The 121,124-nt window shown below is 41.8% G+C and overlaps 3 protein-coding genes across 9 annotated transcripts; 1 reads left to right on the top strand and 2 right to left on the bottom strand.

The window, feature by feature from the left end:
* Positions 1-11,630: 11,630 nt before the first annotated feature.
* On the bottom strand, positions 11,631-19,253 carry Ldlrad1 (low density lipoprotein receptor class A domain containing 1). 4 transcript variants are annotated; one of them, XM_020160528.2, is made up of 6 exons: positions 19,170-19,253; positions 18,741-18,795; positions 16,110-16,235; positions 14,228-14,365; positions 13,890-14,018; positions 11,631-12,864 (listed from the first exon to the last, which is right to left on the bottom strand). In XM_020160528.2, the coding sequence occupies exons 1-6, from the start codon at positions 19,203-19,205 to the stop codon at positions 12,716-12,718; spliced, it is 633 nt and encodes a 210-aa protein (XP_020016117.2). In that variant the 5' UTR covers positions 19,206-19,253; the 3' UTR covers positions 11,631-12,715. The 4 variants fall into 4 exon arrangements, with proteins under 4 accessions (XP_020016117.2, XP_073934044.1, XP_073934043.1 ...); XM_074077943.1 differs by lacking the exon at positions 11,631-12,864 and having other exon boundaries at positions 13,184-14,018; XM_074077942.1 differs by lacking the exons at positions 11,631-12,864; positions 19,170-19,253 and having other exon boundaries at positions 13,184-14,018; positions 18,741-18,975.
* Positions 19,254-30,571: 11,318 nt separating this feature from the next.
* Tmem59 (transmembrane protein 59) lies at positions 30,572-52,006 on the bottom strand. 3 transcript variants are annotated; one of them, XM_020160537.2, is made up of 8 exons: positions 51,745-52,005; positions 46,722-46,827; positions 44,713-44,807; positions 41,479-41,631; positions 38,547-38,628; positions 37,617-37,701; positions 36,190-36,298; positions 30,572-31,214 (listed from the first exon to the last, which is right to left on the bottom strand). In XM_020160537.2, exons 1-8 carry the CDS (start codon positions 51,931-51,933, stop codon positions 31,059-31,061), a joined length of 975 nt encoding a protein of 324 aa, XP_020016126.1. In that variant the 5' UTR covers positions 51,934-52,005; the 3' UTR covers positions 30,572-31,058. The 3 variants fall into 3 exon arrangements, with proteins under 3 accessions (XP_020016126.1, XP_020016127.1, XP_073936148.1); XM_020160538.2 differs by having other exon boundaries at positions 37,617-37,698; XM_074080047.1 differs by lacking the exon at positions 30,572-31,214 and adding an exon at positions 31,273-31,632 and having other exon boundaries at positions 51,745-52,006.
* Tceanc2 (transcription elongation factor A N-terminal and central domain containing 2) lies at positions 51,344-101,885 on the top strand. 2 transcript variants are annotated; one of them, XM_074080048.1, is made up of 6 exons: positions 51,344-51,593; positions 51,984-52,339; positions 52,918-53,060; positions 75,019-75,160; positions 92,294-92,487; positions 100,771-101,873. In XM_074080048.1, exons 3-6 carry the CDS (start codon positions 52,959-52,961, stop codon positions 100,957-100,959), a joined length of 627 nt encoding a protein of 208 aa, XP_073936149.1. In that variant the 5' UTR covers positions 51,344-51,593; positions 51,984-52,339; positions 52,918-52,958; the 3' UTR covers positions 100,960-101,873. The 2 variants fall into 2 exon arrangements, with proteins under 2 accessions (XP_073936149.1, XP_073936150.1); XM_074080049.1 differs by lacking the exons at positions 51,344-51,593; positions 51,984-52,339 and adding an exon at positions 67,801-68,007 and having other exon boundaries at positions 52,923-53,060; positions 100,771-101,885.
* The last annotated feature ends 19,239 nt before the right edge of the window (positions 101,886-121,124 follow it).

Raw genomic sequence — 121,124 nt, 5'->3', positions numbered from 1 at the left:
AGGCTGAAGCAAGAGGATTACAAATTCAAGGCCAGCCTTAGCAATTTAGCAAGATTGTATCTCAAAAATAAAGTTAAAAAATGCAGATTCTTGGCCTGAGGACATAGCTCTAGTGATAAGAATGCCTGCTTAGCAACCTCAAGGCCCTGAGTTCAAAAACACAGTACCACAAAAAAAAAAAAAAACTTGGGAGTAGTGGCACATGCCTGTTACTGCACTTTGGAGGCTGAGCAGGACAATCTTGAGTTTGAGGCCAGCTCGGACTACATAGTGAGGCTCTTCAAAAACAAAGCAAAAACCTTTCACATGTTTTTACTTTTTTTTTTTTTTCCAGTACTATGGTTTGAATTCAGGACCTACACCTTGATCCACTCCCCTAACCTTTTATGCCCCAGACCGGCTTCGGCTTCGAACCATGATCTTCCTGAATAGCTAGGATTAATAGGTGTAAGCCACTAGTGCCTGGCTGTTTTTACTTTCTAATGTTGCTATTATAGAGTTTTAAATTATATACATGGCTTGCCATTTGTGTTCTTGCTAACAGCAAGACAAAGGCAATTAACAGGAGGGGAGAAAATACCTCAAGAAATTGGAGATGCTCCAGAGTTTAACCAAAATTTTAAGAAAGATGGGTCTTGGACTTACCTGCTATTCTGAGCTACACCAGGTGCTACCTCTGTAAAGACAGCCTGTTACCCAGGATCATATAAAATCTCTGATTTCTCATATAAAATGAAGAAGGCAAATACAGTGCATGTTGTGGTTTGGATCTTTTGGGGTTGCTTTATTTTTGTATTTTTTTTGAGACTTGACTGTAGTCCAGGCTGACCTCAAACTTGCCATTCTCTTGCCTCAGTCTCCCAGTACTAGAATTACAGGTTTCCGTAATCACCATGCCTAGCTCGGTTTGGATCTTAAATGTTGGGGTGTGCTCCCCATTGTAGCAGTGTTCAGAGGTGACTGGATGATGAGAGCTCTGGCCTCATTAATGAATTAATCCATTTTTGGATATATAGCTAAGTGGGGGAGGGAGGCTTCATTGTAAAAGCAAGCTCTTTTTGTGTCCTGGCTACTATGAGTTGAACAGCTTTCCTCCACCACACGCTTCTGTCTTGATGTTCTGTCTCACCACAGGCCTAAGAGGAGCCCAACCAAGCAACTCCAGACTGAAACCTTGGAACCATGAGCCAAAATAAATCTTTCCTCTTATAAGTTGGTTTGCCTTGGGTATTTTGTCACAGCAATGGAAAGCTAACAGACAATTGGCACTGAGAAGTGGACATTTTTATAAAAGCAAGATCTTTTGCTTATTGACCTGTTCTTACTCACCATAGGCCCAAAAGCAGTGGAACCGAGTGGCCATGAACTGAAACCTCTGAAAACATGTGCCAAAATAAGTCTTTTCCTTCTACACATACACAGGTATGTGTCACAGTGGCACAAAGCTAACGGTACAAGTTGCTTGTAGATGTAGTTTTAAAATGTCATTTAGATGGGGAGTAGCACGCCTTGCCAAACTCCTAGTACAAATGAACAGCCAGCTTCACCTATTAAACTTGGCAAGAATTGTTAGTCAAAGTTGATCCTAATTAGATCACACCTCTCCCAATCCCACCCCACCCCATTGTTTCTCATGGTCAGTGCCACATCAGAAAGTGCCATAGAGAATTGCTCCCCGAACAGCCCACCTGCACGATCACTCTGGAGGGTTAATCTCCCTTCCATGTTTATCCTTCACAGTGACTTCTGGTTACTTCTCTTGTAAACACAGTGTACTTTTAAAGCTAAGATTTCATTTTCTTTAATCCTTTCTTTCAAGGATCTCATTTTTCTCTATTGGTGATTCCTTTAAACAAATACTTGTTTTTGATCCACAAAAATTTATTTTTGGTCTTCAAATGGAATTATGAAAGTTTAAGCTTTTAGCAATTGAAATGAAGGCAAAGAAATTAGGACAAGCATAAGACAGATGGAATAATTTTTATATGTATTTAACGTACGTGTGAGGAGAAGCTTTTTTTTTTCTTCTTTCTTTTTTTCTTTCAGTGCTGGGTATCAAAAATTAGGGCCTTGTACATGCTGGGCAAGCACTCTGTACTGAGCTACAAACCCAGCCCTTAAGGATAAGCAATTTTTAAAAAATTACAATTTCTCGCTTGTCTTCTTAAAAGAAATTGGTTGATTTATTATGAACTTTGGACAAGTGACTCAATTCTGCTAGTCCTCATCCTTTTCTTTCTTTCTTTAAAAACAAAACAAAACAGGGTCTTCGGGCTGGCCTTGAACTTGCAATCCTCCTGCTGTTACCTCCCATATGCTGGAACTACAGTTATTTACAACCATGCCTGCCTACCTACATATTGTTTGCAAGAATGAGTAGATCAGTGTTTCTCAAAAGGATGATCTGGAGTATTTGTTAAAATGAACATTTTTTGGATCCCACCCATATTTACTGAATTAGGATTTTTTGGTTTGTTAGGATTACATAAGACTTTTTCCTTTTCAGGCACTCATTTTTTTTTTTAAGAAAAAAATGCTGAGCCATTCATTTATGTAAGAAGTGTCTATTGGGGCTGGGGATCTAGTTCAGTGGTAGAGTTCTTACTTTGCATGTCTGAGGCCCTTGGTTCAATCCCTAGCACTGAAAAAAAAAAAAGAAAGGAAAATATCTATCGAACATATAACATGTGCCAGGGCTGGGGATTCAGCACTGACAAAGTGCTGTCAAGTAGCTTGCATTCTTGCAGGGTGAGATAGGAAAAACAATAAGTAGACAATAATAAACCAAACAAGGTTGAGGTTCACATAGTGGTAAGTTCTTTAAGAAAATGGAATGGGGTGAAGGGAAGTTGGGGGATTAGAATGGGAAGAATTAATTTAGGAGTTTACAAAAGGCATTTGAGCTGAGAAGTATAGGAAGGAAAAAGCTTGGCACATTCAGTGCACTGAAGGGAAAGAAGGCCTGAGACTGGGCCTAGAGCCTTAAGATCAGGCAGAAGAGTGGGTGTTAAGGTTGTAGAATAAACCAGGAAAGTACTTAGAAGTGAAAATATTTCAACAAGAAGGAGGTAGTTGTGTTGGGTGCTTCTGGGAAGCCAAGCCAGATGAGGACAGATATTTGGAAGGGTGGAGTTGGTGGTCTTGACTGAGTGGGGGCAGAGGTGAATATTAAAAGCCTGATTGGAATAGCTTAGAGAGAATGGGAGGTAAGAAATCAGAAACAAAACTATAGAAAAAAATTGAAGTTTTACTATGTAAGGGAGAATAAAGTCCAAAGTCCATTAGGAACTGGAGTCTTGGGCTCAAAAGGGTTTTCTTTCATAATTTTTATTCAGACATACTCAAAAGTAGAACAGAGCAAACCTCCATGTCCATACTATTTAGTGTGAACTGAATAATGGCTTCCCAAAGATGTCCATGCCAGAAGCTGTGAGCATATATATGGGATTAAATTTTGTGGATATGATTCAATTAAGGAAATTGAGAGGGAAATTTTCTTTTTTAAATTTAAAAAATTTTAATTTTACTGTGCTGGGAATGGAACTCAGGTCCTCTTGCATGCTGGTCAAGTGCTCTACCATTGAGCTTCACCCCAGACCTTGAGGAGATTATCCTGGGTTATCCAGATAGGCCCAATATGATCCCAAAGACACTGATAGAGGCAGGAGGGCCAGAGGCCATAGTAGGACATATAGTGATGGAACCAAGAGGTCAGAGTGATACATGGGCCAAGAGCCAGGTAATGCAATGGTCTCTAGATCCAGAAAGAGCAAGGAAGTAGATTCTTCCCCAGAGCCCCGAGGCACAGAACATACAGAATGGGAAACCCTGGGTGTGCCTAAACCTGGGGATGAGTGACTTGACAAGTCTTGCAGAGCTGGTTGCAGATTTTTTTCTGATCTTGAGAATCTCCTCACTGCCCTTTTAGTGTTAAATGTAGCTCTGCTCTTCTGGGTGTTGTAAGTAAACAGAGGTCATGTCAAGCCAAAATAAATATAGCACCTTACTAAAAGGCCTTGCTCTGTTTCTAGTCCTTCCCCTGAAAGTCCTTTGGCAACTTTGTTCTGGAAATAATATGAAACCTAGCTTTGGAATAGATTTGCAAGAGAATATTCTGGCAATATTTAGTGATACATGACTCTTGGCAAGTAAAGAGCAACGACTTAGCCTTTAACGTGCCATTCTGCCACCTTTACTTTTTGAACATCATCCTAAACTCCAGGTTAGTAGTTCTTAATACACCAGGTGTTGATTCCTGACAATGCTTGTACTCCTCAACTAGAAAAGAGAAATATATTCAGGAGTTCTTAGGCTGACTTGGCCAGGCCCTTTCTGACATCCTGCTGTTGTGCTCTTCCTTTGAGTTTCTGTAGCGCAAGTCCCCTCTGCTCCTGCCCTACTCCTGGCAACTTCTCTCTCTCAGCTCTCAAAGATGGTTCTTCAGGCCCAGAGCATCAGCTCCAGGCTGGGAATCAGTAAACCCAGGCTCTAGCCCATTTTCTGTCACTTACCAACAAATCTCTTCACCTCCTTGTGCCTTGATTTCCTCATCTGTTAAAAAGGTAGACCATTACAAACTTTCTGGATACAATTGTAGGAATTGAATGATACAATGTGAGTCAAAATGCATTAAACTGTGAAGTCTAGTCCAGATGTTATCAAATTATTTCTTTGTTGAATACTAGAACATTATTGTAAAAAAAATGATCTTTTCTAGCAAAGCATTTGTTACCCTCTTAGATTACTTAAAAATTCCTCAGGTCGCCATCTTAGGTGATTTGCACATTTAAAGGGTCCTTGCTTCCTGTACAACTCCATTGCCCGCCAAACTGCATGCCCTAACCCATCCCCCAAGCCTTTTAGCCAATCGAGGGAGATTGTGAACCTTTGACTTGAACAAATCCCAGGTGAGGGGCGGGTACAACTGCGTCAGGGATATAAGGAGGAGCCACTGTTAGCCATTTTGTGCTTGCATGTTTGCTTAGCTGGAGTGAGCACATGCTTGCACCCTCTTGATCAAGAGAAATTGCCTTGCCAAGATTTTCTGTCTCTTGTGTGTCTGTTTTCGGCACTGGAGGGATAGTAATCCCAACATTATCACAGCTCCCTATTTTATAGACAGGGAAAGTAATGTTCAGAGAGAAGGATTTTATTCACTGTGATGGAATTTTATGTGTTAAGCTGACTCTAGGGCACAGCGCCCAGATGTTTGGTTAAACACCAGCCTAGATGTTGTCATGAAAGTTTTGTGTGTTTGTTTTGGGTAAGGGGTGGAATGAAGTACATGTTAAACAGGTACTCTATCACTGAGCTACCTGTGAAAGTATTTTTTATATTAACTTAAGAGGCAATGATGATTGAGTGAGCACTTTGGGTTTTTTTGGTGGTACTGGGGACCTGAACTCAGGACCTACACCTTGAGCCACTTCACCAGCCCCTTTTTGTGGTTGGTGTTTTTGCGATAGGGTCTCAAGAACTATTTGCCTGGGCTGACCTCCTGATCTCTGCCTCCTGACTAGGATTATAGGTATGAGCCACCAGTGCCTGTCTTGACTGGAAGGATGAAGATAGCTAGCAAATCACAGAAGAGAGGGACCAGGCTTTCCAGGTCAATGGAGTGTGGAAAATAGTGACAGCATCTTCACATGTGAGAATCTCAAGTGTACTGGGTGACTGGAGCCAATGAGTGTTGGAAAGAGTTAAGTGCTGAAGCTAGAGCAGTTAGCAGGAACCACTTCCAGTGAAGGCCTTTATCCTGAAAATCACAGGGAGTAATGAAGGAATTCAAGCAGGAGGACAGGGTTCTGTGTTTTAGACAGATGCCTCTGAAGCTGGGAGGGGGGCACTGAGGACCCAGGAGATGTATAAGGTAAGACAGAGGGATGCAGAAGAGGGGATGGCAGTGAGTTGTAGTCATTCACTCAATACTCATTTGTGGAGCACCTTTTTGCAGTCCTGCTTTCTGCTCTGTGATGGACAGCCATGAAAAGATATTGCTGCTAGGGAGCCAAGTGGTGGAACTGAAAGGATTTACTGTTGGCTATTGATTTATTAGTCAGGAGAGCTATGAGACTTGGAGAGAGATTGGAAATAAGCCAGGGATGGGAATAAAATCAGGGAGGAAAAACAAGCTTCTGGCTAAGAACCTGGAGCTATATGCAAAATGCTGTGTGTTTGAATGTGAGTTTCTTTCCCCATCCTGTGGAGAGGATCTGTAATCATCATCACATTCTCAAAGGGGAGAAAAGAACCCCCTCAAAACTGCATAGATGGGAATGAGCAGGTGGATAAGGATGGAGCCTTAGGGAATAGCAATGGTTAAAAGGGAAGCAGAGGAAGAGACAATGGAGAAGAAATGATCAAAGAAAGAAGAAGCCAGGACAGAACACCATTGTGGAAACAAGAGAGGGGAATGTTCCAGGACAGCAGGGGGTGCTCGGCTATGCCTCCTGTCTCCTGTGCAGAGAGGACAAAGGAGACAGACACAGGCAATTTGACTTGGAGTTGACAAGGTGGAGAACCTATTAGAGAAGGGGTTTGTTTTAATATCAGAAAGACTGACACAGCACATGTTTATATGCTACGAGGAATAAAGCCCTAGAAGGAGAAAGTCTTTGCAACCAGGGCTCCAGGCTGCATCTGTCTTTACCCTTCAGGACGGCAGTGGTCATGCCCACTCAACAGTGGCTCATATGGAACAAGAAGAAGCCTAGTGACAAGTGGATGAAGACAGCCAGTTGCAGCTCTGCATGTAGACTTGCTCAGGATACTAAAAACTGTGATCCCAGCAGGAACAGCAGAAGGCTTTGGGCCTCCACAGCTTGAGAGGAAGGATTTTCCTGGAACAGAGGGGCTAGATTTTTTTTTTTTTTTACTCCAGGACCAATTAATGAGAGACAGAGTAGATTTAGTAGCACAAGGACTATTCTAACATTATCAGGAGTAGCAAGTTCCTTGTTTTTGGAAGTGTGCAAAAGCTGGTTGACTGCTTGACAGGACTGATTCCTAGGCAATGCAGACCTCAGGTGGGACTGGGTTTAATGAACTTAAGGTCCCTTGCAGGCTTGGGAATCTTAAATATTAATTGGGTTTCCCTGGTCATCTTGAGGAGTTATGTGAAATGATCAAAAGATCATTTTACTGGGTTTGATGCCCTGCACCACTGTATATAGATATAAAATCTATAAACATATGTAATATATATAAACATATCTATATATATAATTTTTTTCAAAAGAATCATGCCACATGAGGCTCATAAGGATGATTAGAAAGGGGTAGTGCAGCTTAACAGAAAAACACATATAGCAAGCATTGTAGCTTTTAAGAAGGAAATCATGGTACTGATGTGGTGGCTCAAGTGGTGGAGTACCTGCCTAGCAAGTGTGAGGCCCTGAGTTCAAAACCCAGTACCACCCAAAAAAAAAAAAAAAAGAAGAAAATCATGGACTAAGGGTTTGGATCTGTGGTTCTCAGAAGTTCCTAAAGGTTACATTGGGAGCCTGTTTTTTAAAAAGGGGGATGTCAGCTGGTACTGGTGGCTCACACCTGTAATCCTAGCTACTCAGGAGGCAGAGATCAGGAAGATCACAGTTCAAAGCCAGCCCCGGGGAAATAGTTCTTGAGACCCTATCTCAAAAATATCCAACACAAAACAGGGCTGGTACTGCCAAAAAAAATAGAAACACAAGACTATTTCCTCAGTTATCAAGGAATCTGCTTTGCTTGATAGTGCATAGGTCCTCAAAAATACAATTAAAATATGTCTGCTCTTTGAAAGACATTGTTAAAAAAATGAAAAGACAAGCCACAGACTGGGAGAAATATTTGCAAATCAAGTGTCTGATAAAGGATATGTATTCAGGATATATAAGAACTCTCAGAATGTGATAATGAAAAATCAAGCAATTCTAATAAAATAAAATGAAAGTGTTTGTCCATATAAGGACATGTATATAAATGTTCATAGCAGTTTTATTTGTAACAGTCCAAACTGGGAACAACCCAAAGTTTATTAATAAGTGAAGTATGTGTCTCTTTAGCCTGGGATGCAGAAATTGTGGTATGAGCATACAATGGAATATTACACAACAATGAAAAGAATGAATAATGGATAAGTCTCACGATAAGTTATTTTGAGAAAGAAGCCAGACCAAAGGCTATACACTATCTGCACCCATTTATATGCCATTCTAGAGCAGTGTGAATTATTCTAACAGAAAATAAGTCTTGGCTGCATGCTGGTGGCTCATGCTTGTAACCCTAGCTACTTGGGAGACAGATGGGGAGGATCAAGGCTCAAAGCCAGCCCAGGAAAATAGTTCTCGAGACCCCATCTCCAAAATAACTAAATCAAAATGGACTAAAGATGTGACTCAAGCATCAGAGTGCCTGCTTTGCAAGCATAAAAACCTGAACTCAAACTCCAGTCCCACCAATCCAGTCTTTGGTTGCCTGAGTGACATTTTGTCACAGCTGATCTTTGGAATCGCAAAGGCTTAGGGAGGATGAGAGGGGAGGATTACAAAGGAGCATGGGAAACTTCAAGGGTGATGGGTATGTTCACTGTCTTGATGGTGTCAGTTATAGGTGTTTGTACATGTAAAACTGATAAAATGTACACTGTAAATATGTAAAACATGGCACATCAGCTACATACATCAGCCCTATACAACTTTAAAAATCCCATGGAACTACACGCTTAAATCTGTGCACTTCGTTGTGTATAGATTATACATATATAGGTGTGTGTATATAAATATAGGCATATGTATATGCACACATAAATATATAGTTGCAGTAGTCCCCCCCTTAGCTGAGGTTTTGCTTTCCAACATCTAAAAATATTAAATGCAAAACTCCAAAAGTGAACAATTTATAAGTTTTAAATCGTGCACCATTTTAAGTAATGTGGTATCTCCCAGGATGTAAATCACAGTTTTGTCCAGAGTATCCCATAATCTCCCATCAGCCACTGAGTAGCCATTTCAGTTATCAGATTCACCATGGAGGTATTGTAGGTGCTTGTGTTCAAGTAACCATTACCTTCCTTAGTAACGGCCTGATCTGGCATGGTGGTGCATGCCTGTAATTCTGGCATCAGGAGACTGAGTCAGGAGCATTGTGAGTTTGAGGCCAGCCTGGTCTACATAGTAAGGCCCTGTCAAAAAAAAAAAAGAAAGAAAGGAAGGAAGGAGGGAAGGAAGGAAGGAAGGAAGGAAGCCTCAAAGTGCAAGAGTACTGACACTGGCAGGCAGTTTTTACTATGATACATTGTTAAAATTGTTCTGTCTTATTAATAGTTATTGTTAATCTCTTTTTTTTTTTGTGGCATTGGGATTTGAACTCAGGGCCTCACACTTGCTAGACTGGCACTCTTACCACTTGAGCCACTCTGCCAGCCCTGTTAATCTCTCTTTACTGAATTTATAAATTAAACTTTATTATAGGGGTGTGTGTGTGTGTGTGTGTGTGTTTAAGGACTCACAGAAATTGCTTGTGCTTGAACCTGGAGTTGCTGGGTGGCTCTCAGAATCCCAGTGATAGCCACCAGGCAGTGTGGCTTTTGGGTCCCTTTCCTCTCTGGGAGTCAGTGTCGTCTTTTGTTAAAAGCCTAGCTGGGCTCTGAGATCTCTACAGCTCTAATGTCTGTGGTTCTGTGAGTCCAAGGATGAAAGGAGAGCCCCTGGCAAACAGTGACACAGACATTTAAACCAGAGCAGCTTTCAGTCCAAACCCTGGGACGAAGCCTGAGCCACTTTAAATGCCATTAATCCATCCCTGCTTGCACAGCAAAGAACCTGTTATGCAGAGCTGAGGCCAGGGAGGCTGGGAGAGGGCAAATATTGACACTCACTGCTTGCTTCTCTCTGCAGGCAGCACTGCTGCCAGGCGCCAGGGGGAGGGCCTGCCCCACTACACTGGGCCCTGTGTCTTCCTGGGCTGCCTTATGGAGGCTGGGAGGAAGCTATGGCACCTGCTCATTTTTGAAAGGAAGAACCAGTAAACAAGAAATGAACAAACACTGATTCTTCTGCCAAAGCCAGCCACCTCCTGTGTCCAGGATGCAGCCCCTGTCTGGACTCCAGCCTCCTCAATCTAGGGAGACCTGGGGGGAGAGAGGGACACCAGGAGGGCTGGAGTGGGCTCTGGACTTGGGCCTGTCAAAGTTCAGCTCCTGTCTACAGCTTAAAAGTTGTGTGGCCCTCAGCAAGCATCTCTCTCTTTGCCTCTGGAGAGGGCAGATAACCAAGCCAGGTTCCTGGAGTGGGGTGAGGATCCAAGAAAATGATTTACAGAGATGTGCCAGAGGAAGGCTGGCATGGTGTCCGGCATGGGCTGCTGATACTCGTGAGAGCCGCTAGCACTGTGCAGGGCACCCCCTTTCTTCTGCATGAAGCTTCTGTTCCCACCTGGCATTTGCATTCTGGATCCCAGCTTTTCCTGAAAGAGAGCCTGGCACTGGCTCTTTATTCCTGGGTCTTTTTTTGCAGCCCTGCCTCATAAGGAGGAACTGAGTGTATTCCTCTCGCTGAAAAGCTCTGCCAGTTCTCTGTAGCCTTCAGTCAAGGTTCTTCTCTGTAGCCAGCATCCCAGGCTCTTTTGCATATGCCACACACGCGGGACTCCATGAGCCCTCAGCTGCAGGTATCCACCATGCCTCCTTCCACCTGGTGCCCAATCCTGCCCTGCGTACACCCTGGTGCCCTTATCTGGTTCCAATGGGGCTCATCTTCTCCAAGGCCCTGCTCAGGCATCACCTCTGTCAGTAACCCTTCCCAGACCTCCAGAGACAGCCCAGGACAGTGAACTGTCCCTATAATAGCCTGGGCTTCCCAATCCACACACCTGGCTCTGCCCCTAAGCAGGCAGTCACCCCTCAATAAGCTGCCTCCCGTCTCCAAACAACAGGTTTTAGACACTCTAAAATCAGGCCAATTTCTCTGCTTACCCACCCCACAACACCACACTGTCCTTGGGAGGAAGCATGACATGCTGTGGCCTCCACGATCCAGCTCCTGTCCCCTTTCTCAACTCCTCTCCTCCTTTCTCCTTCCCCTGCCCTATGCTTCAGCCACTCTGGCTTGTTGGATATTCCTTGGCTGAGCTGTACCCTATCACACTTCAATGCCTCAGTTCACATGGACCAAACCTAGAGTGCTCTCTCCCCACTCCTCCCTCTGGAAGGTCTGCTGGGCTTCCAGAGTCAGCCCCACACCTCCTCTGGGAAAGAAGGCGCCCTGGGTCAGTGGTCAGAACCAGCCACCGCTCCTGTTCAGGCTGCAGTTGTAGAGAGACTTGGCCAAAGGGATGAAAGCCAAGGCTGGTGGTCCCTCAGGCAGGACCCCAGAGGCACCTGTTCCAGGAGCCCTTCCTCCCATGCTTAGGCTCCTGGAGGCCCTTGCTTGGGGCCCAGCATTTCCTACTCTTCCACTCACCCCTTGATGATGTGAGGTGTGGCTTGTAAAACACTCTTCATGTGCCATGACCCAGACCTTTTCTCTGAGGGCCTGGCACCCGGCTCACAGCTTGGCATAGAGACTGATGAATGAATGAATGAATGAATGAGCCAGAGCTCGGCAGTCTCTCTGATGCCCATTTGCAGGCCAAACCTCACAAGAGACTGACACTGATGTATAAAACCTACTTTATTAGTTTCCATGGGGATATATTTATCTCCTTCAACAGAACCCGTCCCCCCACCGCTGGCCACATCCCATGTCTCTCTTTCAGAATAAGGGTGGGACACTTTCTGTCCTTCAAGCTTCCTCTTTAATGCCCCACAGAGATGCTGCATCACCCAAAGTCTGGTCACACTGGTAGCTAGAAAGGCCTTGGGGCTGGCGTGTGATTGGCCATGTTTGAGTCCCAGCTCTAGCACTGACTTTGCTGACGATCTTTGGCAAGTCATTTCATCCCCTGGGCCTCAGTTTCCTCATCTGTCTGATGGGGACATCCACCCTTGCCTGCCTGAGTGCGGGAAGCTGAGAAGGTATGCTCATTCCAGCTCCAGAACCAAAATAGAATTCTTTCTGTAAGAGTCCTGCTGGTCATGGGGTGAAAAGGGCATGGAGGGGTCCGGGGCAGATGCACAGAGGGTGGCAGGGCGCCCCTCTAGCTGCCCTTTTTCCAGATTTTCTGTTCTGCAGCTGTGAGCCTCCTGACACACTTCCCTCTGAGGAGATGACAAACAGCCTGACTCATGTGCAAGCTCACATGATCAATCTGTCTGGCCTGCAGGGGTGACTGGGTTGAGAAACAAGCAAAGGCTTCCAAGCCCCACAGTGTCTGCCTTAAGTACCAAAGGGGCAGGATGTACATGTGTGTAACTTATGCAACACACATGGGGGCTGAACCTTTCAGCTGAACACTTAGGCCCCAAACTTATCTTCTCTCCAAGGGGTGAAAGATAGCATCCAAGAGCCTGTCTTGGAGCAGAAGAGCTCATTTCCTCTGTGCGGCCCCAAAGACAGGTCTAAAATCTCCTCATCGTTAGAAGCTGCCTAAACATGGTAGCGAGCTTCCTGTCGCTGGCGACATTAAAGCAGAGGTTGAGCAACTTGAAAGGAGGGGAGGCAATTCCTAGTTAGAGATAAAGTGTAGATCGCGAGGGATGGTTTCATAGGTTCCTTCCGGCCCTCACGGTCTAGAACTTGATGTGAAGGGTTATCAGTGCCACGCCAACCAGCCTGTCACAATGGCCTGGGTGGCCCACTCAGGGTCCAGGACAGGAGTATTCATCAGACCAGTCAGAGCAGTGCTGCACATGGTCCCCACACAGAGTCCTCGGGATACAGTCGCAGTACTTGAAGACAGTTGAAGGGCAGTGCCACCACCCAGGGCCACAGGGCGGGCACACAGTCACTAGGGAGACAAGAGCCAACAGAAAAGCAGCTGCTGGTCCTTGACTGCCCCATGCACCAGGGCACTCCCTAGTTCTGAAACCTGCCATAGCTCCCCATAGCTCCACCCCATCTGGTGTGGGTTGACTGTATTCCTGATTTTTCTGCAGCAGAGAGAATTGAGACTCCACAACTCATAGGCTGTGTGATCTCAGTCACTCTGTGCCTCAGTTCCTCATCTGCTCAAGGTCACTAAGTAAAAGAAGAAAGGCAGTGCTCAGATATTAATGGTGCATATTGTCTCCCCCATCACCCCCCTCTTCCTCCCTGACCCCACCAACACCTAGGAGTCTCAGAGAGTGCCTCACAATGTCTGTCCCCTTGCTCCGTGCCTGGCTTCCAGCATTCCTCCTTGCTCACCAACCCTGCTTGTCAACACCGTTCTGTTCTCAAAGGCCTGCTCGAATGCTGCCTCTTTTGAGAAGTCTCTCTGATTCCTCACATCAGAATGATGTGACTGCTGGAGGTGGGTGTGCCTGGCTCCTAACTGTCCCCCACCAGAATCTGACACAGGACCTGCTTCAACAGAGCTTGTTGATTGAACACTCAGGAAAGGATTTAAAGGAAACTGTGGAGTAGGACTCCAGACTTGGCATCAGGAGGCCTGAATTTCTATCCAAGCTCTCTTCCTGTCATCGTCTTTTCTCCTTCTGGAGTTTCTCACAGAGGGGTCTTACTTTACAGAGATGAGAGAAACCTCAGTTTTGATAGCAGTTGGGCAGTATGTATACTCCGTACATGCCCTCTGGGCTCCAGTGTCCCCTTCTGTGCCCTGAAGATCAGTTACCCCCATGCTCCCATGAGCCTTCAGGAGGTGCCATCAGAGGGATGCTGAGTACCCACCCTGGCGGTGTTCAAGCCAGAGTAGAAAACTTCCCAGGAGGCAAGGAGGGCACACGGGAAGCCTCAGAGATTCCCTGGTCAGCCTCCACCCTCCAGCACCTACCTGGTCACCTGCTCTGGCCCAGCCTGCACTGGGCCCCTCACCTGGGCTCAGTTCATCCGAGCAGTCCCCACAGTTGTTGATCCCATCACACTTTTGGTCTGAGTAGATCCAGGAGGCTGGGTCTCCACAGTGGGCCACAAGGAAGCTGAGGAGGCTCTGGGGCACATCTCCTGCAGGGGGACAGATGTGTGTGGTTGGCCAGGACAGGGTGCAGACAGGCATTCCTGGCTGAAGGTACCATATCATCAAAGGCATGGGGACATGGGGACCCTGCAATACCCAGAATGGCAGGTCTTCAATAGAGCTGCAGGGAGAGCAGAAGTGGGGTGACTCCTGGGAGGCCTGTCCAGAGCAGGGATATGGACGAGTGGGTACTCACGGCACAAGCTCTCATCCTCGTCCTCGCCATGGGGACAGGTGTGAATGCCATCGCACACTCTGTGGGCAGGGATGCAACTCCTCTGGTCGTGGCACAAGAAGCCTGTCCTGTTGGTTGGCGTCACACAGGCTTGGGCCCCTGCATGGGCAGGGGAGGTCCCTGAGGGTCAAGGTGGTGCTCACAAGGGCAGCACCTGAGTGCTCAGGGGTCAAACCTGCCCAGGTTCCCCAGCCCGCTCTGAGCTGAGATGTCCTGGACCCAATGACAGGCTCTGCTGCCTGCTGCTGCATGACCTTGGGCAGGTGACCTGATCTCTCTAGCCTTAGGTTCTTTGTCTAAAAGGGGGACACCCCCCCCCCAGGGCTGAAAAAGAACTTCTCCAGATAGGCGCAGAACACAGTCTCTGCAGGTCAGGACTGTGCTGGTATGTACTGAAACTCATCTCCAGTCTCCCAGCAAGCTCTGAGGGTGACACTCCGGGCCAACGATGTGGTGGGAATGGTGGCTCTTGGCACCATGTGAACTCATCAGAAGCAAGTATGTTTGAGCTATCTGGGGAAGCAGATGTCACAATTCCTTCCATCTGAGCACATCTTGATGGTCTGCAAAGTACTTGCGTGTCTTTAGTCTATGGTTTCCTCAAACACCCCTTTGAGGTGGAACAGTCATTATTAGCCTCCTACTAGGGGAAGGGGTGGGACACCCACCCCTAGGGCTGCCTTCAAAGAATTAGAAGGTAACTGGCAGGTGAGGCGGGAGGTCACCCTGGCTCCACAGACTGCATGTGTACCAGGGTGCTAACTGGGACGGCAACAAGTTTGTTGTGTGTGCATCTGTGCACATGTGTGAGCCATGGCTCAGTTCCTGAAGTGCCTCAGCTAGTGTGAAAGGGGCACACACCATCACACACAGGTGTACACACAGACACGCTCACATTGACATACGTTCACACACACATCCACACCTATGTGTATAGGCACACACAGGCATACAGACGTGCATTCACACAGACACCTGCACACGCATGGGTGTAAGACACGTGCACACACAGGCACACGACTGCACCTCCCACTCTTGCACAGGCAGAAGGAGGGCTATGCATTTTTACCCCTTACCACCTTGTTCCCTCCACCAGCCCTTCCTGGCTACAGATCCATTTCTCAGAAAGGTGAGGGAAGGGATGGGACAATCCCCTTCCTGTGGCTCCTGGATTGTGACCAACCTCCCTAGTGCAGCCTCTGAGGCCTTGGGCACCTGGCTCCACCCACTGTATGTCTACTGGTCTTCTTGCAGTCCCTCCTCGTCATACTTCCTCCCACCCCAGGGACTCCACAGAAGCTGTTCCCCATGCTTGGGATGCTTTTCCTGACACTCTTCACTAACTCCATTTTCCCTTCTCACCTCAAGTCCCTTTCACTTCCCTGAGGTGTTCATCCTGAGTCTCAGATTGGGTCAGAGCGCCTGTTCCAGACCCCACCCCACCGCCATTGCCCTGCCCACTGTGCTTATTGGATCAAGCCCCCATTGCTTTCCAAATAGCTCCTCAAGGGCTGGGTTGAGCTGTTTGCCAGGATGCATCCTGAGCGGCCAGAGGTGCCTGGGGGCTGTGGGAGCTGAGACAAGGCTCTTAACCCAATCTGGGGGTCAGGGAAGGACTCCTGGAATTGGTGACTAAGACTTCTCAGTAACTCGTGTCACAGATGTGCAAACGGAGGCTCAGAACTTGTGTATCAGGGTGTGTGTAAGTACCTGCATTGTGTTTGCAGCTTAAGGAATCATTCAAAAGTCACCTTGTGGAGAGGCCACACAAGGTCAGAGCTCCCCATCTATCTGTGCCTGCTCCCTTCCCAGGTCTGACCCACCCTCTCTTGCTCATCCTGACCTGGTGTGCAGGATGGGAATCCAAGGATGGCCACCAGGACAAGGAGTGCAGTAAGCATTGCCAGGAGCAGCAGTACAAAGGCTGAGAGGCAGGCCCCACGACGGGAACAGCAGAAGGGACCACAGCCTGTTGAGAGGGGACACATAAGCACAGTGAAGGGGGGGCCAGGGATCCCCTCACCCCTTGCTGGCTGTAAGCAGCCTCTCCCAGGGCAGGGAGGGCTTCCCTGGAAGGGGCTCCTAAGCCTTCCATGCTTGCTGCTCTGACTTCTGTCTGTGCCCCCACCACACATACACAAGTGTCATCCCTGGCCTGTCTGCCCAACAGCCTTTGCCCTCCTACCAGCCCAGGTGGCCTCTTCAGGATGCAGGGAGAGACAGATACCTGTGTATCTAGCCCCTACCATGAGACAGAGATGGCAACAAGCCTTTCATAGCTATTATTTTTCTTTTCAAAATAGCTCTTTATTTCCATTAGTGATGAAACTGAGGCTCCAAGGGGCAAGGGTCCAGGTCCTCCCAAAAGAGCTGGGAAGTAAGCTTGCACCTGTTTGATGACAGAACCCATGCACTTTCCATGATTGCAGCCAGCTGTCTATTCTGGAGCCAGGAGGCTGCTTGAACCCCAGCTCCACTGCCTCCCAGCTGGGCTACACTGAGTGAGGACCTCACTTTCCCATGCCTCAGTTTCATCAAGTGGAAAGTAGAGACATAATAGCTACCCTAGAGTAGCTGAGAGGGCTAGATTTTTGAGTTAGTGTACTAAGACAGCACATGGACATAGTAGGTGCTAAGTGTGAGCTGCTCTTACTGTTTTCTGAGCACCTATCATGTGCCAAGCTCTCTTGTAGGCACTGTGGAAATAGTGACAGGTGATGTCCCTGCGCTCTTAAAATTATATTTTGCTTCTTTAATTCTCTCTTGCAAAGCAATGAAAGAAAGCTTTACTGGGGACCTTTTGTGCACCCTGCTCTGTTGAGCGTACAAAAGGAGCTGTGGCTCTGGTTCTTGCTCTCTGAAAGTTTGCAATTGCACTTAGAGTGCAAGATGTGGACACACGGGAAGGAGGATGTGGACTCTGTCCTGTCCAGCCACAGAGAAAGGGGCAGGAGCAGATCTGATTCATCCCTGAGACCCCAGGTCCAGCTCAGAGGCAGGCGCCCTTCTGGGATTTGTGAGTACTTAGAGAATATGCTGGCCCAGAGATGTAGGAAATGTGGGGAAGGCCCTCAATTTGGGTCAGTTCTGATCATTTCAATCCACTCACCTTTCCAGAGGCACTTGCCAGGGAGACCTGCAGGTGTCTGATGTCAGGTGTTAAGAGTGGATGGGAAGGCATGGGCAAGGGGCTGTGATGGACCTGCCCGGGTCGGGGCGGGGCGGGGGTCTCAGGAGCTTGGGTGATTTCCACAGGCAAGGGAGGGAGCGAGGGTGCAAAGGGCAGACACCCCAGGCAGAGGGTGGCAAGGATGGCATGTGATGTGATGTATTGGGACAGGAGACAATAGTAGCATGACCAGAGGCACAGTGCACACCTGAAACCAATAATTCCCAGAGCCCCAGTCTGCTCCCTTGCCAGCAATCACAAAGTAAACTCAGGTAACTTTGGAGACAGCGTGAAGCTGGGCGTGAAGCTTGGTCAGCCAAGCAAGGCTCATCAAATATTTGTGCAGCCCAGGCGTGCACACAGTGAGGTCCTGGGGAGACTTACAGGATGAGCGAGGCTCTCATACAGGTGAAGGTGCCACACCCCAAAGCCAGAAACCCCTTAGGTGCCATCACCTCACCCTGGACAGATGGAGAAAAGGAAGCTATTGGTTTCACTAGCACCTCCAGCATCATCCAGGACTTGAAAATAAACAACTAGCAACGTGAGGCAAAGAAGACTTAGGGGCTTTGCAATCAGAGAGAACTCAGTTTGAATTTGAACCCTCCCACCTCCCCAGCCGTGTGACCTTGACCTGGTTACCCAACCTCTCTTACCTCAGCTGCCTCATCTGCTATTGCCAGTAACAACCCTGCACCTGCACCCCTCCCTCAAAGCTTCCCTGAGGGTTGAAAGAGAGCTGCAGTGCCAGGTGCGTGGTTGGGGCAGATCCTTTTTCACCCTTATTCTCATCTACCTCTCCAGTTTGCTTCCCCACGGAGCAAATTCGGGCCAAGACAGGGCTCTCAGGAGATGCTCAGTGCAGGAGTCCCACCCTCCCTCTCTCCCCCTATTTCATGAAGGTGAAGACAACAGTCCTGGTCACATAGGAGTCAGTGGCACATCATAGGTGCTCGGTGTGTGCCCCTGGCACTTCATCCCTCAGAGGTAGAGAATTGCCCAGGTCATTCACTGAGTCAGGGATCTGGCTCCGAGGCCCTTTTCTCCATGTCACGGGTGGTGGATACAGTGCTGGAAGGTTCCCAGCATGCAGTAAGTATACATGCTGGTACATGGAGAGACTGACCAATCCTATTAAGAAATGGCTGTCAGCACAGCTGGCCAGGAAGCAGAGAGCAGACACTATCAACATGGGGTGGGGGTCAGAGGGACAGAGGTTGCTGTGGGCCCTCTCTGTGGCTTTGTGCTGGCTTCAATGCAGCCCTCTGGGGGCCCATAGTGCCTGGCCCAGCCCTCCGTCCTTACCTTCCTCTCCAGGATGGGCTTTCCTTCCGGCAGCAGTGTTGCCCTCCATGTCCCCCTGCCCAAGAGAGAAGAGCCAGGGTGGGCTTAGGAGAGGTGAGGCCAAGCCTGAGGTGGGGTTTTCATAATGGGTCACCGAGAGCCTTAGGTGGGACCACTGGTCCCTCATGCCCAGCAAGGGTGTGCCCCAAAACTCATTCTGCCTGCTTCAAGTTTCCACACTTCCACCTGGTGGTGGGTGCCCCTGCTGGGTGCCTTTTCCTCTACTGTATGCTTGGCAAATGGGTGTGCCACCTCCTCTTAACGTTGATCATTGCTCCACTGGTCTCCAGCCCCCAGGGCAGGTGGGGCTTATACATCCTGCCCCCACTGCCCCCTCCTCATCCCAGGGTTTGCCTCCCCAGGTCAGAGCCAGCTCCGGGCAGCAGTTACCTGGGGGAAGATCTTGTTCATGGCTCCGGCACCCATCTTTAAGAGCTGAGGCAGAGTGCAGAGAACTTGTTGCAGGTTTCCCGCTTTGTCACCAGGGGCAGCGTGGAGGAGGGTGGCAGGAGGCCTCGCCCCAGGCCGCACCCTCCTTGCAGTCCCCACCTCTGCTCCCTGGCAGAGGAAAAGGCAGAGGTGCCCTGCTCGTGCCAGGCCTTTTCCCATGCTGCCTTCAGACAGTAGCACCCCAGGAACACTCATCCCTATTTTACAGATGAAGAGAGGAGAAAGTGCACCTGTACCTCAAGTCATACAGCAGGTGGGAGGCATGAGACTTGAACCCAGGGATTTGGCACATGCTCTCTCCTCCTTGACAATAAGGCTGCAGGACACTGCAGGCAGAAGTACCCAGAATTGAATTTCTGTGGTGAGAAAGCACAGCTCTTTTCCTCACTAATGTTCTTCTGTTCAATTAAACAGATAATCCAGGTTGAAAGCATTTTCCACTAAAGCTGTAAAGCAAATATAATTTTGAATTATTGTCTTTAAAAACATGGTGATGTGCATTTTTTTTTTCTTTTTGGGGTATTGGGGCTTGAACTCAGGGCCTTCGCCTTGAGCCACTCCACCAGCCCTATTTTTTTTTTAAGGGTTTTTTGAGATAGGGTCTCAAGGAACTATTTGCCCAGGTTGGCTTTGAACTGCAATCCTCCTGGATCTCTGCCTCCTGAGTAGCTAGGATTATAGGCCTGAGCCAACAGGGCTTGGCGTGTCGTGTATTTTTGTTTGTCCTTAGATGGTGCTGGGAGCTGGGAGTCAGCTGGTTACCTGAACAACACTTCCACTCACCCAGAGGGCCCTGCCAGGGAAACCAAGTCTTGGAAGCTGAAGGGGCTGGTCCCATGACCCACACTGAGCGAGCAGCAGTGTTCCCCTCCAGAAATGAGTTAGAGCTCCAGCTGGAGTCCCACTGTAAGCTGCTCTCGTGCCCATAGGTTTTCTTCCTTGTGATCAGCCATTTCTTTCACACTGGGAAATAAAATTCTGCATCCATGGGGTCCAGGAGGATGGGCAGACCAGGGGCAGCCTGCAGGAGGCAGCAAGTGATGCTGGGAAGAGCTAAAGCCTAGGAAGAGAGAACAGGGTTCTAATTAGGACCTTGTCAATGGCTTCAGGTGGGGAAGGTCATTTCTCTTCACGTCTATAAAATAAAGGGATAGACTAGATCAAGGGCTGTTTTAGTTTAGGGCTCCCCAGCATCAGACCCTAAGGCAAGAATAGAAGCCAAGTAAAGTTGGGCATGGAGATTCCATGTGCCTGTAATCTCAGCTGTTCCAGAGGGGGAGATAGAAGGATCTTTGTCTGAAGCTGGCCTGTGCCAAAGCACAAGCTCCTATCTGAAAAATAACTGAAGCAGAAAGGGCTGGCGCATAGCTCAAGTGGTAGAGCACTGCCCAGCAAGTGGGAGGCCCTGAGTTCAAGCCTCCCCCCACAATAAAGGAGGACAAGTAGAATGTAACCAGGAACAATCCCAGGCAACCTGGTCAGGAGTGAGTCAAGTTAAGACAGGAAGGGAAGGCTCTGATAACAGGTGTTATCAAGCCAGTTCCCACTAGGTGAGTGGAATTGGATCCTGCTGGGGTGCTCAGGGATGCTGGGGGGAAGACACGCCTCCAAGGTGCCCACTGGTAGCTGAGGGGACTGGGGTCCTTATCCCCATTCCTGCCAGCCATTAGCTGACAGCTGTTGGCAGGTGTTCCTTCCTGGCACCACTGGCCTGCAGTGGTGAGAAAGGCCAGGGCTGGCAGTTGCAAGACAGGCTCCTGTGCTCTAGGATGGAAAAGACTGAGGGGGTTGGGCATGCCAAACTCCCAGCTGCATGCCAACTGTGATTGACTAGGAGAGGCTGTGTAGCACATGGGCTCAGAAGGGTTCCCTGGCCAGGCCTATGAGTAGCTAGTGAAACATGCACAGTGATTATTTGTCACTCCTGGACCAACTCATGCCCTTCAGCCTCTGGCCTCCCTTGGCTCTGATTCCTTAGTGTTCCTTGATAAGAATTCTTGTGAGGGTGGGAAACGCCCCTTCCCTTGGCCCTGTATGCCTGTGCCTCTCTCCAGGGCTCAGCTGTCACCAAGAACCCTTGTGGTAAGGGCAGTTGGGGGTCCTAGCCAGATGGTGCTTCAATTCCTGAACTTCCTGAGGGAGGGAGGAGGGCAGGAGGGGAGGGTGGGAGGAGGAGAGGATGGGAGGATGGGAGGGAGGAAGGGAGGGATGATGGGAGGATGGAAGGATGGGGGGAAGGGAGGACAGTGATTGTTTATTGAGCAGTTACTATGCTCTAGGCACTACTCCAGCAACCGTGTGCCCAGCCTCACACTTGACCCTCACAACAACTCACATGAGGAAACTGTGCTCAGAGAGGTTAAGCAACTAGCCCAAAGCCACACAATAAGTAATCTCCCCAATATTCCTCCCCCCATATCCAGAGTCGATTCCTGAATATGCTATGTCTGACTCCAGTGACTGATTTTTAATATCATTACTCTGTGTGCATAGGCATGGAAACAGTGTATCCCCTTTCTCTGCTTCCTGGATGCCATGATGTGACCTGCTCTATTCCACCACGCCCTTGCTGCCATGGTGGATTGACAACTCTGAAACCCTGAGCCAAAATAAATAATCCCTCCCTTTAAAACAATACCCTTATGATAGTTTTATTATTATTTTTCATAGTGCCAGAGATAAAACCAAGGGCCTCATGCATGCTAGGCAAGTAGTATACAACTGAACTGCATCCCAATCCTTTGGCAATTAAAAAAAATTTCCATAGATAATATTTTAGTGTCCTTCTGTCTCCTACTTTTACACACACACACACACACACACACATACACACTCCACAAACAGCCACTGTGTGGGGCATCTCAACTTTCCCAGGCACTGTCAAACAGCTCAAGGTGGCTGTAAAAACCTGCACTCCCATTAGCAGCATGTGAGAGTTCCTGTCTCCACCGCCCTTGAAATCGTCCAGTTTCCTGACACCTGCCAGTCTGGGACGTGTGAAACAGGACGTGGTTTAATTTTCACTTCTCTAGTTATTCCTGCTGCTACCACTATTACTAACACTTTTTGAGTACTTAGTTTTGCTATGTGCCGTACTGCATGCTTTGTGTATACTAACCCGTTTGGTGTCCACAATCACAGGAGATGGGGACTGTTACCATCATTTTACAGCTGAGGTAAAATGAGGAAACTGAGGCACAGAGACATTAAATTAGTTGCCCAAGGCTCACAGCTGGAAAGTGGCAGAGTCAAAATTCAGACCTGGCTGGCTAAAAAACCCACAGTCATCCCTTGCCCACGACCTCGCTACTCAGAAGTGTGGACTGTTGAGCTGGCGGAGTGGCTCAAGTGGTAGAGTGCCTGCCTAGCAAGTGTGAGGCCCCGAGTTCAAACTCCAGTACTGCCAAAAAAAAAAAAAAACCCAAAAAACCATGGACTGGGGACCAGCAGGATCCACAGTCAACAGTGCTAGGGAGCCAGCTAGAGATTCAGAAGCTCAGGTCTGCAAATCCACAACCTGCATTTTTCCAAGATCCTCAAGAGATCCGAATGCACAGGAAGTTTGAAAAACCCTGGCCCACTTTACTCTCCAATCAGCCCTTTGAAAATGCATGGTCAAACCAGGAGAAATGGCTCACACCTGTAATCAATCCTAACTACTTGGGAGGCTGAGATTGGGAGGACTATGATTCCAGGCCAGCCCCGGCTCTCCCCCTGCCACAAAAAGAAAAAAGTTTGCAAGACTCCACCTCATCAGAAAAAAAAAATTCTGGGTATAGTGGAATACACTTGCCATCCCAGCAATGATGGGAAGCATAAAGTAGGACTGTGATCCAGGTCAGCTTGGGCAAAAAGAGAGACCCTATCTCCATAATAAGCTGAGTAAAAAGAGTTGGGGGTGTGGCTCAACTGGTAGAGTGCCTGCCTTGTAAACATAAACCCCTGAGTTCAAACCCAGCACCAGCAAGGAGAGAGAAAAACTACATTGGTCATACAGGTTTCCTCCCTGGAGATTGCTTGTTCATACACATTACTCCTCTTTTTTTCTTTTGTTTTTCTGAGATAGAGTCTCACTATGAAACTCAGGCTGGCCTTGAACTCTCCATCCTTCTGCCTCTGCCTCGTCAGTGCTAGAATTGCAGGTGTGTGCCACCATGAAGAGCTCCCACGTTGCCCATTTTTCAATGAGTGGTTTTTTTTTTCTTATTAAGGATTTCTGGTTTTGTTCTGCAGGACCACACTTTTATTGGGACTGCACTGCACGCACTCATCATCACACAACAATGGTACGTTACATGGGACATGCAAGGTGGCTTCTACCCATAGCTGGGGCCCAGAGGTGCACCCTGGTGGCCCAGCCCCAGCTGGGTCCCCTCCTCCAGGTAGCTGGCTTGGAAAGGGGAAGTCAGCAGGTGAGCTGAGAGGGGCAGGCCTGCCTCACCCCAGGGACTGCAGTTGTTTCTGGGACTGCCTTCCATGGGCCATCTCTCAGAACAGCTCAAACATGGTGATGTGAAGCTTATAGAGGTGAACTCCAGGTAGAGTTTACTGACACTGTGCAAAGACTCACTTAAGACCACAAAGCTGTCAGACAGGCCACAGGGGTTGTTGCTACTGTCCATGCTGATGTGGGAGCAGGGGCTGGGGTGGCGTCAGTAGATGACCTCGAAGTTCTGGAATATAACATCCCCATCAGGACCTCTGTGCCCAGAGCAAGTGGCTGTCTATGGATTTCTTTATGCTGGATTTGAATAATGTCTTATAAATCTCCCAGTCTGTGGCTTGTCACTTGCTGAGGGTGATTTCCCTTTCTAAATCTATCATTCTTCCTTGTTCAGACCAGGTAAAAAAATCACACTCCATGAAGCCTTCTGTGATGCTCCCTCCTACCCCTTCTTTTACCTTTCCCTGTCTTCCCGAAGCTCCATCTCCTTCTTTTTCCACAGTGGGAGACAGTCCTGGGGTTTGAATTCAGGCCTTGCCTTGTGTTCACTAGGCAGGCCCTCTATCGCTTGAGCCACATCTCCAGCCCTTTTTGTTTTAGTTATTTTTCAGGTAGGATCTCTCAATTCTCCTACCTATGCCTCCCTCATAGCTGGTACAGATGCCTCCTACCATGCCCAGCTTGTTTATTGAGATGGGGTCTAATGAACTTTTTACCCAGGCTAGCTTCAAACCACTATCCTCCCAGTGTCTGCCTTCTCAGTGGCTGGGATTATAGGTGTAAACCACCATGCCTGGTTTAATACTTTTTTCTTTCCTTCTTTTTGTAGTACTTAAGAGTCACTGGACATGGCATCAGACATCCCAGCTTGAGTTAGACAGACCTGGGCTTTCATCCTGACTGCCAAATTAATATCTACCTAAGGTGGCAAGTCACAGTCTCTCTAAGCCTCAGTTTCTTCATCTGAAGACTGTTGGGAGAGTGGAATAAGTGCACCCTCTGAGGGCGGAATTGTTTCTGGATGTTTGGTCATTTCCAGTTCCAGAGACATGGTCTTGAGGGCTGGGACTGCTTCTCAGGCTCGGGCCCAGCTGGGCAATACTAAGTGGTCACCACGGTTAGATGGGACTTGAGGCTGAGAGCCATGTCTGCCCTGCCTGTGGGAGAGGCTCAGTCCCTGCTGCAGCACTGATCCGGCCTCCCAAGACCTTCTACAACCCTGCGATTCCACCTCTCCAAGGCAGGTTCCTCAACTGTAAAGAGGAAACATAAGCCCCATTCTAGAGAGATGTTAGAAGGATCCATTAAGGAGGTCCGGAAGGCCACTGTGAAGGGTTTTGCACAAATGATCCCCATTGTGACTGATGTGAGGAGACACTTTCGTAAGACAGCATTATCATGTTGCATAATGAGGACGATCCACATTTTATTAAAGTTCACACACTTCAGCATTCTGAAATCAACAGATTCGGAGCTCCATTGACAACGACACTTAAAGTAGCATTATCAAGAGTGTTTGTTGAAGCCTTTCATTTCCAATCAATTGCTGGTTTCTTTCCTCCCAAGCCATCATTATTGCTGTTCTAACATTGCAAAAACGATTCAAGTTTAAAAAGCACACAGAAGCAGTAAAATAAGCCCAAATAATTTAGAATTGAACAAGAAAACAAAAATAATTTACTAGTAGAACAGCAAGACAAAATCAGCCAATCCCTAAACCAGGGGTTTGGTGAACTTGGATGGGAAAAAAAATTAACTACTTTCCCCTAGCTTCTTCAAAAAAATTTTTAAAATTCTTTTCACCAGTTCCTCACTAAAATATAGCATTTCCTTCAATTATGAATGCCAGCAACACTCCACAGTATCATCAGCAGGTACCTGTGACTTCATCACCCATAGAAACCACACACACTTAGGTGGATTAGATACTAGTTATTTCAAAATATTACTTTGGAATTCTTTTGAAATTATAGAATTCTATAACTATCACTTGATCATATTTTGTGGGAATAAAGCTCATACATTACTAGAACACACATTTTTGAAAATATTGTATATATAATATGCAGTAAATATATAAAAATATAAATAAAAATAAATATAATTACTTTCCTTTGAATCCTTCCTATTTAGTTTTATGCATTTGTAAACACTATTCTGAGAAAGGTCCATAGACTTCACAGGATTGCCAGAAAGGTCTGTGACACCAAAAAGGTTAAGAATTCCTGATTTATACAAGGAGGTCATTAACATTCTTCATTAACAAGAAGAGAGTCCTTAATAGTGACATACAGGATGCTGACTTCAACAATTACAAACTTCACAAAAGGAATATAAGCTGTGCTTCAGAATTTCATTGTTGCAAGGAGTCAAAAAAAATCCACTGTCCAATCTAGTTTCTCACAGAAGACCACAGCTTCTACCAACTCTCTCTCTCTCTCTCTCTTGACATTAGAAACCTTTTATTAAGAACAAGTCAGATAATGGGCTGAAACTTCAGACTGAAAGGAGACTGACAAACCAATTTGAAGAGCAGGCAGCTCAGGGCTGGGGGCATTTGCCTAGCACATCTCAGTCTTTAGCACTGTCTGTACCCCAACTCCAGACTCCAGAATACGTTGTCAAGGAAAGAGATTAAGAAGGCAATTCCACTTGACGATACTCCAATGTGAAAACGCAACAAGTTTAGCAACTGGAAACCTGGGGGAGGGGTGGGATCAAGAGCACACCGAGTGCACAGAGGCAGGCTGGCCAACATAGGATTAGAGGACAGCTATAAGTGGACAAGCACTGTAGTGTAAAAACAGCTCAACAGGAAGCAGTATGGTGTCAGCATCTGTGGAGCAGCCTTCTCAGTTTGTTTGGCAGGACTCAGTCTATTATCTGGGACCCAGAGACCAGCCCTAGGCTTGCCATCCAAACAATAATGAGAGGAACAAAGTCAGCCTTATGGATGAGAGTTTAACAGTATTGTTACTGGTGAGTGGTCTCAGAAGTCCCTGGTCCAGAAGATCTCAGACCCTTGGTGTCTGCAATAAAGAATTAAATGAAGACACACAGATTGCACAAAGCAGCAGCAAAGTTTTACTGAGGGTGAAAGCAGGAGCGTATACTTTCCAAGGAAGTGAGGGGGTGGGCTCTGGTGAGGTGGCTTAAGAGCAAGCACACGTAGCTCAAGAGTGCCAGTGCCTTGGTTTGGATGTGTATTTATACACTACAATGGGTGAGCAAGGGGAGATTTGGGTGGTACTCAGGAGTGGGTTTTGGTGACTGCAGATTGACAGCACATGTGAATTCGCTCTGTAATGAGATGCGTCTTATTATATTCTACATTCATTGGGCTATAATTAGAGGCCCTTATGCACACACCTGTTTGGGTCAAGTTAAAATTCTATTTCAAAGGGGTGTTTTGAGGCAGTTCTGGGTGGAGTTAGATCACCTATTCCCCATGAGATGATCTGCAAGACCACATGTTCCCCCTGACCCGGTTTGGGTACTTTCCCTTATTTTCCTGCCTTTGTATCAGTAAAAATAAAGGGAAATAGGACTGTTGGGCATATAAAAAAAGCATTATGGGGCTAGTATATTGTTGGCCTCAGGATTCATTCCTCCCTCTCCCCCCACATCTACTTTCTACACTGGTGTGTGAGCAAGGCCTCCAAAACACTGCACTTTTTTTTTGGCTGTACTGGGTTTGAACTCAGGGCCTCATGCTTGCTAGGCAGGCACTTTACCACTTGAGCCACTCCACCAGTTCCCCTGTACCTTCTTGCACTGCACCGTCTTGGCAGTGGCTCTCTACTGTGCTCGGGATCAAGGCCAGGTTCAATGATCTTTACTATCTGGTCTGTCTTGACCCATCTATTGCTATGCTTTCTACCCCATATCTCAGTCTACAATTTGCAGTTTGCAAATTCCAAACCCTCTTGTCTCTGGGCCCTTGAGTATACTGTCACAGCCTAGAACACTGCTCCCTGGATTTTGCCTGGCTTTCTCTTTTCCTTCATGTTGAGGCTTGGCTCTCATCTCCCAGAAATGCTCTTGTAGTACTCTGTTTATCTGGTGTTATGGCTTAGATAGGAAGTGTTCCCTCCAAAGGCTCTTGTGTTGAAGGCTTGTCCCCAGCTGGTGGTACTGTTGCAAGGTAGTTGGATCATGAGAGTGGGGCCTAGTGGAGGAAGTAGATCACAGGGTCCTTGGAAGGGCATATCTTATCCCTGCTGTCTTCCTCTCTTGCTCCTGGTCACGAAGTTGCTTCTTCCACATTGTTCTGCCTCCTATCAGGCCAAAGCAATGGAGCCAACCATGAACTGAAGTCTATTAATTATGAGTTAAAATAAATCTTTAAGTTGATTTTCTCAGGTATTGTATCACAGCAACAGTGACTACCACATCTGGTCATAGCACTTATATTAATAGTAGTATCTGCCTCCTTAGGCTCTATTTGGAGTCAGGCACTGCAACCCTTTCACCTAGCATGGGGCCTGGCACTCATACTCTCAACTGGTTGTTTTATGGTTTCTTGTGTATGTTTGTTTGAACTCAGGGCCTCATGTTTGTAGGCAAGTGCTCTACCACTTGAGACACTCCACCGACCCCTTTTGTGTGTGTGTGTGTGTGTGTGTGTGTGTTGGGTATTTTTTGAGACATTTTTTTTTTGTTCAGGCTGGCGTTGAACTGTGACATTCCAGATCTCTGCTTTCTGAGTAACTAGGTAGCTAGGACTATAGGTGTGAGCTACTGGCACTTGGCCAGTGTTTTTGGTTTGTTTTTTTTTTTTTTTAAGACATGGTCTCACTATGTAGCTCAAGCTGGCCTGGAACTCGAAATCCTCCTGTCTCAGCCTCCCAAGTGCTGAGATTATAGGTGTGCACCACATCCAGCTCAACTGGTTGTTGAATGGTTAAACTGTGGATCTATAATAGAACATGTAAGTAAAATTACTGCCTTGGTGTAGTGGTGACAGTAACCAGAACTCTCTAGATAAATGTGGCCCTCAGATACTTAAGAGTCTACAAAAGCTAAAATGGAACCATTAATATATTTAAAAAATCATAAAAGTTGCTCACTTCTCTAAGAAAAAGCCAGATTACTAACAAAGGTAAGTCCTTTGGTAGAGTATCAGCTCAGAGTAACAACATAAGGTTTTACCAGCTGATGAGCAACTCAAATTGCCTGATGAGTTTACAGGAATTTCTGAGACAAGACTGACAGACCAGATAATCTGGTAATTCCTGATCTACCAAAAAACATATGATAAAAGGTACCCATGAAGTTCTGTGAAAAGATTTGGAATCTGGGCCTTGATCATTCTTTATCATTGCCTAAAACAGTGTGTCTCCTTATCTGAGCCACAAAGGCCCACAGGCACGTGAGAGGTTTGAGCCACACATCCAAGGGCCTTGAAACCTTACTTAGGCCAAGACAAGATTCTCAAGAAGATGCTTTTCATGTGGCAGGGTGAAAATGCTTTTTGTAATTGGCAGGGTTTGAACTAAGGGCCTCACACTTACTAGGCGGATGTTCTACCACTTGCGCCTTGCCCCAACTCTGAGAATACCTTTCTTCTAGGAACCAGAAGCTAAGTAAAGTTGCACCCATCCAAGAAGAGGACACTGTTTCTTCAGGACAGCGAGCCTAGAGGCTCTGGTTTACTGCTTTGATTGGGATTCTCAAGACCAGAAACATTTTATACTGTATACATTTTGGGGGATACTTGTACTTTTCAAGTGAAACTTGTTTTGAAAATGTCAGTCTGCTGTAATCATTCTATACTAAAAGGGAGACAAATATCTGAGAGTCTGCTAATAGTTAAGAATGACTGGCTATTTCCACAAGGAAATTCCAGACAATTTTTATAAGCAAGAAGAGAAATAATTTGACTAAACTTGTATTGACATTTTCAAGAAGCATGAAGATATCTATTTCACAGGCACATCTCATTTGGGAAGCAGAGAAATAAACCCAAGGGAAGGTGGAAGAGTATAGGGTGGCTGTATAGTTGGTCCTTATCTAGGTATTTCTTAAGCTCTCTGACTCCTATCAGCTCGCATTTTTGTGCACTTTCCTCTTACTCTGCTTCACAGCTAAACATGTGTCCGATAAGGAATGTAAGTATACACTATGGATGGGAGATTTTCTTTAAGTTAATGCCAACTCATTCCCTGCTTTATAACTGTTTTCTCACAAAAATAAGAAACAATGATTGCTTGGCAATGACTTCTTAGTGATTACTCCTCTCCAACTGGATGTGTGTACAACTTTCTAACCCTCTACCTTCTAAATCTAGACAAATTATTTTAAAAACCAAAACTTGTATTTTGTATCCAAAATATTATCTGCTTAGCTGTTAACTATGTTTTCTTTGTAATCAGGGAAACCTGCTGATTAGGCCATAGGCTGAATGTGTACTCACCAGTAAAATCGTACTACTGCAATTGCCTGCCACACCATGACTCAGGAAAGTATTGGTTTGCCAAAATATTTAACATTTCATGGTATGACACTGTATCAGTTTAAGATTTTGGTGTACTGTTATCTATTTTCACTCTTAGTTTAAAATCTGTATTCATGCTGAAATGGTTATATTAGTTTTTGCCAAGTGATATCTAAATTTTGTTTCACAACAATATAATTCTTGCTGTTAAAATGCAGTTTTTCTTGAAAATATCTTTACATTACAATAGATGCTATGTGACAAAGGACAAACAGTTCTTTGGAAAGACTCCTTCAACTAAAACAGCCTATGCAAAGTAACGTCAAGTGCACCACTGAGAGGTCAGTTTTGCTTCACTTCTGTTAGTGAGCAGTAGACACAGAACACTTCGTAATTCTTTTCTGGGTTGGGAAGGGGTGGGAAAGAACACTAAGAAAATCAAGATACTCAAGCTTCAGTACATAATTATTCAAATAAAATTTTTAATGATTTCAGCTCAATACAACTGAAAATGTAGTGTCATTAAATGGCATTTTCTGCTAATTTTCAAATTACAGGTTTGTGGGCCCTTTCTGACCAGAAGCATCACATCCTACTAAATATTCAGCTATATTAACTAAGAGAATTAACAGTATCATGGCAGCAGGGGAGGAAGAACAATGATCAGCTAAAAAAAGGAAAAAAACCAAAACCAATGAAACTTAGGAAGTAGCTATAGATATTAGTAAAATAAAAATATAACCCAAAATGCCCATGTCTTAAATTACTAGAAAAAAAAATACAGGTAAAGTTACAGCAAATACAGTCTTCACAGATTTGGGCAACTTTATTTGCAAGTCATAATGATTTCTTAAGGCCTATCCAATGAAACCATTTTTAACAGCTCTACGAGAATGGAATGGAAATTTACATGTCGATGACACTTTTTTTTTTTTTTTTTAACAAAAGCTTAAATTTCAGAATGAGCAAGGTTTACTTTTGTAGGTAGAGGCCCTGCTTCTTCATGATCTTCAGTTTTAGATCTAACAACCACCAGAGAAGAAGCTGGATATCTGCTTAGCTTTTGTTCATTGACAAATTCCAAGTCACCATAGATACTCAGTTTCTGCCAAAAAAAAAAAAAAAAAAAAAAAAACAGTTAATGCACATCATTAATTTGTATAATTAGGAACCTCTCCAAGTAAGTTTCCAAATAACAATTTAATTTATGGATATTTGGTAAAAGAAATTCTATAAACATCTTTGAGAATGAAGAATGTTTTTATAGGATAATATGATTCGGGTCCTAACGCTTTTCCAAATGTCCAAATTTAAAATCTGTAGAGGTATAACAAATGAGTACCAAATATGATCATACCAAGGGTTCTGATTCTGCATGTTTGATGGATGCCTTAAGTGATGAAATCCTTGAAGATCTTACCTCTTCTACTGAGCAGCAAAAGGATTTGGTGCAAATTTTTCAGTTAAACCACTAAGTGGTTTAACTTAACACATTTGGAAAATGGTATGTACTTACTGAAGGTCTGTGAGAACAAAAAATATAAATGAAACACCAACACTGATAGAAAGGTCTTCATAAACATATAAAAATTCCTCATCAATGATACTAAGAAGGTACTAAAAGAAAAGAATGAAAGCATAAAACAGAATCACTGCAAATCTTATAAAACTCACTGGAGTGAAATGACAATATCTTAATAGCTTTTGAGAGTACATTTACTTAGATGTATGTCCAGTTCTTAAAGACAGAAGAACAAAAGCCTTTACCAAAAAATAGGAGAGATTTTTTTGTTGATCAACTCATAACTGCAACAAATCTCTGAATCCATGTTAGAAATTAAAGTGCTGGCACTGGCAGAGCAAATGACTAGATTACACAGCAAGAACCACACAGAAGTACATGGTGTTAGAAACATGTTTTTAAAAGATGCAAAATAAACAGCACCTTATCAATACTGATATATGTTATCACATGGCTGAACCTCAAAACAAAAACAGCATTTTAAGTCAAGAGGTCATTCCCAAGATACCAGTTCTCAGCTAGGAAGTGATGATGCTGCTGCTTGGAAGGACTACTAATGACTAGTCTTCTCTTCTCTTCATTCCTTCCTCCCTTCCTCTCTCTTTTTTTTTTTTTGGCGCTTCTAGAGTTTGAACTCAGGGCCTTGCTCTGCCACTTGAGTCATGCCTTCAATTCTTTTCCCTTTTAGATTATTTTTTAGGTAGGGTCTTATTTTTGCCCTGGCAGGCCTGGGACTATGACCCTTCTACCCATGCTTCTCAAGAGCTGGGACCACAGGCATATGCCTCCATACCTAGCTTGCTGGTTGAGATGGAGGGTCTCCCTAACTTTCTTTGTCTGGGCTGGCCTTGAACCATGCTCCTCCCAATGTCTGCCTCCTGAACAGTGGGGTTAACCACTGTGCCTAGCCCTATAAGGTTTTAAAAATGACATCATAAGCTGGGTATGGAGGTGCATGCTTATAATCCCAGCAACTGAGAGGCTGAAGCAGGAGGATCTTGAGTTTGAGGCCAACCTAGGCTACATAGCAAGACTCTGTCAAATAAATAAATAAATAAGACATCATAATTATGAGAAAAGGATCGTAAGAATGAAAAAATAATATCTAAATCTTGTATCACTCAGATGCCACTGATTTAACAAAGGAACGTGAGCCACCAGAGCCTGGCGAAAAGGAAGCTTTTTGTATTTCACCCTTGGTGTAGGCACTAAGGGTACTAAATCTGTAAGGAACAGAGCTATTCTCTCAGCTGTGTTAAATGCCTTTAAGCAATAGGATCATATGTGCAGAGAATCCAACAAAGTCAGTCAGGAGCTGGTAGTTCATGCCTGTAATCCTACCTACTTGGGAGGCAGAAATCAGGAGGATCATGTTTTGAAATCAGCCCAGGCAAACAGTTTGTGAGACCCTATTTTGAGAATACTCTACACAAAACAGAGCTGGCACAGTGGTTCAAACTGTACAGCACCTGTCTAGCAAGCATGAGGCCCTGAGTTCAAACCCCTGTACTGCTCCCTGCCAGAAAAAAAAAGAATACAACAAAATATAAATAATATATATCTCAAGGATGAGATAGACTCATAGAACTTAAAATAGAGTCTTATGTTACTAGGGGAGAGGGCAGAAATAACTATGTTCCAATACTAAGCCCATAAAAAAGTTTTATGAAGCTGGAGATGTTATTTCAATGGGTTCCATCCCTAGTACCAAAAATACAAAAGAAAGAAAGAAAAAGAAGCTGATGGGAAGAAAAAAGTGACTGTTGGTCAAGAAAATCTAATTTTTCTAACACTAAGTTCTAAATTATTTCTATGGTGAACGAAGGAGAAACTATGAAAAGAGTATAGTACTTACACTATATTCTAGAACAATAAAAATAGTGTCTATTAAAAAATAGCACATACTGACAGTTAAATGGCAGCATATTCTAGACAGGATGATTGATTTTCCTGCTTTATGTGTACTTGATAAATTTTTACACTAAGTGTATAATACTTTTATAATAAAAATATACTTAAAATGAAATTATTACCTAGCCAAGGTATGGTTTCACATGTACAGAAAAGTTTAAAAGTAATGCATCCAAATGGCTTTCTTATACACATTTTTTAACAGAATGTATCTCCTTAAAAAGTATAGGCTTTCTCAAAATGCAGCCATAATTTTAGCTGTCAAGGATGGGAAGAAAGAGTTGTAGGGAAGGACAAGAAAGTAATGACCTTCTGGCCCCTCTATCTAGAGGGGCTGCAAGAGAAACCAACAGTGTGGCTCTCATGCCTTATGGTCACAGGGGCCTTGGTGGGAGCATATTTGGGAACCGAAGGTTGTTTTCCCTAAGAATGCAAAGACATCATCTAAAAGAGAAAGAGTCGTCTGGAAGGGAGGGAAAGACCCTGTGTCTACAAGATACAACCACAACCACACTGGTCCATATGTGAAAACATCTCCAGAACAGGTCACCTTCTAGATCAAGCAAGGAGATAAGAGAGGGCAAGTCATGACTGCCTAGCCAAGAGCTGTTGAGGTAAGAGAGTATGCGCATCATGGCTCAAAACCTGAACCAGTGGTGTCAAAGAGGGCGCACGGCACAGCAGCTCCTGATATGAATCACATAATGATCTCCCCTACTTAGATTCCAGGTTGACCAACGAGACTTAAGACCAATAGCTTTGGAGTCAGACTATCCGAGTTCACAGCCTGGTTCTACCACTTACTGATATGTGACAGTGGGGCAATTACAAACATCATCTCACAGGGTTACTGAGCATTAAATGAGCGAATTCACAGGAAACACTCATAACAATGCCCACTAGAAAGTGTTCAACAAAGTTGAACCAGAATCCAGGCTGTGGGGAATTCATCAAGGTAAATTCCAACCAAAGCCATTAACCAATGACTATGTGCATTTCATTTTACAGAAGGCCTCCTAGGAGTAATCGGAAGAAACAGGAATATAAGATAGAAGGGAACAAGGTATCACAGGGTATGAGGTCAACAAAGTTCTATTACCAGAGGTTTGTAGCCTTGCTGTCATGAAGATTTGGAGTGTATGAAATGGCTCAAAGGAAAGTAATAGGCAAAGGCAATTCTATGCTAGATGCATAATTTCAGCTTTACCAGGGACAATACATTGATTAAAATACAGGAGTCAGGGGTGTAGCTCAGTGGTAGAGCACTTGCCTAGCATGAGCAAAGCCCTAGGTTCAATCCTCCACATGGCAAATAAACAATAAATAAATGATAAATTATTAAAACGTATCAGAGAACACAAGTACATAATATGGTAAGAGGATGTTATTAGCACATTCATATCATAAAGAGATGAGTTCTGTAGAAATTTACCAGTTCTCCTTAACTTCTCTAATTCCTAGCAATTGGCTTATTCTTACCTGTTCCTGGGAAAATTGTCTACCCTCCATTTTGCTACTCCACACCTTACTACTTATTCTTCAAAGTTCAGGTCAAGTCCTTCCTTCTCTAAAAGCCTTACCTGACAATTACAGTTGACAATTTTTAATGATTTATTCATCATTTGTCTCATGTAAACATTTTATCAGCCACAGATAAGATGACATACAGAAAAAAACACAGGAATTGTCAATCTAAAGAAACAGACTTCATTCTAGCCTGAACACTTTCATAGTTATGCACTCCTAGGAAAGTTACCTACATTGTGAAGTCTGTGTATTCATCTATAAAATGAAATAATACAACCTACTGTATAATATTGTTGGATGTTGGACATATATGAGACAAGAAGATACTTTGCAATTTTAAAGAAGTACATAAATATTAGTTATCAACATTATCTTGTTCCAGTTTCCAGGTATCTGTATTCATTACGTCATGCCAATGACTTATTTCTAGATTCTGTTTTAATTTCCCTCATTTCTTCTTTTCTCTTTTTTAATGGTACTCATAAGCACAAGATAAACCTAGTCTATTTAACTTGGATTTGATATCAACAGACATTGTATAAATAACTTTCTTTTCTTGAAAGCTAAGTTGAATCATCAAATACATTTTCAAAAAACAAAATTCTTTAACAGTTATGTTTCTTTAGGACAGTTAAATTTTAATTACCAAAGAAATCACAATAGTGATTTAGTTACCAGATTTAGTAACTCTTGGATTTAGTTACCAGAACACAGTAAGAATCAAATACTCCAGTCTTATAATTTCTAAAGCAACAATTATTCCTTAATATTAATGGCAATTAACTCAAAAATTTAAGTAGTTCTACATATAGTCTCTCCTATATACCACATTATCTTAGAAAATGGTGCCCATTGATCTTTTCAGTCTCAGAGAACCAGGGAGAGACACTCTGCTGAAAGCAGTCAACCTCTGTCATCAGATAAAACTGGGAACAATGATTCCAGTGCTTGCAAACTTGGAATTTTAATGTATACCAACTTGAACCAGATTAAAACCTCTGATTTTCTCTCATTCTATAGTAGAGAGGCTTTATTTTTCTAGTTAACCAAATGAGGCACTTAAAATGATTTTTCATACAGCTCATTCTTCAAATGGCCCAAGGGTAATAATGAAATTTACCTCAGGAGGAACATACTGCTCCACAGCTGTAGCAACAGCTGCACAACAAATCCAGAGTAAAACCATCACCGAGAGGACTAGAGTTGTGGTTAAAATCCACCCAGAGTTACTGGAAAAAAAAAAATCAATATTCAGTCGTATTAAAATTCCATAATATAAAAAAGGGAAGTCTTAATAATTAAAGGCAACTTTATATACTTATCTGAATAATATAGTCAAAACTTTGTGCAGTATTTTAAAAGTTATTTAAATAGCATGCTTATGGAGGGAAATACAGTTAACAGCTAGAATATTAGGGTGATATGATGTCCTTTTCTCCATTTATAAAGTTTCTGTAGCCTGGCTATATAACTTTTTCAGTAACAATCATAATGATAAAACCAGTCATACCGACTTTCTACTAAATATGTAAAATGAAACCAAATTACTGTCAAAAGTACTTTCTAATTACTAAATAAAATAAAGCAAATAAGTATCCTATAAATTGAACAGTCATATAAATGTCACATATTACTTTGTAAGGTATTATAATGATACTCACTTTAAGGAAATAATATCCCAAAAAATTAAGGGATAGAATCAGTAAATTATGAAGTGATCATTTGTTTTATAGATGGATTCACAACAGGGTTCGAGAAGTCAGCTTTCTTATAACATTTCAAATATTTAATTTGCTATAATTTACCTACACTTCAGTTTAAAAGAGCACGTATATTATGAGGCATCTTGGGACCATTAAAGTATATTTTAATGAACAGACAGTTATATTTTTCTTATGATTGAGAAAATCTTAAAGCAGAAGTTCAGTTAAGAGAATCAGTGACTGGAGGTTTTTTTGTAATTAACCTATTAATATTCAAAGAACAGGAAAAAGACAAGCTTTTATACATAAATATATATATATATATATATATGTAAAATTAGGGACTTACACTCTTAAAGTATAAGAGTGTAAGTCCCTAATACTGCCTAAAAAGATCTATGTTTACTACCATAAGCCATTCACTTATTCACTTGACTTTTTTTTGGTTTTTATTATTTATTTATTTATTTATTTTTTGGTGGTACTGGGGTTTGAACTCAGGGCCTCCAAGTGCTCTCCCACTTTTGAGCCATACCCCTAGCCCTTGACGGTTTAACATTTGAACAAGCTAAAGAAATGGTTTGTGCAGTCATTATTTCCCAGAAAAAGAAGTGGACTTTGGAGAACGCATTGCATCTCTCTATATGGCCCAACCGTCATGTAGGAACTAAGGAATTTATTTCCATGAATGAGGACATATCTGACATCTGGGTTGCAGTAGCAACTAGTTAGGACAGAAAACTAGTGTTCATCTTAGCATCCCTTTTATTCCTCAATCTCTACCACTTGAGTAACTCTGACAGCCCAAATTTTACCTTCTTTATACAGAATAAGGAATACATACAGAGAGAGGCATCTTAAAAAGCCATCGCCTTCTCCATCTTCCAGGTAGTTCCTATGTGCTTGTGAACTTCTCATTTGTAGATCTGCTGAAATAACAAGGTTCAAGATTATATCTTATCTTCTAAATGCTAGTGTCATATGACTACTAGATATATACTCTACAGGCACGTAACTGTTTTTAGAAGTGTAATATGACACATTTTATAATGTGTGCAAGCTCCTCTGGCATATCAAAACCAAATAATATCAAAACCCATTAATATGGGTTTTCTGTTTTATTTTCAAATTCTGATTGACATAGATGGTGTTTAATAACATGTGGGCTTGAATAACAGAATTTGCTTTATTCTAATCTAATTAAAATGACCTAATGTATCCTATGTGCTATCATCCACCCATTCCCACCTGCCAATATAAGCAGAGGTTAGTTAAATCAGAATATAAAATAAGGTAGCTAGTAAAATTTAAAAGATAAGGTCTTCTTTAGCTTAACATTTTATGGTCCTATGAGTTAAAATTCACTTCTAGAGTAGAAATAAAATAGAATGGAGGACTCATTAATTCATAGTAGTTTCACTGTTTAATTACTGGGAAATGCTATTTAATTAGTTCATACTCAAAATATCCTTTGAAACAAGCTAAATGTTTTTAGAATAGTGGTTCTCAAGTGTGGTCTCCACATCGGCAGCATCAGCAAAATGTAGAATTGTTAGAAACGTAAATCCTCAGATCCTCTCCAGACTTAGTAAATGAGAAATATGGAGGTGGCTAACCAACTCTACTACAACCAGATCTGACTACTAATGTTTTTTTTTCCCAACCTTTTAATTTTTTTCTGGTGGAACTGGGGTTTGAACCTAGGGCTTTGTACTTGCAATGCAGGCACGCTGCTACTAATGCTTTTATACAAGCTATTGAAAATAAAACTTACAGGACATTTTGCTTAGAGATGATTCTCTCATATTTGTAGGCTCCTGCTCCAACTGTGGTGCATACTGAATTTCTGGCTTAGACTAAAATAGTAATGAAAGCAATTAAGTCATTTGTACTTCTTAAGCTTTTTTTGGTAACAAGTTCTATAACACATCATCTCTATAAACATTTAAATTGAGAAAAAGTAACAGAAGTATGGTGTAAAACATAAAACACATTAACCACAATACATTTTAATTGCACTTCCTGAACATTAGATCCAGTGCCTTGCAAAGATTTCTAGCATCATCAACTATTTAGTCAGTTTAGCTTCCTGTCAACATTCAAAAAAAAAAAAAGAGAGGGACAAATTAAAACAAAATATTGCAGTGAACATTATACCTTGCAAAAATGAGTCCTAATTCTAGTTCATTGGGAATAATTCAACAGACTGCTAAAACTTTTGCCTAAACATACATTATCTCTATTTTTTTCTCATCTAAAACATCTCATTCTTCTCTAAATATGAACAATTCATAATGTACAGTTGAACACTCCATACTTTATATCTTTTACATAGCTCTGATGCTCTGGAAAATAGAAGCTCCTTCATTCCAGTTACACTCAACTTGATACAGATTTTCTAAAACAAACAGCTAATCTCACATCCTAGGAGGAATGAGTGAGGGTTCCACTCTGAGTATCAGCTTGACACATAACTTGCTCATAACTTTAATGAGAAAAGTCCTGTGTTTTACTTATCACCAAATTAAGTATAAGGGACCCAAGCTCAGGATAGTGCTAGGAATCAAATATTAGGCATATAAATAAACCATTCAATTAGCAATAATAACTAAATAGTGTACCATATTACCTGAAAGGAAGATAGTGTCATAATAAAACATGTCGACTGGTAAATCTGAAGAGTTTAACTACTGAATTAAAAGAAATTCAGCATCGTAGGGTGGTATATGGGCCTTGGAACTAAAGTACCCTGAGTTTGAGCCTAATTCTGTTACTTATTGTAGCATGACCTTCAACAAGTTAAGACTCTCAGCTTCCTCATCAATAAACAGGGGTAATATAACCTCCTAAAGCTACTTAAAGATTTCAGATAACATGCTCAATTTTTTATACCCATGGGTTTCATGTCTTTGGGTTCCATATCCATGGAGTCAATCAATTATGCATTGAAAATATTTGTGAAAACTAATCTGTCTGTACAGACTTTTTTCTTGTCACTAAACAGTACAGTGTAACAACTACTTGCATAGCTTTGCATCATGTTTGGTATCATAAGCAATCTAGAGATGATTTAAAGTACAACCATGTACTGCTTAATGATATTTCAGTCAACAACAGACTATATTCGACATGGTCCCATAAGATTATATTGCCTTGTAATGTTGTAGCCATCTTACTCTATGATGTTCAGATAACAATGAACTTGACTACTGATGCATTTTTCAGATCACATCCCCATTGTTAAGTTATGCATGACTGAATATGAGAGAGTGTCCATAGGTTATATGCAAATACAATGTCATTTTATGTAAGGGACTTGGGCATCCTCAAATTTTGATAACCATAGATGGTCCTAGAACCAATCCTCCATAGACACTCAGGGGAAACTGTACATGTAAAATACCTAGTATAATAGAACCTTCTAGGAAGAGCAACTATTATCATCGTATCACCTAGTAAATGATGGCACAAGAGAAAAGTTATGTTTCTAGGAAGCAAAATACTTCAACAAGTTCTCTTTTAAGAGTTATAAGGAAAAGCATCATAAACAACTAAATATTATGTCATAACAATTTTTTTCTAGGCCATACATTATATGTCACTATTTATGCTCAAAGTATATTAATTATTCTTATCTCCCATATCTAATTTTTCATTTTATCAGTTTAGCTACTATAAAATTTAGGAGACTCAGATAAAAATCAGAACTTGGGCTTCAAAAGAATGGGACACAGGTTACTCCAGAGGCACCTGCACACCCATGTTTATTGCAGCACTATTCACAATAGCCAAGTTATGGAAATAGCCAAGATGCCCCACCATTGACAAATGGATCAAGAAAATGTGGTATCTATACACAATGGAATTTTATGCAGCCATGAAGAAAAACGAAATGTTATCATTTGCAGGTAAATGGATGGAATTGGAGAACATCATTCTGAGTGAGGGTGGCCTGGCCCAAAAGACCAAAAATCGTATGTTCTCCCTCATATGCAGACATTAGATCAAGGGCAAACACAACAAGGGGGTTGGACTTTGATCACATGATAAAGTGAGAACACACAAGGAAGGTATGAGGATAGGTAAGACACCCACAAAACTAGATAGCATTTGTTGCCCTCAACACAGAGAAACTAAAGCAGATACTTTAAAGCAACGGAGGCCAACAGAAGAGGACCAGGAACTAGAGAAAAGGTTAGTTCAAGAAGAATTAACTTACAAGGTAACACACATGAACACCAAAGCAATGCAAGTCAACTCCCTGTATAGATATCCTTATCTCAACTAGCAAAAACCCTTGGTCCTTCCTATTACTGCTTATACTCTCTCTTCAACAAAACTAGAGATAGGGGCAAAATAGTTTCTGCCTGGTAGCGAGGGGTTACGGTGGAGGAGGGGATGGCGGGGGGAGTGTAAGGGAGGGGGCGGGGGGACGGGCAGAGAAATGACCCAAACATTGTATGCACATATGAATAAAAAAAAAAATCAGTGGACTTTAGATAAGGCTTCTAAGGAAGGGAGCAAAGGGAATGGTAATTACACTGGGTCCTGATGCCCAATGTTTTCACAAAAGTCAAATAATTATTATTTGACAATAAATATTTATATGTGACTGAGTACCGTGATTCTATGCCAAGACATTCATTTAAGACATATGTATTTACTATTGTTGGTATTTAGATCAATCTATGAGGCACAGTTGTCACCTGGAATATAACTATTTTTCCATCATCAGCTTGAAGATAAAAAGTCCATGAAGAGGTAATGAAGCTCTGTGCAGAGTCCATCATGTCACTCCAGAATGACCTCACCAGAGTTAGAGGGAACAGGAGATGCATTTTTGGCATCAGGGACATGAGCTAAACAAACACACAAAATAATGAAAAATGTATTACTTATTATATATGTATATTCAAGAGAATACCATAATCAAGATTACTCAAATCTTATTGTATAGGGTATAAACAGTTAAATGGATCTATCATAATTATTAGCATTAAACTCTGTTATCTATGCAAATTAGCTATGATAAAGTTTAAAATCCCAGACTAATTTGCCACCAAACACATAAGCTATTTGTTGCCTTTGACAGAATAACAGGCTTTTGAGTCAGGCTCAAAAATAAGGAGACTCTTAAGATTAAGATCTGGCAAGTTCATAAGGTATAGAATAGGAAGGGACAAGTCACACCACTCTCCTCTTTAATGCTCTTATATAGAATAAATGAGCTATAATAAACATCATTGAAAATGAAGAAGGAAAAAAAATCAATCAAAAGAAATATGCAAAGCCAGGCACGTGGTGCACATGTACCCAGGACTTGGGAGTTGAGGCAGGAGGATTGGGAGTTCGAGGCCAGTCTGAACTACATAGTAAGTTCCAGGCCAGCCTAGGCAACATAGCAAGACCCTGTTTCAAAAAAAAAATCAATAAAGCAAGCAAACAAACAAAATATATATAAAAATATGTATATACACATGCATACATATACATATGTAGAAAATGTGACACATCTGCTAACAGGGCAGAACAACGGGACTATTTTATAAGATGAAAATATTAGATACTATTTATAAGATTTTAATATTAATTAGTATCATCCATCCAATTCAGACTTCTTGACTTACTTAGCAGCATTGGGTCCCTCTAGAGCATAGGTGTGGGACACCACTTGCTAAACTCTAGGGATAGCTTCGGTTTGGCTATATGTCAAAAGAGAAGCATCATGAGGTATCAGAGAGTGAACCAACAATTTTTATAATCAGAAGTTATATATTTGGGATCCAATTTTCCAACTTAATAGCTCTGAAACCTTTCATGAATTACTGAGCAAGCATTTATTGAGATTGTAAGTTTAAAGAGATTGGGACCATGTGTTTGTTTTTGTGACAGGTCTTGCTATGCATAGTTAGCCTCCCAAATGCTAGGATTTATAGGCATGTGCCACCATGTCTGGCCCACATGTGTTTAATCTGAATTATCTATATAGGTCAGAGGTTAACACAGGCTGGCATATTTACATGGGTAGAGGCATCTAATCCAAACTAGAGTGAGGGGTAGTTAAGAAGGTTTTACAAAGAAAGTAATACTTGCCTTGAGTCAAGGATTGACTAGGCACATGGGGAATGGAAAGAAAAGAGACATGAAATAGCATGTCATATTATAAAAATTAAGAACTGTTCAGAGAAAATGAATTTAAATAATTAAAATGTTTAAAGGCTCTTCAATATTTGAAAATGTGTTTAATGTTAATTAAGATGTGGGAAAATACAAATTAAAACAACAGATAGCCAACTGTTAGGGAAGATGACTATTAATGGGTATGAGACTTCTTTTTTGGGGTGATGAAAACATTTTGGAATTAAGTAGTTATACAACTTTGTGAATATACTAAAATTTACTGAATTTTATACTTTAGAAGAGTAAGTTGTTAATAGCATGTGAATTATACCTCAATTTAAAAAAATGTTACAAATTCCACGGGTGGCAATTTTACTCTGAAAAATGCACATATGCACTTACTTCTTAATTTAGCAATTCTATTCCTATAATTTTATTCTATACATATACTCACAAATGTGTACTATATGCAACTTTTTGGGGGGGGTACTGAGGGTTGAACTCAGGGCTTCATGCTTGCTAGGCAGGCACTCTACCAAGTGAGCCATGCCCTCCAGCCCTTTTTGGTTATTTCTGAGGTAGGATCTGGTATACCCAGACCACCTGGACCTTGATCCTCTTATTTGTGCTTCTCTACATAGCTGGGACGACGGGTGTGTACCACCACACTCAGCTTTTATTGTTGAGATGGTATCTTGCAAACTTTTTTGTTCAGGCTGGCCTCAAACTACAATCCTCCCAATCTTAGCCTCTTAAGTACCTAGGATTAGAGGCATGAGCTGCTTGTATAACATCATTTGTACAAGAAAATGCTTAGAAACACACTTTATGTTCACAAATGAGGGACTACATAAATTATGATAAATCCACATGGAATAATATATAATGAAAAATGAGTAGGAGATCTTTGTATATACTTGTTTACAAAAAATACATCTGCATATCCTGTGCATGCATAAAATACCTTTATATTGGTAATCTTGGGTGTATAATGGAGAAAATCTGAGTGCCTAACAGACTTCAGATGGAGAGTAGAAGGAACAGAGATATACTCTTTGTATGAATGTATATACTCTTTGTATCTTTTAAGTTTTGTACCATATGACTATATTTCCTAGATAAAAATTAGTGAAATTAAGAACCTTTTGTTCCCTTCAGTATGTTTGGAATAAAGAGCGTGAGTGGTAGGGAAGTTTAAGAGATGACATTGGATAGGTAATCAGAAGCTAGATTGTGACATGCAGTTTGAACTTAAACCTATATGTAATTGAGAACTACTGAATTACATAGGCATGGTAAGATTTCCACCTAGGGAAAAAATATCTAGACCCTCATAAAGGATGAACTAGAAAGGGTTAAAATGGAAAAACAGCTTGGAAGTTAATTGAGCAATGCAGGTAAGAAATGATGATAATTTAACTCAATGGCAGCTAAGATGTAGAAAAAGGACTCAAAAATCAATTTCTCTTAGTCTCAGTTTTTTAATATGGTTCAAGGCCAACCCAGGCAAACAGTTCTTGAGGCTCATCTCCATAATAACCAGACCAAAATGGACTAGAGGTGTGGCTCAAGCGAGCATCTGCTTTGCAAGCCTGAAGCCCTGAATGCAAACACCAGCTCCACCAAAAAAAAAACAAACAAAAAACCCCAGTAACACCCCCCCAAAAAAAAAAAACCCCTAAATCCTCCCCCAAAACCCAACCCTGCAACAACAACAGTACATTTTAATTTCCAGGAGCAACAAGTTATTAACCATATAACAGAAATTATTCTGGCTAACGTGAAAAGGCAGGCAATTTTGAAAGACTATTGTTTCTTACTTGTTCCTGTCTCAGTTCAGCAAATGGCAGCTGATCCTGGCAACCAAGATGGCAAGCATATTGCTCATCAGATTGGGAATATGCCTCTGTACATGCTGAAAGAGAAAAATAGTCAAATTTTAAAAAGACAGAGGGAACAAAAAAGAAAAGGGGAAAGGCTAGAAAACAAAGGGAGTCGGCATGTTATAAAGAAATTTCTTATACTTAAAAAGATATTTCATCAATATGAATTTCCAAATTTGGTATTAGTAGGAGATGTATTATTTTAATTAAACTCCATCTTTTCTCCCTCCTACAAGTCAAGTGTTTCAAATATAAATCTATTAATTATGCAGGTTCTGGCTATATGATGACCTTTATATAAGGGGATCCTAACAGCAAAGGTCTATGTAGTGGACAAAGGACTGGACTGGCAGCTTTTAGATGTCATCGACAGTTTTAGCTTAATCATTTGTTGGCTGTATATATAACCTGGGCTGAGGCACTTAACCTCCGATTGTTGATTTCTACAGGTCTAAAATGGAAATACCACTGCCTACTGCATGGGGATGAATGAAATAATGTATTTTAGTCATTTACACATATATCTGAGATTACTCTTAAGAAACTGATCACTTAGCTGGGAAATAAGGCTATCAACATGGAAAATGAAAAATAAGATGAAGCAATCAGTCTAATACCCTAAATTCTAAAAAAACTGAAGTAGAAAATGTTCTATTGTTGGTGAGTCTACTGTGAAACAGGACTAGGGTTGTAGCTCAGTGGTAAAATGCTTGCCTATTATGCACTAAGCACTGGGTTTCATCCCCAGCAATGGAAAAAGAGTTTGAAATGGGTCTCTACCAGATATAATCTCTTTATTTAGTTCATTAAAGCCATTTTCTTTTATATGATATTACACTTCCACACTGTAGCGAATTTATTTTTAGTGGTACTGGGGTTTGAACTTAGGGTTTGCTAGGCAGGTGCTCTACTGCTTGAACTACATCTCCAGCCCTTTTTGCTCTGGTTATTTTGAAGATAAGGACTCGCTTTTTGCCCAGACGGGCCTGGACTATGATCCTCCTGTTTTATGTTTCTCACCACTGCTGGGATACAGGCACCAGCCACCACTTCCAGCTTTTTTCCATTGAGATGAAAGCTTTTTGCCCTGGATGGCCTCAAACTTCAGTTCTCCTGGTCTCAGTCTTCCAAGTAGCTAGGATTAACAGGTGTGAGCCACCGGCGCTGGGCTTCAGTTTTATTTTTCTTCTCAACTCAGTTATGCATCTGTAATACATTACTGAGAGGAGCTTGATAATAAGTTGAACAACACTGTGCACATATAAAGATGGCCAGTTAGGAGACAGCCATAAAAATAAGGCCATGATATCACAAAAGACTGGGTATAAGCTATGGCACGGTGACAGGGGAAATGGTGCCTCCTGCTACACTGAATAAACTGCAATGAATGGAGAAGATTCCATTACAGTTCTCTAAAAAGTTAAATGTTCATTGTATCTTGATTATAGGCTTCTTTTATTAAATACATCTCTTTCAGGAAAAGATGAGAACAGTGGTTTAACAGATGACAAAGTATCTGGTTACTTTACTTGCACAACCAATATTAAAGACTGAGTCAAAGACCTGATTGAGTAAAAACCTTGGAGCTAAGTCAACTAATCTATGATTGAAAGGCTTAGGAAAATTATACTATTTATGAAAAGGTAGCGATGAATTATGAGTAAGGTAATTACTACTGCACTTGTCTAAAAAGAACGTTCAGTTAAACAAAGGTGTCGTATCCATAGCACAAAATAAACACGGTCTCAACAAATGAATTTAAAGCCCATGAAATTTTTAGCAGCATCTATTAAAGCTCTAAATTCAAAATAATTGCAATATATATTTCATGACTAGTTTAAACAGTATGTTTGTCATTTACTGAGGAAAATAAATAAAAAGCATAACACGATTCAAAGAAAACATCAATGTCATACACAGCTGATGTCATTAGCATAGCATCTTACCAGATTCACATTCCAGTTTGGTCCGATTTAAATCAATTCCATCATCCACAAATTGACAAATTGAAAACAGCCTGCAACCTCTCTGGCATGCGTATAACTCCTCTTCCTAGAGTTCAAGACAGAGTATTACCAAAAAAATTTTTTCTCTTAGTTGGAAAAAAGTCACGAAGAAAGTCATGTTAGAATTTATTTTAAACCACTCAGTAAGTTTGATAACCAAAGGGGAAAAACAAAAAATGAGAGGAGCCAGATCCTACACAAGATCTTTGCCATATCAGTTCCTTATTTTAAAAGTGACACCAGGAAAAAAAGCCTACTGGCCTAAAATCACCCTTTCCCTATATTCTGTGGCCACAATTTGTGGGGAGAAAAATTAAAAATAAAAACAGCAGTGACAGTCAGAACCCTAACAGAGTAGAGAGGATAAGCAAGTACCCTAGGACTAATAGTATGTTTTTGCCCTGTATATGCTTATATAAATCATCAGGCTTATTAGGAAAAGTATGACTAGCTTCAGATGGCAAATGATGAGATGAAGGTCCTGATAAGTGAGGTATACATTTGTAAAAGTTTTATATGAAAGCACTTTTGAAAACTTGGCTTACTTTAACTGAAAACGGCAAACAACAAAGTGACGTATGGGAAAGGCTACTACAATCAGCCAGACCTAAATCGAAACCTTTCAGGTAACTGCACAAGTTATTTTACCTGTGGAAATCTCAGTTTTCTGAACTGAGAGTTCATGAAAGGAAACAATACCTATCATCTCCAAATTCCTCAATAATTCTAGAAGACAGCTACTGTTTGCACAGTGCCTGAGATACAGAAGGTGCTTAATAAATGGTAGTAGTGTTGATCATAACAGATTTAAAAATATATAACAACTATAAGCATCATTGCATATGTGTGTGGCTCAAAATAGGATGGACATGGTTTTTCAATACTAGAAAATACTGTTTATAAGACTAATAACAATGTCTTCAACAGCTTTTTTTGTTTGATAAAACACAGTATTTGAAATAAACTGGTGCATATGGGGGAGCCCCTTCAACTTACTGTGTGATCTTACAAACTGACTAGCATCTAATAAGGAAACAGCATGTGCATATACCAGTTAGCAACCAACGGAATTCCTTTCCAGCAGAATTAGTAAAATTAATGCAGCAGCAACAATCCCTAAGAAGACATGATTGCAAATCTAATATGAAGTAAGCTTTATGATACAGTTTTGAAGGTGGCACATTTTTGGGCCTCAGTTCTAGCTATGGTTCTTCTTGTAAAGGTGAAATTAAAGGAACTTTTGACTATTAAGATCCATTTCATTTCACACCTGAGTAGCACTTGCAGACTTTATAAAACAGTGAAAGAATTCTCTTGTTTTTAGAGTACCACCTATTTCATGAATTCATTAGCATGAGCTATACTACATGCCATTTCTTTTTGTTTGTTTGTTTGTTTTTTTCTAAGACAAGGTCTCACTATGTAGTCCAGCCTAGAATGGGACTTGTTATATAGCCCAGACTGGCTTTGAACTCATTGTCCTCTTGCCTCAGTCTCCCAAATGCTGGGATTATAGGCATGCCCCGGTATACTTTCTCTTGTTAAACCAATCCAAAAAAGTATCCAGAACCAATTTCAGAAAACCACATGACATGCTGAAAAAAGCCTAGGTTCAGGAATCAGCCCTGGTTGGAAGCTCAGCCTCGCCTCTTATGCTACACAACCTTGGGCAAATTACTTAATATCTCTGAACCTCAGTTGTAAAATGAGGACAATACATCAATCTTGCATATTAAAATTACACATTCATATCCACAAAAGCACCACTATCATGTTTATCTAATAATAAAACATAACATTAACAATATATAGCCAACAAATGTCCACAATGTACCAGGCACTGTGTTAACACTTAACGTTAATACAGTGTTATTGTGACATCCACAAGGAATAGGCAACTGGTAGCTACTAAGAATCACACACTTATTCCAAGTATTTCATGTTCTACATAACATCATTCTAAGTATAGTAAATACTTCATGCTCTATGTATCCCAAATGACTGACAAGCTTAAATAAAACATTAACTACCCTAATACATGACAGGAAGAAATAGTGCTTCCCACCATACTGAAAATAGCTAAGTAATTAGAAGGTCCCTCAATGATACTATCTGTAGCTTTCTTATGCATTGTCTTATTCTGAACTAAAGTCAAGCTAACTATTCTCTCTTCATTCAGTACTACTAATAGTATATGCATCAAACTGATTTTATAACATGTAACAAAAGAAGTAACTATCTGTGTGTAGGCACTGTGCTAAGAATGTCACATATATTATCTTTAATCCTCACACTAACTCTACAAGATGTGAGTGACAAAATGAAGTTATGAGAAATCAAGTGATCAGCAAGGCCATTCAGATAGTAATGGTGGAGCTGGGAATGGAACCCAGACTTGTATGGTTCCAAAGCCCACACTTGTTTAAAAAATGACAACACAGGCACTAATTAGCTTTGTTTTTTTTTAACATAACTTGTATCTCTTATAGTTGAACCCAGACAAATGATGCAAGTGCATTTCTGAAGACAGAGGATAAAATTCAGTAACTTTAAAATAACTACTTATAGTGGCTAACGGAATGGCTCAAGTGGCAGAGTGCCTGCCTAGCAAGCGTGAGGCCTTGAGTTCAAACCCCAGTACTGCCAAAAAAATAAAAATAATAATAAAAAAAACTATTCACAAATAGGTAGAGTCTCTTGCAACAAATAACTCTGAAAAAGAATCATTAAAATGAGATTTCATGAGACCAAGAGTGGCTATGTGAACTTGTGAATTCATCTCATTTTCCTGAACTGCAAAGCACAATAATTCAGCAGAGGGCCAAAAGGAATAGTGAAATAAGTAAATATTTGTAACGTAACTTCATTAATAGCTGGCAGCACAGTGTAGTCAGTTTGAAGACTGAATGCCTATGAGTTATAGGACCTTGATCAAGTCACTTAACTTTTCCAAGCCTTGAGGGAGGGGACAGGGGCAGGGAGGAGAAATGGCTCCAACAAGTATGCACTTATGAGTAAATGAATGAAGAAAAAACAAAACAAAACAAAACCAAAAAACTTCCAAGCCTCAATTTCCTTAACTGTAATAGCATATTTTGCAGGATTGTTGTGAGAATTAGAGATAACAGCATGACGAATTCCCCCATCATACTTGCAATCAGATGATAGAGTGAATAAATTTTGAGCCTGCACAGTGGCACACAGGTGTAATTCCAGCACTCAGGAAGTTGAAGCAGGAGGACAGTGAGTTCAAGGCTAGCCTGGGCTACATAGTGAGACTCTGTCTCAAACTCTTAAAAAATTTTAAAAATAAGTCCAGGACATACAGAGAGCCATATGATTTAAAGTTCCTGGTAAGAACAGCTTTAATGAATAAGTAACAATGACTTAGCAGTATCACATCAACTGTTGGAAAATAGTGAATTTAATAAAAATACCTAAAGGAAACCGGGTGTGGTGGCACATACCTGCATCCCCTGCACTTTCCAGGCCAAGGCAGATAGATTCTAGAGTTTGAGGTCAGCCTGGGCTACACTGTGAGACCCTGTCTCAAAACAAAACAAACAAAAGTACCTAAAGGCTCCCAGTTATGCAGATCTTTTCAAATCACTTTAACTATCTCCCCTGCATTCTGGCTTATACTACACATTTTTCTAGGAAAATCTCAAAAAGGAAAGACACAGTAGCACAATAAAAAATAAGTGCCCAATTCTAGACCAAATCAGTATTAATGAGTTTCCTCATTGAAGCCTCTTAATGATGTGACCTTTATAAGAGAGTAAGATAATGTGGTGAGGGGCAATATTTATTTATGTCTCAAAATTAGAATTTCTCATTCATCTCTTGATTGATACATTAATCCCCGACTTTCAAAAATTTAGGCTAATTCCATCTTCTAAACTTTTTTTTGAAAATTGATAGTCCTCATGCAATGTAAGTAAATTAAAAGCAGAAATTTTCATAAAAAAAAAAAAACAAACCTGAAAGCACTTGCTAATATGGAAGATCCTAAATGTCGTCGGCACTGTCTTCCTACCCATTCTGAAGTTGAAGAAGGCAAAGAGAGCTAGCCACAACGGTTCAGCAAAGAGCATACAGAAGACGAAATTAAAAAAAAACAAAACAAGACAAAAACAAGTAGAAAAAAGACCAGCAGCACCAGCAAAAGTGCTTATAAAGCAAGGTGGAGGAAAGGGGATACACCCAAATTATATATGGGAAAGGCGTGGAGAGAATCACCAAGCAATTTAGAACGTTGAATAAACAGAATTCTAAAGACTCTGCAAAACAACATGGGAAGGGAGACAGAAATAAAGACAAGGCAGCAGCTGCGGAGCGGGCGGCGGGGGAAATCGCTTCTCTTTACCCCTCCACGATTCCCTTCCTCTCTTCTGCACTAGTAGCAAGGCTTTTGAAGGCAGGAACTGCTCCTTCCCTAAGGCATCCCAACCCCTAGTGGCAGCGTCTTGCACACCAAAACTCAACCTGGGCAGGAAGCCCTTCCCTTGCTGCGGGGCTGACTCCACTTCAGATCGCAGTGGACTCGTCCGACTCCGCAAGCAAACCACGCTCCACCCCCCGCCGCGAGGCGCGGAGTAAACACCGCTAGCGATCAATCTTCCGTGGACTCGTGCATCTGCGTCTCCTCCCCGCGCCGCCACCGCTCCGTGTGGGTCGGGACCCCGGCATTCCTCCTCCGTGTACTCCCCCCACTCGGGGCGCACGACTCCCCTGCTAGCCTGGCTCGCGAGCTCGCGAGGAAAGGGGTGGCAGCTCTCCCATCTTTGTGCCCCCCACTATCACAAGCTTCCGGTAACTGCAGCAGGAGCGGGATGCACCAGGCTCAGGGAGACCGTGGCCGAAGAGGCAATGTGGGGTGTGTGTGTGGGGGGGGTGGTCGTGCGTGTGTGTGTGCCGGGACGTGTGAGCAAAGGGCGGGGAAGCCCGTTCGGACGGGCCCTACCTTGGGGTAGGTGTGCAAGGGGTAGGTCAACTGACAGGCCCGGTGGCAGGACGCAGTATCACCCAAGACCGAGTCAAACGCTTCGGCAGAAGCGGTCCCCGAGCCTCCGGCCAGGGCCATGGTCAGCAGCAGCAGCGGTGAGAGCCCCAGTTGGGCCCGGACCCAGAGGTTCCCTTTCGGCGCCGCCATCTTGTTCCCTTCTGTCACAGCGGCTCAGCTTGTTGCTGTTTTCTTTTCAGGGTTTCTCCTCCTTCCGGGCCAGCCCCTTGGCCCGCCCAGCCGGCCGCCGCTTCCGCCTCCGCCGTCGCTTCGGTTCCGCCCCGCCCCGCCCACACTGCCGTCTCCCGCCCCGCCTCCGGGACTAGGCGTCTCTGCTGGGCGGGCGTGAGGATGTGGGCCCAACCATCGTGAGTGTCGGCGTCGAGCGGAGCCTTCCTCCTTTCCCTCGCGGGGCAGCTTGGGGCTTGTGGTTCTCCGCGGCGGCTGGGTCGCGGGCCGGAAGTCGCACGCCGCTCGCGGTGCATTCTGGGAACTGTGGTTCGCTGGTCCATTGGCGCTCTGACCCGCGGAGTAGGCACCCGAGCTGCTTTTCCTGGTGGGTCCCACGTCAGGCTGTGGCTGATGGTCCCTTCCCGGGCCTCTGAGTCCGGGTCGGGGGATCGGGGGCGGGGGGTGGGTGATGAGGGGCAGAAGAGGATGATAGGGTTCAGAGCCTGAAGGTCATAGTTAGGGTTGTTTGATCACTCAGCAGTTGTTCCTGGAAGTGGCTACTGCACGGTGAGGTCCCTACCTAAGTCTGCGGGTCCTAGGGCAACCTTGGGTTTGCGCTATGGGCAGAGTTCCTGCAAAGAGCTTCCTTGAGCCCGGTGGAGCTCTAGTCCTGCCACAGCCCAACCTAAGGTGGGAATAGGGTTTCGAAGTCACCAGGTCCCCTCCACAGCGTGCACTTCTGGAAGCTAGGAAACTCCTAACCCAGAGAGTAGAATGATCGTTCACAGTTTTAGTTTTAGGAAGAGCTCCCCGCCTTCCAGGAAGAAATCTTACGTCCGGTAAGTAATACCCAAGAATCCCCATAATTCAGGAATGTTTCCCAAAAACCCAGCCATATCTCTTTAGGGCACATTGAACGGCTGTCTTGTGAAGTCTTAGAATCTGCCCTCTTTTCTTGAGCAGGATACCCTGCAAGCACGTGAAGGACTTGGAGCCCTCCAACAATGGATAAATTTGTCATTCGAACGCCTAGACTCCAGAATAGCCCACAGAAGAAAAGTCCCGGGGGAAAGATTTACAAGCAGGCCACAATTGAATCTCTGAAGGTGAGAGGGGCTCTGGGGCTAGAGAAAATGTGCCGAGGATTGTGATACCAAGACAGTGCCAATGATTCTAGTTATGGGAGAATGTGAATTATTTCCTGCTCTGCTTCTCCCTGCAAAGTGTTACCTGACCATTCATTTACTCATTCATTCTGTTTTCTTTTTACAGTCCTGTCATTCCTTATTTATTTATTTATTTATTTAGGCAGTATTGGAGTTTGAACTCAGGGCCTGTGCTTGCTAGGCAGGTGCTCTATCACTGGAGCCACGCCGTGCCCTTTTTGCTTTTAGGTCTTGCTGTTTTTGCCCAGGTGAGCCCGGACTGCAATCCTCCTATTTAAGTTTCCCTCATAGCTGGGATGACAGTCACATGCCACCACACCCATTTTATTGGGGTCTCTTGAACGTTTTGCCCAGGCTGGCCTACAATCAAGATCCTCCAAATCTCTACCTCCCAAGTAGCTAGGATTGCAGGTGTGAACTATTGCATCCAGCTTGTTTAAAGTCTGGACTCTGCATATGAGAGAAAACATGCAATGTTTGTCTTTCTTAGTCTGGCTTATTTCACTCAACATGATCTTCAGTTCCATCCATTTTTCCTGAAAATGACATGATTTCATTCTTCTTTATGGATGAATAATACTCAGTTCTCTACATATACACTGCATTTTCTTTATTCATTCATCAGTTAATGGACACCTAGGCTAATTCTACGATTTGGTTATTGTGACTAGCACTGTTCTAATCATGAATGTTCAGGGGGTGGGGGCAGGGGGGAGAAATGACCCAAGCGTTGCATGCACATATGAATAATAAAACAATAAAAAAAAAATAGAACTGAGAGGGTATACCATAAACTGGAAGCCATCTACAACCTAAGGGGCAGAGCTCTCATCACCAGACACCATTCCTGCTGAAACTTTGATCTTGGACTTCCCAGCCTCCAGTACTGTGGGAAAGTAAATGTCATTTAAGTCACATTAAAAAAAAAAATGTACAAATATCTCTATTGCATACTGACTTAGATTCCTTCAGATAATGTCCAGGAGTGTTGTAGCAGGATCATGTGGTAGTTCTCTTTTTAGTTTTTTGAGAAACCTCCATATTAATTTCCATAATGACTGTACTAATTTACATTCCCAGTATGTAAAGTGCCCCCCTCCACACACACACCAGCATTTGTTGTTACTTGTTTTCTTGGTGATTGCCATTCTTACTGTGGTTAGGTGGAATCACAGTGTCATTTTGATTTGCATTTCCTGTATGGTTAAGAATGTCAAACATTTCTTCACATATTTATTGGCCATTTGTACTTCTTTTAAGAACTGTCTGCTCAATTCATTTGCCCATATATCAATTGAATTGTTTTTTCTTTTGGTGTTTAATTTTTGGAGCTCTTTATACATTCTGGATAGTAATCCTTTATCCAATGAGTAGATGGCAAAGACTTTCTTCCATGCTTTAAGTTGTTTCTTGATTCTGGGGATTGTTTCCTTTGCTATGCAGAAGCTTTTTAGTTTAATGCAATACCATTTGTCAATTCTTGCTCCTATTTCCTGAGCAATGGAGTCCAATACAGAAAGATGTTGCCTATGCCTGTATCTCCAAGGGTTTCCTGTGTGTTTTTCTCTAGTGGTTTCAAAGTTTGAGGTCTTACATTTAGATCTTTGATCCACTTTGTATTAATTTTTATACAGGGGGGAGGCAGAGGTCTAGTTTCGGTCTTCTACCTGTGAATATCCAGTTTTTCCCATCTGTTGATGAGGCTCTCTTTTCTCCAACATATGTTTTTGGCACCTTTGTGGAAAATCAGATGGCTGTAGCTGTGGAAGGGTTTATTTCTGGATCTTTTGTTCTGTTCCATTGATCTTCATGTCTGTAATGCACTAGTACCATGCTGTTTTTGTTACTATGGCTCTAGAGTATAATTTGAAGTCAAGTATTGTGATACTTCCAGCATTAATATTTTTGTTCAGGATTGCTTTGGCCATTTGGGTCTTTTGTGCTTCCATATGAATTTTAGGAATGACTTTTCTATTTCTGTGAAAAATGACATTGATATTTTGATGGAGATTGCATTAAATCTGTAGATTGCTTTCAGTATTATGGTCATTTTCACAATACTAATTCTGCTGATCCGTGAACATGGAGGTCTTTCCATCTTCTAGTGTGTCTTGTAGTTTTCATAGTAGAGGTCTTTCACCTCCTTAGTTAAGTTTGTTCCTAGGTACTTTTTTTTTTAAGGCTATTGTGAATGGGTTGTTTTCCAGATTTCGTTGTCATCTTGTTCATTGTTGGCATATAGAACAGCTATTGGTTATTCTGTGATGATTCTGTATCCTGCTACTTTGCTGAAAGTATTTATCGGATCTAGGAGTTTTTTGGGTTTTTTAAGTGTAGGATTTGCACATAGGAATAATTTGACTTCTTTTCATATTTGTATTCCTTTTATTTCTTCTCTTACCTTATTGCTCTGGCAATAAATTTAAGCACTACAATAGTAAGAGTGGGGAGAGTGGACGGCCTTGCCTCATTCCTGACATTAGAGGAAATGGTTTCAGTTTTTCCCTATTTAATATGATGTTAGCTGTAGGTTTGTCATATATAACCTTTATTATGTTGAAGTACATTTCTTTTATACCTAGTTTCTTCAGAGCTTTTATCATGGAAGGATATTTCATTTTGTCAAAGGCTTTTTCTGTATCTATTGAGGTGATCTTGTATTTTTTGTTCTTGATTCTGTTTATGTGCTGTATTATGTTTACTGATTTGCATATGTTGAACCATCCTTGCATCTCTGGAATGAAATAAACTTGATTATAGTGTTCTATCTTTTTAATGTGTTGCTGAATTTGGCTGGTAAAAGTATTTTATTGAGATTTGCATCTATGTTCATTAAGGAAATTGGTCACAATTTTCTTTGTTTCTTTCTTTTTTGCGGTGCTGGTGTTTGAATTCAGGTCCTACACCTTGAGTCACTCCACCAGCCCTTTTTTGTGATGAGATTTTTTGAGATAGGGTCTCATAAACTATTTGCCTGAGCTGGCTTCGAACTACGATCCTCCTGATTTTGCCTCCTGAGTAGCTAGGATTACAGCTGTGAACCACTGGTGCCTGGCAATTTTCTTTTTTTGCTGTGTCCTTATCTAGTTTTGGTATCAGAATAATACTGATTTCATAGAATGAATTTGGTAGCATTCCTTCTCTTTCTATTTTATGGAATAACTTAAGGAGCATCGGTTTTAGGTTTTCTTTGAAGAGCTGGCAGAATTCAGTAGTGAATCCATCTAGCCCTAGGCTTTTCTTTGTTGGGAGATTCTATACTGCTTCAGTTTCATTGCTTGTTATAGATCTGTTTAAGTGGTTTATATTCTCTTGGTTCAGTTTTGGTAGCATATGCACCTGGAAATTTATTCATTTCTTCTAGATTTTCCAGTTTATTGGAATATAAGTTTTCAAAGTATTCCCTAATGATCCTCTGCATTTCATTGGTATTTGTTTTGATGTCCCCTTTCTAACCTCTTAATTTTATTAATTTGAGTCTTCCTGTATCTTTTGGTTAGTTTAGCTAAGGTTTTATCAATCTTGTTTATCTGTTTATCTTTTAAAGAACGATTTTTTTTTTTTTTGCAGTGTTGGAGATCAATTCCAGGGCCCTGCATATGCTAGGCAAGCACTTTACCAATGAGTGACATCCCTCAAAGAACCAATTTTTTGTCTCAGTGATTCTTTGTATCATTCTTTTTTGTTTCTATTTCATTAATTTCTGTCTGATGTTTATTATTTCTTCCTTCTTCAGGGTTTGGTATTGGCTTGTTCTTAAGTTTTCTAAGAGCTTGAGGTGCACCTTTAGGTTGTTTATTTGAGCTCTCGCTTTTATTTTTTGATGTAAGCACTTGTAACTATAAACTTTCCTCTTAGTACTGCCTTTGCTGTGTCCCAAAGGTTCTGGTAAATTGTGTTTCATTTTCAGTTGATTCTAGTCATTTTTTAATTTACTGCCTTATTTCTTCAATGACTCTCTGATTGTTCAAAAGTAAATTATTCAGTCTCTATCGACTTAAATATTTTCTGTAGTTTGTCTTGTTATTGATTTTAGTTTTATTTCCTTGTGGTCTGATAAAATGTAAGGAGGCTTTCTTTTATTATTTTGTTAAGACTTGCTTTATGTCCTAAAATATGATCTATTTGGAGAAAGTTTGGGGGCTTCTAGAAGAATGTGTATTCTGCAGCTGTTGGGTGCCATATTCTGTAGATGTCTGTTAAGTCCATTTGATCTATAGTGTTGGCAAATTCCTAAGTTTCCTTTATTGACCTTCTTTCTTTATTGATTTTTTTTTGTCTAGATTACCTATCTACTAGTGAAAGTGAAATATTAAAGTCACCCACTTTTACCATGTTGCGGTGTCTCCGTGTTTTTTTACGTCTAGTAGTATTTGCTTTATGAAATTGGGTGCTCAACATTTGGTTCATACATGTTTACAGCTGTTCTATCCTCCTGATGGATTGTTCCCTTTTTCAGTATGAAGTGACTCTTTTTATCTCTTTTGACTAATTTTGATTTCAAGTCTGTCTTGTCAGATATGACTATGGCTGTTCCTACTTGCTTTTGGGTTCTATTTGCTTACAAAACTGTTTCTATCCTTTCACTTTAAGCCTACGTTTGTTTTTGCCAGTGTTTCTTGTAGATTCAAATGGTTGGGTCTTGTTTTTTTAATCCAATCTGCCAGTCTGTGGTTTTTTTTTTTTATTGGAGAATTCAATCCATTAAGATTTAGAGTTATTATTATTATCAAAAGTTATATAGTAATTTCTGCCATTTTGTTGTTTTTATAGTATTTGATGATTCTCCCTTATTCCTCATTTGTTTATGTACTCATCTACTGAGATTTATTCTTTCCCATATTCTCATGGTTGTGGTTATCTTCATTTTTGGTTTGTAGGAATCCTTTAAGTATTTTCTGCAGAGCTGGTTTAGTGGTTACGAATTGTTTCAATTTTTGTTTATCATGGAAGGTTTTTATTTACCCTTCAGTTATGAAGGGTAGCTTTGATGGATATAGTGATTTAGATTGGCAGTTGTTTTCTTTCAGGACTTGAAATAAATCATCCCATGCCCTCCTTGCTTTTAAAGTTTCTGTTGAGAAATCTATTATTCTGTTGACTTTGCAACCCTATAGGTGACATGACACTTCTCTTTTGAAGCTTTCAATATTCTTTCTTTGTTCAATATGCCTAATGTTTTAACTGAAATATGACATGGGAAGGTTCTTTTCTGGCCTTATCTGTTTGGAGTCCTAAAATCCTCCTATACCTCAATGACCATCTCTTTCTAAAGATTTGGGGAGTTTTCTGCTATTTATTGAATATGTTTTCTATGCCTTTAGCTTGTATCTCTTTTTCTTCTTTTATGACAATAATTTGTAGGCTTGGTCTTTTTTTTTTTTCTTTTATTATTCATATGTGCATACAAGGCTTGGGTCATTTCTCCCCCCTGCCCCCACCCCCTCCCTTACCACCCACTCCGCCCCCTCCCTCTCCCCCCCCTCAATACCCAGCAGAAACTATTTTGCCCTTATTTCTAATTTTGCTGTAGAGAGAGTATAAGCAATAATAGGAAGGAACAAGGGTTTTTGCTGGTTGAGATAAGGATAGCTATACAGGGCATTGACTCACATTGATTTCCTGTGCGTGGGTGTTACCTTCTAGTTTAATTCTTTTTGATCTAACCTTTTCTCTAGTTCCTGGTCCCCTTTTCCTATTGGCCTCAGTTGCTTTTAAGGTATCTGCTTTAGTTTCTCTGAGTTAAGGGCAACAAATGCTAGCTAATTTTTTAGGTGTCTTACCTATCCTCACCTCTCCCTTGTGTGCTCTCGCTTTTATCCTGTGCTCAAAGTCCAATCCCCTTGTTGTGTTTGCCCTTGATCTAATGTCCACATATGAGGGAGAACATACAATTTTTGGTCTTTTGGGCCAGGCTAACCTCACTCAGAATGATGTTCTCCAATTCCATCCATTTACCAGCGAATGATAACATTTCGTTCTTCTTCATGGCTGCATAGAATTCCATTGTGTATAGATACCACATTTTCTTAATCCATTCGTCAGTGGTGGGGCATCTTGGCTGTTTCCATAACTTGGCTATTGTGAATCGTGCCGCAATAAACATGGGTGGGCAGGTGCCTCTGGAGTAACCTGTGTCACAGTCTTTTGGGTATATCCCCAAGAATGGTATTGCTAGAGCAAATGGTAGATCGATGTCTAGCTTTTTAAGTAGCCTCCAAATTTTTTTCAGAGTGGTTGAACTAGTTTACATTCCCACCAACAGTGTAAGAGGGTTCCTTTTTCCCTGCATCCTCGCCAACACCTGTTGTTGGTGGTGTTGCTGATGATGGCTATTCTAACAGAGGTGAGGTGGAATCTTAGCGTGGTTTTAATTTGCATTTCCTTTATTGCTAGAGATGGTGAGCATTTTTTCATGTGTTTTTTGGCCATTTGAATTTCTTCTTTTGAGAAAGTTCTGTTTAGTTCACTTGCCCATTTCTTTATTGGTTCATTAGTTTTGGGAGAATTTAGTTTTTTAAGTTCCCTATATATTCTGGTTATCAGTCCTTTGTCTGATGTATAGCTGGCAAATATTTTCTCCCACTCTGTGGGTGTTCTCTTCAGTTTAGAGACCATTTCTTTTGATGAACGGAAGCTTTTTAGTTTTATGGGGTCCCATTTATCTATGCTATCTCTTAGTTGCTGTGCTGCTGGGGTTTTGTTGAGAAAGTTTTTACCTATACCTACTAATTCCAGAGTATTTCCTACAATTTCCTGTATCAACTTTAGAGTTTGTGGTCTGATATTAAGATCCTTGATCCATTTTGAGTTAATCTTGGTATAGGGTGATATACATGGATCTAGTTTCAGTTTTTTGCAGACTGCTGACCAGTTTTCCCAGCAGTTTTTGTTGAAGAGGCTGCTATTTCTCCATCGTATATTTTTAGCTCCTTTGTCAAAGACAAGTTGGTTATAGTTTTGTGGCTTCATATCTGGGTCCTCTATTCTGTTCCACTGGTCTTTATGTCTGTTTTTGTGCCAGTACCATGCTGTTTTTATTGCTACTGCTTTGTAATATAGTTTGAAGTCAGGTATTGTGATACCTCCTGCATTGTTCTTTTGACTGAGTATTGCCTTGGCTATTCGTGGCTTCCTGTGTTTCCATATAAATTTCACAGTAGATTTTTCAATCTCTTTAATGAATGTCATTGGAATTTTGATGGGAATTGCATTAAACATGTAGATTACTTTAGGGAGTATGGACATTTTTACTATGTTGATTCTACCAATCCATGAGCATGGGAGATCTCTCCACTTTCTATAGTCTTCCTCAATCTCTTTCTTCAGAAGTGTATAGTTTTCCTTGTAGAGGTCTTTCACATCTTTTGTTAGATTTACACCTAGGTATTTGATTTTTTTGAGGCTATTGTAAATGGAATTATTTTCATGTATTCTTTTTCAGTTTGCTCATTATTAGTGCATAGAAATGCTAATGATTTTTCTATGTTGATTTTATATCCTGCTACCTTGCTATAGCTATTGATGATGTCTAGAAGCTTCTGAGTAGAGTTTTTTGGGTCTTTAAGGTATAGGATCATGTCGTCTGCAAATAGGGATATTTTGACAGTTTCTTTACCTATTTGTATTCCTTTTATTCCTTCTTCTTGCCTAATTGCTCTGGCTAGGAATTCCAGTACTATGTTGAATAGGAGTGGAGATAGTGGGCATCGTTGTCTGGTTCCTGATTTTAGAGGGAATGGTTTCAGTTTTTCTCCATTAAGTATAATGCTGGCTGTAGGTTTGTCATATATAGCTTTTATAATGTTGAGGTACTTTCCTTCTATTCCTAGTTTTCTTAGAGCTTTTATCATGAAATGGTGTTGGATCTTATCAAAGGCTTTTTCTGCATCTATTGAGATGATCAAGTGGTTTTTGTCTTTGCTTCTGTTAATGTGGTTTATTACATTTATTGATTTTCGTATGTTGAACCACCCCTGCATCCCTGGGATGAAGCCTACTTGGTCGTGGTGAATAATCTTTTTGATGTATTGTTGAATTTGGTTTGCCATTATTTTGTTGAGGATTTTTATGTCAGTGTTCATTAAGGAGATTGACCTATAGTTCTCCTTTTTGGAGGTGTCTTTGCCTGGTTTTGGGATAAGTGTAATACTGGCTTCATAAAATGTGTTCGGCGGTTTTCTTTCCCTTTCTATTTCGTGGAACAGTTTAAGGAGGGTTGGTATCAGTTCTTCTTTAAAGGTCTGATAGAATTCAGCAGAGAATCCATCAGGTCCTGGACTTTTCTTTTTGGGGAGACTCTTGATTGCTGCTTCAATTTCATTTTGTGTTATAGATCTATTCAGGTGATTAATTTCCTCTTGGTTCAGTTTTGGATGGTCATATGTATCTAGAAATCTGTCCATTTCTTTAAGATTTTCAAATTTATTTGAATATAGGTTCTCAAAGTAGTCTCTGATGATTTCCTGGACTTCCATGGTGTTTGTTGTTATCTCCCCTTTTGCATTCCTGATTCTACTAATTTGGGTTTTTTCTCTCCTCATTTTAGTCAGGTTTGCCAGTGGTCTATCGATCTTGTTTATTTTTTCAAAGAACCAACTTTTTGTTTCATTAATTCTTTGTACGGTTTTTTTGGTTTCTATTTCGTTGATTTCAGCTCTTATTTTTATTATTTCTCTCCTTCTATTTGTTTTGGGATTTGCTTGTTCTTGTTTTTCTAGGAGTTTGAGATGTATCATTAGGTCATTGATTTGGGATCTTTCAGTCTTTTTAATGTATGCACTCATGGCTATAAACTTTCCTCTCAGGACTGCCTTAGCTGTGTCCCATAGGTTCCGGTAGGTTGTGTTTTCATTTTCATTGACTTCCAGGAACTTTTTAATTTCCTCTTTTATTTCATCGATGATCCATTCTTCATTAAGTAATGTGTTATTTAGTTTCCAGCTGTTTGCATATTTTTTGTCTTTACTTTTGTTGTTGAGTTCTACTTTTACTGCATTGTCATCAGATAGTATGCATGGTATAATTTCTATTTTCTTATATTTGCTGAGACTTGCTTTGTGCCCTAGGATATGATCTATTTTGGAGAAGGTTCCATGGGCTGCTGAGAAGAATGTATATTGTGTAGAAGTTGAATGAAATGTTCTGTAGACGTCAACTAGGTCCATTTGATTTGTTGCATATTTTAGATCTTGGATTTCTGTATTGATTTTTTGTTTGAATGACCTATCTATTGATGATAATGGGGTGTTAAAGTCTCCCACAACCACTGTGTTGGCGTTTATATTTACTTTTAGGTCTTTCAGGGTATGTTTGATGAAATTGGGTGCGTTGACATTGGGTGCATACAGGTTGATAATTATTATTTCCTTTTGGTCTATTTCCCCTTTTATTAGTATGGAATGTCCTTCTTTATCTCGTTTGATCAATGTAGGTTTGAAGTCTACTTTGTCAGAGATGAGTATAGGCTTGGTCTTTTTAATGGTATCCCAGAGGTCTTGCATGTTCTGCTTTTTAGGTTTTTTTTTTTCTTCTTTATCTTCATCTGTGTGTTCTAACACCTCTACCTTGTCTTCAGGCCCTGATATTCTGTCTTAAATTTGTTCCAGTCTGCTGGAGAAGCTTTCAACTGAGTATTTTATTTCACTTACTGAAGTTTTCATTTCCAGAATTTCAATTTGGTTTCTTTTCAGAATGTCTATATCTTTATCGAATTCCCCTTTCTTGTCTTGCATTGTCTTCTTTATTTCATTTGGCTTTCTTTGTGTTTTCTTGAAATTCATTCAGGTGTTTATTTGTATCCTCTTTAATTTCATTGACCATTCTTACAATTATTTTTTTTTAATTCATCCACTTCACTGTCATTAGGGTTTGTTACTGTGGAGTTGAGTTTTGGAGGAGTCATGGTGCCCTGTTTTAATTGTATTTCTTGTGTTTCTGTGTTGGGTCAGTTTGATTTCTATTAGCAAGAGAAGCAAGGAGTATATACAAAGAATCAATGGGGACTGGCAGATTGGCTCAAGTGGCAGAGCACCTGCCTAGCAAATGGGATGTCTGGAATCAGTCCCCAATACTGTCCTACATACATACATACATACATACATAAAACAGACAAACCAACCAACCATAGATATGTTAAAAAAGAAATCAATGAATGTATGTAGCTATTAAATGCTTAAGTAGTGGTTATTTCACTAAAAACAAAACAACTTGCAGTTAGTCTGTTTGTCATCTTGAACCTTTCCTGTCTGATATTTTCTTTTCAGCTTCCTTTATTGGTTTTACCTCCTCCCCTAGATTCCTGATATTTGTGCATCCCAGAGCTCTGTCACGTTTTATGTATTTGGCTGGGGTAACTTTTTCCCTTTCAAGGCTTTCTATACGCATGAGAGCCACACCTTCACCTCTAGTCTAGATCTCTGAAGGTGAGAGGGGATCTGGGGCTAGAAACAATGTGTGAAGGACTGTGACAACAACACAATGTTCTTAACTTAGATACTCATTTGGACTCCTTTTATGTGTGCCCCCACAGGCTCACCACACCCTTATTAGAACGCAGTGAAGGAGCTATAAACAGAAGCTCTGGGTTCACAGTCCTTTATGCAACTGGGTGATCTTAAGCAAATCATTCCTTCCTCTGGATCACTAAATTCCTCATCTACAAAATGTAGAAGTTGAACTATATCAGTGCTTCTTCAAGGGGCATTTGTTTCTTGAAGTTGTCATTTGGGGGCAAGGTAATATCTTTATTTGAAGTTATGTGCACATTACAGGATGTTTAGCATCCCTGACTCCAGGCACTAAATGCAGATAGCACCTCCTTCATGTGTTTCCAAACACCTTTGGTTGAGATCTGGTGAACTCTGAAGGATCTTTAAAGTCTCTCCTATCTTTTCAGTTCTGTGGTTTTCATGGAACAGTTTCAGTTGACACTGATTTCTTAGAATATTCCTGGATAATCACTGTATACAACAGTGATTCTCAATGAGGGAGTCCTGATTTCATACTCTCTGGAGGAAAATGGGTAGTAGTAGTAATTGAACTACACATACACTCGCCTACAAAAACCTACATTGTAAATGCCCCTTCTCTCCTTTGTTCATGCTTGTGCCCCAGTTGAGAGTCCCTATGTGTAATGATGAAAATAAATGGGTGAAGATAAATGGAATCAGAATAAACAGTAGGCATATGGAATAAAATTCCTCTTAAATGCATTAGCTTTTCTTCCCAATCTGTTACTTACTCTCCTATATTTATTTTTATATCCATCTACAAAATAAGTGGGGCTAAGAAACCTTGGAGCCATCTTTAACTCTTTCTCTCTTATGTTCAGTTTTCAGTTCTGCTTCTTGTCCATACTCATGTCTCTCACTTTAAATTCAAAATCTTGTTATTTCCTCATCTAGAACAGTGCTATGGTCTGCTGACTTGTCTCCCTGCCCTTGTTATCCCTTATCTACCTCCCTTCCATGCTTATATCAGAGAAATAAGTCTAAATCAGAAAAGAAAATCTATTCCAATCACCTCCCTACCTACCCTTTCAGTAATTTTTATTACCTATTGATAAAGACCACATTTTATTACATGTACCCAAAGTTTTTCACTACCTTGTACCTGTCTGCCTCATCCCCTACTAATATTATTATTATTTATCTCCCCCCAAATGTCAGCTACTCACAAGTCATCAAAAATTATGTGTTTGGTTTTCTTTGTTTTTTGTTTTTTTTTCTGGCTGGGTTATGTGTGGGGGCAGAGCTGGATATCGACCCCAAGGCCTCTTGCATGCTAGGTAAGTGCTCTACCACTGTGCAACATCCCCAACCTCCATGATATGCTCTCTCATGCCTCTGTGCCTTTGCATATAGGATTGTCAGGAATGCCTTTACTCTATTGTCTTGGAATTAGTTTAGTATAGTGATTAAGAACACAGACCCTGACCAGGTATTGGTGGCTCACGAATCCTAGTTACTCAGGAGGCAGAGATTAGAAGGATTGTGTTTCAAAGTTAGCTTAGGCAAATAGTTCATGAAATCCTGTCTTGAAAATACCCAACACAAAACAGGGCTGGCAGAGTGGCTCAAGTGGTAGAGTACCTACCTAGCAAGTGTGAGGCCCCAGTTCCGCAAAAAAGAAAGAAAGAGAAAAAAAAAAAAAAAAAGAACACAGACTCTGGAGCTAAACTGCTTGTGCTAAAATCCGGTTCTGCCTTTATGACTTTGGGCAAGTTATTTAACCTCTTTGTGTCTTCATCTATAAAATGGAAATTAATGATGCCTATTTTATGAGGTATAAGATTTCAGTAAGTCAGTATTTGCAAAGTGCTTTGCCACATGCTGAGTGCTATGCAAGTGTTTCTATTATTGTTATTATCATTACTTTCTAAAATCCTATTTGAACCCAGGACCTAGTTCGAGAGTCTTCTCTACCCTTTCCTAACTACTCTTCTCTACCCCCAGACACAGAGTCAGTCTAATCAGAAAAGGATGACTCTTCTCTGAGCCATCTCTATGAATTAAACATGTCCCTATCATTGTTCCTATTTATGCTGTATTAAAATTGTTTCTTTACATGACTGCACACTGGTATACTGAGCAAGTCTGTCTTACCAGGCATGGTGGCTCATGTCTGTAATCCTAGCTACTTGGGAGGCAGAGATCAAGATAGAGGATCATAGTTCAGAGCCAACCTGGGTAAAAAGATCGTGAGATCCCATTTTAACCAATTGAACTGGGTGTGGTAGCATGTGCCTGTTATCTCAGCTATTTGGAACGCATAAATAGGAGGATCACACCAGGTTGGCCAGGGCATAAATGTGATATCCTAGTCCAAAAATACCTAAAGCGAAAGGTTTTGGAGACGTGTCTCAAGTGATAGAGTGCCTGCCTAGCAAGTGCAAGGCCCTGAGTTCAAAACTCAGTACCACTTAAAAATAAATAAATGAGTAAATAAAAAGCAAGATGGTGTCTTAGTGATTTTTTTTTTTTTTTTTGTCACCAGCACCTGGCCCAGGACTTGGCTTACAGTAGGCTACAATATACTTTTCTAAATAACCAAATGAACTAAATCTCTAAAAAATTTTGTCATAGACCTTTTCTGTTCTGTCTCTGCACACTTTATCTTATCCTTTGTGGCTTTCTGTTTATGTGAAAGCATTCTAGCCACACCCCATTTTTGATACTTTATATAGCTGGTCTCTTTTATGTCTTGTATGGTTCTTTTTTGTGTGTGTGTGGTATTGGGGCTTGAACTCAGGGCCTATACCTCAAGCCACTCCACCAACCTTTTTTTGTGAAGGTTTTTTCCGAGATAGGGTCTCGAGAACTGTTTGCCAAGGCTGTCTTTGAACCACGATCCTCCTGATCTCTGCCTCCTGTGTAGCTAGGATTATAGGCGTGAGCCAACATTGCCCAGCTTGTAGGGCTTTCTTTTGACCCGATGCTGGTCCCTTTTCCCGGAAAGTCTCTCTCTCTCTCTCTCTCTCTCTCTCTCTCTCTCTCTCTCTCTTTTTACGGGATGCATTCCTACTACTCACTTGTCAACCCATTCATGAACCACTTTACCTGTGAACATAAGTTCCATGATGATATAGACCCTTGAATATTTCATTTAACTCTGTGTTCTTGCACAGTGCCTGGCACATAGTAAGGGATCATTTAATATTTGTTAAATAAATGAATGTTGAAGTATTTTCTGGGTCCTTTGTGAGAGCTAATTCTTCCCTCTTCAGTACCCTTTTAACATGTAGTTCATATTTGTCCCAGCATTTACCTTGCTATAGTATAATTATCTGATTATCTGTAGTTATCCTAGACCCACCATAAACTCCTGAGGCCTCGGATGCAATTTCTTATGGTCTAATTCTGCTGTAAGACCTAATGCAGTGCCTGCTACATTGTAGCTAAAATCTATTGAATAAATAATAATCATCTTTATTTTGCTTATAAAGATTTTGATATTAAACTGTTCTACAAATATTATTGTGAAGCACCTTTATGCTCAGCACTACAGTACTACTATGGGGAATAAGAGAAATTTAAGATGAAAATATTGGCCCCCTTATAAGGAGATCAAAATATAAGAAATTAATAATGATATAAAATCATGTAATTCATTGTAAAAGGTCATGTAGACAATAAGGGTTCTGAAAGAAGAGTGCTCAATGTGTGTTTTCGTGGTCAGAGAAGAGCGTGTGGCAGGCACCTCAGGGTGTGGTAGAGGGCAGCAGTAGCACGTAAGCACGCAGGGAGTGGTCCTTGCCGTTCTGTTACCTTTATATACTTACGTGCTTACTTTCAAGTGTATACAATAGCAAATTGAAAACAAGTTGTGTTAAACACACACATTTTAAGTAGTTTTCTAGGTCCATTCTCTCCCAAGTCACATATTTCCATGTACCAGCATCATGTTTGGGGTTTTTTTGGGATGAGGGGTGATAGTTGTTTGTTTTGAGACAAGGTCTCACTGTGTTTCCCAGGCTGGCTCTGAACTCATGGTCCTCCTATCTCAGGCCTGCACCACCATACCTGCTTAGCATAATGGTTTAATGCTAAGAATCTGCTGAAGATTGAAGCTTTATTTTCCTCATTAATATCAGGAATAACACCTTACAATACCTAACCTGCAGAGTTGTTATGAATGCCAAGTAAATAAAAGCTGAATCTTGTGCCCTTCTTTTCTTTAGTTATTTTTCTGGGAGGATCTTCAGTTTTTGCCTAGGACTTGCCTCAGACCTGTCTCCTACTTACGGCCATCTGTGTGGCTGGGACACAGTCACACAATCACCATGCCTGGCTTATTGATTGGAATGATGATGTCACTAATGTTTTGTGTGGGCTGACCTCTAACCATGATCTTCCCGATCTCTGCCTCACAAGTAGCTGGGCTTAAGGTATGAGCTGCCACACCTGGCTTAGTTTCTTTTTCTTATGTACAAAATGAAGAGGCTTGTGTAGTAAAGCTGGAGGTAAAAATGATGATGATGATGATGAAGATGATGATAATGATTGCTACTAACATTTATTGAGCCCATTCCATGGGCCTGACATTATGCCCATATGCATATATTAATTCTTTTTTTGTTTGTTTGGTGTTTTTTGTTTGTATATATGTATTTATTTATTTGCCGGTCCTGGAGTTTGAACTCGGGGCCTCACACTTGTTAGGCAAGTGCTCTACCACTTAAACACTACAGCAGCCCTGTTTTTTAATTTTTGAATCAGGGACTTGCTATGTAGCTCAGGCTGGCCTTGAACTTGCAGTCTTCCTGCCTCAGGTTCCCAAGTGCTGGGATTGTAGTTGTGCACCACCAACTATATTAACTCTTTTGGCAGTACTGGGGTTTGAACTCAGGATCTTGTGCTTCGTAGGTAGGTACTCTGCCACTTGGGCCACTTCTTACATTTGTTATTTTTGGGATAGGGTCTCATTTTGTGCCCCTGTTAGTATGGACTGTGATCATCCTATTTGTGCTTCTCCCATGTAGCTTAGATGACATGAGCACACCAGCACACCAACTATTGTTTGAGTTGGGGTCTTGAAAACTTTTTGCCCAGGCTGGCCTCCAGCTGAGATTCACCCTTGTCTCTACATTCTGGGTAGCTAGGATTATAGGCATGAATCACCACACCTAGCTGCAGGATGTATTAAGTCTTTAAGCCTTAATAATAGCTCTATGGAATGTATGCTTTGTGATTTACACTTTCTACATGAACAATGTAAGGCACAGATCAAGTAACTTGCCCGAGGTCATGAAGCTATAAGTAGCAAAGCTGGGACTTGAATTTGACAGTCTGGATCCATAATCTCATAATCTGCCCCCATAGGGTGAATAAAAACCCAGAGATTTCTGAATGCCAAGCTGAGAAGATACAAAAAATCTTGGGATATTAGGAACATTTTACTTGTGTTATCAGATATTACAAGCAATTTTGCTATAGCCTTATCACATTCAATAAAAATGATACTCAGTAGAGCTCATGTAGTGTACATTTAAATGGTAAAGGTTAATTTGGTTAATCTCTTCGGATTTCTTTAAGGAGAGGTAATTTCTCTTTTTCAGAGGATTCTCTCTATTTCTCTCTCTCTCTCTCTCTCTCTCTCTCTCTCTGTATTTTACAGACAAAGTCTCACTTTGTAGCTCCATCTGACCTCAAACTCTTGATCATCCTGGCGTACTGGGATTACAGGCAGAATGATTTCTTTCGTTGGTTACAATAGTAGATTTTTTTTTAAATAAAAGATCCTAGAATATATTAATTCTAAAAGGTTCAGCATCTCCGAATGCTCTATGAACCTCTTTTTTCCTTTGTAGGATTAACTACCCAATATGTTGTCTCTTGTCCTTACTTGTGAGTGAATCACATTCCCTGATGGTTCTCATCAAACCTGATGTTGCAGCCATCCCTAACCATAAGACCAGATGAAAAGCACATCTTTCTGGTGATAACTGTTCCACTACTCGTTTTAGCTTCCTCATTGACGATCTGTGTCCATTTATATCCTAAAGAACTCAGATAAAAATTCAAAATACTTGTTTTCAGGCCCATATTTAGGCAGCTATAAGGAAACATTTCTTTGAGGTATGTATAATTCTTTTCCTCCAAAACAGACTTTTCCCCCTGTTTCTGCCCTAAAATTTCAGATCTGAAAACTGAATTGTATAATAGTTTAGTTTCATTACACCTACTGAGCACTAAGCACAGAGAGATAAATAATAAATAAATAATAATAAATAAATAAATAATAAATAGTCTCTGCTCTTAAGTTCTTCATAGTATGGTGGGAAAGATTAGTCTTGTTGATTAGTATATGCAGAAAGCATCAATATAGTAATAGGAGCCTATACAGGTTGCACTGGGACCCAAAGGGGAATATTGTCAAATATGGTAGGAGAGAAGTAAGAAAGACTTCATATAGAAGAGGTGATAACTTGAAGAGGGTCTTTTTTTTTGTGTGTGTGGTTCTGGGGTTTGAACTCAGGGCTTTACACTTGCAGAGCAGGTACTCACAAAGCAGGTGATGTACCGCTTCAGACACACTGCCACACCTTCAGTCCATTTTTCTCTGATTATTTTGGAGGTGGGGGGTCTCTCAAACTATTTCCCCGGGGTGGCCTTGAACCTCAATCCTCCTGATCTTAGCGTCCCAAATAACTAGGATTATAGGCATGAGCCACGGGCACCTGACATTTAAAGAGTCTTAAAAATAAATAGCTGTGTATTAGTCAAAGAAAAAGCATCCTCGGCAAAGGGCATGGAATACTGTGGTTGATTTAGGCAGCTACTAGTCATACGTGGAGCAAGTGATGAGACTGAAAAGGATTACCAGAGCCATGTCATGGAAGGCCTTTTATACCATGCTAAAGAGTTTGGACTTCTGTAGTTCCATATGGACTCCTTAACCCAATTCCAATCGTGTAGAAATGCTATATAAAAAGTCTCCAATATAGAACTGAGCTTGAAAGCAAAAAAGGGAAATCCTAACATGCCAAGAAGAAAGAAGAAATTGAAACCCAGAGCTGTAAGTGAGAGTTGAAGCTGAATTGTTCCAGGGAATATTGAAACAAGATGTAATGCAGACAGGAGATAAGGTCTCGGGCACATGATGAGAGCTGGAACTGATCCCCCACAAGAAACTGGGAGCCAAAACAGGGATACCATATTTGTGAAAAATGAGCTAGAAAAATTCCATCCACCAGTCAAAGAAAACAATGTGAAGATGGCAATCTTCTTAGGGTCTTACATGGAAAAAGTGTTGACTCTTACATTAGAGCCACACAGTTATTACCATGAATGGAAATAAATGTATTTAAATGTATGTAATTTATATATTTATTAAATATGTTCATCTATGATGTATGCATACATATATATAGTTTAAATTTACACTATCCAAAAATCTGAAAAAATTCACATAAAATCCAAAGTCCAAAGACAGAGATTTCCCTGTCTTTTTTTTTTTTTTTTTTGGTGGGACTGGGGTTTGAACTGAGGGCTTCCTACTTGCAAAGTAAGTGCTCACAGAGTAGTAGATACTCTACTGCTTGAGCCATGCCTTCAGTTCATTTTGCTCTGGTTATTTTGGAGATGGGGTCTCAAAAACCATTTGCCTGGCCTGGACTTGCAATGTGATCCTCCTAATCTCAATCTCACCAGTAGCTAGGAGGTGCCTGGGTGAGATTTCCCTGACTTAAGACACTCCACATTTTAGGGCACTCAGAACTCTCATGGAAAATAATCCCCTTTAAAGATGAACTCATAGTGAAATGTTAGAAATGCTATAAGACAGTAAGTTATAGCTGTCTGGAGAGACAATGAGTAGATAAATGTAAGTAATAGCGTCACTATCCCAAAAAGTAGAGGTAGCAAAACAATTTGAAAGAGACCTTAAATATGCTTGGAATGGTCACAGAGATTAAAAAAAGAAATAGAAAGCATAAGAATGGGATAGTATAAAAAGAATAGGCAGGTTTGGGGGAAAGAAACAACTTGTCCAGTGAAATAAATATATCTGTTGGAGCAGAAACACTCTTTTAAAGTAGACAAGCTATGGCTAAAGAGAGAAATAGTGAATTGGAAGCTAGATCTGAGAAAATTAAAATATATCATAAAGAAATAGAGATGTAATTATGAAAGAAAAGGTGTTTTTGAAGTAGAGGGTTCATGAGACAAGTGGTACAGATTTAGTCGAGCATGCATCTTAAAAATTGTAAGGGTCGTGGCTGGACACAGCAGGTCACTACTGTAATCCCAACTACTTGGGAAGTGGATATCAGGAGGATCTCAGTTTGAGGCCAGCCTGCGTAAAAAGTTAATAAGACCCCATTTTGACCAGTAAGCTGGGCATTGTGTCACTCCAATTGAGCAGGAGGCATAACTAGGAGGATCTCAGTTCAGGCTGGCCCAGGCAAAAACTTAAGATTCTATTAAAAAAAAAAAAAAACCCGAAAGTGCAAAAAGGACTAACGGAGTGGCTCAAGTGGTGGAGTACCCGTCTAGCAAGTGTGAGGTCCTAAGCTCAAACCCCAGTACTGCCAAAAAAAATTGTTAAGTGTAAACACTTATGAAAGAAATCTAATGTCTGATTTCTAAATTATAAAGCATAATAATTGGAAAAAGGTGGAAGTAGACTGATGGGAGGCAATACACAAAAAACTGTTATAGGTGGAACTTCGTTGAAGCAATGTTTCTGGAGAGAAAAGTATAGGGGAAAGAAACCCTCATCTGTTAGGGAATTAGATTTCAAGGTCATAAGCTACTTGATATGTAAAACTACTATCTAATACTATTAAAATAGATTAAATGGGATATGGCATGTATCAGTATGGCTAAATCAAGAAAATACATTGAGAAAAAGTTATGCTTTCTTCCAATAAAAAATATTTCTTTATTTGGCTTTATTGTCCATATTATTTAACACTGATAATATTATTTTGTAATGTCATAGACCATAGGAAAGGACTTTGTCTCAATTTTGATTGAGATCCCTTAAGGCTGAGAGCAAAGCACTAGATAGGAAATTATATTCTCAAATGAGAGTCTAAGCCAGTGACTCATGCCTGTAATCCTAGCTACTTTGGAGGCAGAGATCAGGAGGATCATAGTTCAAAGCCAGCTGGAGCAAATAGTTCCTGAGACCCTATCATGAAAATACCCAACACAAAACAGGGCTGGTGGAGTAAATCAAGTGATAGAGTGCTGCCTAGCCAGCGGGAAGTCCTGAGTTCAAACTCCATACTACAAAAAAAAAAAAAAATAGGGGAGAGAGAGAGAAAGGGAAAGAAAGAGAGATTCAAAATTTAAAGGCAATACATGAAAACTAGTTTTGGAGTATTGAACCCACCACCCACCATTACAGAGGGTTGAAGTTGAAGGAAGTGAGGAAAGAATTCCTTCAGGTGAAGTGAGTGCTGTGGTGGTAGTTTCACGTGGAGAACTTGACTTCAGTTCCTGGAGTTGGTGAACACAGACCAGACCTGTGCTTGAGAAAGTCCAAAGACAGAAAGTGGCTGGCTGATGCTATCAGGAGAAGTGGCTACATTGGGAAGGCTGTTACCCTTTGATTTTTTTTTTTTTAAGAACAAAGATAGAAACTATGAGAGAAAATGCTAGCTGGCCTGGGGTTGAATTAAAGTAGCTGGGTTCATAGAATACTTGGAAGGACTTTAGAACCCCTACAGAGAGAGTGCGTGTGAAGTAGATTGCCAAAAACTGGGGAATAGGGGAGGGCTTTTAAGTGGCTGGTTGGAAACATTGCCCACATCACGGGTATTGCAGGTGAGTTCTTAGCAGTGAGGGCTCTCCAAGGTACTACAAAAACCACTCTGCAAGAAAAAAAAATCAGCTTTAAATATCTGCCAGTTCGGAGAACACCAAAACCTGATTAGTGTAGCATCACAACAGATAGTAAAGCTTTTCCCTTTCTCAGCTTTGAACATGGAGGACTAAGAAACCGAAGCAAACAAGTAGGTTGCGGGACGGGTGGGGGGGGGGCGGGGGGAGTTGGAGAGCCAGGACTGGAAAATAGGGAAGTCAAACACCCTCCTCTCATTGTGGACTTCTCAGCTGAACTTTCACATTGTGAACATATCAGCATCCAAATGAAGAAACATTTCCAGGATTCCAGAAGCCTCGTATGTCCCTTTCTACTCACTAATTGTCACCCCGCCTCAGGCAATAATGATCCCCAAGGAAAATTTTTTATTTTGTAATTATAAATGCAATTTTGATATTTGCCTGCCACTTTACTTTTTATTTTATTTATCTTATATTATTTTGGTAGTACTGGGGTTTGAACTCAGGGTCTCACGCTTGCTAGGTAGGTGCTCTACTGCTTGAGCCACTCCTCCAGCCTACACTTTATTTTTTTAATTTAAACATTCTTAGTTGAGCTAGAGAGTGGTTCATGCCTGTAATCCTAGCTACTCAGGATACAGAGAACAGGAGGATCGAGGTTTGAAGTCAGCCTGGGCAAATAGTTTTTGAGATCCTATCTCGTAAGTACCCATCACAAATCAGGGCTGGCAGAGTGGCTCAAATGGTAGAGTGCCTGCCTAGCAAGCGTAAGACCCTGAGTTCAAACCCTAGTACTGCCAAAAAAAATTTTTTAAATGAAAGTTCTTAGTTGAAGTAATTTCATAACTATAGAAAAGTTGCATCATAGTACAAAGAACTTTCCCATATTTTTCGCCTGTATTCCTTAGTTACTAATATTTTTATGCTTAATATTTTATACTTAATATTTTTATACTTCCAACTTTAAGATAGCAGTTTCTGGGAAGAAAGAAGGGGAATGATTTTGGTGAAGGGTGCAAAGGGATTTAAATTTTATAATGTTTTATTATTTTATGGGGAATGGCAGACTATTAATCTTTTCCATTGTAAGTAGTGACCACTCTTTGTACCTTTTTCTATGTGTTTGAAGTTTTAAAACATTCTTTCAAAAAGAAAGAGTTTGAGTTTTCTTCTCTGGGAAGGGGGGAGCTGTTGAAGTGTGCTTTTTATTGTTGAAATAAACATGTCTTTATGACTTCTCTGCTTTCTGTCTTTGCCTATGAGTTAAGACACTTTTACGTGAACTGTAAGGTTGATTCACCTTAGCATCATTTTGCTTTTCTTCTCTTCCTTATTACCTCCTGCTGCTAAGTGCCCAGTGGTGTCTGGCATGATAAGATTAAAACTTGCACTTTTCCTAATAGATGCAACTCTCTTCCTGATTTGCAGTAAGCAGGGACCTGCTTTTAAGCAATTACCCATCATTTGGGGCCATCAGACATACTGTGCTTTGGTTCAGGTCATAATCAATAATTCATATGTCAATAGAGTCCCATTAGTTCAGGTGAAGGCAGATGTCTTTCTAATGAAAATGTTCCATTTTCCAAATGACTCTCCTTTTTTCTCAGAGAGTTGTGGTTGTAGAAGACATAAAAAGATGGAAAACTATGTTGGAGCTTCCTGATCAAACCAAAGAGAATCTAGTTGAAGCCTTACAAGAATTAAAGAAGAAAATACCCTCCAGGGAAGTGTTAAGATCGACAAGGATAGGTATGCTCCTAATTTTATGAAAAGTACTTCTATTTTGTCTCCTTCTTTCTTTCTCCTTTCCCTTAAATATTATCTGCCGTATGAGTGCTTTTCAAACAATTTCTGGGAACAGACCATTGTTTAAAAAATTCTCCTTTGACTATAAGCCAATACTTAAAAATTACCAGAAAAATGAAATTAAAATATACAATACTCAAGCTCCAGTTGTTTAATTAGATTCAAAGATGTAGAGTTACTCTGTCAAATAACAGTTTTTAAATATCTGAATTCAGTTTCTGTACCTACCTTGTGAATTGGCAACTGTCAATGATCTGTAGATCACATTTTGAGTGTGTTTGATTCTGGATGTGCAAAAATGAGTAAGACATGATTTGTAACCTCAGGGAACTTAGGGTTTGGTAGATGAGACAGCAGTATAGACAAGTAGGAGCTGTGAAATATTATAGATTATACATAAAACATATAGATAATGTTCTAGGTACCATTCTGTACACTGTCAAAAGGACAGAGCCGTCATTTAAATCTGGGGAATTCAAAACGGCTTTGTAGAAGAGGTGACATTTCAGTTAAATCTTGAAAGAAACTTAGATTTCTGTGTTGAGCTGAAATAATTTGCAAAGCCTGGTTTATAAAGCAAAGTGAAAACAACATTTGCTGCTACGTCATTTATTATAGCTTTGGAGAGATTTCAAAGGTAAGTGAGGGATGTTGAATTGCCATTTTAGTACAGTACACAACTGTGGATAATATGCAAGGGAGGGCCAGCATGTGTTCCTCAAGCTGCTCCCAGTTCCCCAGGGACTCCAGGGCAGTCATTCACAGCTGCTACTCTTGCCCTCACTAGTGCAGCCATTGCCTTGTCTGCCTCCCCTTGACCTCTTGTTCCTGAGAAGCAGGAGGGAGCAGCTTCACACTGGTACTAACAGCTGGGAAGTGCTGTGCAAAATCCCCAGGGGGCCCCCCAAGAGTTTTAGAGTTGCACCCCTGTAATATAAACCAGAGTCTGAGAAAATTAGATGCTTAAAGAACATAAAACCCTATCATGATAGGCGAGGAGATTCTCCCATCTGCTAATGGATTTTCTGTCTTTATAGGTTGTGGTCACTAGAGGGCAATAAGACCATTCATATGTACAGATGAGGTATTTCCACCAGTAGAGGGTACTGGAGATTAATATTTTATGATATGTGTGTGTGTACATATGTGTATGTTTATGTTCATATTTAGGCACATACCACAAATACCATACATAGTCAGATCTTAATTATCAACATAATAAACTAGAATTGTACTATAAATGCAGGACAGGTGTTAATTTTTTAAATCATTTTTGTTTGGCCTTGGGTATAACTGTGTTTTCAAGAATGGGTGTGTCTGATGTTCAGGTCAAGGATCATAATGAAATTACAATGGGGCTTGATTTGGAAGGAGCTGGAAACCATCCAACTTTTGAACCTCGGCCCTATTCAAACCTTCCCTGAATTTGAGATTGTATGGAATATAGGGTTTTCTTGGTTCTTTTACAGTTACATATAATGTGGAGATTTTGTTTGGATCTTTGCCTGAGAATGTTTATATCTCCAACCTTTAGCCTTCCTGCCTGTCCCTATCCTGTGGACTGTAAGTGACAAATATTTACCAAGTACCTTCTTTGTGCTGGGAACTGTGCTGAAATAATAATGAAGACAGGTTTTGTCTCTATCTTTTTGAAGTCTGGAGTCTAGTGGAAAGAGACAATTTCGTAGGACTTTGTCATAAAGTTTAGTAAGTGCTCTGATGATGAGGAGAAATTAGTGAAGTGTGTGTATGTTGGGAGAAAGGAAGAGAGTGTTGAAAAATGTGTCAGGCAGGGGGTTCCTCATGTAAGCTTCACAGAGGGTGGAGGTGGGAGAGAACATGTGCATTCCAGAACTCAAAGTTGTTTGAAATGAAATATGCTAGAGAGAGTGTGGCAAGAAGTGAGGCTGAAAAAGCAGTCTGGACCCAATAGAGAAGGCTTTTTGTAAGCCATTTGAAACTGGTTTTGACAATGTATTAGTTATCCATCATTGTGTGAAAAGTTCCCTAAAAATTAGCTGCTTAAGACAATATTTTTAATTTCACACAGTTTTTCTGAGGGTCAGCAGTCAATCCAGGAGCAGCGTATCTGGGCATTTCTGGCTCAGGGTGTCTTTGAAGAGGTTGAAGTCAAGCTGGTGGCAAGTCCTAGCCTTGACTAGGACTTGACGGTTTGATTCCCAAATGATGTGCTCACAGGACTGCTTATGGGAAGCCTCAGTTCCTCCTCATGTAGCTCCCTGCTTAGCGTGCTCCTGACATGGCAGCTGACCTTCCCCAGAACCCGTGATCCAGGAGAGTACAAGAAAGCGAGAGAGCAACCAATATGGAAGCCTTGTTTCTTTTCTTTTTTTTTTTCTCTGTCTTTTTTTGGCGGGGGGGGGGGAGGCAGTATTGGGGTTTGAACTCAGGGCCCTGTGCTTGCTAGGCAGGTGCTCTGTCCCTTGAGCCATACCTCCAGCCCTTTTTTGCTTTAGTTATTTTTAGGTAGTGCTTCACATTTTTGTCCAGGGTCAGCCTCGGACCACAATCCTCCTACTTACAGCCTCCCATGTAGTTGGGACCGCAGGCATGCACCACCAGGCCTGGCTTATTGATGAGGGTCTCACTAACTTTTTGCCCTGGCTTGCCTCAAACCAAGGTCCTGCCAAATCTTTGCCTCCTGAGTAGCTAGGTGGCCAGGCATGAGCCTCCATAACCAACCTCAGTTTCTTTTACAGCCTAATCTCAGAGGTGATAACACTATTATTTCCATCGCATTCTTTTGGTGTCTATACCAGAACACCCTTGGTACAGTTTGAGAGGCAACTATACAAGGTGTGGATACCAGGAGAGGAGACTCACTGGGGGCTGTCTTGTAGACTAACTAGCACAACATGTATTTCATTTGTTTATCCTAGATATATCATACTTCCCTAGACCTGCAGGTTGATGTTCATTTGTTGAAAAGTTATAGCCAGTGTCTCTTCAAAACTGCCTGTCTTTTATTCTCTCTGTTCATTCCTTCTGAGATGCTGCAGTTAGGAGTATGTGAAGCCTTCTCTTTTCCATTTGTTAACTTGTCTGTCATATTTTTATCCATCCCTCTCGGCATGCTAGGTGATTTATTCAGATATATATATCTTCAAAGCCACTAATTCTCCCTTCAGCTGACTCTATTTAACACATTCATTGAATTCTTCTTTTCAAAAACTCTGCTTTTCATTTTACAAGTTTCTTCTTTCCCCTAAATCTGATTCTTGTCAATGATATTTGTACATTCTTGTGATTGTGCCTTTTGTTTCTTGAAACATCTAAGATAAAGCTCTTCTATATCTTCAGCTGATTATTCAGCTGCTGCTCTAATATTTATAGTCCTTAAGGATCTGAATCTGTTGTTTATTTCATTTCTGCTAACTCTCATGGTACTTGTTTTCCCATGTGCTTGATTTTTAGTTGTGAGCTTGTTATTTTATTTCAGTCTATAGGAATTCTGTGGGACAAAACTAGAGAAGTTTCCTTCTAAAAAGGATTATCTTCTTGCTTTGTTTCTGCCAACGGTCAACGGGCCACCTCAGGCCTAGAAGACTTTAACTCTCAAGGATCCCACCTCAGTATGGCAGTATCAGGATTAGCTCTTCCATCTTACCACTGGCCCAAAGCTAAGTATTTAAGCAGCATTGTTATTGGTATCAGAAAGAAAGATCCAAGTTGAAAGTCCTGAAGCACACCAATATTTAAGGGACTTGGAGGAGACTGAGGATGTGTGACTGGAGAAACAGAATGGAAACAGAAGACAATGCTGTCATAGAATACAAAAGAAAGAGTATAGGGGGTGGGACAGGGGATTGGTCAGCAGTGTCCATGTTTATCAAGGGGCCAAATAAGCTTAATCTAAAAAGTCACGCTGGATTTTGCAAAGTAAAGTCATCAATAATCCTAATGAGGACAGTTTCAAAGACAAGGTTAGGGGCAGAGGCTTGAAGAATGAAGAGAAGATAGGGAAATGAAACTGAAAATAAACAGTTCTTCAACAAGTTTGGTATTGAAAGGAGATGTAGTGATGTGAGAAAGGGAATGGAGATTGAAGAAAACACTGGTTTTTAAAATAGGAGGAAATCATAGCATGTTGAGTGCTAATAAGAAGGATGCATTAGAGTAAGAGAAGTTAATGTAGGAGAAGGATAACAGGGGTAAGGTCCGTAAGTTGTTAAGATTGATGAGCAATATGGGGATTGGCAAGAGCCTCGGATCATCATTTGTTCTATTTTGTTTGGAATCTAGAATGACTAAATCATTGAACACTTTCCATGTACTGTGCTTTATGCTGAATGCTAGAGAATAATGTATGGTCTGTATTTGTAAGGTGCTTACATTCTCATTGAGGAAATCAGCATAATTGTAATTATGGTTCACATCTGAAAAAAATGCTGAAGTCGTGGGTTGCACTAAGGTCTGTGGAAGAACAGAGGACACAGCAACTACTTCTGTTTCTGTAAAGTGGGGAGGGTTTCTTAGAAGAGCTGGAATTTTGCTAGATCAAAATGAGATCTCATTCTTTGCAGGGAGAGGCATGAGTAAAGGAAGGGAGGCCTACAAATCCTGAGAACAGCATGTTAGAATCTAGGATGTGTGGCTAGGGTGGAAGAGCAGGTAGAGATGGGGCCTGAGTATAAAGAAACTGAAACTGGCCAGTTGGATCTGGACTTTATCCTGAATGCCAGTGTTTTCTGGTGTGCATTTCTTAGAGCTCTGGTCAGTGAGGCATCCCGTGGAGATTGTCAGTATAATTTCTCATGTAATGGGCCAAGAGAAATCCCACAATAAAGAAACCTGTGTTGGGGATGTAGCTCAGTGGGAGAGCACTTTTCTAGCATGTGTGAGACCATGAGTTCCATCTTCAGCACTGCAAAAAAAAAAAAAAAAACCACAGAAAAAAAAACTTACTTAATTTTTTTACCAGGGTTTTAGCTTTGAAAAAAAGCCCTGTTATTGGAACCATAAAATGATTTTATATTTGTGTATATATGTATGTATTAAAGAGTTTCTGGTGGCCAAGGAGAGAATGTATAGGGGAAGACTGATACTGGAGACAGGAGGTCATTCAAACATTCATTCAACTAGTATTTATTGCATGTGTGCTGTGTGCCAGGCGCTGTTCTGGATGCCTGTGGATATGCCCTTGTGAACCTTACATTCTGTACAGGTGGTAGAGCAGAAGCATATTGTGTAGTTATGTTAGAAGATAATAATTGCTGTAGAAAAGGGGAAAAGTACTACAGGTACAGGGGTGTGATGAATGTGGGTGGGGGCAGATGGAAGTAGGTATCCTTGAGAGAGTGACATTTGAACAAACATGGAAAGGAGGTGAAGGAGTGAGCTATAGCCATAGTATGGCTATATTGTGAGACACAATGAAAGCTTGGATGATTGCGAGAGTGATGAAGAGAAACAGCTCCACAGAGAGACCTTTTCTGGGAGGACGAACTGTACTTAGCAAGAACTGACCATGGAGGCGGGGAAATGTGTCATCCCAGTGCCTCTCACTCTGTTGCCATTGTTATCCTCTGCACTGGCTCTTTCTGCCCCCAGACATGCACAAATCTTCCCCTCTAATTGTCTTTGCCACCTTTTCCAGACACCTTGTTTCTCTTTTTTCCTTTTATAGCCAGATTCTTTTAAAAATGATCAATACTCACAACTCCCCATTTCTGGCCCTCCCACTCTTTTTTGAAACCTTTCTCGGCTGGCTTCCCCCACTTCCCTACCCCTATCACTCCTCTCTCAGGACACAGGTGATTTCATTCTATCCAAATCCAAAGATGTCTCAGTTCTCATCTTCCCAGAGCTGTGCATATGAGAGCATTGATTACTGTCCTTTCTGTTGACATAAATGACACTGAACTGGTTGCCACCTCTGTGTCTATTTTTAAACAGCTTCCTTCATAGTCCTTATCTCAGTTGGTAATTTCTTGGTTGGTTTGCTTGGTTGGTTGGCTTGGTTTGGTTTTTGTTTTTTACTTTTTGTGTTTTGTTTTTGTGACAAAGTCTCACTGTGTAGTCCAGGCTGGCTTCAAACATGTGATCCTCCTTCCTTCTCCTCCTGAGAGAGAACAGGGGTTGCAGGCACATACCACTAGGCCCAGTTTCCGTTTATACTTTCTTATTTGATTATTCTTTGTTTTCTATTGCTCAGCAGTAATTCCATGCCAGCAGGGCCATGCTGTTTTATTCACCAATATGTCTTAAGCCTTAGTTTGGCATATTATAGGACCTCAGGATATGTTTGTCAAGTGTGTAAAATATGACAAGGATGGGGATGGGCAAGAAATTCTCCATGACTCTTCTAACCTTCTTTTTCTGTTTTTTTTTTTTTTTTTGTGGTGCTAGGGCTTGAACTCAGGGCCTACACCTTAAGCCACTCCACCAGACCTCTTTTTTGTGTTAGGTGTTTTTGAGATAGGGTCTATTTACCCGGGCTGCCTTCGAACCACGATCCTCCTGATCTCTCTCTCCTGAGTAGCTGGGATTATAGGTGTGAGCCACCAGCGCCTGGCTACATTCCATCTCTTAATATCTTACTAACCTAATAGGTAAAAGTAGTCTCTTGTTTTCATTTACTGAATAGAAGGACTTATTGGCTCTGTGTCCTTCTCCTCCTCCTTCTTGTAAATTATTTCTGTTCTTTGTTGATCTGCTAGTAAGATCTTATAATTTTTATCTTATTTCTGTGAGCTCCATAAATCCATTTAGCTCTCTCAGTTTATAAATAAGGAAACTAAGACCCAGAGAGTTGAAGTGACTTATCCAAGGCCACAGAAGTAAGTTAGCATCAGAGATGTAATGAGAACCCAGGTCTCTTGGGTCAGTGTTCCTTCCTGGTTAGCAAACTCCATTGTGCATTGGACCCTAGCCATATGTGCCTTTATTTTATTGGACCTTCTCTATGGCTTCTGCCATCTGCTCAGACTTAATCTCTTTTAAATCAGAATTCAGTTCTTTTTCTTTTGTACCTCAGGTGGGAGTTTTCTCCTAATATTTCCATTTTAGTCAATTTCCATAGCATTTTTCTCTAATATCAACTCTTTCTGTGAAATTGTCTTTAGGAAGTTGGAAATGTGGGATTGAAACTCAAATGAGAAATTTAGACTAGAAATATATACTTGGAAATGGTTTTCCAAAAAAATGTTTGCTTAAAATCACCTAAGTGGATGAATTCTGTGAGGAAAAGGAGAGAGTAAAGGTTTGAAAGACTGAACCTGTGGGAAAAATCCATGGTGGGGAAGTGGGAGGAGGAAGATGAACAGCCAGTGAAAGACTGAGGGAGTATAGTTAGAGCAGAAGAGAGGTAGGGTGGTTCAGTGACATGCAAGCCAGAGGGAAGAGTGTTTTCAGAGGTGGGGAAATGAGTAGCCTCAGAGTTCCCAAGTGGTCTGGGAAGTTGAGGGCCAGCTGGGAAAAAGCCTTTGGACCTGGCAGTTTTAGGACCTCTGTGAAGAAAAACCAGTGGCAAGGGGCATTGAGTAAACAGCTGATGAGGCAGTGGGGTTAGGCACACAGCCTGGTGAGCAGGCATGCATCGCTTTGCCAATCCTATACAAATGAATATTCTGGGGAAATGTTTGTGTCAATCATATTGATCTGATTTCAGAAATGCCTTATTTTCACTTATTATTGGTTAGCAACAATAAAAGATTACTTATGCTTATAAAGTGCTTTCACATCTACGACCCATTTGACCCATGTAACAATTCTATAAGTCATGTAATAATTTTCTTCATTTTACAAATGGGAAAATTGAAACTTGGATCATCTAAAGTAGTTTGCACCAAGTCAGACAACCAAATAATAAATGACAGTGCCGGGCTGGAGGTGTGGTTCAAGTGCGTTCAAACCTCAGTACTGCCAAAAAAAAAGTGACGGTGCTAAGATGTTCTTAAACTGTCATGTCTCGGGATGGTGGCAGGGCTACATTCCTTTCTGGAGGTTCTAGGGGATGATTCGTTTCCTTGCTTTTTTCAGTTTGTAGAAGCTTCCTGCATGCCTTGGCTTGTGATCCCCTTTCTCCATCTTCAAAACTAGCAGTAATAAGTTGAATTCTCACATCTCATCCCTCTGACCTACCTTTCTGTCTCTTCTTCCACTTTTAAGGACTCAGGTGATTAGATTGGGCCCACCTGGAAAATTGATGCTAGTCACCCCATCTCAGGGTCCTTAACCTTAATCATACCTGCAAAGTCCCTTTTGCCACTTAAGGTAACGTAGTCACAGATTCTGAGGATTAGTGCCACAACAATTTTTGGGACCATTATTTTGCTTACTATAGACTTCAAATTATACCATACTATTTCGGACTTCGGTGCTCTTGTTCACTCCACTTGTGTCATTCCTGTCCCCCGAGTCACTGTCAACACTCAGGATAGAGATTGCCTCTTTTGTGGTGCTCCCTGGCCAGTTGAATTGACTCTTTTGTCCTGGTGGCCCCTTAATACTGTCTTAGGACGTGTACACTTCCGTGTGTGTGTTTAGCTGTTTTTCCCTGTGCTTAGACCTGCCTGGAGCTCCCTAGTGCAGCTCCGTGTCTTGCTCAACATTCTAGTCTAATGCCCAGCACAGGGCCTGGTATTTGTATAGTATTTGGTAATGTTTGTTAAATGAGCAAAAGACTGCTTCCTATGGGAATTTGTCTTAACAATGTGCCGGGATGCAGAAACCCCTTAACCTTAAGCCCAGGGGACCTGACCCAGGTCATAAGACCAGCCAGTGGCACTGCTTACTTTAGAACATAAAGTTCATGGAGCAAATAATGACTTTTTGCAGATCATTAACTTCCTTGATATAGCTACTGACCAACTTATGACCTTGGGGAAAGGTCACGGAGCCTCGTTTTTTTTTTTTTTTTTTTTTTTTTATCTGAATCAGAAGGAGGTGGACTGTTGATCACCAGAAGCAATAGCATAGGGTTAAAGCAGGGACTGGAGCTAGACTGCCTGTGTACGTGCTTGACACCTAGCCCTGTTTTTTGCCCTGCCTCCTAAGTTACTTAACCTCTCAGTACCTCAGGTTCATTACCTATGAGTTGAGGAATTATGATAACACCTACCTCATTGGGTTGTTCTGACGATTACATGAGTTAAGATATTGTGTTCGTCAAAATACCTGGGAAAGTCAACTTAAAGGAAGGAAAATTGATTTCTGAGATTTCAGTACAGGGTCACTTGGCTCCATTTTTTCTGAGCCACAGTAAGGCTGAATATCATGGCAAAGAACAGGTGGTAGAACAAAGCTGTTTACCTCATGGCAACTGGGAAGCAGAGAGAGAAAGAGGAAGAGATGAGTGTCAGATATCCCCATCAAAGGCATATCTAATGATCTACTTCCTCCAACAAGGCCCTACCTTCTAAAGTGTCCACTACCTACCAATAGTACTACCATCTGGGGACCAAGATGAGCCTTTGGGGGACATTTATGATCCAAACATAACAGATATGTAAAGTGTTTAGCATAGTAGCTATTATTAGTGGTATTATAAAATTCCCTTTGTGTCCTAAAATTTATGGTTCTACTCTGTTTTTTCCTAGTAGGGCTAGTAGGTGGGGGGTCCCTCAAACCTCCTTTCTTCTCTTTTCCTCCCCTGGATTACCTTTCTCACTCTCACTCTTTGGAGATTCTTCCCTCTTGCTGACAAATCTTGCATGCCCCATGACTGGCCTCTCTTACAGCTATATTCCCCTTGGGCTAGGTTCTCCAGTGCTGGCAGAGGCTCTAGACCAGTCAGGGTGTGGCTCTTGTGGGAATATCTGTGGAACTTACTATCCTCTGCAGGTCAAAAGCAGTGACCACTGCTCTAGCATGAGAGTGCAAACCTCTTGCCCTATCGCCATATCTCAGGGCTTGTGCCCTTCTGGTTTGACAATACCAAGAAAGATGAGTAGCATTATCTCAACAGAACCCTATTGAATGCTCTGTGCACCAGTCCCTAATAACAGAGAATTTTAGGATATCAGGGGTTCAGTATATGACTCTAAAGTCAGGCTGCTGTGTTCAAATCCTGGCTTCTGTACTTACTAGCTGTGAGACCTGGGCAAATTATTCTGCTGAGCTTCAATTTATCATTTGTAAAAGTAGATACAAGGTGTTTAATTCATTATTATAAAAATAAGTGATATAATTCATATAAAGCCTGGAATGATAAGCACTAAGAACTCTGAGTAATGGGTAACAATTAGACACTTTTCATTCAGTTCTTTAGAATATATTTCATTATTTTGTTTGCAATTGTATGATTTTTCTCAGTCAACTGCATCCATACCCAAATGTTAGTCCAAAACCAACTTGAAAATCAAGTGTAAGTTTTTAAAATTTAATTGATTGAATTTGGCAAACTTTTTTTTTTTCTGTACTGAACCCAGTGTCTTGTGCTTGCTAGGCAAGTGTTCTTGGATTATGCCCCCCTTCTGTGTTTATACTAATTTTATTATTTTGTTTTTGTTTTTTGAGACAGGGTATTGCTATGCAATCCAGGCTGACTTGGAATTCATATGTAGTCCAGACTGATCTCAGGCTTACTATCTTCCAGCCTCAGCCCTTTATTTTGTTTTTGATTAGGTTCTCACTAACTTTACCCAGGCTGACCTCAAATTTGAGATCCTCCTGCCTCTGTCTCCCAGATAGCTAAGATTACAGGTGTGTGCTTCCATACCCAGCTTGTCAAACATTTATTGTCTCTTCTGTGCTAGTCCTGATGCTGGGGACTGGGAACATAACTTGGAGTAAGGTACAGGTTCTACCCTTAAGCTGTTTACATTTCAGAGTCGAAAGTAGGCAGGACTTGGAAAAAGGTAGTGTTTGCCTAGCATGCATAAGACCCTGAGTTCAATTGCCAGCACCATGAAAAAAATAAAATTAAATAAATAGTCTAAGGAAAGGGAACAGTACAAGCTAAGACTCAGAAATATAAAAAGGCCAGACAGCATGACTCAAAATGGATATGCAAGCTATTATCTTAGCTAGAACTTTGTGCATGGAGAAAAGGAAGTGGGAAGGGTTGGGAAGAAGGGAGGGAAGAAAGAGGACAACATGGTAAGAGATAAGGCCAAAGAGGTCCCATCACATCCAGAGCTTTAATGTTATATTTGGAAATTAACTTGAGGGCAGTGGAGAATCATTGAAGGATTTTTTGGGTGAGGGTGTTATGTGATCAACTTTTATCTTTTCTCCCTGTCCCTGTAGTAGCAGGGATCAATCCCAGTACCTCGCACTCACTAGGCAAACTCTCTACCACTGATATATGTCTTCATTCCCATTGAATTATCTTAAAATGGTCATTTTGACTTGAGTGTACAGGACAAATTGGAGAGGGCCAGATTAAATCACAGTGGACTAGTAGAGAGATGATGAGAACCTGAATCAGGCCAGTAAGAATGGAGAGAGAAGTGAGAAGGAAGAGGAAAGGATGTAAAGGATGGTAAGGAAGTGGGTCAATCAACCATAGAGAAGAATGAAATTATGTCATTTGCAGGAAAATGAATGGGGTGAAAATTATCATATTAAATGAAATATGCCAGACTGAGAAAGACAAATAGTGCATGTTCTCTTTCATATGCAGTCTGGATCTATGAATTAATAAACAAGTAAATAAATGACGTGAGTGTAAAACAAGGACTGTTGGGGATGGGAACAGCAGGGTGGGAGAGGGTGAAGGGGGGGGTGAGTATGATCAAAGTACTTCATAGGCATGTATGACAGTAGAATAGTAGAACTCATTAAAATTGTTTTAAACAGGGAAGTGGGGATAAGGGAATCACATGGGGGTGAATTTGATAAAGGTGCATTATATGCATATATGGAAATAACACAAGAAAACCCCATTATGCAATTAATATATGCTAATTTTAAAAAAGAAGTGGATCTGTATGACTCGGAAAGACCATATGGACATAAGAATGAGAGAAATAGTGAAACATAAAATGGTGAGAGGTGGTATTGCCAATATGAGATAAGAAATGTTGAATTAGAGGTGCTTGCAGAATAAGCAGGTGACCATGTCCAGTAAGGGATTGGATGTTTGGGTCTTGTGCCAAAGGGTAGCCTTTGGCTAGAGATACATAGTTGGAAATCATCCGCTTGCAGGTGGAGGTTGGACCACAGGAGTGGGTAAGATTACTTAGGAAAGGCAGGTAGAGAAAGAAGAGGAGGCCAAAGACAATGCCCAAGTTGGGGTTTTCAAATAATTAAAAGTAGATGAAGGATCAGCAGCCAGCAAAAGAGGTAGAGAAGGAAAAGGATAACCAGTACAGGTAGTGTGTCAAAAAGCAATGGAAGAACTGGGCACTATTGGCTCATGCCTGTAATCCTAGCTACTCAGGAGGCAGAGATCAGGAGGATCAAGGCTCAAAACCATCCTGGGCAAATAGTTCAAGAGACCCATCTCAAAATACCATCACAAAAAAGGGCTGGTGGAGTGGTTCGAAGTGTAGGCCCTGAGTTCAAACCCAGTTCGCAAAAAAAAAAAAAAAAAAAAAGCAATGGAAGAGAATATTTCAGAAGGATGAAGGCTGCTGTGTCAGATGCCTCAGAGAGGCTATGCAGTGTCAGGACTTTGTGAGAGGGGTTTCTGCATCTTCATTTCTTATACATAAAACTGGATCAACAGTGCCTGTCTAGGAGAGAAAAAAGGGTAAGATGAAGATCACATGATAAGAAGGACCTCTGTTCAAACAGACCTGAATGTGCCTTTATGACAGCACAGCCCAGGCTGTTAGGCTGTTTACATGTTGAGCCAGTCCACCAACTGGGTTGTGAGCTGAAGTGTTTAGATACATATAGTCCCACTACTCAGAGGAAACCTCTGCTAATAATTTTATTGTAAATTCTTTGGAACTTTTTTCTTTGCTTATAAACAAATCTGGTATTTGTGTATATAAACATGTGCAATTTTAAAACAAATAGATGTTGGCACGTAATGAGTATGCTTTCTGAGACCTGCTTTTTCCACTTAGCTAAAGACAGTGATCATCTTTACATGTTTCTGCATGTTGAGGTGTTCCAGTGCTTATCTTTTGTTTGTTTGTTTTGAATCAGGTCTCACTATGTAGGCCAGGCTGACCTTGAACTCATCAGTTCTCCTGCCTCAGCCTATAATTTTGTTTTAACAAATTGGACCTTCATAATGAGTTCGTAAGTTATTTCTAGCCTTTTACTACCTCAAACAATACTAAAATGAATATTTTTGTTTATAAGTCTTCTTTGCATCCTTTGAATTCCAAGGATTGTGTGGTACTCAACTCTGTATCCTTAGCACCAGGCAGAGAGTAGGCGCTCAGTAAAAGTGTCACAATGCCCCGAATTTAGGTCTCTGCCGTATCTTATTTATCTTTTTTTTTTTTTTTTTGGTGCCTGGGATTAAACCCAGGGCCTCACATACGGTAATATACACTACCAGAGTTATACCCCAAACTTCTATCTTTGTATTTTCTTACATCTACAACAGTGATTAACCACAAAATTTTGTTTGCTAGGAGAATAATCTCCAGGATATTGAGAATTCTATCCAGAAGAGGAAGGTATACAGTAGTGACTTCTGTTTTTAAGTGATGTATGTCTCAAAAGCACTTTCGTAGGCATTGGTGGCTAAGAAAGACCGTTAGACCTTTCTAATGAGTACTTGGCACTCCTCCTCCTCGTCCTTCTTCCCATGAGTACTGATGTACTACTTTCCAGGTCACTACAAAGGCCAGATAAAAACTCTTGATAAATAATTGGTTAGAGTGAGAAGCTAAGAGTCTTAATATTGTGTTATTCCTGTTTTCCCTTGAATGTTATAAACATATATATTTTTTCATCTTCAGGATTCTCTTCACAAAATCTTTAGAGGGATAGTTTCTTGTTCAAGCCCTGCATGACTAGTGCTTGGTATAGTACCTCGTACAAATGGCCTGCCAGAAACGTGTGGAGAATAAATGCCTTAAGCAGTGTTGGGCTATGCGATTGGTGTAATTGGAGACATTTTCTAAATATTTTGACCATTTCCCCATATTTAAATTTCTGCCCCCCTTTGTTCATTCAGTGATGGCTCTTATCACATACTAAATTCATTTTTTTTTTCCCCCTCCAAGACTGTGTTGCCCGAGGTGACCTCAAACTCTTGGGCTTAAGCAATCCTCGTGCTCCATCCAGCCTCCTGAGGAGCGAGGACTACAGAAATGTGGTACCACACCTGGCTTTATATTAAATTCTTAACCATATTACAAGAGCCTATTCTGAATCTCATTTTTCATTTCATAGACTGAAATGAAAAACTCATTTGTTTTGGTATTGGTCTATATAATTTTAATTGTTATTGCTTTATAAATGTGTTCTAATATCTAACACTATTGTACCTTAACTCCTCTTTTTCAAAATGGTATTTTATCTTCTTGCCAGTTATAGCTCTAAAATAAATCAAGAAATACTTGATTATACTCTAGTAAAAATAGTCTATTGGGTTTTTTTAATTTGAGATCCTCTTAAATCTACAAATTAATTTCTATATTGTCACTTTTTGCTTATATTTCCACCTCATTTTGTGGTATATTTCTCCTTTTGCATGTCTTCTACTTGGTATTTTAGTAAAAATATGTGTTGTTTTTCCTGTGCATGTCATTCATCTGGCCTTCTTATTCCTGCCTCCCACCACTGTGCTCACTGGTGGAGACATGAAGATGAACAGGTCACAACTCTTTCCCTCAGGAAACTCACTTTGGTGAGCAAAAGAGTGACTGATCAGATAATTACAACACACTCTAGTAATCGTTATGATAAGCAGAAATTTGAGGTGCTAAGGAAGCACAGAGCAGGGGTACCAACCAGGTCTATTTTTTCCTTTTTTTTTTTTTTTTTTCGGTGCTAGGGACCGAACTCAGGGCCTTGCACTTGCCAGGCAAGTGCTCTTCCACTGAGTTAAATCCCCAACCCCCAACCAGGTCTTATTAAGGAAAACTTCCTGGATGGGGGACTCCAGAATGTCTTAAAGGCTAGATGAAGAGGGAAGAGGGAGTTCCAGGCAGACCAAATGTTTGTTGGGATATGTGTTCCAAAGTAAAGAGACAAGAAAAAACATTGAAACATTTTAAGAGTTACAAGTAGCTGGGTACAGGGTGATTATGGAATAGTAGCTGGAAATGAGGTTAGGAAGTAGTGGGAAGGTGGCAGATTGTGAAGCACTTGTGTAAAAGAGTTTAAATATAGGAGTGAAAGACTTAAGTGAAAGAGTGAAATGGTGAAATTTATGTTGTACATAGATAAAATACTAAAATTAAATAAAAGCCTCTCTAACCACAGTGTAAACAATAGTTCCAAGGGATACCAAACTTATCCTGAAGGCAGTGAGTTCCAAGCAAGGGCAGTGGTAGAGGGGATAGAACAAAAGGAGTAGTCCCAAGCTCTTAAGGAGGTAGGCACACACACAACACCCGTGGCATGCTTCCGTTCCCACTCTTGTTAATGTATCACCAAGTGGTGTGTGGTTCTTACTCATTTAGGCAGGATTTTTTTCCATGTTGTGTCCTGACTGGTTATTGCTGATTTAAGAAAGCTATTGATTTTTAAACATGTAGAATATATATATATATCTTTCATATATATTATATATATAGTATTCTTTTTTTTGAACTTTCAATTCTATATATTTGGTTACTTTCTTTGGCTTTTGTTGGTATTTATTTATATATAGGGTACTTTTACATATCGATATTTTTTATACTTCCCTTTTTCCATTTTTATTATGGAAATCTCAAACATACACAAAAATAAAGTGAATACTATAACAAATTTCTGTATTCCCTTTTTTGCTCTACTTCATCTTTCTCTTTTTTTTTGTGATGTTCACTGAATTTTTTTTTTTTTTGGGTGGGTCTGGACTTTGAACTCAGGGCTCCATTCTTACAAAGAAGATGCTCTCTCTACTGCTTGAACCACACTTCCAGTCTGTTTGCTCTGGTTATTTTGGAGATGAAGGCTATTTGCCTGGGCTGGCCTTGAACCATGATCCTCCCAATCTCAGCATCTCAAGTAGCCAGAAGTACAGATGAGAGCCACCAGCACTTGGCTTACTGAAGTATTTTTAAAGCCAGATATCAGACTTCTTGTCATTTCAGGTTTACATACTTCAGTCTGCATCTCTAAAAAAATGAGTATTTTCTTAAATTAACAAGAATGGCATTTTTGTTCTTAACAAAATTAATAAATTCCTTGGTATAATTTAATATCTAGTGTGTATTCATAATTTTTGTTTATCCCAAAGTACTTGTTAGCAGTTGGTTTGTTCCAGTCGGGATTTGGGTTAGCCATCACAGAAGGTGACTTGGACTCAGAAGACTTACAGTCTATAGCAGTGCCTAACCCTAGCCCCCATAGTGCCATTGACTGTTGCAATGACCATGTCTATTGTGCTGTAGAATGCTCCATGTTACGATAATTCACCTCCTTCCTCTGTCTCTCCTAGTTGCTGTAGGCTGGAGGTAAGCTTTGAATAGCTAATTGGATTGTGGGGAAGGGCGTGTTGTAGAGGCAGATACTTCATAGGTAGGGCTGTCAATACTTCCTTTGCTCGTAGCCCTGCTCTTAGAGCTGCTAACAGTGATCAGCAGGTACCTGGAACAAACCAGCTTTTCACTGAAGGAGTTCATCCTCTGGTGGTCATCTTCTGAATGAATTACTTTATCATTTTCCTCTCAATCTTTGCACATTAAGTAGCTAAATAAAAAACTTTTAATAACTAGGGCTGTTTTGTGTCTTGGAATATAGTATATACCAATAACAAACAAGTGGTTAATTTTATTATAATTTTTGGACTAAGGAGTTAGAACCTTACTGGCTGTTGTTTTAAGAGTCAGTCAGTAATGCTTCTAGTTTATGACTTACTGCTTTGGTGAGTCCAGTTCTCCCTCAGAGATTGTCTCATCTTAGCCTTTGTGAAGTGAGTCTTGTTTGCACTGGAGCCTTTCCATTCTGGGGAATCTGAATGACTCTCAGTGCCATGTACCATCAGTTCATCCAGTCCTGTGCTTTTCAGAAGAATACAGAGCTACCTTTCCTTTGGTTTCTCTCTTGTTCCAGGTCACACTGTGAACAAGATGCGTAAACACTCAGATCCGGAGGTGGCTTGTCTTGCCAAAGAAGTTTACACTGAGTGGAGAACTTTTATTGAAAAACATTTGGATAGACCTTCTATTGAAGTCCGAAGTGATCCCAAAACTGAGTCATTTAGAAAAAATGCTCTGAAATTACTCTCAGAAGCCTTGGAATTAAAGGTAATGTTCTGGTTGGAATGCAGTTATGAGGGTCTCCTGGTTAAATAACCCTCATATTTTCATGATAAGCTTTCACAGTCTTAATGCTGTGACCTTGTTCTAATAGGTTATTCCTTAAAGATTCTGGATTTGTAAGCATTCTTGGAACTACCAAGACCTGGCTTGAAACCTTGGCTCTAGTATATTCTAGTTGTGACATCTTAGACAAATTCCTCAATATTTCTGAGATTTGCTTTGTATATCTGTAAAAGGAGCATTATAATTCCACCACCTAAGGTTTTTGAGAAAGTTAAATGAGCCATTTATACAAAAGAATAGTGCATGGTACCTCCTGATTAGAAGTAATTTAATGAGCTGAGAGTGGTGATTTTCACTTCTAATCAATCCCAGCTACTCGGGAAGTTGAGATCAGAAGGATCATGATTCAAGGCCAGCCTGGGCAAAAAGTTACCAAGGTCCCCATCATCAAATAAGCCCAGTGTGGTGGTACTCATCTATAATCACAGGTACTCAGGAGGCCATAGGTAAGGATGACAATCCAGGCAAAAACATGAGACCTTTTCCAAAAAATAATTAAAGCAAAAAAAGAGCTGGCAGTATGGCTCAAGTGGTAGAGCATCTGTGTAACAAGAGCAAGGCCTTGAGTTCAAACCCAAGACACCCCCCCAAAAAAAAATAGTCATTTAATGAATATTGGTTCCTTCCCACTTAAATTTTTTCCCTTCCCACTTAAGTAAAAATTTGTGGATGGACTGTGTTGTAGAACACCAATGACAAAAGAAAGAGCTGTTTATTGACAAGACTACTCCCCTGTTTTTTTTATCAGTACCCATACTTTTTGTTCTAAGGCATAAAATCAGTTGGATAAGACTGAGCACGGTGGTACATAGCTGTAATCCAGCTAGGCAAGAAGTTCACGAGTTCTTGTCCAGCCTGTCCCAAAAACTGAAAAATCAATCGGATAGCCATATTCCCTGTCATCCTCCTAGCCAGAAGTTCAGATAATATTAATGATTTAAGGTATGCCTTCTGGAAGAAGGATTCTGCTTATTAACAGTAATAATCATTATCAAACAACAAATCTTGTAAGCTAATTAATACTCTGGATAATCAGACATATAGCATCCATATTTTTCCTCTCCTCAGAATATTCCACAATAGCCTTATTAAAATATCCTTAAAGAACAATATTATTAACAAAAGAAGGAATTCAGAGGTCTGATTAAATGCTAGACCTATTGCTACATTCTTAGAAAAGGTAGGTTTTTGTTTTGTTTTGTTTTGTTTTGTTTCTTGTGAGGCTGTCCATCAAACCCAGGGCTTTGTACATGATAGCAAGCCTCTACCACTGAGCTACATCCCCAGCTATTACTACATTTTTAGAAAAATACTTTAACCTTTCTCTCTCAATTATTTATCTACAAAAGAAGGGTAAATGAATGTTTGATTATTACTCACTTTTTTAAAAGAAAATTTGGAGTTTTTTAAATATAAATTTAAAATAAAAGGTGAGAAAAATACAGAAAGAAAAAAATTCACCATTGAACCTACCACCCAGACATAATCTTGTTAACATTTTGTCACATTTCCCCTTTGGGTAAGTTACTTTATTTTTGAATTATTATACATTAAGAATATGACAGCACATATGAATAAAATAAAAATTAAAAAAAAAAAAGAATATGACAGAATTTCATTGTAATGATTCCACACATGCATACAATGTACCTTGAACAAGTTCACCTCCTCCATTATTCTCCCTTTCTCCTTCTCTCTCCTCTCCCACTTTTGCAAACAGCATTTTCATTATGCTGTCTTCATATGTATACATGTAGTGTACTTCCATCCTCTCCTTTTTTGGTGAATTGTTATAGCATTTTAAAGGAATGCTGGGCAAATTGAAGATTTATTTAAAGTGAATTATATGCCAAATGTTCTTTTTATTAATTATTTAAATAGCATTGCAGAAAGTTGACACTGTTTACATTTGTGTCTTTTTAAATCTTGATCAGTTTCAATTAGTGTCATTTTGTATATCCTTTTCTATGTGTCTTTATTTTTTATGTTTGTGATTTTTAATGTATTTGGTAGTGCAATGAGTTGCTGTGCTGTAAGTTTATTTAACTTATCCTAAAGGAAGCTTCAATATGAATGTTGAAAAGATATATATGAAGGCTGTAAGTAATTTTCCAGAGTATTGATTAGCTAACAGACTTGCTATTTTAAATAAAGTTTATTTTTGAAATAAACCAAAATTACTACAGAAACATACAGTGTGGGTATGTAATATGTAGTTAATGTGGTGGTAAATATCAGTTCCCTGTGGTATCTTTTTAAGTAAATGATAATAACGAAGCTGTGCTTATAAGAATTAATGAGCAGTTTGCCTGCTATATTAAACTCCATAATAATTATCCTTTTAGTTTATCCATTAATTATCCTTTAAATGGCACATCAAGTGCTAAGCACTCAAGTGTTACAAAGCAAAGTTAAAAAAGTGATACATTCGTTAGTGCTTTCCAATGTAATTGGAAAAAATATCAGATTAAGTATAGATGAATGGTGTTGTTCCCTGAGAGTAAATTTAAAAAATTAAAAGTATGCATCTTATTGTCTTTCTTGGCCAAAAAAGGGGGAAAAAAATCTGTCTTCCTTGCCTAAGTGGTATTTTTAATCCGTTTGATACGTCAGAAAATATAAATACAAACACTTTTACATAAAGTTAATTCTATCATCAGGAGACATTTCCATATTAGGGTAAATCAGTGAACCGTCTAATCCAGTTTTTGGTCTTTGACAGTAACCAATGTTGGGTGCATTCAAAACATACAGCAGATCTCCATAAATGTGCTTTATCAAACAGTACTAAACCATTGGGTAAGTTATTGGCCCAATGACTGAAGTCTTTACAGTTTGATCCTAGTGTGTGTTTTTGTGAATACCAAATCTATTCATTACATTTTTTATAGAAAAAATGTTTCCATGTTATTTGTTTTAGTTAGATCCTTTAACAGTGAACACCACATATGAAAAATATGCATGCAGCCAAAAGGTTCATCTCTTTATTACCCTACAGATCTTGCTTTCTAAATTCATAGATTATTTCCTTGTTCTTGGAATAATGAAATAGATGAATAAAAACTCCATTGTTGAAACCCAGGCTCCATTCCCCTTTACTTTCTCCATTCCGGATCTTCTTTGTTCTTCCTCATCTTTTAGATCTTTCCTCATATGAGCATCCCCTGTGGTGTCATTCTCTTACTTCCCCTTCCTCATTATCCACTCTCATTCCTACCTCATGGCCTGTGATCATTTTCCTATTATGTCATTTAAAAAAATGAACCTGGTTCTCAAACTGAGCCTGTATCATTAAGAGTTATGAAACACTGGCTGGTTGGCTCAGTTGGTTGTCAGATGGTGCTAATGAGATCCAGGTCAGGGGTACGTTCTCCTATGGAACTATTAGTTTTTTCTTTGTTTAATGGCTTCAGACTGCACCCCTGACTTTGACCAACTCTATCGTAAATGTATCAAGTGATCAAAAAGAAGTGTTGAGATAGATATGCACAAACCCAATCAGACTTTCAGAAAACACACAGTTTCCTTCCAGTGGATATTCAATTCAACCAATGTTTGGTGGGGATCTACTAGGTGCTAGGGGAAAATACAAATAAGTGAGTTGCATTCCTCATTTTAAGAAAGCTTACTGTCTTCTGACTTAGAGTCTGTAAATGACTAATGAAAATATGAGGCAGGATGAAATAGTGGTACTGCCAAGTGATATAGACACACAAAGTATGGAACAGTTAAATTTGATCTGATCATGAAGCTTCATGGAAGAGATGGCATGTAAAAATAGAAATATTTTATTTCATATTTTATCTGCTAGGTATGTGATACTATTGAAAGAGCAGGAAAGGAGGGAGATATACATGGGGAGAAAGGACATTCTTTTAACAGATATTTATTGAGCACTTTCTATGTGCCAGTACCTAGGCTAAGTATGGCAAATTTAGACCTGTATCTAATATATTGTATCAGCTCTAGAGGTGCTCACAGACTTCTGAGGAAGATAAATACACAGTCTACACATGAAGAAAACCTCGTTCTCTTGCATTTAAAGAGTTTGCAGGTGTGACAGACTTCACTAACTGATTATGGTTCCATTTTCTACCAAGGCTATTCTTTGACAAAGAAGGGCCCTAGGTGGTCATATTTTATATCTTCCTTTAGCTATAGCCAGTTTGTCCACAATTGGACAACTGAATAATAACACACTCTACCCATAGGCACAATAGATAAGGAAGGCAAATTCGATTCTCAGTCCCTGAGAAGTGGGAACTAGGAAATACCAAGAAAACAACAGTGCAAGTGTTGAAACAGAAGGGATATTGGAGAGGTTATGAGGAAGCAGAAGTTGTGGATAGAAAGATGTGTAGACTAGGGAAAGAGAATCAGGCAATTAGAATTTCACAATAGACAAGTTATGGAAACAGCCAAGATGCCCCACCACTGACGAATGGATTAAGAAAATGTGGTGTCTATACACAATGGAATTTTATGCAGCCATGAAGAAGAACGAAATGTTATTCACTGGTAAATGGATGGAATTGGAGAACATCATTCTGAGTGAGGTTAGCCTGGCCCAAAAGACCAAAAATTGTATGTTCTCCCTAATATGCAGACATTAGATCAAGGGCAAACATAACAAGGGGATTGGACTTTGAGAACATGATAAAAGCGAGAGCACACAAGGGAGGTGTGAGGATAGGTAAGATACCTAAAAAATTAGCTAGCATTTGTTGCCCTTAACGCAGAGAAACTAAAGCAGATACCTTAAAAGCAACTGAGGCCAATAGGAAAAGGGGACCAGGAACTAGAGAAAAGGTTAGATCAAAAAGAATTAACCTAAAAAGTAACAAACACGCACAGGAAATTAATTTGAGTCAACTCCCTGTATAGCTATCCTTATCTCAACAAGCAAAAACCCTTGTTCCTTCCTATTATTGCTTATACTCTCTCTACAACAAAATTAGAAATAAGGGCAAAATAGTTTCTGCTGGGTATTGAGGGGGTTGGGGGGAGAGGAAGGGGGCAGAGTGGGTGGTAAGGGAGGGGGTGGGGGCAGGGGGGAGAAATGACCAAGCATTGTATGCACATATGAATAATAAAACAATAAAAAAAAAAAAAGAATTTGTAGTGCGCAAGGCCCAGGGAGAGGAGCAAAACCATTTTAGAAAAAGACCAAGCAGATCGTGAAATACCAAGAGGGGATCTGGACACTAAATGCAGTATATCCCCAGATTCCCTTCAGGGTTCCTGTTCCCATTCCCATTCAGATATATCTCACAACAGAATCCCTTTTTCTCAAGGTCTCAGAGACACTCTGGTCCTTTCACCCTGAAGCGCTTTCTTAGCTAAAGCACCAAGTTAAGACCCACTGAAAAGGGCTCATCGTCTTGGCAGGTTTGGATCACCCAAATGCATTCTTCACTTTGTGCAATGAACTTGTTATATACAACAGTGTGTGATGAATTGTTTTCCTTTATGATTTATATTTCAATGTCACAGATACTTCTCTTTCATTTCCTCACTCTGATTGGCCTTCATTTAGCAAAAGGCACAGTGAGAATTGCTGATGCTCCTGTTCCCATCACACCACTAGCATGGCACCTGTCCATTGCCTTACGGTTATCTGTGTGCACACTGTCTCCTTTCTAGCCTGAGTTCCTGAAGGGAGGGGGTCTCCAAGATCAGACCAGACTCTTTTTGCTGAATGAAATGTGTATGAGTATCCAGTTGTGTGAATTTTCAAGGCACTCTTAAGAGGTTTTTGTTTGTTTGTTTTAATACTATAATTCATAATGAGTTCCAAGTCACCCTAGGCTACATAGCAAGACCTTGCCTCAAAAACAAACAAAACAAAACCCTACAATTTGATGGAATGGCCATTATTGTTTTATAAACACACACAGACCCTCCTTCTCTTGATAACCACTCCCCTCAGAGAGAGACAGAGAGAGAGAGAGAGAGGTTTCTTATGTGTAAGTGGATCCAGGTGAAGTGTGAATGTCTACACAATCGGTGAGTAACCAGCCTCATACTGGAATGAGGAATCTCTCTGGCAAATGCTGTGGAACAAATGCTGGATGACCGCCAACCACCTTTCCAGCCTCTAAAAGAGTGATCTGGGCTAGAGCTGTCTCGGGCCCGGGATCGATGTCCACTCAAGAAACCTTGAGAACTCAAGGAATCTGGGTTCTAGAGAGCCATGGCACCAAGTCCACAGGCCTCTGAGGTAATCAGTCAGCCTTTCAGACCATGGTCTTTTGTAAACGTCTTTTTGTCTGCTAGACCTAGGCAGATGTCTGGCTTGGATATCTATCTGTCTGTCTGTCTATCTATGTGTATGTGCACATGTGTGTCTGGTCCTCTTCTGCTGTCTTCTTGACTCTTAAAAGTTTTATTTCTTGGTCTGTCGCCTATCTTCCATGTTAAGACATTTTTTATCAACCATCAGGTGTCAGCTAATCCTTCATTTTTGGTGTGCTTTTTTCCTTTTTTGAACTTTGCTCTTTTTTTGTTTGCTTGTTTTGGTTTTTTTGAGACAGGGTCTCGCTATGTAGTCTAGCTGGCCTCAAACTTGTGATCTGCCTGCGTCTACCTGCTGAACTTGCTACTGCCTCAGCCTCCCGTATGCTGGGATTACAGCTGTATACCACCATGCCCAACCTGATCTTTGCTTTTTATTCAGAACACTGCAGAAAACATCCATGTCCAACTCAGTGAACTTACCACAAAGCACATATCTACTTCACCTTGCCAGATCCTTCTCATTCTCCTGGTCTCAGGTGAAACATTGTTTCCTTCCAAAGCCAGGTGCTGCTCTCATGGGTCAAGTGGCTCCCCCGGGGCTGTGCTCCTCAACACTCATCCTCTCCTCTTTCCTGGCCTTCAGTATCCCTACAATCCCCACCCACTGCTTCTTTCTCTTATCACATTGTGCACCCATGGACTCAGGGTTGTGCCTGCCATGGTCATCCTCAGAGCTTGGTGCATAGTAAATGCTGAATAAATATTGAAAGAGGGAAGGAATGAAGGCGGGGGGGAAAGAATGAGCGAGAAATTTGTTCCCATTTTCAAAGAACTTACTACCAGGGAAGACAAACTCAAAACAGAGATAACTATAGCAATGACCTTGGGAAGCTCAGGACACTGTGGCAGCCTATAGAACCTTTAGTCCTTCACACTAGGGTTTTTTTGGGGGGTGTGTGTATCTGCCTAAGCCTTGACATACGGACACAATTTGTTTCCTAAGGAAGGGTGAGCCTGGCTAAGGGAACTTGTGCCAGAGCAGAGGCATAGGGAGAGGAACATGAAAGCACTAAAGAGTGCTTAGGCTGGGCCATGGTCAGGATGGGGAGAGTAGTGGGAGATGGGCTTGGAAAGCAAGGTAGGGCCGAGGGTGCCTGAAGAGCATCTCAACCTGGCCTGGACCCAGATTGTGAACAAAGTTCCAGACCTGTTCTGCTTTCATTAGGTCTGTGACCTCAGGACAGCTTGGGCCTGAGCCAGACCACCCCAAAATTGCTATGGGTCCCAGCCCCTAGACCTGTTTAATTGAATCTGCAGGGGTCTCCAAACTGAGCCCATCACTGGGAATGTTGAGGCGGCTGTTAGTGTGCTGACAGGGGAGGAGACATGAGCTCTGGAGTCAGGGTCTGGGTCAGAATCCCAGCTCTGCCTCTTAGTAGTTGTAAGATCTTGACCCCTTTCCCTTTGGACCTGTTTCCTTATCTGGAAAATGTAGTCATCAGAGTTCTGAGCATAAAATGTGAAAAGTGATTTATAAACTGTCCTATACACATCTTAGGATCCAGACACAGTGTTTCTAAAATGCTGTAAGGGGTTAAAAGGCCCTTAAAAAACAAAAAGAAGTACAGACTGTTACACTGATTTATTATCCTTGGACTTTGTTTCCTGGCTGGTAAAGTACAGGGCCCAGTACCGGTTGCTTAGTTCAGGCCAGTTTCCTGTTATAATGGCAAATATTACCACCCGGCAGGGGTTGTGAATGAGGTCCCTGTCACAAAGCACATGGCCTTGTTCCTTAATTGCCAGGGTGGAATTAATTTGCTCTTCCTGTTTCTCTTGTGACAGGAAGTAGATGTCCTTGAATTTCAGTTGATTAATGGAGGCCTCGGAGCAGAGTGCTCCAGCCTCTCTCGCTTTTAATCCTTATGCAATGCAAGGACCTAATTTGATAATTTTGCTGTTTTTTAGATGGATCACCTACTGGTAGAAAATATTGAGCGGGAAACATTTCATCTCTGCTCCCGCCTCATTAATGTGCCCTACAGGCGGACGATGAGAGCTCTGGTCTTCACATTAAAGCACCAAGCTGAAATCCGGGATCAGGTGAAGAACGGCTCTCTGCCGGTCGGCACGTTTGTACAGACCCACAAAAAGTGACCCTAGGACGGTTCCAACCCTGGGCCGGGCAGAAGAGAAAATGGGCCTCTCTCTGCCATTCAAAGACTCTTTTGAGTTTGGGTGACGGCTGGTGCTGGCTGTGCTAAATTTTCCCATGGTGCCATTCCTTCAGACAGGATGTGGGGAGCGCTGGGAGACAGGCCTGCAGGAGCATGCTTCATTAGCTTCAGTGCGCTGGTGCTGCCTAACAGGACACACACCGGCTGTCACTAGGAAGCGCCATACGGTTGCCATCACCCAACACAGTGGAAGGGTGACGGATTTCACTGTGAGTATGCCAAGGACACCTCTAAACTTCCCCCGTGTCAGGCAGATGAAGTTACCACTTTATTTCGCCACCCTGCAGGTAACTGAAACTCAATTACTGCTGCTGCTCACTCGGTTCCATCCCCCTGAGTTTAGACAGCTCCTGTGCCTCTCAGAACTCCCCTGTCTGTTCTCTTTGCTCTACCCCAGGGGTGATCCTGCCAGAGCCTGCAACTAGCCCTGCTTTCCACAGCTCACTTATCTGAGCATTTCAGCTCTCCCTAGAAGACCTTCTGTGTTGGTCTCGGGAGCCCCCATGCTGAGGTTTCTAATGAGGAACTGGCCCAAAGCCTTCCCCGCACCTCAGGGTTTATTTGAATATGTCGGCTTTCAGTTTAAGGCGCTGTAGAAAATACATAATGAAATGTCTTTTGCAATGAATTACTGCAGTAGGGGAAAAAATGCATACATACATATTTTTAAATGAATTGTTTCTATACAGGCCTGCTTATGGAAACACTTACATAAACGATATTTTCCTTTTATAAGTAATAATAAACTGCAACATGTATTCTAAAGCAAAAGGCATGTTTTCTTCATTGGAAGCATTTCAAATTGATAAAGCGTTGGCAAAACTAAGGAATGGTGGGACAAGAATTTGAAGGAAGTAGCAAGACCCAAAGAAGGCTTTTTATTTTATTTTATTTATTTTTTTTATTTTATTTATGGTTTTTTTTTTCATTTTTCTTTTATTATTCATATGTGCATACAAGGCTTGGTTCATTTCTCCCCCCTGCCCCCACCCCCTCCCTTACCACCCACTCCACCCCCTCCCGCTCCCCCCCCCTCAATACCCAGCAGAAACTATTTTGCCCTTATCTCTAATTTTGTTGTAGAGAGAGTATAAGCAATAATAGGAAGGAACAAGGGGTTTTGCTGGTTGAGATAAGGATAGCTATACAGGGCATTGACTCACATTGATTTCCTGTGCGTGGGTGTTACCTTCTAGGTTAATTCTTTTTGATTTAACCTTTTCTCTAGTTCCTGGTCCCCTTTTCCTATTGGCCTCAGTTGCTTTAAGGTATCTGCTTTAGTTTCTCTGCATTAAGGGCAACAAATGCTAGCTAGTTTTTTAGGTGTCTTACCTATCCTCACCCCTCCCTTGTGTGCTCTCGCTTTTATCATGTGCTCATAGTCCAATCCCCTTGTTGTGTTTGCCCTTGATCTAATGTCCACATATGAGGGAGAACATACGATTTTTGGTTTTTTGAGCCAGGCTAACCTCACTCAGAATGATGTTCTCCAATTCCATCCATTTACCAGCGAATGATAACATTTCGTTCTTCTTCATGACTGCATAAAATTCCATTGTGTATAGACACCACATTTTCTTAATCCATTCGTCAGTGCTGGGGCATCTTGGCTGTTTCCATAACTTGGCTATTGTGAATAGTGCCGCAATAAGCATGGATGTGCAGGTGCCTCTGGAGTAACAGTCTTTTGGGTATATCCCCAAGAGTGGTATTGCTGGATTTTTAGATTAGGAGGGAATGGAGCATATTTACCAATTGAAAAGGAAGCAATAGGAAGGGAGAGACTAAAATTTAAAGAAAAGAGGGAGAAGGTAAAGGGCTGATGTCTACCTTCTAAGGGTGACTTTGCCTGAGTTGACATTTTTTTTTTTTTTTACAGTATTGGGTTTTGAACTCAATACTGTAAAAAATACACTTTTACTTACTGTAAAAATGCCACTTGCTAGGCAGGCACTCTACCACTTGAGCCACTCCATCAGCCCTGTTTTTGTTGGATATGTTCAAGATAGGGTCTTGCTAACTATTTGTCTGGGCTGGCTTCGAACCACAATCCTCCTGCTCTCTGTCTCCTGAGTAAGTAGGATTACAGACATGAGCCACTGGCTCCCAACTAACATGGATCTTCCTTTAGGTTTTGTTTTGTTTTGGCAGTATTGTGGTTTGAATTTAGGGTCTTTTGCTGGCTAGGCAGGCACTTTACCACTTGAGCCACACACCCAAACCCTTCCTTTAGTTTTTAAAAAATCCTGCTTTTTTCTTTTACCTATTGTAGTAAGTAGGTCTCATTGTTTCAAAGTTATTCACTTACTCAGCACCCATCTACTGAGCACCCATTCCATGGGGCATCCTAGATAACCTCGCTGTGGCTACAGATGAGACCCTGGAGGCTCATGGAACAGAAGTATCAGTTCAGTTCCCACTGCTAGTAACTACTGCAGCTAGAATAATTATTGAGCACTTGGCATATGTCTAGCACTGTGGTAGCATTTTACAAGAAGAAAATACCCAATCAAAAATGAGAAAAGTAAGGCTCAGAAAGGTATAGTAACTTACTCAAGGTCACAGATAGTAAATGGTAGCTCTAAGATTTAAAATCCAGGTGTGGTTAACTGTATATAGTCACAGTTGGTTACACCCACTTTCATCTTTTCAAGCATCATTTACGTGCTGATGATACTCCAATTTGCGTCTTTAACCTACACCTGTCTCCTGGGTTTCAGATGATATCTCCTAGATTGCCCATGGATGTCTAAGACAGAACATGTCTTCTCTCGGTAGGCAATCAGGCAACCTAGGCACTCCAGCTGGGAATCATGGGCGTCAGCCTAGCCCCCCACATCTGCCTCCCTTGGACAACCTCATGGTTTTGCCTTGCAGATACATTTAGCATATCCTGCCTCTTCTTCCCAGTACCACATCAGTACTTCATCCTCTCCTGCCCAAATGACTACATGGCTTCCTAACTGGTCCTTCTGTCTCCATACTTACCCTCTCCAAGTTGACCTCTCCAGTATGAACAAAGTGACTGACATATCAAAACTGGAAATCCCAGTGTCACTCCATTGAAACCTGGCAGTGGCTCCCTATCTCCTATAGGATAGATACAAGTACCTTAAAGCTGGCGTTCAAGGCTGTCTATGATCTAGCTCCCGGACTCCTCTCTGTTCTCACTTCCTCCTAATCCCTGCCCTCCATCTTCATCAGACTGTTTATAGTTCTTCACTACATCAGGTTTCTTGAAACAATCGAGCTGCTCACGTGCTGTATCTCTTTCAGGATTTGTTACTCTACCTAACTCCTTTCCTGGCCCCTACCATAATAACTTGTGTGCTATCCTACACATAGTCATGTGTTCTGTAGTTATGATTCTGTCTCCCACTTGATTGCATCCTCCTTGCTGTCAGAGATCTTGTCTTACTGGGTGTCTTCAGTGCCTAGAACAGCGCTTATCTATGGTAGAGCCAATAAACATTGGTGGAATTAGTGTTCAGATGTCTGTGCTCTGCATGGTTTCCCTTAGTTTGCTATCCACAGAGTAGCTTTATAAAATGTAAGACAAAGCATCATTCTTCTAGGCTCAAAACCTTCCAGCAGCTTCCATTTCACTGTGTAAAAATCCTAATCCCTTACTATGTCAGACAAAGCCCAACATGATCTGATTTAACCTCCTTCCCTAACATTCTGTCCCTTTCTTATGCTTCTGTGATCACACTAGCTCCCTTGCTGCTTTGTACACACATCAAGTATGTTCCTGTTTCCAGGCCTTTGCCCCCTTACTATTCTGACTAGCACTTCTTTCCCTATACATCTACATATTACTGTTCTCCATTGATTCAAGTCCTTCTTTCCATTATCAGAAAGGCCTTCAGTAACTACATGAAGTAAAAGAACACTCCTTCCAAATATTCTTTAATGTTCTACCCTGCTTTAGGGGTGGGGTTGTAGCTCAGTGATAGAGCACTTACCTAGCATATGCATGACCCTGGGTTTATTTGATCCCCAGCACTGCAAAACAAGAAACAAAACAAACAACAACAACAAAAAAAACCCTCTACCCTGCTTTATTTTTCTTCAGAGTACTTATCACAGTTTGTCTATTAAATTTTTTTGAGACAGGTTTTACTATTATGTAGCCTAGGCTGGCCTCAACATGGGAGTCCTCCTGCCTCAGCCTCCCAAGAGCTGGGATTACAAGTATGCACCACCATGTCCAGCTATTTACTTCTTTATTGTTCCCTCTTTGAGACTTTAAGTTTCATGGAAGTAGTTGTTATTTTGCTTTATTCCCTGCTGAGTCTCCAGCACCTGGAACAGAGCCTGGCACAGGTTGGGACTCTATAACTATTGATTGCATAATTGAATGACTGGTTATATTTATATAGGAGAAGTATCGAATCCAATCGGAATCTTTCCTGCAGAAAGTGATACCTATGCATGGCTTTAAAGGGCAGAAGTTATTAATTGGAGTTGAAATGCATGCCCTGCAGAGAGAACAGAGTATGGAAAGACCCAGAAGTGGAAATGTCTAAAGGTGATTAGTATGACTGGATTGGAGGACACATGCTGGAGACGCGGAAGGCCAGGGCCAGACTGGAAAGATGCTGAGCATCATGGGAAGGTGTGTGGACTGGTTTCAGGCAGAAATTGGTCAGTTTTGTGTTAACAGGCCAGTTGAGGAGAAGATGGGGCAAGGGGAGAGAGTGGAAGTTGAAAGGCTCATTTATAAACAACCAAAGAGTTCTGCTAACTTAGGAACCCAGAGTAAGTCGTAAACAAATTGCTTTCTGGCTGAGAGGCTTTGGCGATGGTAGCTGGAAAGTAAAATGATTGCAGAGATGTGCTTTGGCGATCAGGAGAGCAGCTGTGTTATTTGTGCCTGTTTTCTCCTTGATGCATGTGCAGAATTTCCATGAACACTAATGGAGCTAGGCTGAGCACTTGCTGAAGGGAGGAAGACTTGCACACATCCCTCCCCACTTGCCCACCCACGAAGAAGAAATTGTGGGCTCTGGCCTGTTGAAAAATGAAAGGGATGCTCCTGGAATGGTGGGAGGGATTCCCAGGCCTTCTGAGTCACCTGTAAGTCTAGGTGTGAATGTGGCTTCTGAGCAAATTCAGTTGCTAGAGGAAATTTGAAAACATAAATCCTATTAGAGTGCTCCAGCGGCTTACTGATCCTTTGCTTGTGGTGGATAAATTGGAGGTCCTGGTCTCTTGGGTAGGGACCAAGTCTCTTTGTCTTCATTCATTCACTTAACAAACAAATGTTGCATGTCTTCTGTGTACCAAGGACTAGACTGACACTGGGGAAGCAGCAATAAATGAGATGTAATTCCCAGTCTTGAGGGGCTCCTACCTTGTCTGGTGAGGAGACAGACACATAAGTAAATAATTACAGTGTAGCATATTAGTTGTTCATGGAAGACATTTATTTCAAAGATTGTGGAAATGGGAAGGAGTGATTAACTCTCTTAGGGAAAGGAAAGACTTCCCAGAAGAGTTCATCTCCTAACCAAGCTGGAAGGATCAACAGGAATTCACAGCAGAGGCTCTGCCTGTGTGCAAAACACAACTGTGAAGCATGTGACTGGTTTCCATAAAGACACAGCCAGGTGGTTGAACCATAAGGTTCTTAGGAATGGTGGTGAGAACGAGGTGAGTATCCAGGGCCTTGGAGGCCTTCTCAGGGAGTTTGGACCCTGGCCTTCCGGTAATAGAAGAACTTGAGAAGTTTTTGAGGAGGCGAACAACTTAATTAGATGTGTTTCAAAAAGATAAAGCTGTTCTTATATAAGCAGATATTTCAGAAAAATTGAAACCTTAAAAAAAAAACAAAACAATAGTTTAAGGCAAAGGAGATTCAGTAAATTGGAGATTTTTTTTTTTTTTTTTTTTGACAAATAAGTTTAGAGTTGCCCAAGCAGATATCATTAGAGAGTCGCAGGTTTGAAAAATGGCAGGAAGCCCGGATAACACATTTACTGTGTTCAGTGGTGAAGGAACAGGCAGCGGCCTTTTTTCATTTATAGAATATCGGGTTCTTAAACTTGTGCCTGTCAACCTTGGTTTTCTTTTGCAGCAGCCTCAGGCCTCAGAACCTCACTCTGAGATTTGTAATGTGTTTTGGATGCGTTTATCACAGCCAGATGGGGTGAGGGCTCAGTTTGTTACTGCCCATTATTGCTATCAACGGGAGTCCATCCAGAAAAACAAGGCTCTGGGAGCTTCCATTAGGTCAGTGACACTGCCTTGGTTTCAAAGGAGAGATAGTTTGATTGGATGACATTGTATTTTCTTTTAAATTACCCAGAATGATGCAATTGCTGTCAGGGATAGACTTACCCATCAACTGGGTAGGTTTGTTTCAAGATATAAGAACAACAAGATATCTGATGAAATGCTGTTCTTTCACCTTGTCGAAATCATTTATTCAGTGCCTATTTGTTGTGTTCCTACTTGCCAGTTACAGGGGTCACAGGGATGAATAAGACATAGTCTCTGGCCTCAAGATGCTCACAGTTTAGTGAAGGAAACAGATGATAAGCAGACCATTTGGCGGGGAAAGAGTGCATATTATTATGATTCATAGGAATTCAAAGAAAAAATAAGAGAAGTCAACAGAACCAGGTGCTGGTGGCTCACGCCTATAATCCTAGCTATTCAGGAGGCATAGATCAGGAGGATCCTGGTTCGAAGCCAGCCTGGGCAAATAGTACAAAAGACCTTATCTTGAAGAAACCATCATAAAAAGAGCTGGTGCAGTGGTTCAAAGTATAGACCCTGAGTTCAAACCCCAGTATTGGAAAAAAAAAAAAGTCAACAGATTTTTTTAAAATTTATTTTTGTTTTTTGAGACAGGGCCTCACTGTGTAGCGAGGCTGACCTTGAACTCTCCATCCTCCTACTTCAGCCTCCTGATTGCTGGGATTATAGGCATGTACCACCACATCAGGCTCTACCAGTTGGTTTTTTGTTTTTTGCTTTTTTTGTCAGTGCTAGGGATCAGTCCCAGGACATCACAAAGACTAGGCAAGTCTCTACCACTAAGCCACACCTCCAGCCCTCCAACTGAGATTAAGAGAATCTCAGACTTACTAGTAGTAATCAGGATGGCAAAGATGAATGTCATCCTTAGAGACCCTAAGGGGCACAGGAGAGTCTCCATATCTCTCTACTTAACTCACTGGTCTGTCCCCTATTAGCCAAGGAATCCTGGAAGATGAATATATCAAAACTTGCCAAGAGGTAGTTCTAGTTGCAACTTCTGTGGCTGATATGGGCCTTTCCTAGAGTGCGAGAACAGCTATATGGTATGTTGTCACTGAGCTGTGAGTGTTTTCTTTTCCTTCCCTATCAGAAAGGAAGATCAGAAACAGTTCCCATCCACTTGGAACAGACTCACCCCAGGGACGTTAACTCTAGTCCTCTCACAACCTACTCTGAAAAGACCTGTACTACTTCAACATCTGCCTAGGTATCACACTGATCCAATAGGTTGACGATATCAGCAGGTTTGGCCAGATTGGGGTGGGGGGGTGGGTGTGGAAACCCAAGTATATAGGAAGCCTCAGTGAGACACATGCATTGCAGAGAATGGGCGAAAACCCCATGATGATTCAAAGGCCTGAGGGATCAGTGAAATTTTTAGAGACCCATGGTCTGGGATATGCCAGAGACATCCCCTCCAAAATAAAAAATGACTTGTTGCATCTGCCACTCCCACCATTAAGGAAGAACCAATGCTGCTGGGCCTTTTGGAGGACAGCATATTTCATACCTGGGAATACTGCTGCATCCCCTATGCTGGGTGCCAATTTTTATTAGGGCCTAGAACAGGATAAGTGTCCATATTGCATGAGCCATATGAGCTGATAGAGCCTGTGATATTTAAGAGATCTGGTGGGAAAAGATACCCATGGAGTTTATGACAAGGCCCAACAGCAGAATCACAATATAAACCCCTAGGGACCTGGAGCAGGGACATGCCATCTATAGTAAAGAACTGTACATTTCTTAAAAATAGCTCCTGATTCACTAAGGTTTCTGGTAGTGATAGATCCTATAACCATGGATCATCAAGTTGGCCACAGCTGCTCATGGTGATCTGGATTCTACCAGATCCACCAAGTCATAAGATCAGACAAGCCCAGCAGCAGTTCATAACATGGAAGTGGTACAATTAGGATTGGGCCTAGCAGAGACAGAAGACAGAAGGTAACTGCATGAGCAGGTGGCCCTAATATTTATGCCATCTACCACCTTCTCACCAGTGCCTCTCCTTTAGATTACACCTAAGGCTGCCTAGGGAGCACCTTAGATCCAGCTGATGGAGAAGAAAAATAAGCTAACTTTTGTTCCTGAACAGATTGGCTTAGTATGTGTGAGCCAGACAAAAATAAGCTATGGCTGAACCGTAGCCAAGGACAGGAGTGTCCTTGAAAGACAGCAGAGAGGGAAATCCTTACAATGGCCAGAGCTTTGGATGGCACACCTCATCATACACTTCATGTGGAAAGAGAAGTAGCCTAGTTAACCTACACGTGGATATCATGGGCAGTGGAGAATGGCTTGGCTGGTTGGTAAGGGATCTGGAAAGAATAAGACTGAAAAATTGGAAGGACTTTGGATGTAGCTCAGTGGTAAAACACTTGCCTAGCATGGTCAAGGACCTGGATTTGATCCCCAGTGCTACCAAAATAAAACAAGATTGGAAAATTGGGGCCCTCTTTCAACCTCACCCAATCCTAATTCCCTCCCAAAGACTCTACCTCCAAACACCATTAACATGTGAATTTAGAGAATTAAGTTTCCAATACATAAACTTTGGGGAACCTGGGTTTCCACTCCCCACGGCTGATGTAGCTATTGCTGTTGCTGTATGTCTAACTTGGCAACAACAGAACCCAACTCTGACCCTCAGATATATCTCCATCTCTCCAAGAGAACTACCAGTTGATTCTATTAAACAACTTCTTTTCTGGAAAGAATTCCATTCATTTTCATTGTAATAGATGAATATGGGTTTGCCTTTGCTGCTTGGAGGGCTACGTCCAGAACAACTCTGAAACGATTGAGCTAGATTATAGGATCTACAGTTGATAAGATCATCACAGGGATCCCCTAACAGCAGTGGGCATGTGGCCATGGGGTCCACTTGTCCTTTCACATACTGCCCTATCCTCAAGCTACCAACTTGGAGCTATCTGTTGCTAGCACAGCTGAGGCACCAGCTCATAATTAGCACCCTGAGAGAACAGGGTGGCATCCTCCAGGATGCACCATGTGCCCTAAAGAAGGACCAGTGTGTGGTGCTTTGTCTCCAAGAGGGAGAATGCATGGGGTCCTGAAGCAAGGGAAGAAAATGGGAGTAGTCTCACTTCTACATTACTGCTAATGACTCAGTTGGGCCTTATACTTCCTGCCTCTACAACTCTGAGCTCTGCAGATTTAGAGGTCCTGCATGCCAAAGGGGGAACTCTTCCATCGAGAGAAACATTAAGACAGCTACTGAAATTTAGCTGTGACTCCACCCTGGCACTTTGAGCTCTTTGTGTCAGGAGACTAAGTGGCAAGAAGAGCAGTCACCATTCTTTCAGCAATCATTAACCCTGACCATCAGGATGCTGCTAAACAACAGAAGCAGAAAGTTACATCCTTGGTGCCCACTTGATCCACTTGGAGACCTCTTGGTACTCCCTTGCCCCAAATTGATTAGATAAGTAGACAAGGGCAGGGGCCATGGCCTGAGCAGGACATGACCACCACAGGCTCAGGTCCCTGAGGGCTCTACATTAGTCACTGAGTCCAGATATGCTAGCTGAGGGTAAGGGAAATCTAAAATGCATAGAACATGCAGCTGGGGGCTGGGGATGTAGCTCAGTGGTTGCACATGTGCTTAGCATGCATGAGGCCCTGGGTTCAATTCCCAGCACCTTAAAAAATATATATACTGCAGAGCAGAGGTGCTCAAGATATGGGCTACAGCAGCTGCTATCCTGCACTGCCTAATGGTTCACCTCCCCTGCTGCAGGAGTGCCAGCAGCAGCCCTCTGGGGAGTGTCCCTCTGCAGAAGAGATTACCTCACCACCCAAGGATACACCCCTTTCTCAGAGCAGATCAATTTGGAGTTACAAAGGCCCATGGTCCCAGATCAGGGCAGCTTCAGAGCTGCCCACAGGGCTGGTGGAAGTCTGCACACTGCAATGCAACCTTGTTGATCTCTGTGCCTGGTCCTTCCCCACCCCTTCCCAAGAGGAACCCCAAATAAACTTCCTGCATGCTAACTCTGCCTCAGAGTCTGCCTCCCAGAATGACCTTGAGAATCAGGAAATGTTTTAAAAAAGGAACAGATAATAAGTATTTTAGACTTTGTGGGCTATATGGTTTCTGTCATAATTATTTTACTCTGCTATTGTAGTGAAAAGGCAGCTGTGGACAATATGTAAATGAATGAATGCAGATGTGTTCCAATAAACCTTTATTGGAAAAATAGATGGTAGACTGCATTTGGTGTTTAGGTTTTACTTTGCCAACCTCTGTTCTGAGGTTGGCAAATACTTCTCAAATATTCTTTTACATATGCACAAAGCAAACATATACAAATATTTTTACTGCAACATAGTTTGTAGCAAAGTTTTAGAAACAATTTAAATGTACATTAGAAAAAGAAAAATCAAATAAATTGTAGAACATTCAGATTTTGGAACACTAAGCAGCAGATTAAAAGAATGAATTTAAATCTATATAACAGCACTGTTATAGAGATAGCTGAACTATAATGCAAACCACATATGTAGTTTAAAATTTTTCACTAGCCACATTAAAAAATGGTGAAATTAATTTTAATATTTTGAGTCTGATATGCCCAAATATTACCACTTCCACCTGTAATCAATATAAATATTACTAATGAGGTATTTTACGTTTTTTGTACTAATCTCTTAAATGCCATGTGCATTTTACTCTAGAAGTATATTTCGATTTGGGTTCGTGGCATTTTCAAGTGCTTATAAGCCATAAGTACAGACAGGGAAATGTCACTGAGATGTAATGTAAAGTGAAAAAGGAGTTACAGAAGTATATGTACACTACAAGCCTCGTATGTAAAGGGAAAAGTGATTTCCATAGCAGCATACTTGGAGGAAAAAAGAAAAAAGATGTATACAGGTACATACCCAATTTAGAGAGAAGTTTTGGATGGGGGCATGGATTGCTGGTCAGGGAGAACTCTCTCCTTATCTGATTTTTTTTAATAAACTTTTTTTTTTCTGGTACTGGGGTTTGAACTCAGGACCTTGTGCTTGCTAGGCAGATATTCTACCATTTGGGCATGCCTCCAGCCCTTCAATAAACTTTTTAATGTGGGATAATTTCAGATTTACAACAAGTGGCAAAGATTCTGGGGATGTAGCTCAGTGGTAGAGTGTTGGCCTCACATGGGTGAGGCCATGGGTTCAATTCCCAGCACTGAAAAAAAAAGTGGCAAAGATAACACAGAGAGTTCCTATGTTTTCACTGGTGTTAATATCCTACGTTAAGTGGGACACTTGGCAAATTAAAGTGCTGCTGGGGTTTTGTAGGACCCCACCTTGCATTTAGTCATTTTGTCTCTCCATCCTTCTATGCTCTGTGAGTTTCTCAGTCTCCTTGTTCCACAGGACCTTGAAAGACAGTCGAACAGTACCGACCAGGTATTTGGTAGACCTCTCCTCAAATGGGACTTGTGTATTTCCTCCTGACTAAGTTGGGATTGCAGGTTTGGGGCAAGAATACCTTTGAGGTATTCTTCTGGTCACATCCCATCAGGGACTCAGTACCATATGACTTATTCCTGTGATGGAGCCTTGAGAGCCTGGAGAAGGTGTGCTAGCCAGGTTCACCACTGTCACATGACTCATCTTCCTCTTTCTGTGCGCTCTTCTTTGGAGGCAGTTCACTAAATTCAGATCGCTCTTGAGGTTGGAGGACTGGGGCATGAGTTCCTCCTCAGTAGTATCTGCTTACATTACATCGAAGTCTTCTCTAAGAAAGACTTGGCCCTCTCTCCTATTTACTTATTTTGATAATTTATTTATATCAATATGGACTCATGTATATTTAATTTACTTTATATACTGGGTTGTAATCCAGTCTGATTATTTTTCACGGTGAAGATAAATTTGTGTGTGTGTGTAAAACATACAAATAGCCATGCTGTATGAGAAACAAGTTGTATGGTGGCCCAGGAGTTTTCCCCCACAACTGGTCATGACTGCCTTTGAGGAGATCATTGTCAGCTTGTCACCGTTCAACTGGCAACCTGAAACAAGCTATTCAATTTCCAGGCCTCCATTTCCCTATCTAAATACAGTGTGAAATGGTCTCTAGTGAAAAGGGTGGTGTTTAGATGTCTGGAAGTTGCCTATTTAACTATCTGAAGTTCTTAATGGTTATCTTTTTTTATTTATGTTGGAAAATGAACTCAAAGCTAATAGTCCTTAAAAGAACATCTCATAAACATAATCAATATTTGTATCCCCTTTCACAGCCCCCCAATAGTCTCCTTCCTGGCTCTGTCCCCTCTAAGTGGGAATTTGTTCTCTTCCTCCTCAACTACTTTTCCTGTAGTTGAAATCTAGCCTGAGGCCCAGTGTTTGAGACCTGGCTCTACCAAGGCTTCATCCTTGGACACCTCACTTACTTATGTTACAGCCACACTGACGTCTTATGGCCCCCTTTTTAAATTTTTTCTTTTCTTTTTTTCTTTTTGGTGGTAATGTGGTTTGATTTTAGGGCCTCAAGATTGCTAGGCAGCGGCTCTACCACTTGAGCCACGCCTCCTCCAGCCCTTTTGCTTTAGTGATTTTTCAGGTAGGGTCTTAAGTTTTTGCCCAGGGCTGGCCTCTGACTGCAATCCTCCTACCTATGCCTCCTGTTCTGCTGAGATTACAGCTGTATACCACCACACTAGGCCATTTTATGGCCCTATTATGGGCTGATTGTGTCCCCAAATTCAGGTGTTAAACCTCAGATGTGACTGTATTTGGAAACAGAACCTTTGAAGAAGTGATTAGGTAAAATGGGGGTCATTTGGATGGGTACTAATCTAATATGATGATGTACTTGTAGGAAGAAATTAGGACACAGACATTAGAGACATCTTGCTAGGGATGGGCTAAGGACCCCTTTACCTTTCACACTGTCTCATCTCAGTTTCCTCCCATCTGGAACCCCACTCCCCAGCTTTCTCCCCATCCCCAGTACCAGGAGCCTCTTACCCTGTCTCCTTGGGGACATGATTGCCCTCCTCCTCAACCCACCCAGCAGGTAGTGATCATCTAGAACAAATTGCTTGTCATGTCTCTTGCCCGCTGAAAACCCTCCAGTGACAGTTGGGCTAGTGAGATCTAGCCCAAGTCCTTGCAATGGCCCATAAGGCGCTCCACCTCCTGACCTCTGGCAGCAGCTCCTGGTCTCCCGCCCCTGGCTCCAGCAGCTCTGGCCTTATCTGACCCTTGAACTCAGACTGTGCCTTCCTCCAGATGTTTGCAGCCCCTCTTCTCAGCACATTCTGATGTCCAGTGGTCCTCCTCCTCTGAGGGGTCTTCTTTGCCACCCTAAAACTAGCTACTCCTCCAGGTCTGACACATCAGCACTTTTCTGCCTCTGGCACCAAAACACATCTTCCCGGGACCAAGTACCTTGTAGGTCTCTTCTCCCCTGGCCGCTATACTGGATGAATTTGGGGCTGAGGACCAGGGGCAACCACACCACCTCCAGTTGACGTTGGCGGTCTGCACAGCTCAGCGCCTGTGCTCTCAGGCTGCAAACCCGGGCATCTGTGCACATTGACAGATGGCACGGAGCCCGGGAGGGAGCAGCTCTATTAGTGTGAGTTGTTTTGGCCCAGAATAGGATTAGTATAAGCGCTGTCCTGCAAGTGGATAAGGTAAACCTCCTTAGTTACATTCGGATTTTGCTCTGTGTGGCGATCCCAGTCCTCCAGCAGCCAGGTAGCCCAGTTCTGGACTCACAGTGGCATGGGGCAGGGCTGGGGGCGGTGCACACACAATCTTCAGCCCCTCTGAACTTCTCTCACACCCCTACATCCAGCCTGGCCACTCCAGGCAGAAAGCCTTACCCTGGCCCCTGAGGATCCTCTTGGCAGCCCCTCACTGGTCCCAGAAACACTGATGGCGCAGGGACGTGGAAAGACCTCTCTGCAGCCAGTCTGTGGGATCCATGAGCTGCTTCCTGCAAAGTCACACTGCTCCTCCAGGAACTGGGCTGCTGGGCCAGCAGACGGCAGGCCTTGGCCCTGTGAAGCTACTGTGTTTTGGCTAAGACATTCCTCCACTTGCCTTAACCCCTCCACTGTCCCACCAGCTCTATCAAGGAGCATTTAGGTTTTAGGAGCAGTCACTTTGCACAAAGAAACAGAGTTCTGAGAAGTCACTTTGTAACAATGTGAACAAGAACAGGAAAAACTAACACTGATAGAGTAGTTAAGGGCCAAGACTGTTCTAAGTGCTTGACATGCATTATTTCACTTTTTGAAATTTCACTAATTAATTTATCTGAATAAGGAACTTCTCACATGTGATTTTAGAGAGAGGCTACAAAAAGTGAAGTAATTCCCTTCCTCCTCTGCCCTCATGTCCCTTTTTCTTCACCAGATGCTAGTGACTAGCTCCTTGTGTATCCTGCAGAGTGCGTGATTTACTGCTCTCATTTAATGCTCTCATAGCCTTTGAGGTAGGCGTTATTATTCTTCTTGTATTGCAGATCAGGAAACTGAGCTTCAGAGACCAGACAAGCTGCTGCTTATTCAAGGTCACAAAGCTTCAAGCCACAGAGCTGGGATTTAGCTCCAGTTGGGCTTGCTTCCACCCTGCCCACTGCAACAAAAAGAGAACCTGAAAGTGGAATTGAGGAGCTCATGCTAAGCAGTGATTTGGACTCAATCACTCATGGGCTTTTGATCCATACGCTGGTCTTCAAGTGAAGAATTCAAATTTGGGTCTCAGTAACATGACAAATTATGGCCTGTCACAGGCCTTCAAGGGTTATGCAACCTTGAATCCTGCAAGCCATCGGTTCTTGCTGTTTCCTATTTCCTGTCTTCTTGCACCTTTGTGCCCTTGGTTTGCCATTGAAGGTGTGGGCTCTGTGTGAACAGATTATACAAAGCCCACTAGGAAAAGTACACGGCTCTGTGACCCAAAACCCTTGTTACACCTCTTTCTTGGCCATGTCCTAACCCTGCTGAAAACATTCAGCAGCCACCGGTTTGAGGTTTACCACATCTGACCTTTACTTCCCTCTCCAGGTTCATCCCCCAGCACTCCCCTTGACACCCCAGTCTTTCCAAATGTCTCACCATTCCTCAGACATGCAAAGACCATTTTCACCCCCTTGTCTTTGTACCCCATGTTTCCTCTGCCCGTCTTTTGTTAATGTCTCTGTGGTTCCTGTGACAGGAGCCTGACACTACCTGTGTTCACTATTGTGACATCACAATTGTATCAATGCTTTCATAGAGTGGTTTAGCACTCAGTCTCTGGAGCCAAACTGCTGGCTGAGTGATCCAGGACAATCTACTTTCCCTTTCTGTTCTTAACATCCCTCCTGAGAGATGTTCTCAGCTATATGTGGGGTACCTCCTGGGACTGTGGGAAGGAGCTGATGACACACAGAGAGCAGTAAGCACAGGATAAGCACTCGATGAGCTACACCACTGTCTTTGCTGCTTTCTTTCCTTTGTGCTCAGTGATGCCTGCCCTCTGCCCATCCCTGTGCTGGGCACAGTGCGTCAACTCGGATATAGTCTCCAGGCTCAGAATCTGGGGAACAGAGGGGCCTGGAGTCACAATGCGTTCATTCTGACCACACCACTGTTCTGTCTAAATCATGCAGTGCCCAGGTTCACGGGCTCCAAGGAGCAAACGCCATTGTGCAACCACTCTCTCCTACCAGAGGTGGCCTGGGGTCTCACATCCCACTCCACTGAGTCTCCTCCGTGGGGAATGCCTTTGTCAGCTCCCCTTCTCCATGTGAACCCCAGGGACAGGCTGTCCCTGAGCTGGTGGAAGAGCTAGCTACAATGCAATTTATCTTCCCAAGCTACTTCCCTGGCTGAGATTTATGGGCTGTGCCTGTCACAGCGACCCTGCAGGCTCAATTACAGATCTGCTTCCCGGCTAGACAGGGGCAGGAACCTGCCTGCATTTGCCAAGTGGCCCCAAGGGAGAGCCATGGGTCCTGTCAAACCTGGGACCTTAGAGATCACAGGCCCCTACCCTGTCACATGTGGAAACTGAGGCCAGACCTGGGAAGATGCCTTTGGAGTCTCTGCCAACGAAAGTGGGTCCGACAGAAAGAGGTCTAATTGTGGGTCCTGTGTGCCACTAAGAAAACTGATTTTACTATCTGTGAGTGACAACTTCATCATGACCCAAACAGCTCTCTTTATCTGTGGTGAAAATATTTTCTATGGAGCACACCTCGAAACTTAAACTGAAAGCAAAACATTGCACTTCCGTCGACAGAGATCAGATCCTATGCCTACAAACACAATGGGAAGATTTTCGTGCAGCCTAAACCCAGTCACGGGTCTCGCTGATTACAAAGTGGAGCCTACCTTTGCCAACAGACAATGGCCCTGAGCCTTCTTTTACCTAAGCAGGAGCTTATTCTTCTCACAGTTCCCCAAGTTGTTCCTGAAGTCGTTGTGGCTACACCAGGAGTAGCCATAAACCAGCCTGTCAGTTGCTGTCACCCTTAGGGGCTAGACTCCTTCCTCATTGTATCCTCAGTCAGCAAGGCCCATGGACAGAGCCTCACAGCTGTCATGGTGATTATACTTGCCATGGGGACATATCCCAATGTCTATGCTGCCTCTTCTCAGGCATGACCACCCAGGAGCCATAAGGCTGGGGCTAGGTCCCCAGGTCCTGGACTCCCAGTCCTATGTAGTGCAGAGTGGAGTCTGACCTAGCTGGGCCTCCCTAGTGGATTGAAAACGTACCAGTAGAGAGTCCTTGGTCAGGCCACCTCCTCTTTCTAAACCTAAGACAACCTCAACAGTGACATAAGGTGATAAAAACAGTGACATAGGATGATCAAATGAGGTCCTATGTATACAATGCCTGGTCTTCAACGAACAGCTGCTACCATTACTCTCATTCATTATTATACTGTGTGAGGCTGGGTTCCGCCAGGAACAGAAACAAGGCTTTGAGACAAGTGGTTTATTTGAGAAGTAATCAGAGAGTTCTTTGTAGAGGTGTTGGAAGGTGAGACAGGGAAGGAAGAAAAGAAGCCAGCAGAGGGGGTGCTAGTGAGCAGGTTTCCGCTGGAAACAGCCAGGCTCGGTTCCACTGAGGAATTCTGGATGGAAGGGCAGAACATACCTCAAAGTTGTCCCTGTCAAGGGCAAGTAGCTGGGGTCTGCACACACCAGCCATTGGCTGGGATCTGCTGCAGGCAGACCTCAGCTCACTTGTGCCCTTCCTGCGTGCATGCAATCTAGCCCAGGGGGCTCTGAGACCAGAGAACGTCTTCAGGCAGAGTCAGGCTGGCACTTAGAAGGTGTCAGGTGGCACACTCAGAAATGGTCACCTCAAGAAACACAGCAGGGATTTCCAGCCTCTGCCATAAATACCATGCCATGTAACTCCATCTGAAAGGTGGAAGCATCTCTTTTGCCTGGGGGAGCACAGAGGAGGGTGGAGGCTGCTTGGTACCTACTTTCTTCCAGCTGTCACCTTTGCATTGACGGTGTGACCTTCATCTGTGCCACTTCTCCTGTCAAGTGGGAGTTCAACCAGCTCTCAGAGGCTCCTTATTTGCTTGGCCTTTTTTTGTTTTTTGTTTTGGAGGGGGGTAAGTAGGGATTGAACTCAGAGCCGTGTGTTTACTAGGCAGGTGCTCTACACTTGAGCCATGCCCCCAGCCCTCACCTGGCCTTTTAATTTGAGTCTCCCAGTCCACCTTGGAGAGTGGACCAAGCCAGTGTACTTCTCCCTGGCTAGTCTCCCCTACACTGTAGGTAGTACTTGGGCTCCCGTTCAAGGTGTGAATTCTTGGGCCTGGCTCTAGACCTGTGAAGTCAGAAACTGGGGGATGGGGCCAGCAATCTGTGCTTAGCAAGCCCTCCTGTGCATGCACAGGTTTGAGGCCAAGGTCAGACCGTGAGTCAAGGCCAAGCAAGAACTAGAATCTGTCTCCTGTCTCCTAGGCTATCCTTCGAACCTCTAAAGGCAGGATCTGCCCTGGTCTCCACACTCCTGATGTCTCTCAGCTCCTCCCAGATGTCACCTTCCTCGCATGTGATGTTCCTGGGGCTGATGAGAATTCTCGCCTTTGGGAAAGGAAAGAGAACGATTTGGAAGCCTGGAAACTGGCAGAGCAGCTAGAAGCTTCTAGTTGTCTTTCTCTACCTACTTACTTCCTAGGGCCACTTAAAACCAGACATCCATCAGCACTTCCCAAGGAGGGAAACTTTCCCTTTGCATAGCCAAGGGCCTGGATCCCAGCACTAAGTAAGGGTGGCCCTGGGGAGGGTCTCGGAGAGGGTACAGCCAGCAAAGGGTGCAGTAGTCACAGATCCTCCAAGAATGGCTGTCCAAAGGCCTAAGAGGAGAGGGGGACTACACAGGCCATGCAGACAGACCCGGCTTCCTGACAAGGTCCCAACTGCACAGAGATCACTCTCTCCACTCCAAGCTCCTCTCCTGCAAGGGCTCCTGGGATTGTTCTGCCTTTGCATGAATCTGCAAATCAACTCACTGGACCTATGCTTCCTGGCCTGTGCCAGGCCTCAACTGGGCACTGGAAGTACAGAAGATAGGGTCAGATCAGCCTTGGTTGCTACCCCTGCCTGAGCCACATGGCAAAATAAACACTCCTGGGGCAGTGTGTTCAGACCATCTCCAGCTCTGGTTCTTCACCCTCCCTGGAGACCTTCACCTCTTTCACTGACTCACGTTAGCTCACCTATTCACGTGCTCCTCAGCTCGGGCCAAGCTTTCTCCCTTGCTCCACTAATTCAGCCTCCAACCCCACCATCACCTGTTATATTCCTCATGGAATGGAGGTTTTGCCTCTATGACACAAGAAAAGAAAAGCATCACGTGGAGCTCCCTCAACTTCCTCCCTGACAGAACATGTGCCACTCCAAAGGAGTGCCAGGTTCTTGGAGATGAATGCTGTCCTGGCACTGCCTGTTCGTCTCCCGTACTCTCCCACCATATTTCAGCATTGCCCCCTCTGTGGCAGACCACTCTACTTCAACAGCACCTTGCTCCCTTCTATTTCCCATCAGGCAAAACAAGCAAAGCTCTACCTCCCATCAAGAACAAACACAACCAACAAATGGAAACCATGACCCCCACCTATAAAATAAAACCCCTTCCTCACCCCACTATCCCCCAGCTGCTCCTGGCCTCTTCTCTTCTCAGCCAAGCTTCTCCAGGGTGTTGACTCTTCCTGTCTCCAGCTCCTCACCTCTTACCCTTATTATGGCCCTGACTTCACTTCCCCAAGGTCACCAATTCTATCCCCATTCCCAAACATAAATCACAGCTCTTGTTCCTCACTCGGAGTGGCAGCTGCAACGTCTCCTCTGCTGACCACTTTGTTCTTGAAACTGTGCTGCTTTTTTCCAACAGCATGCCCTCCTAGGACTTGGGATTTTATGGCTCCTCTTTATGCATCTGACTAGGATTTAAGTGGTGACTTTCAGTTGACAGGCATCTACTTGTCTGGTGACTCCAAGATGAACAAGATGGCCAGGACGTGCCTGGCAGAGCATATGGAATAGGGTCCTTAGGATCCTGCTCTTCCCCTGCAATGCACACTGGTAACTTTAGCTCCATGCTGATGACTGGTCAGCTCCTGTCTTCTTCCCAGGCCTTTCACCCAGGTGCCAATTCCACCTGGATGGTCTACAAGCAACTCAAAACTTGAAACTCTCCAAAGGTCTTCCTCACAATTTTAGTCACTTGCAGTTCACCATAATATACCTTGCACATGCTGCTCCTCTGCCCAGGGCATTTTCCCCACCTCTCCAGGCTCATACTTCATCCTTTAAACCTACACTTGAG

Source organism: Castor canadensis, chromosome 7 (assembly GCF_047511655.1).
Source record: "Castor canadensis chromosome 7, mCasCan1.hap1v2, whole genome shotgun sequence".
NCBI classification, from domain to species: domain Eukaryota; kingdom Metazoa; phylum Chordata; class Mammalia; order Rodentia; family Castoridae; genus Castor; species Castor canadensis.
The sequence above is the reverse complement of the archived record's forward strand: the minus strand, read 5'-3'. Positions and strand labels throughout refer to the sequence as shown.

Excerpts from the sequence above, each read along its gene's own strand:
- Ldlrad1 (XM_074077942.1), bottom strand. The coding sequence starts at position 18,906 with ATGAGGGACCAGTGGTCCCACCTAAGGCTCTCGGTGACCCATTATGAA. Across the intron at positions 14,366-16,109 it reads ATTCCCATCCTGCACACCAG|GGGCCCAAGCCTGTGTGACG; the intron begins GTCAGGATGAGC and ends CTGCCCATGCAG. Across the intron at positions 14,019-14,227 it reads CGAGGATGAGAGCTTGTGCC|GAGATGTGCCCCAGAGCCTC; the intron begins GTGAGTACCCAC and ends GTCCCCCTGCAG.
- Tmem59 (XM_020160537.2), bottom strand. The coding sequence starts at position 51,933 with ATGGCGGCGCCGAAAGGGAACCTCTGGGTCCGGGCCCAACTGGGGCTC. Across the intron at positions 41,632-44,712 it reads CTGAACTGAGACAGGAACAA|CTCATGTCCCTGATGCCAAA; the intron begins GTAAGAAACAAT and ends GTGTTTGTTTAG. Across the intron at positions 31,215-36,189 it reads AGCAGTATGTTCCTCCTGAG|AAACTGAGTATCTATGGTGA; the intron begins GTAAATTTCATT and ends TTTTTTTGGCAG.
- Tceanc2 (XM_074080048.1), top strand. The coding sequence starts at position 52,959 with ATGGATAAATTTGTCATTCGAACGCCTAGACTCCAGAATAGCCCACAG. Across the intron at positions 53,061-75,018 it reads CCACAATTGAATCTCTGAAG|AGAGTTGTGGTTGTAGAAGA; the intron begins GTGAGAGGGGCT and ends CTTTTTTCTCAG. Across the intron at positions 92,488-100,770 it reads CAGAAGCCTTGGAATTAAAG|ATGGATCACCTACTGGTAGA; the intron begins GTAATGTTCTGG and ends GCTGTTTTTTAG.